We start from the raw sequence: 144,179 nt of genomic DNA on the forward strand, positions 1-144,179 counted from the left end.
CTGCAGATCTGCAGCTCCAGCCATTGCAGCCAACTGGGGAGTTAACCTGCAGATAGAAGACCTAACACTCTCTCTCTCTCTCTCCCTCTCTCTCTTTCTCTCTCTCTCTCCTTCTGCCTCTCTATAATTCTGCTTTCCAAATAAATAAATCTTTAAAATATATTAAATGCAATGTTCATAATGAGAAAGTTTTTTATGCTCCATTCATCTTCATAAATTTTCACCTTTTTTGTGATTTTGTGCATTTATGAAACAAGATGCATACTGAAAAAAGTGGGCTACCTTTTAAAAGTCTTGTCCAATGTTGATCCTAACCATGACCTGGTGTACTTTACATTTTAATAAGTGGCCGGCGCCACGGCTCCAGCACCCCGGGTTCTAGTCCCAGTCGGGGCACCAGATTCTGTCCCGGTTGCCCCTCTTCCAGGCCAGCTCTCTGCTGTGGCCAGGAAGTGCAGTGGAGGATGGCCCAAGTCCTTGGGCCCTGCACCCCATGGGAGACCAGGAGAAGTACCTGGCTCCTGCCATCAGATCAGCGCGGTGCGCCGGCCGCAGCACACTGGCCGCGGCGGCCATTGGAGGGTGAACCAACAGCAAAAAGGAAGAGCTTTCTCTCTATCTCTCTCTCTCACTGTCCACTCTGCCTGTCAAAAAATAAAAAAAATTTTAATATGTATACTTGGGCCAAATACACAAAATCATACATTATACTGATCCCATAGATGGCATTAGTGCATGGTGCTATCTGAATCATTAAACAATAACTAGCATTTAGGAGGTATTTTCTATTTTCCATTTTTCAGAAAAATTTTATTTATTTGAAAGGCAGAGTTACAGAGAGGCAGAGACACAGACAGGGATCATCCATCCTGTGGCTCACTCCCTGAAAGGCCACAACTGCTAGAGCTGGGCCAGGCCATGGCCAGGAGCCTGGAATTCCATCCAGGTCTCCACACCGAGACCGATGGCAGGAGCCCAGGCACTTGGGTCATCACCCACTGCCTTCTCAGGTACATTTGCACAGAGCTGGACCAGAAGTGGGCAGCAAGGACAGGAACCTGCAGTCACACGAGATGCTAGCATTGAGGTGGTGATTTAACCTGCTGTGCTACAATACTGGCCCCAGCATCATTGTGTTGAATGATGTTTGTGGATGCTAGATAGAAAGCTTGGGAACTGAATCTGGGTCCAGACGAGGACTGCGAAGTGACTGGGAGGCCCTCAGAGCCATCACTGCCTTGGCCGAGGCTAAGAGCTCCAGCTTATAACCTGGTGACCTTGCAGAGAGGCCTAATCTAGAAGAAGAGAGAAGTCTCTGGCTGTAGCCAGAGTTCTCCATTGCTGCCTGGAGGCGCTGTGGAAATTCCCCTTCATTGAGGCCAGAATCTGAACCCTGAAGTTCCCTTATTCTCAGGAAGGTCCTTGAGAAACCTAAGCATTTTCTCCTTAGCCTAAAGCTCTCCTGTGGTCAGATCTCCTGACGGCCTCTATCCTAAAGCAGATGAGAATTTCTTGTTGAATAAACAGAACCATGAGGTGTCATCTAAATGGAATATGTCATCTTATGAGCCTATGCTCATGGATATATTGGAAGGTGAGAAAGTGGAGGGAGGTGAAATGGGTTATGGTAAGACTTCAAAGGTCTTTTATTATGTTCATTTTAATTTTAATTAATTTTAACAGATTCAATATGATTTGTGGATGTAAGTCTAAGAACATAATGAAATTCCCCTTCTCTCTCCCTCCCTTTCTCCTTCCTTCCCACCGTCCTTCCTTTGATCTTTCTTGTTTTTTAGTTTTTGAGATGACATATTTTAAATTTACATTACAGTACACTGGCTTACTACTTCACTGAATATGAAACTTAAGTAAAAAGCAAAAAGAATCTAGTTTAGTAGGAATATAGATAATAGCTTTAAACAACAATTGAATAGAAAAATGACCACTTCACCCATATTTGGGGTTTTTTGTTCAATTAGTCATTCATAATTTGTTTCAGTAAAATAGAACCAAAGACAAAGTAACATTTAAATATTTCATTTAGACTTTAAGCCATTTCCTCCCAACAGTTAAGTACATGGATAATTTTATGCAGATTGCAATGCAAATAATCATACAATACATTTTGTGTACTATAATAGTTATCACAGATCATGGAACACATATGTATTGGTCTTGTGGGGACAGGCTTATTTCACTAAGTATGATGATTTCCAGTTGCGTCCATTTTGTTGTAAAAGACAGAATTTCCTTATTTTTTTACAGCTGAGTGATATCTGGGAGTGTATACAACATCCACATTAGCAGGGAGCTGGATCAGAGTCAGGATTCAAACTTGCACCCATGTGGGAGGCCAGCACCACAGGCCACAGCTTTACCCAGTACACTACTGCACCGGCCCCAAGTATAATGTTTAATTCATATAGACAACACGCTTACATAAGGTAACTAGGTTTCCATTGCCTTATGCTTTCTTTGTATTTGGAACCTATAAGCTCCTGTGTTCTACTCCTTCATAAAATATTCTTGTGAATGATAGTCACCTCACTGTAATATAGAGCACTAGAATTTCTTAATTCTGTCTCACTATATTTTGGTACCTAGTATCCAATCACCCAAATTTTTTCACTGCTGTATCCCAGGTACCTAGAAGATCTGGCACACTATAGATTCCAGTAAATATTGTCAAGTGAATGAATTTGGTAAGCAGTAGCTCTGGTTAATGGTAAAGTGAATTCACTTATAAGCAGTAGTTTCTGAATCTCACTTAAATGGTTGTATTGACCTGCAGGAGTGCAAACTCCAAGCCGAGGTGTAGTAATGTAAAAATGTAAAGAGAAGGGTAGAAGGGAGTAGACTGAGGGTAACAGCAATCACCATACACTTCACACCAAGTACTCACAGGGTAGTTTTGACTGAAGACAGAGAAACAGAGTGGGTAAGCATCAAAACTCTGTACAGTTCAGAGGCAGAATATTTTTGTCCCACTGGTGTGACTTCCGGCAGCTCCCAAATCCAGGAACGACGTTCCCATCACTGAACATGGAGTGTGAACCCAAGAAGACTTTGTAAAGCTCTCTTAATGTCCCTGTTCCTCAGGCTGTAGATGAAGGGGTTCAGCATGGGAGTGACCACAGTGTACATCACCGAGGCCACCATGCCCTTCCAGGAAGAGGACGAGGCGTCAGAACTGAGATACACCCCAAGGCCTGTCCCATAGAACAGAGAAACCACAGTTAGATGAGACCCACAGGTGGAGAATGCTTTGTATCTTCCACCAGTCGATGGAATTTTCAGAATGCAGGAGACAATTCGCATATAGGAGAAAAGGATTCCTGAGAGGGGAACAAAGCCAAGAAGAGCAGTCACCACGTAGAGCAGGATGTAATTGATGAACGTGTCAGAGCAGGCAAGCACAAGGACATGAGCAAGCTCACAGTAAAAGTGTGCAACTACCCACCTGGTGCAGAAGGACAGCCTCAACATCAACAGGGTCTGGATCAGGGCATATGACAGACTGATGCACCAGGACACAAGAACCAGCAGACCACAGAGATGGGGATTCATGATGACTGGGTAGTGCAAGGGGTGGCAGATGGCCACAAAGCGATCGCAGGCCATCCAGGTGAGGAGAAGTGTGTCCATGCCCCCAAAAACCATGAAGAAGTACATTTGAGTGATGCAGCCTGCGAAGGTGATGGAATAGCTCTGAGTCTTGATGTCCTGCAGCATCTTTGGGATGGTTGTAGAGATGAAACAGATGTCAGCCAAGGACAGGTTGGAGAGGAAGAAGTACATGGGTGTGTGGAGGTGGGCATGGGAGCCGATGGCCAGGATGATGAGCAGGTTTCCAAGCACCGTGACCACAAGCATGAGCAGGAACAAACCAAATAGCAGAGATTGGTGCTTTGAGTCTTGAGAAAAGCCCAGGAGTAGAAATCCTAAAATACTTGTTTGATTTCCTGGTTCCATGTTGTTGACACATCAGCTAAACAATTCAAGAAGAGAAGACATGTGAAATAGACAATGAGCAGCCTCTCAATTCTCTCTGAATTTTCAATTCTTGAGGTGAAGAATTGAGAAAAACAATCTTTTTTATTTAATAAATATAAATTTTCAAAGTACAGTTAATGGACCACAATGGCTTCCCCCCCATAATTTCCCTCCCACTCACACCCCTCCCATCTCCCGCTCCCTCTCTCATTCCACTCACATCAAGATTCATTTTCAACCATCTTTATACACAGAAGATCAATTCAGTATACACTAAGTAAAGATTTCATCAGTTTGCACCCACACAGAAACACAGAGTGTAAAATACTGTTTCAGTACTAGTTATAGCATTACTTCACATTGGACAACACACTAAGGAGAGATCCCACATGAGAAGTAAGTACACAGTGACTCCTGTTGTTGACTTAACAATTTGACACTCCTGTTTATAGCGTCAGTAATCTCCCTAGGCTCTAGTCATGAGTTGCCAAGGCTATGGAAGCCTTTTGAGTTTGCCAACTTCGATTTTATTCCAACAGGGTCATAGTCAAAGTGGAAGTTCTCTCCTCCCCTCAGAGAAAGGTACCTCCTTCTTTGATGGCCCCGTTCTTTCCACTGGGATCTCACTCCCAGAGATCTTTCATTTAGGTCTTCTTTTTTTTTCCAGGGTGTCTTGGCTTTCCATGCCTAAAATACTCTCATGGGCTCTTCAGCCATATCCAAATGCCTTAAGGGCTGATTCTGAGGCCAGAATGCTATTTAGGACATCTCGCATTCTATGAGTCTACTGTGTATCCTGCTTCCCATGATGGATCATTCTCTCCCTTTTTGATTCTATCAGCTAGTATTAGCAGACACTAGTCTTGTTTGTGTGATCCCTTTGACTCTTAGACCTATCAGTGTGATCAATTGTGAACTGAAATTGATCACTTGGCCTAGTGAGATGGCGTTGGTACATGCCACCTTGATGGGATTGTATTGGGATTCCCTGGCATGATTCTAACTCCACCATTTGGGAGAAAAACAATCTTACTATTATAAAATTAGGAATTCTATAGTCTGTCACTTGTTATAGGCAACATTTTGTAATGCTGACAGATCTCTGTCCATTAGCCTCTGGGAGACAAATCTATTCCCTTTGGTTTGTGTGTGTATGTGATGTTTTATTTGAAAGGCAGAGTTACGGAGAGGCAGAGGCAGAGAGAGAGGTCTTCCATCCACTGGTCCACTCCCCAGATGGCCACAGCTGTGGGAGCTGTGCCGATCCGAAGCGAGGAAACAGGAGCTGCTTCCAGGTTTCCCACATGGGTGCAGGGGCTCAAGCACTTTGGCTACCTTCCACTGATTTCCCAGACCATATCAGAGAGCTAGATGGGAAGTGGAGCAGTCGGGATTTGAACCAGTGCCCATATGGAATGCTGGCACTGCAGGTGGTGGCTTTAGTCACTATGCCACAGCACTGGACCCTCACCTATTCCTTTTATCTCTGACTTAGAGTCAAGGACTACAAAGAGCAACTTTAGATCATAGGGATAAAATAGCCCACATCGTCCCTAACACATAAGAGGCCCAGTGATCTAAAGGAAAGGTATAGGCCATCTTGCTTGTCTGGGGCACATCTGAAACCAGAAAACCACATCTGGGTAGTAAGAAAATGTGAGAGCAAGGGCAATATCTAGATAAAATATTGCAGGGTAAGTAGGATGATGACTTACTTCCCAAGGTAAAGGAAGGAAGAAAGTTGGGGGGGGGAGAACATGCACATTAGCAGGAAGCTAGGAATAGGAGCAGAGCCAGATCTCAGCCCAGGCTCTGTGATATAGGATGCAGGCATCCCCCAAAAAAATCTTAACTAACCACTGCATCAAATGCCCACCTGCCTTACTTATTTTAGTGAGCAGATGTGCAGAGATCCTATGGGCCATGGCCAGGATTCTGGTGTTCCCTAGAATGTACTCTGCATGTTAACATCATCAACAGCATTGCAAAATAAAACAATTGCATCCCCTGCTAAGTCTATTGCAGGGATTTCCTTCCAAGTGTCCAGCCTGATAACACATCTTTCTAAAGTGAACATCCAGTTGTATCACTCTCCTCCTAAAATCTTGAGATGTCTATCTGGCACTGTCTTTCTGATTCTGTTCAGGAGGCTGTAGGGAAAAATCACTAACGAGGTGGCTGGCTTACAGATGACAGAAATTGCATGTGAGATTTCTAAGAGTCAGGGAGCCCTCTCTTATTTATACTATTTCCTTAAGCACTTGTAGATCCACACAAAAATAAATTTGTCCTTTATTTCCATTTTCCATGAAGTTATGAAGTTTCATCATATAGTCCATGTGAACATTCAGGTTTTAGAACTATTTTCATGAAAGTAATTATTTGGACAGAGAAAGGTTCTATTTCTGGGATAATAAAATCTTATTCTTTCAGTCTACATTAAAAAGTTGAGACAATGAAAAATGTACAGTGGAAAACATAATTGTGGAGTGCAGCATTGTAGCACAACACTTGCATTGCCATCATCCATTCTGACTGCCCTGCTTCCAATTCAGCTCCCAGCTAATACACCTGGGAAAGCTCTGCCACCCACATGGAAGACCCCTATGGAATTCCTGGCTACCAGCTTTGGTGTCGCCCAGCCTTGACTATTGCAGCCATTTGGGAAGTGAACAAATGGATGGAAGATCTCTCTCTCTCTCTCTCTCTCTCTGTGTGTGTGTGTGTGTGTGTGCACATGCACGTCCCCCTCTCCCTCTGTCACTCTGCCTTTCAAATCAATGAATCTTTGTATATATTTTAAAATAGCACCAGCCAAATGATGATTCAAATGAGTCATGACATTATGGTTAGGAATGTTTATCTTAAGCTACCGATATATTAGAAACTTTCTGCCTACCTTCAGACCAAAGGTTAGATATCAGAAACTGGGAGGATAGTCACCTCCTTCATCCTAGTCCCTTTGACTATGCATCAAATGAGTATGCCACTCCACTTTGGCCTGGGATAGCAGTAGAAGATGGCCCAAGTCCTTGGGCCCCTGCAATCACGTGGGAGACCCAAAGGAAGCTCCTGGCTCCTGGCTTCAGATCAGTGCAGCTCTGGCCATTGCAGCCAATTGGGGAACGAACCAGCAGATGGAAGAGCTCTCCCCCACCCCCGCCACTCCTCTCTTTGTGTAACTCTGACTTTCAAATAAATAAATAGATCTTTAAAACAAAATAATTAATGAGGCAGCTTGTCGGTCACTGAAAAAGTGCTGGAAACCATTCTGCAAGAAGGGAGTCTTTGGGCCAGCCTATGTGGTAGCTGTTGGGATATGAAGATTAAGGGTGTTTGGCCTTTGTATTCATGTCTGGCCTCCAAGGTGTAGAGACAGATGCAGAAAACAGTAATTGTAACACAGAGAATTAAGTGCTAAGGTGGATTACAGTGTGGAATACAGAGAGGAGCTCTAAATCGAGCCTGGGTCGATGGAGTCATGGAAGCATTCCTGGAGGAAGGGCTACCAGGGAAAGTAGTTATTCAGAGAAGGGTTGAGTCAGGACTTTCTGGTAGAGAGAAGAGGAATGGGAGATGTTTGAAAGCAAGAGGCAGTAGAGGCCAGAGTGTTCTGGCACTTTGCTCTTGCTTAAATAGAAAGTGGTAGATGAGAACGATAAAGAATGATGTTGGAGAGATGGGCAGAAATGACATCTCAGAACCTGGAAAGGGAAATTGCACAGAGAATGAGGCTGTGAAGAGAATACAATTAAGGGGGAGGGGAGAGAGACAGAAAGAGAGACAGACAGAGAAAGTGAATACAATCAAGGGACTAATGTGATGTGAATTACAATTATTCCTGGTACCTGGAGGGAAAGATGAGTTTGGGGCAGACATAACATATGGGGTGTCCTCACATCACTTGAATTGAAGGGACCCACTGAAGAATTATGTTGCCCAAGAAAGACAAGCATCAAGAGAGGATGTTCAGGTGAAATCAGGGGGAATCACGGGAAAGGGATATCGTGGGTTCCAGTGCACCCCTGATGTCCCCAAGCACTAAGGCAGGGGATGTCAAGAGGGAACATGGTATTGGGATTCTCTGTGTCCTTCCCTTTCCCTCTCTCACATCCCAACCCAAGAATTTCTGTGCCACAGCCCAAGATGCTATGGAATCCAGCCTCTGCTTTCTTAAAGGAATCTAATAAGAGCCCTGGATAAGAGTTAAGAGGCAAGGGGAAGCACAGATCTGTCTGGAAAGCAGGAAATGTTCCTAAGCAAGTGTGGGTCACAGAATTCAGAAGGCTTGGTCTGGGGGTGGTAGAGAATGGAGGATTTGGAGTTCCTGGGTCAGGTAATAAGAGAATAGATCTAGAAGGGTCCAGGACTTTGCTGTTAAAAATCTACAGTTCTCCGATTCTTATCTTGTTTAGACAAGGTCATAGTCAAAGTGGAGGTTCTCTCCTCCCTTCAGAGAAAGGTACCTCCTTCTTTGAAGACCTGTTCTTTCCACTGGGATCTCACTCGCAGAGATCTTTTGCCAGAGTGTCTTGGCTTTCCATGCCTGAAATACTCTCGTGGGCTTTTCAGCCAGATCCGAATGCCTTTAGGGCTGATTCTGAGGCCAGAGTGCTATTTAGGACATCTGCCATTCTATGAGTCTGCTGAGTATCTCACTTCCCATGTTGGATCACTCTCCCTTTTATTTATTCCATCGGTTAGTGTTAGCAGGTACTAGACTTGTTTATGTGCTCCCTTTGACTCTTAGTCCTTTCATTATGATCAATTGTGAACTGAAATTGATCACTTGGACTAGTGAGATGGAATTGGTACATGCCACCTTGATGGGATTGAATTGGAATCCCCTTGTATAAACAAGATAAGAATCGGAGAACTCAGAGGGCTTCCATAGCCTTGGAAACTCATGACTGGAGCATAAGGAGACTACTGATGCCATAGACAGGAGTGTCAATTGGTAAAGTCAACAACAGGAGTCACTGTGCACTTACTCCTCATGTAGGATCTCTGTCCTTAATGTGCTGTGTATTGAGATTTAATGCTATAACAAGTACTCAAACAATATATTTCACTTTTTGTTTCTATGGGGGTGCAAACTGTTGAAATCTTTACTTAATGTATACTAAATTGATCCTCTGTAAAAAAAAAAAAGAAAAGAAAAAAAGAAATTATCAACTCCCAACTTGACTCGCACTGGGATTAAACATGACAATAGGTCTGATCTGATTTCATCATCATTTAAAAAAAAGCATCTATTATTTTTCATTTTATGTTTCTGTGTGGGAGCAAACTGTTGAAATCCTTACTTAATGTATACTAAGCTGATCTTCTTAATCTTATTAAGATAATGGAAAATGAATCTTGATGTGAATGGAAGGGGAGAGGGAGTGGGAAAGGGGAGGGTAGTGGGTGGGAGGGACGGTATGTGGGGGAAGCCATTGTAATCCATAAATCGTACTTTGGAAATTTATATTCATTAAATAAAAGTTAAAAAAAATCTACAGTTCTATCAGGACCTTGGGGCATCCATCTGTGCAACTTGGACTGGAAATCATAACACTAGACCATGTGGTCCAGGGCAGTGAAATGGCCAACAAAGACTAGCACCTCTCATCATCTTCTCAGCCATGCCCACAAACAAAACACAATCAAAGAGAAAACTCACTACGCCGTGGCAGCTATCACCGAGTAGTCTAATCATTCTTCCTTCCAAGAAAGTATCTTCAGCAAGTCTTTCTCCATGAAAGTTTACCCTACCTTAAACTTAACAATAGGCAATGCCTTTTCCCCTCCCCTAGTTTCCTCAACACTTACCAGACTATGCAGGCTCGGCAGCATGAACCCACACAAAGCCAAATGTCTAGAATCTCTTTCTTTTGTAGAGAGTGGGTGATAAAGACAGAAGGTCTGGCCCCAGAAGAGTGGGAGACAGAGCCAGGCATGTGGCACAGGGCCTGGATCACTTCTTCTGGAGATGATGTGAGTGTCTTGCATTGGGACCTTGATGACTATAAATTAGTGAGTTCCAAGTTGTGTCCTGGAGGCTGTATCCCCTCTGAAGCTAATTAGACAAATTGATCAGTGATATGTTCATTCTCTGATCATTTTGGTTCCTCAAGAACAGGGAATCTCTAACCTGCCAATACATTATCCCTGGGAGACTAACAGTGGCGACATCTGTAATTTCTCTCTCCTATGTTCTTCACCTCTGGGAAAAATTAATCTTCCTTGGATCACTTCTTGGTGACAAATATGGCAGCATTTTTAGGCTTGTAGATTCCTAATAAGATGATGGTTGAGTAGAAAGAGTCCCAGGATTCACTGGAGTAGTGATGTCAAAATCTACCCTAAACCAGGACTGCCTCAATATTTTTGGTTTTTTAAAGATTTATTTATTTATTTGAAAGTCATGGTTACACAGAGAGAGATGGATAGGCGGGGTAGAGGGGGTGTATTCCATCTGTTGGTTCACTCCTCAATTGGCCAGAATGGCCAGAGCTGCACCAATCCAAAGCCAGGAGCCAGAGCTGCTTCCAGTTTTCTCACAGAGGTGCAGGGGCCCAAGGACTTGGGCCATCTTTTACTGCTTTCCCAGGCCATAGCAGAGAGCTGGATCAGAAGTGGAGCAGCCAGGACTCAAACTGGCATCTATATGGGATGCCAGCACTGCAGGTGCTGGCTTTACCTGCTATGCCACAGTGACAGCCCCTCAACATTTTTTTATACATAGATCTTTAAGGCCCACTCCAAAGTTTCTGTCTCAGGAAATCTCAATTGAGTCCATCAAGTTTTATGTTGGACAAGTTTCAAATTTGATGGTTCCAATGACAATCCTTTGAGAACCACCATCACAAATTTAGGTTTATCAAAAATATCAACTAGGGCTCTGTCAACATATGGCTTCCCATTCAATCCCAGACTTATCTTCTCAAGTTCTTCAGAAGACCTAAGAGTCTATTTATTTAAAAATTACCATAGGTATGGGCATTGTGGCCTAGTAGGTTAAGCCACCACTTTGGAAACCAGCATCCCATATTGGAGGGCCTGGGTTTGAGTCCCAACTCCATTTTCCATCCTGCTTCCTATTAATGCACACTCTGGCAGGCAACTGATGATGGCTCAAGTGCCTGGGTCCATGCAATCCACGTGGGGGACACAGAATGAATTCTGGGCTCTTGGCTTCATCCTGGCCCAGCTCCAGCTCTTGTGGGCATCTAGGGAATGAAATAGCAGATCTGGGATTCTCTCTCTCTCTCTCTAACTTTTAAATAATGTTAATTTTTTTATTTTTATGTAACAAGGTTGTTATTTTCCTTTATTTCTTTTTTTAGTGTTTCTATTTTAATTTTCAATTAGTTTTTAACAGATTCAGTGTGATTTGTAGATAGTTCTAATAACAATGATATTCCATTCCTCCCTCTGTCCCTCCCTCACCATCCCATACTTCCTTCTCCCTCTTTTAATTAGTTTTTGAGATAACATCTTTAAAATTTACATTACAGTAAAAAGGCTTAATACTTCATCAAATAAGAAGTTTAACAAGTACAATGTAAAAAGACAGTAGTGGGAATATAGACAATGACTACAAATAATAATTAACTGGAAAATGAACATTTCACCCATATACAGTAAATGTTAATCACAAATAAAAAATTAGATGTTTTATTTCTTGAACTTTTGGTTAACACTTATCTATGGTTATATATGTGTGTGTGTGTGTGTGTGTACACAGATATATAACAAAATGCAGCATTTTAACCATTTTCAAAAATATTTCTTGGGAGCCGGTGTTGTGGTACAGTGGGTTAAAGCCCTGGCCTGAAGCCTCAGCATCACATATGGGCACCGGTTCTAGTCCTGGCTGCTCCTCTTCCAATCTAGCTCTCTTCTATGGCCTGGGGAAGCAGTAGCAGATGCCCCAGACCCTTGAGCCCCTGTACCCATGTAGGAGACCTAGAGGAAGCTCTTGGCTTTTGACTTCAAATCGGTTCAGCTCCAGCTACTGTGGCCATCTTGGGAGTGAACCAGCAGATAGTGGACCTCTCTCTCTGTCTCTTCTTCACTCTAACTCAGTCTTTCAAATAAATACAATGAATCTTTTTAAAAAAAAAAGTTCTGTGAGTTATTTTGATCTACTTGAACAGCAGTATGACAAAGAGAAATCTTCCATCCACTAATTGACTCCCCAAAATGCCTGCAACAGCCAGAACTGGTCCAGACTGAACCCAGGAGCCCAGAATTCCATACTGGTCTCCTGTGTGTATGGTAAGGGCCCAAGCATTTGGACTATCATCTACTGCCTCCCAGGTTGTATTACAATAAATAGTTATAAGTTTACTATTGAGTCTACTTACATTGTTGCATAACCACCACCAATGTCTATCTACAAAACATCTTTCATCTTCCCAAACTGAAGCTCTGTACCCACCAAACACTAACTCCCAGTTCTTCCATCTCCCCTGCCAACCTCTGGCACCCACCATTCTACTTTCTCTATGAATTTGACTTCCGTAAGTTCCAAATACTAGGGCAATCCTACAATATTTGTTCCTTGGGGATTGACTTCTTTCATTTAGTATAATGTATATTCATGGTTCACTCACACTGTAGCTGTGTGAGAAATTCCATCCTTTTCCAGGCTGAATAATATTCCACTGTAAGTGTAGGCTGTGTTGCTTCACCTGCCCAAGGATGCTGTATTGCTCCACTTTTGGCCATTGTGGATAATGCTCCTATGAACATGAGTGCACAACTGTTTCTTCCAGTCCCCACTTTATACTACTCCAATTTTTTTGCCTTAGCACTTTCTACACTTGAAATGTTACTGGGTCACCTTTTTGTGAGCAACCATGGCTCCCAGAACTGGAACCATCATAGTTTCTCAATAGATATTTACTGTGAATACCTAAGATTTAAGGAGAAGAAGAGATTGAAAATGAAATAAACAGGACAAGGGTGGGAATTAAGCCTAGTCTGAGGCACGAGCTCAGAAGCCAGCTTCCCCCAGCAGAGTACCTGCGTCAAGCACTTCCTGGCTCCTGACTCCAGCATCCTGCAAATGCAGACCCTGGGAGGTAGCAGTGATGGCTCAATTGATCAGGTTCCTGCCACCCACATGGGAGACCTAGATTGAGTTCCTGGCTGCTGGCCACTCCTCCAGCTGGGCTGGTGCAGCCATTGGGGGAGTTAACAGAGTTGATGGCAACTTTCTCTGTCTCTCTCTCTCTTTCCCTCCTTCTCATGTGAACAATAATTTAAATTTTAAAAAAGCAAGATCTCCCTACCCCAATTAAACATTTATAAGTACACTACTTTTTCTCCTCAAATACCACAAGGAAGCAGCTCCACTAACAAGTAAAGTTTAAGCAACTAGTGCTCTCAAGGAATCAGTCTAGAACTCCTGAGGTTGTTTTAGTTCATCGCTGAGGAAAAGAAAAAAGATAACAAGGACAGAGAGAAAAAGGTGTTTCTCCTTATACATCTGTTTCCCACATGTCCTAGAGCTAAAAGGGGAAAATTATCTAAAACTTTGCTTTATATAATCTTCATGGAACCTTTTTTTTAACTTTTATTTAATGAATATAAATTTCCAAAGTACGATTTATGGACTACAATGGCTCCCCCCCATACCGTCCTTCCCACCCGCAACCCTCCCTTTCCCACTCCCTCTCCCCTTCCATTCACATCAAGATTCATTTTTGATTCTCTTTATATACAGAAGATCATCTTAGTATACATTAAGTACAGATTTCAACAGTTTGCTCCCACACAGAAACATAAAGTGAAAAGTAATAGATGATTTTTTAAATGATGATGAAATCAGATCAGACCTATTGTCATGTTTAATCCCAGTGAGAGTCAAGTTGGGAGTTGATAATTTCTTTTTTTTTTTTACAGAAGATCAGTTTAGTATACATTAGGTAAAGATTTCAACAGTTTGCACCCCCATAGAAACACAAAGTGAAATATACTGTTTGAGTACTCATTATAGCATTAAGCCTCAATGTACAGCACATTAAGGACAGAGATCCTACATGAGGAGTAAGTGCACAGTGACTCCTGTTGTTGACTTTACAAATTGACACTCCTGTCTATGGCATCAGTAATCTCCCTATGCTCCTGTCATGAGTTTCCAAGGCTATGGAAGCCCTCTGAGTTCTCCGACTCTTATCTTGTTTAGACAAGGTCATAGTCAAAGTGGAGGTTCTCTCCTCCCTTCTCCCTTCAGAGAAAGGTACCTCCTTCTTTGAAGACCTGTTCTTTCCACTGGGATCTCACTCACAGAGATTTTTTTTTTTCCAGAGTGTCTTGGCTTTCCATGCCTGAAATACTCTCATGGGCTTTTCAGCCAGATCCGAATGCCTTTAGGGCTGATTCTGAGGCCAGAGTGCTGTTTAGGACATCTGCCATTCTATGAGTCTGCTGAGTATCTCGCTTCCCATGATGGATCACTCTCCCCTTTATTTATTCTATCGGTTAGTGTTAGCAGGTACTAGACTTGTTTATGTGCTCCCTTTGACTCTTAGTCCTTTCATTATGATCAATTGTGAACTGAAATTGATAACTTGGACTAGTGAGATGGCATTGGTACATGCCTCCTTGATGGGATTGAATTGGAGTCCCCTGGTATGTTTCTAACTCTACCATTTGGGGCAAGTCAGCCTGAGCATGTCCCAACTTATACATCTCTTCCCTCTCTTATTCCCACTCTTATGTTTAACAGGGACCACATTTCAGTTAATTTTCAACACTTAAGAATAACAGTGTATTAATTACAGAATTAAACCAGTCATATTAAGTAGAACAGACAAAAAAAAATACTAAGAGGGATAATGTATTAAGTTGTTCATTAACAGTCAGGGCTATGCTGATCAAGTCACCGTTTCCCATAGTGTCCATTTCACTTCAACAGGTTTCCTTTTTGGTGTTCAGTCAGTTGTCACCGATCAGGGAGAACATATGGTATTTGTCCCTTTGGGACTGGCTTATTTCACTCAGCATGATGTGTTCCAGATTCCTCCATTTTGTTGCAAATGACTGGATTTCGTTGTTTCTTACTGCGGTATAGTATTCTAAAGAGTACATATCCCATAATTTCTTTATCCAGTCTACCGGTGATGGGCATTTAGGTTGGTTCCAGGTCTTGGCTATTGTGAATTGTGCTGCGATAAACATTAGGGTGCAGACCACTTTTTTGTTTGCCAATTTAAATTCCTTTGGGTACATCCCAAGGAGTGGGATGGCTGGATCAAACGGTAGGGTTATATTCAGGTTTCTGAGGAATCTCCAGACTGACTTCCATAGTGGCTTGACCAGTTTGCATTCCCACCAACAGTGGGTTAGTGTTCCTTTTCCCCCACATCCTCGCCAGCATCTGTTGTTGGTAGATTTCTGCATGTGAGCCATTCTAACCGGGGTGAGGTGAAACCTCATTGTGGTTTTGATTTGCATTTCCCTGATTCCTAGTGATCTTGAACATTTTTTCATGTGCCTGTTGGCCATTTGGATTTCCTCTTTTGAAAAATGTCTATTGAGGTCCTTGGCCCATCTCTTAAGTGGGTTGTTTGCTTTGTTTTTGTAGAGTTTCTTGATCTCTTTGTAGATTCTGGTTATTAACCCTTTATCTGTTGCATAGTTTGCAAATATTTTTTCCCATTCTGTCAGTTGTCTCTTGACTCTCCTGACTGTTTCTTTTGCAGTACAGAAGCTTCTCAATTTGATGCAATCCCAATAGTTGATTTTGGCCTTGACTGCCTGTGCAGGACCTGTATGCCAGGAAACAGGAAAATCTATCAGAAATGGATAGATTCATGGAACCTTTTTAAGTTAAATTTATTTTAATTGACAATTATATTTATATGTTTGTGGGGAAGAGTGCAATGTTTCTGTGCATATATACATGGTGGAATAATTTAATGGGGCTAATTAAATTATCCATCAGCTTATTTCCTTGTGGTGTTATACCAGGCAGAAAATCCATGGGTTCTTGTCAGCTGCCTTTGCCAATCAAACATACCCACAATGCTTGCTCTCAGAGTAGAAAAGATTATATTTAAATCTGCACAATTCAGGCGCGAGCCCAGTAACTACATACTAGGCTCCCAGAGGAGCTGGAAGTTACAGGTCCTGGGGCTTCCTTATAAGGAAGTTATACATATTCATTAAGTTTAGGGAAGTTCCAGGCAGAGTTATGCATTTCAGAAAGGAGTAGGCACACATGCCTGCTAAGGTGTCATGTGTGTTACATTATTTCATGTTCATCTGGTGTTGAAGATTTAACATAAAGAGAGGGGTTAGCTTCATATCAGGAAGGTGATGGTGAGGGGCCAAGCCCGGCTTCAGCACAGGTGCCACAAAGCGGCCACAGCTGAATCAGACTTGCATGCGACTCCTGCATGAAATGTGTTAACCACTGAGTGTGGCTGCATCCAATCAATGGCTTCCTCCTGGTCCTTCCCGCCCCTTTATTTGCAAGAACACCTGGTTATTCTCAGCATTTAGCCAATGATAAGCTACTTGTTTTGCTTCTGTGGGGGCAGAGAGGTGTGTTGAGCTCTCCTGCAGTTTATAACTTATGGAGTTAAAAGAGGGAAAGGGCATCACTGTCATCTGGATACTTCCTACTTCACTGGGGCCATGAGCCCTAAAGGGCTTCAAGCAGGATGCAAATGAATTTTAAGGACTGGGGAGCAGGATCCCATGGAGGTGAAAGGTCTTGCAGTAGGAGGTCCAGCTCGGGCTTTCTTGGCTACAAATGAAAATGGTTGGAAAATGAAGAAGATGGAGACCAAATAAGCAGAGAACAGGAAAGCAGATGGGTAAGTCAGCCAAACCCAGCAGAAGCTGGAGCACTCCGTCCACCAGTCGCTTGAGGTTTCAGTAGTCCTTACTCCCGCTTGTTGGCTGTCCAGTTGATCGGTCGACTTCATGGCTGGACATGTTTACCCAAACTCAGCAGGGCTGTTGGGTCACACAGACTCCCCTTGTTTCTGCCAGGAGAAAGCTCTAAGGCGATCTTAACTTGCTGGATGGCTACAGATAATGCTGGCCAGTGGTTGCCCTCAGGAAGCCAAATTTCGGGATGATGTGGTTAAGTCGTGTTTTACTGAATTCTGTAGCTTTTTTTGGTTTGATTCAAGTATGCTTCCAGCTGACTGGTAAAAATATCCACATCCTTTACCAAGTACTTAAGTCCCCTGGGCTCTCAACATCACAGTCAAATCAGTTTGTTAACCCCCAGGTAGTCGCCCCTAGAATTGTGAGCCTGGGACTTGGGGCACTCTCATTATTTTGAGTTTCAGGCTTTTTTTTTTTAAATAAACATTTATTTGAAATGCAGAGTGACAGACGGAAGGGGAGAAAGAGAGAAGTTTACTATCCGCTGGTTCACTCCGCAAGTGCCCACAACAGCTGGTGCTGGGCCAGACTGGAACTGCCTCCAGATCTCCCACGTGGGTGCAGGAAACCAAAACTTGAGTTATCATCCACTGTTTCCCAGGTGTATTAACAGGCACCTGGATTAGAAGCAGAGCAGCCAGGATGTGAACTGGAACTCAGATACGGAATGATGTCATTGCTGGCAACAGCTTAACCCTCTGTGCAACATTGCCAGCCCCACTCCCATCTCTTTGGGGTGGTTGTGGGTGTTTGCACACAACATACACTTTTGGGTGATTCCTTGTATCCAGTCAGATTGTTTGAGAATCATTGAAATACATCTCCATTCCATAATGAGTATGGTCACATGTAGCCTCAGCAATTTGAAAGGCACAATTGTCAGGTATAGAAAACATGTTTGTCAGGATTATAATACCAACCTTTTCTACACTGAAGGAAGCCCATATGATTCTCTTCAGTGAGTGTCTGAATTAGTATCAGTAGGGGCAAGTGTTAGACAAGCTAAAAATTGGAATGAGTGTCATATACAGATAGGAGATGTATATAGGAAAACGTTGGCTGCTTCATCTGCTGGCTGATTGGTGCCCCTAACAATACATAACTGCTACTTCAGTGGGCCCTTTACTATCACCAGTAACTTCAGTATTAGAGTCCCCATGTGTTGTTTCTTTATTGTCTGCCATTAGAAGTCCCATTTGCCTTCCAAATAGCTCCTTAGGCATGTGGAACCAGAAACGCACACCTGGAATTGGGCTAAATGTGTACTTTTCTCCCTGAAGGCCAGTCCAAGGGCACAATCTCTATTCATACTCTATGCCCATTCTGTAACTGGATTTTTTGTTTTCTAATTAGGTTTTCTGGGTTCCTTATATATTCTGGATATTAATCCTTTGTCAGAAGAATAGCTTAAATATGCTCTCACCTTATGTTGGTTGTTTCTTCATTTTGCGGATTGTTTCCTTGACTGTGCAGAAGTTTCTCTCTTTGATACATTCTGATATGTTTTTGCTTTTCTTTTTTGTGCTTTTGGGATCTTATTCAAAAAAAAAGCATTGTCTGTGGTATTGTATTGAAGTTGTTCCCTTTTTTTTCTAGTAGTTTGATAGTTTTGGGTCTTATATTTAGATCTTTGATCATTTTGAGTAGATTTTTGTATAAGAGGGAGGGAACATCTTAGTTCAATTAACTGCATATTGATATACAGTCTTCCCTTGCCAGTAACTGAAGAGACAGTCAATGCTCCAATGTGCTTTCAACAACTTTGTCAAAGTTGACTATAGATTCATGGATTCACTTTTTTGATCTCTAATCAGTCTCTTTGTTCTACATGACAATTTTTATGTAAGTACCATGCTGTTTTAGTTGAAATAGCTCTGTAGAATGTCCTGAAATCTAGTATTCTGATGCCTCCCTCTTTGTTGTTGTTTTTGTTCAAGATTGAATTTTATAAATTTTTAATAGTTGCATGAAAAATGTAGTTGGTATTTTCATGGAGACTGCATTGAATCTGGAAATCTCTTCGGGTAGTATGGACATTTTAATTATATCTTGCAATCTTTTTTGTTTTGTTTTCTTTACCTCTTTCAGTAGTGTTATGTAATTTTCATGGTAGAGATCTTTCATACCCGTGGTTAAATGGATTGCAAGGCATTACAATTTTTTGTAATTACTTCTTTCTGGTGCAGTCCATTATTGGTGTATAGAAATGCTGCTGAGTTTTGCATATTGAATTTGTACCATGCAACTTTACTGAACTTGTTTTTCAGTTCCACTAGTCTCCTGGTGAATGTACTCAGGTTTATTTCCGTACAAACTCATGTCATCTACAAACAGGGGCAATTTGATTTCTTCCTTTCCTATTTGTCTACCTTTTATTTCTTTCCCTTGCCTAACTGCTTTGGCTAAAACTTCCAATGCTATATTGAATAAGAGCAGTGAAGGTTGACAGCCTTTTCTGGCTCCAGATCTTAGAGGACATGGTTTCACCTTTGCTCCTTCCAGGATCATGTTGGCTATGGGTTTGTCCCATCTGGCCTTTACTGTGTTGAGGTGTATTCCTTCTATACTAATTTATTTAAGGTTTTTGGTCACAAGTAGATGCTGAATATTGCCAAATGCTCTCTGCATCTGCTGAGGTGATCACATGAATTTTGCCCTTTTTTCTGTTGATGTGATATATTAGTTATTGACTTCCATAGGCTGAATATTTCTGAATCCCTGATAGAACTCATACTTCATCATACTAAAGGACTTTTGTTGGTGTGTGTGTTGAATGCCAATTGCTAGTATACAGTTGAGAATTTTTGCATCTGTGTTCATCAGGGATATTGACCTAGAGTTTTTTCTGTTGTGTCCTTGACTGGTTTTGAAATCAAGGTAATGCTAGCCTCATAGAATGCATTGGGAAGGGTTCCCTTCCTTTCGATTACTTGGGAGTACTTTGAGATTAATTAGTGTTAGTTCTTCCTTAAGAGTTTGCTAGAATTCAGCAGTGAAGCCATCTGGTCCTGGGCTTTTCTTTGTCCGGATACTTCTTGTTACACTTCCATCTCACTACTTTTTATTGGTCCATTCAGGTTTTCTTTGTTGTTCAATCCTGGTCAGTTACAGGTGTAGAAATCTGTCCTCCTCTTCAAAGTTTGCCAATTTGTTGGTGTGTAGTCATTCATGATACTCTGTAATGCCTCTTTATGCTTCTTTGGTGTCATTTGTAATGTCTCCTTTTCCATCTCTGCTTTTATTTATTCAAGTCTGCTTTCTGGTTTTACTCTAGCTAAAGATGTATGTTTTATCTTTTCAAAAAACCAAATTTTTTACTTCATTAATCTTTTCTATTTTAGTTTCCTATTTTATTTATTTCTTCTCTGATGTTTCTTTCTTTCCTCCTAGCTTTGGGCTTGGTTGTATCTTGCTTTCTAGGTCCTTAAGTTGTAGTTAGGTTGTGGTGTGTGTGTGTGTGTGTGTGTGTGTGTGTGTAGGTGCTTACTGTTATAAACTTTTCATTAGAATTACTAGAATTGCTTCCGCTGTGTCATAAGTTTCAGGTTATTGTGTTTCTATTTTCATAAGATTCAAAGAATTTTTAAATTTTCCTTATTTTTCAAGGACCCGTTTTTCATTCAGAAGCAAGTTGTTCCATTTCCATTATTTGGATAACTTCTAGAGTTATTTTCTCTTTCGCTGACCATTTCTAATTTTACTCCATTGTGCTCAGAGAGGATAATGTGATGATTTTGATTTTTTTTTGAATTTGCTGGGATTTGTTTTTTGTTTTTGTTTTTGTTTTTTTTTAGTCATTAAAATTAGGAAGATTTATTTTTTTAACTTTTTTATTTGAGGAATATAAATTTGCAAAGTACAGCTTATAGATTACAATGGCTTCCCCCCCATAACTTCCCTCCCACCCGCAACCCTCCCCTTTCCCTCTCCCTCCCCCCTTCCATTCACATCAAGATTCATTTTCAATTCTCTTCATATACAGAAGATCAGTAAAGAATATATTAAGTAAATATTTCAACAGTTTGCACCCACATAGAAACACAAAGTGAAAAATACTGTTTGAGTACTAGTTATAGCATTAACTCACAATGTACAGCACTTTAAGGACAGAGATCCTACATAAGGAGTAAGTGCACAGTGACTCCTGTTGTTGACTTAACAAATTGACACTCTTGTTTATGGCATCAGTAATCACCCTAGGCTCTTGTCATGAGTCACCAAGGCTATGGAACCTTTTGAGTTCAACAACTCTGATCATATTTAGACAAGGTCATAGTCAAAGTGGAGGTTCTCTCCTCCCTTCAGAGAAAGGTACCTCCTTCTTTTCACTGGGATCTCACTCGTGGAGATCTTTCATGTAGGGTTTTTTATTTTTTTTCCCCCAGAGTGTTTTGGCTTTCCATGCCTGTAATACTCTCATGGGCTTTTCAGCCAGATCCAAATGCCTTAAGGGCTGATTCTGAGGCCAGAGTGCCATTCAGGGCATCTGCCATTCTATGGGTCTGCTGTGTATCTCACTTCCCATGTTGGAATGCTCTCTCCCTTTTTTATTCTATCAGCTATATTTGCAGACACTAGTCTTGTTTATGTGCTCCCTTTGGCTCTTAGTCCTATCATTATGATCAATTTTGAACAGAAATTGATCACCAGGACTAGTGAGATGGCCTATCCTAAAGACTACTCTATGTGCTGGTGGAAAGAGAATGTATCCTGCTGTGGTTGGATGTAATGTTCTATTTTTATAAGACTCATTTGGTCTATGGTACAATTTAATTCTGATGCTTGTTTTCCAGTGATCTGTACGCTGACAAAAGTAGGGTGTTTTAGTCCCCTCAAAGCCATCGCAGGCTCAGAAAGATCCACAGTACAACTGGGCAGGAGTATGGGACGAACATGCAGCACTGCTCACACCCACCAAAGCCAGAGCTTGCACTGCCCTGGTGGGGTCAAAGTTGAGGAAGTAGGGGAGATGGTCCTCATTCCACAGAGGTGATCACTCCTTCTTAAGGTTTTGGATATAGGACCCACTTTGCTGTGCAGAACTACGTGACCAGTGTAGTGCAGGGCACCGCTTAGGCTAAAATGTTGGGGTCACAGTTGCTGCTGGGTCTAGCTAGGTTTATGAGGCTGTGGTCCTCTTGCCTGTACAGTGGAGTGACTGTGGATCCCCAGGGATGAGGATATACAGGGGTTTCTATCTCCTACAGCAGTACAGATTCCAACTGTGGCTCCTTTCTCAAGATGGTGTCATGGAGCAAGCATTTGGTACCAGTTGGATTCTCAAATTCCCAGCAAGACTGAAAAGCATAAACATTACAGACCTCTGAGCTGAAAGCTGGCATGTCGGGGCAGCTAGTCTTGCTTTCCCACCCATCTGATGTGAACTGATGCTGGGGAAATATGTTCCTGACAATCCTCCACACCCAGCATCTCCCAAAGCACCCTGCAGGCCATGCTGCCTCACTCTGGGGCACGGCCAAGGAGCACAAATCTGTTCTCCCTCCTGTGTGCAGGGACCCATGGGGGCTGAGGCTCTGTCCTGAGGACTGGCAAGAAGACAGGCACGGGAATGGGCCAGCTAACCCCTGTGGTGGCTCCGGTGATAGGCCGGCTAACACTCATGGCACCTCCAGTGATGGAAAGCACAGGAACCATTCCCGCTGGATGAACTGGAAACCTGAAGAGTGGGAGACACATGCTATTGCCTCGTTCAGGGACAGCATTGTGGTGCAGCAGGCTGCTGCCTGCCACCTGGTATCTCATTTCAGCACCAATAAAGTCCAGGCTGCTCTGTTTCTGATCCAGCTCCTTGCCAGTGCACCTGGGAAAGCAGTGGAAGATGGCCTGAATGCCTAGGCCCATGGCACACACATGAGAGACCAGGATGGACTTCCAGGCTCCTGGCTCTGGACTGATGCAGCCCAGCCATTGCGGCCTTTTGGGCAGTGAACCAGCAGACAGATACAGGCATGCCAAAGGCCACTAACACCCACCTCAAAAGATGAGTGTCCTTAATAGAAATGGGAACACCCTAAATTCTGCCTCTTTTGTGTTTATGAGAAGACTGATATTGAAAATGGGCTTGATTTCTTGAGCACATGAAAAAAATTAATATTTATTTATTTTATTCAAAAGGCAGAGTTACAGAAAGAGAAGCAGCGACAGATCTTCCATCCACTGATTCACTCCCCAAATGCCTGCAATAGGTGGAGATGGGCTAATCCAAAGCCAGGAGCTAGGCACTTCTTCTGGGTCTCCAACATGGATACATGAGCCTGAGCATTTAGGCCATCCACCGCTGATTTCCCAGGCATTAGCAGGAAGCTGAATCAGAAGTGGAGCAGCCAGGACTCAAACCAGCACCCAATGGGATGTCAGTACTGCTGACAGAGACTTAACCTACCACGCAACAGTGCCACCCCCTCATGCATTTTTTTCTTCCCTCCCACAACGTCCCTCCCACCCGCAACCCTCCCCTTTCCCACTCCCTCTCCCCTTCCATTCACATCAAGATTCATTTTCGATTCTCTTTATCTATAGAAGATCAGTTTAGCATACATTAAGATTTCAACAGTTTGCTCCCACACAGAAACATAAAGTGAAAAATAAGATGATTTTTTAAATGATGATGAAATCAGATCAGACCTATTGTCATGTTTAATCCCAGTGAGAGTCAAATGGAAATTGATAATTTCTTCTTTTTTTTTAACAGAAGATCAGTTTAGTATACATTAAGTAAAGATTTCAACAGTTTGCACCCCCATAGAAACACAAAGTGAAACATACTGTTTGAGTACTCGTTATAGCACTAAGCCTCAATGTACAGCACATTAAGGACAGAGATCCTACATGAGGAGTAAGTGCACAGTGACTCCTGTTGTTGACTTTACCAATTGACACTCCTGTTTATGGTATCAGTAATCTCCCTATGCACCAGTCATGAGTTTCCTAGGCTATGGAAGCCCCTTGAGCTCTCCGACTCTTATCTTGTTTAGACAAGGTCATAGTCAAAGTGGAGGTTCTCTCCTCCCTTCAGAGAAAGGTACCTCCTTCTTTGAAGACCTGTTCTTTGCACTGGGATCTCACTCACAGAGATCTTTCATTTAGTTTTTTTTTTTTTTTTTTTTTTTTTTTTTTTTTTTACCAGAGTGTCCTGTCTTTCCATGCCTGAAATACTCTCATGGGCTTTTCAGCCAGATCGGAATGCCTTTAGGGCTGATTCTGAGGCCAGAGTGCAGTTTAGGACATCCGCCATTCTATGAGTCTGCTGAGTATCTCACTTCCCATGTTGGATCACTCTCCCCTTTATTTATTGTATCGGTTAGTGTTAGCAGGTACTAGACTTGTTTATGTGCTCCCTTTGACTCTTAGTCCTTTCATTATGATCAATTGTGAACTGAAATTGATCACTTGGAATAGTGAGATGGCATTGGTACAAGCCACCTTGATGGGATTAAATTGGAGTCCCCTGGTATGTTTCTAACTCTACCATTTGGGGCAAGTCAGCTTGAGCATGTCCCAACTTATACATCTCTTCCCTCTCTTATTCCCACTCTTATGTTTAACAGGGATCACATTTCAGTTAAATTTCAACACTTAAGAATAACTGTGTATTAATTACAGAATTAAACCAGTCATATGGACAATGGGTCCAATAGTTACTGTAGGACAAAGGCAAAGAAGGAAAAACGTGTGAACAGAAATGATAACTAAAGGGGCTCTCTCCAATACTGAGGCCTGAGTGGGGAGAGAAGAGATGAGTGAAATGCACCACACTTCATATGTAGTTAAGGTTAGTGACCATGAGTGACCTTTTATAAAGAAAGGTGGAAAGTAGAGTAGTGATTTTTAAGAGCTCCAACCTGGGGCCTGCACAGTGACACAGCAAGTTAAAGCCCCAGCATACAGCGTTAGCTTCCCATATGTTGAGAGGAATGGTTGTGGAAAGAGAAGCCCAAAAGACGTGGAGATGATGATAGATGCCTTCACATGCTGTGACCTGAGGACTGATTCTGGACTTCTTGGAGCTGCCCATTTCAGTTCTAGGAGCACAAGGATGGCAAGGGCAGTGAGATTAGCTTATTCTGTTGACAATTCTCTGCAGAGCTCTCTTGATGTCCCTGTTCCTCAGGCTGTAGATGAAGGGGTTCAACATAGGGGTGACCAGAGTGTACATCAGTGAGGCCACAGCACTCTTTCTGGAAGAGGTGGAGAAGGATGCACTGAGATACACACCTAAACCTGATCCATAAAATAAGCAAACGACCAACAGGTGAGAGCCACAGGTGGAGAAGGCTTTGTACTTCCCGTCTGGGGATGGGACTCTCAGAATGGAGGACACGATTTTATAGTAAGAGAAGAGGATCCCTGAGATAGGGAAAAACCCAAATACAATACCAATAAGATATATGACTATGTCATGGTTGAAGGGGTCATCACATGTAAGATTGAGAAGCTGAGAAGGGTCACAAAAGAAATTAGAAATTTCAGCTGCCTTGTAGCAGGTAACTGGTAATAATATCAAGTTGTGCACCAGGGATTCCAAAAGGCTGCTGAAAAAAGACACTGTAACCAAGAAAGCACAGCGGCAGGGGTTCATGATGACCTGGTAATGCAATGGATGACAAATGGCGACAAACCGGTCATAGGCCATCACGGTCAGAATCAAATCATCCATGCATCCACAGATGAGAAAGAGAGACATCTGTGTCAGGCAGCCCACATAGGAGATGACTGTGCTGTGAGTGTGGATGTCCACAATCATCTTGGGAACCGTGGTGGAGGTAAAACCCATGTCAGCCAAGGACAGGTTGCAGAGGAAGAAGTACATGGGGGTGTGCAGGTGGGTGTCAGAGATGATGAGCAGGATGATGAGCAGGTTCCCGAGCACCGTGACCAGGTACATGGACAGGAACAGCACTAACAGGAGGTACTGCAGGGCTGGATCCTGTGAGAAGCCCACAAGATGGAATTCTGGGACACACGTCCGATTTTGTGTTTCAACAGAGCCTGCGCTCCTTCTGGAAAAAGAGAGAGGGATGGAAAAAGTGCCGCTTAGTTTTTTTTTTTCTATAGTTTTAATTCAGCTAGTCAAGGGTATAACATAAGCGCAAGTCTATGGTCCATAGAATAAATAAAATTAAAAGAACTGTCGTTGGAGCAACTGAAAAATGTTAGGAAATCCAGAACACTAGACCTACCAAGTCCATGAACACATCAAATGCAACCTAAACATTTAATAACAAATGCAAAATGCCCTTTTGCCTTCAAAGATAATATTCTAAATAAGGGTAATTAAGAAGCAGTTAAATATACCTTATTTTAGCAAAGGTACAAATTCCATTGACTTAAGTGCACTCTAAATGCTAGGACTGTGTTATGTCAACACTAACTTAATGTTGATCGTTCATGATAGGAAAATACTGTTGTGTGTTCTTTATTTTTCAGAGGTTTCATAATTCTCAGGTTTTCTGGTTTCCCTTCTGTATCTCCTTTTTGTTTGATAGGGAGACACACAGACAGGGAAGGAGGGAGGGAAGAAGGGAAAGAGAGAGAGCAAGCCACCCAGCCAGCCAGCCCATTGATTCACTCCCAAATGTCTACAGTGTCTTGGATGGACTACTGCAGAAGCCGGGAGTTGGAATTTTTTTAACTTTTATTTAATAAATATAAATTTCCAAAGCACAGATTTTGGAATACAGTGGCTTCCCCCCCCAATAACTTCCCTCCCACTCGCAACCCTGGGAGCTGAAACTTGATCCGGGTCTCCTACATGGGTAGCAGTCACCCAAGTACTTGAGTCATCACCACTGCCTCCCACAGTCTGGAAGGAAGCCAAGTCATGAATGATAGCCTGAAATCAAACTCAGACACTCCTAAGTAGGAGGGGGGATCTTAACCATGTTGTGTGCCCACTCCTGTCTGTCTGCTGTGTGATCCATAACTTCTATCCTGGTCATTGGTGGGGGTCAAATTTTGATAAATGTGGTTTAATTAAGTGCACATAATCATACAAAAGCAATGACCACAAATGTAACTTTAGTGTTTTCTACACCTGTCAGGGATCAGAAATAAGGATTTTTATAAGAAATGTCTGAATTTTCAAAAGCTTAAACAGGTAATTTTTGTATTTGCCTCAAGATCTCAGTAAATTATCTTGTGTTTGAGAGGTGTACCTTATTTAAATATTTTCAAAATGTTCCTTTTTTCATAGCAACCTAGTAATGCTGCTTTACAATTTTATGATCATAAACCCTCTTATTTGCAGTTGAAGTGTTTGCTATCAAACAGGGTCCAAAGTCAACTTTGAGTTCCAATCTTCCTATGCCTAAAGAAAATATTGTAGTATTAACCTTTCCTTATCCATGGGTTGCAATTCTCTGTCTGCCCTAAGACAACTGTAGTTCATTATGGTAGCAGGAGAAGCTATGATTGAACTGAGAAAAAAATGCAAAACAGAATTCCAGGAAATAATGCAAGCATACTTTTGCAGATTCTTCATCCATGAAATGGATGTTTGCCCTATAAGACTGTTGCAAGGAAATTTTCTTAATTCTTTTTATCTTTCTTTATTCTTTTTTTTCATATTTAAAACAGAGGTATCTTCCATCTACTGGTTCACTCCTCAAATGCCCACAAGCACAGGCTGAGGCTGGAGCCCAGAATTCCATCCAGATTTCCTATCTGATATCATAAACCTGAGTAACTGGGCCATCACCTGCTGTCTGACATGCATGTTAGTAGAAAGCTTGGTCAGAAGCAGAGTAACTGGGTCTTGACCCAGGTACTCCTCTATGGGATGTGAATTTCCCAAGCTGAGGCTCAACCAACTGCACCACAATGCATGCTCCTTCATGTGAGCATTAGTTTGTGCATCTCTAAGTAGATTTCTTTAAAACTCACCTGAAAGTTACATGAATGTGTCTAGTATACACACCTACTGCCCCTGAAACAGACTAGGGTGCACTGAAGCTGGGTTTTCAGCCCCTCTGGGATGTACATGCACTTCAAGCATTTCATCTGCTTCACATCTTTACCTGGGAGGGGGACATCATCTAATTTGTACGTGCATTGTTACGACAAGCTTTTGAAATCTTTGTCCCTCTCTTCATATCACACAAGTGAGGATTTCTGGTTGAATAGCAAAATTTGATGCACATGTAGTTTTGTCCAACACCTGTTTGCTATCCCAATAAAAACAAACAAATATATCTTTGATATACCAAATATATACTAACTATATATTTGATATACCATCTATATATATACATCACCTATATATTTGATGTATCATCAAATGTTTCTCTGTTTAATATCTAGTAGTAATCCTTTCCTAATAAGAAATTTCAAGTTGTGTGGGAATGTTATTTCTACTTGTCATAATATTTCTGCTTGCTGTATGGAAGGAGTCAGGAAATCAGCATCATTCACCTACAATACGTGCCAACAGGTGTGTAAATCTCTCAACCTCCCCGTGATTGTATTGTCCACTGGACATAGGAAGAATAACACCCATATCTGTGACAGATTATCATCTAGGGGAATTGAGAGCTTAAGCATGTGGTCATCATGATTTTTCAAAATAAAGATTCTGTAATTGGAGAAACAAGAAATTGTTGATAAATGATGCTGGCAAAGGGTACTCTAGAACATGCCTCAGCTCGGGCACAAGGATTGCCTGCCCCCTTCTCTCTGTGCATTTGTGCTAGATGTGAAACACAGCTCTGCCTTGATTTTTGAATACTCAGAAACAAAGATTTTGCTGTAGATTACATTAAGTGTCATTACAGGATCCATGTGCCCTTCACAGAGATGCAAACACGTGCTATTCCATGGTCTCTAGTTCTGTGGGACTTTTCTGAAAGGGATCTTCAAGGAAGCACTGAGTGTGTTAAAGCCACACTGATGACGGCCAGTTATTGCAAGCCATGGAAGGGTCTACTGAACCTGTAACAGAGATCTTCATTGCTGATGCCTCCACTCTGCCAAGCCAGGAATAGGGTCAGGGGAATCAGAAATGAAAGGGAGTGCATCATTCTTCTGAAAAATACATGTACATGGCCGTATTGAAGCTTAGAAGTCTTTAGACAAAAAAAAAGTGTATTTTCCAAAAAAAGCATCTGTAAAAAATTGATAACGTATGGAAAATAATGTATTAGGAAAAAAATCTATGTTCATTTCAAAAGCAGTAATTCATATTTTTCATTCCATTTTTCCATGAACATTCTGAAGTCCTCTCATTGGAGGACAAGAGCTTTGTCAGCTCTGTAGATGAGGTCCCAACTCAAATGACAATGCTGACTCTCAGAACTGCCAACAACTTGCCGTGGAGCAGATAGGATTCAACACTACATTATAAGCATCAGAAACTGGTGTATTCAACTTCTTCATTATCTCCTCCTGCTCAGAAAGACTTAAGCAGAACTCCAGTGATCTAAACTACAGGAAACTCTGAGGACTGTTGGTAATCTCTTTCCAGTTCTGCAGTCAGAAATGGAAACCAACACCCTATTTTTATGTCTCTGAAAAGACAGGAGTGATTACAAGAGTGGTGAGGAAGGAGGTAGAAGTGAAACCCAGGTGTGGGGTCAGGAGAGGCATTTCCTCTGAGTTATCATGGGCCTGGGCTCCTGTGATCTTAGCCTTTGAGCTCCACCACACTTCACACATGACTGCCCACAATCGTCAGAGAAGCCCATGGAAAGAGCACAGTGGACAGAAAGTGAAACTGCTGCTGGGGTTACCAGAGTGGCCATGTGCCCTGTGTCTGATTCAGATGTGGTTTCAGGGTCCAGTGCTGTGGTGTATTGACTAAAGCTACAGCCTGCAGCCCTGGCATTCCATATGGGCAACAGTTCAAGTCCTGGATGCTTCACTTCCAATCCATTTCCCTGGTAACACACCTGGGAAAGCAACATAAGATGACCCAAGTCCTTGGGCTCCTGCACCCACAAGAGAAACCTGGATGGAGTTCCTGGCTTCATCCTGGCACAGCCTCAGCTTATGTGGCCATCTCAGGAGTGAACCAGTGGATGGAAGACCTTTCTCACTCTCTGCCTTTCCCTCTCTCTAACGTTCAAATGAAATAATTCTTTTTTTAAAGATGTGGCCTCAATTCATTGTACCTGATAACCAGATACAAGTCACAAAAATTTCCTGAGCTAATCTGTGCAACAAAACTTGGGAGATTGTGCAGATGTAGTGAAACAGCCTACTTGCAACAGTTCAGAGCCTGGCACTTAGGAAGCCCTTAATAAATGCTCACAATGTTATGGTCTCTGGCATCCTCATCATTGCCTTTATGATCATGTTTCTGAGTTCAGGAGACAGCTTAGAGATGCATTTGCTGCTGTCATGAAGAGGATTCCAAAGGAGTAAGACTTAATACAGGAGGAAAGCCAAACTCTGAATGAGATATCTGGGACTCCTGTGAGAAACAAGAACATAGACTTCACAGTTCTCTGGGATGAAGCTTTGCTTATTGGTTCCCTCCCACAAGTCTAGCCCAACTCTCACTTTTCTTCTGATGAGGAGAAAACAATGTTCCTAAGAGTCCAACCTCCTTCCCTGCTATCCCTCCACACTTACTGGGCTGCGCTGAGTCTCAACTGAAGCATGACCAAGGGTGAGGGCTCCACTGCTCCTCTTCTGCCTGGAGTGCAATGGAGGGAGCCTCGGGCTCTGCACTCAGGACTGGAGACAGACTCAGGCAGGGGCCTCCTGGTGCAGATGCTCACAATGGGAGTGCAGCCACTATGTTTCCACCAGGAAGGCCAAGGTATGAATGTGCCAGCTCATTATTAGGACCTTGGATGCTCAATGCACAGAGCTCCCAATTAGCCAGCCAGTCCATGTTACCCTAGTCCCCGAGGACTTGCCGATATTCATGGAAGAGGAATAGGAGAAAATAAGTGTACCTGGAACCTGTCCACAAGGAAGGTCACCTGTGCCCTTTGGTGCTGACATCCAAGTTGCAAAATCTTGACATAAAACTCAGACTTCTGTTTTCAGTTTCATAGCTGAGTATGTGATTTTTTTTATGTCTCCCAATCCATTTTATTCATCATGAAACCTCAGGAGAATTGTATGTTGTATACCAATAATCAGATACTCTTTTCACTTTCTTGGTTAGCATTAGTCTCTAAATAGAGCTTCCTATTTCATTTCCTAAGACTTTGCTTGGGTTTGTATTTTATGTCTTCGGAACTCACGTGCTTTTTACTAATTTGAATTAGTCTTCATCTCCAGGTTAAGATTCTTACTGAATTATACTCATAGATTACAAAACTATTGATAGTTACATATTTCTTTGTCCTTATACTCCAATACTTCAGAAGCAGTAGGTTAAAAAGCACACTTTAAAAGTTTGCAGAAAACTGTAATTAACTGATAAGTTGATAATATGTATTTTCATGAACTTGTGAAAGATCCTACATATGTACAAAAGCATCGCTAGTTTGTGTATTGTCATATAGTAGATAGCAGTAGTGTGAAGGCAAAGCAGATTTCTGAGTTAGATTTCTTGAATTGCCTCCAATGAACCAAGACTATAAAATTCAGGTAGACACTTTTCATTTTGGGGCTGGTCAGTCTAGTTATTCCAACCATCCTACTGGTCTGGTATAGGAGGAAAAAATGCTTCCAACAGTGCCGCATAGTTCATCTGTATCCCATAGAACACACTTGGCTGAGCTCTCTTGCTGTGGGGCATGACTGGGGAATGAGGTCCCATTGCCCCATCATTCCCAGTAAGCAATAAGAGCTGAGGCTCTCTCCTTAGGACTGTTGGGAAGACAGACAGCCCTGGGCCTCCTAATGTGGATGACTCTTGGAGTAATTGACACAAGCACAATTTTTACTGCATTAGTATCAGACTTTTTAAAAATTAACTCTTCACTTGTATTTAAATGTAGAAGGACAAAGGCCAACAAAGAGAGAGTTCTTCTATTCACCAGGTCACTCCCCAAATACCCACAGAACTTGGCCAGGCAAAAGCCAGGAGCTAAGAACTCAACCCGAGTCTCCCACACAGGAGGCAGGAATGAAATTGCTTGAGCCAAGATCTGCTGCCTCTCTACAAGCACTTTAATGGGAAGAGGGAACTGACAGAGGAGCCAAGAGTCAAACTCAGGTTCTTCAGTATGGGATGTGGGCATCCCAAGGGGAATCCCAACTGCTCGGCCAAATGCCTGCCCTTGGGACCAGCATTCTGTAAGGCTGAAGACACAGGCTGATCTGTCCTCCTGTGTGCTCTTGAGCACTCTGAGATGTACAGAGCTTTTGGTGGTGGTCTATGAGCACCACAGACTGACTAATCTCTCTCTCCAGCATATCAGACAACCTAGCAAGCCATCATGCTCTCAGCCAAATTGTCCTGTAGGAGAGCATTCAGAAAGGCAGGTTTTGTCTGCCTCGTGTATTTATTCCTATTATTATCTGTACCCATGAAGGTACAGATAATTCTTTCATATGCTGATTTCTTTTGGTTTGTTTAAATTCCCAAGAGTGGAATGGCTAGATCATATGGTAGGTCTATATTGAGATTTCTGAGGTATCTCTATACTGTCTTCCACAGTGGCTATACCAGTATATATTCCCACCAACAGTGGACAAGGATGCCTTTTGTCCATATCCTCACCAGCATTTGTTGTTTGTTGATTTTTGTATGAAAGCCGTTCTAACTGGGGTAGGAGATAGAACCTCATTGTGGTTGTGATTTGTATTTCCCTCATGGCTAGTGATCCTGAGCATTTTTTCAAGTGTCTGTTGGCCATTTGAATTTCCTCTTTTGAAAAATGACAGTGTAGGGCCCAGCGCCATGGCACAGTAGGTTAACCCTCTGCTTGCGGCACCAGCATCCCAAATGGGTTCTGGTTATAGTCTCGGCTGCTCCTCTTCCAAGCCAGCCCCCTGTTATGGCCTGGGAAAGTAGTAGAAGATGGCCCTAGTCCTTGGGCCCCTGCACCCACATGGGAGACTTGGAAGAAGCTCCTGACTTCTGGCTTTGGATCGAACAGCTCTGGCCATTGTGGCCATTTGGGTACTGAACCAATGGATGGAATACCTTTCTCTGTGTCTCTCCCTCTCACTGTTTGTAACTCTACCTGTCAAATGAATAAATAAAATATCTTGAAAAAAAAAAGAAAAATGCCAGTCTAAGTCCTCTGCCCATTTCTTAGCTGGATTGTTTATTTTGTTGTGATTGAGTTTCTTGAGTTCTTCAAAAATTCTGGATATTAATCTTTTATCTGTTGCATAGTTTGCAAAGAATGTCTCCCATTCTGTCAATTGCCTCTTCATGTCAATAGTGTTTCTTTGGCAGAGGAGAATTAGCCTATTTTTGCTGTGATTCCCTGTGTTTCTTGTGTCTTTTCCAAGAAGTCTTTGCCTATGCCAATGTCACACAGAGTTTCGCCAGTGATCTCTAGTAATTTCATGGTATCAGGTCATAGATTTTTGTGTTTTATCTATTTTGAGTGGATCTATTTTTGAGTAAGTGTCTAGTTTTTGTGTAAGGGTCTAGTTTCATAATTCTGAGTGTGAAAATCCAGTTTCCCCAGGACCGTTGTTCAAGAGACTGTCCTTGCTCAAGAGATTGATTTTAGTTCCTTCATCAAAAATATTGCTTGTAGATGCATGGATGATGTCTTGAGTGTCTATTCTGTTCCATTGGTATACACATCTTTTTTTTTCCAGTACCAGGTAGTTTTGATAATAACTACCCTGTAGTGTGTCTTGAAATCTGGTATTATGATGCTTTCAATTTGTGTTTGTCTTATAAAATTGCTTTAGCTATTCAGGGTTTCTTTTGTTTCCATATGAATGTTAGCATCATTTTTTCTAGTTCTGAAAAGAATGTCCTTGGTATTTTGATTGGTAGTTCATTGAATCTGTAAGTTGCTTTTGGTAGTATGGACATTTTGATGATATTGATTCTTCCAATTCATGAAAATGGAGGTTTTTACATTTTTTTATCTCCTCTTCCATTTCTTTCTTGAAGGTTTTATAATTTCTATCATAAAAGTCTTTGACCTCCTTGTTTAAATTTATTCCAAGGGATTTAATTTTTCTCCTATCTATTGTAAATGGAATGATCTTAGAAGTTCTGTCTCAGCCATGACATTGTCTTCATATAGAAAGGCTATTCATTTTTGTGTATTAATTTAGTATCCTGCCACTTTACAAACTCTTTTATGAGTTCCAATAGTCTCTTAGTGAGTCTTTGTTTCCCCTATATACAGAACCATGTCATCTGCATGCAGGGATAGTTTGACTTCCTTCTTCCGAATTGGCATCCCTGTGATTTCTTTTTCTTGGCTAATGGCTCTGGTTGAAACTTTATTGAATAGCAGTGGTGAGAATGGGCATCCTTATCTGTTTCCAGACCTTAGTTGCAATGCTTCCAACTTTTCCCCATTCAATAAGATGCTGGCTGTAGATTTGTCATATATTGCCTTGATTCTGTTGAGGAGTGTTCCTTCCATACACAAGTTGCTTAAGGTTTCCATCATGAAAGGGTGTTGTATTTTATCAAATGCTATCTCTGCATCTATTGAGATCATCGTATGGCTTTTGTTCTTCAGTTTGTTAATGTGACATATATCACATTTATTCCTTTTTGAATATTGAACCACCCTGCATACCAGGGATAAATCCCACTTGATCTGGGTGAATGTTCTTTCTGCTGTGTTGTTGGATTCATTTAGTTAGTATTTTGTCGAGGACTTTTGCATCTACATTCCTCAAGGGTATTGATCTATAATTTTTTGTTGTATCTTTTTCTGGTTTAAGAATTAAGGTGATGTTGGCCTCATAGAAGATGTTTGGGAAGATTCCCTCCCTTTCAACTGCTTTGAATATCTTGAATAGATTTGGGATTAATTCCTCATTAAATATCTGATAGAATTCAGCAGTGAAGCCATTTGGTCCTGGGCTTTTATTTATTGGAAGGATCTTATGGGATAACACAAGCAGACAAGTATATGTATTGTGGGAGATCCACAGAAAGGAGAGAGAGAGTGCAAGTGCACCAGTTTGAAGAGATAATGACTGCAATTGGAAACTTCCCAAATTTGAAGAAAGAAGTGGACATACACATTTAAGCTCCATGAACCCCAATTATAACACATTCAACACAATTTATAACTAAACTGTAAAAATAACAAAGAGAAAATCATGGAAATAGCAAGGGAAACATGACTCATCACATAAAATGAAGTTACTAATGAACTGTCAGCAAATTTTTCAGCTTATCCTGGGTGCTTGGAAATTTCCATACTCAGACCACACATCACTTCAAGACATCAGAACCTCTGGTAGTGAAATCCAGGCATCAGAATTGTTAAAGTTCCTTAGAGGGTTTCATAAAAAGGAGCAGTGATATGCTGCATCACGGATAACGAGGTCAAATAAGTTACAAGGATAAGAATGGAAATGTGAGTGGAAAGTACATTAAAATTATGGAACAGATATCAATTCTTTTTTTTATTTTTTTATAAAGGTCTTCCTTTTTGCCTTTGGTTCACCCTCCAATGGCCACTGCAGTTGGCATGCTGCAGCCGGTGCACCGCACTGTCCGAAGGCAGGAGCCAGGTGCTTCTCCTGGTCATTCATGGGGTGCAGGACCCAAGCACCTGGGCCATCCTCCACTGCACTCCCTGGCCACAGCAGAGAGCTGGCCTGGAAGAGGGGCAACTGGGACAGAATCCAGCGCCCCGACTGGGACTACAACCCAGTGTGCCGGCGCCGCAAGGTGGAGGATTAGCCTATTGAGCCACAGGGCTGGCCCAGATATCAATTTTAAATAACAAAAAGGCAAAGTATATTTTCTTTTTCCAGGATAACTTGATCATCCATAATGAACTAGAGAAGGCTCCATAGGTACAATATGAGTCAGGTATGCAAGGGTAAAGATATAATGTTTCCATAAAGAAAGAGCAAAACAGGAAATCTCAGTTACAAAAGAAGATGCATGAAAGCCATGAGAGCCTCATGTGTGATGTGATGAGCCAGGTGAGATTTTAGGGTCTGGATGCTGAGTTTTGCTGCCTTCCAATCTGTGCTCTAAATAGCTTGCTGACTGAGAAGTCTCCAAATAGCCCTCTTGATGTCCCTGTTCCTCAGGCTGTAGATAAAGGCGTTGAGCAGGGGGATGACCACAGTGTACATCACTGAGGCCACTGCACACTTCCTGGAAGAAAGTGAGGCTGCTGAAGTGAGATACACCCCAAGGGATGTTCCATAAAATAAACATACAACAGTCACGTGAGAGCCACAGGTGGAGAAGGCTTTGTACTTCCCACCAGCTGATGGGACTCTCAGAACGGAGGAAATGATTTTGTAGTAAGAGTGGAGAATCCCTGAGATAGGGAGAAAACCATATATGATGCCAACAAAATATATGGCTGTGTCATGAGTGAAAGTGTCAGAGAAAGCAAGAGTGAGAAGCTGGGAAGGTTCACAGAAGAAATTAGAAATGTCAACATCTTTGAAGCAGGTAGCTCTTAATACCATCAAATTCTGCAGCAGAGATTCCAAAAGGCTGGCCACAACCGACACTGAAACCAAGAAGCCACAGCGGCAGGGGTTCATGATGACCTGGTAATACAATGGATGACAAATGGCGACAAACCGGTCATAGGCCATCACGGTCAGAAGCAAATCATCCATGCACCCAAAGATAATAAAGAGAGACATCTGTGTCAGGCAGCCCACATAGGAGATGCCTGTGCTGTGAGTGTGGATGTCCACAATCATCTTGGAAATCGTGGTGGAAGTGAAACCCACATCAGCCAAGGACAGGTTGCAGAGGAAGAAATACATGGGGGTCTGGAGGCGGGAGTCTGAGCTGATGGCCAGGGCGATGAGCAGGTTCCCGAGCAGCGTGATCAAGTACATGGACAGGAACAGCACAAAGAGGAGAAGCTGCAAGGCTGGATCTTCTGAAAAGCCCATGAGATGAAATTCTGAGACTTGTGTGAGATTTTGTGTTTCAAAACAACCTGGACTCCTTTTGGAAAGGAAAGTAGGATTGGTAAAAGGAAACAGATAAACTGGCACCCAGCACTCCATATGTCTTCAAGTCAAGTTTGTATGGGTATAGCATGAGGGTAACGCTAGTGTTCACAGAATAAGTTGAATTCAAAGAAAAGGGTTTTCTTGTAATACAGTTGTGAAATTCATGCATTTTTTGCATGATACAGATTTTCCCTGTAGCTTCTGGAACTCCACTTTCATATTCACACTCAGTAACCAAATTCTGTCATCTTTCTCAATGGTGACAAACTCAATCTTCTGAGAGATATTATGATTGGTTTCTGTGCTACCTCTCTCTATGTAAAAGCTTTAAAGAGTCTCACAATTTTTGGAAAGCCAAGAACATTAGAACTAACAAGTCTATGTTCAGAGTCTAATGCAATCTAGTATTTATGACAAACAGTCTAATTAAAGGAAATTTAAAAACAGTTAAATATGCCTTTTTTATTTTAAGACAATGGAACAAATTCCTTTCAGTCACAATTTTTATAAGTCATCTATAAAGCTACAAATGTATTGTCTGAACCCCAAACTAACATTGATTGTTCACAACCAGGAAATACTGTTGTGTGTCTGTTGTCTTCCAGGGATCTACCCATTCCTGGCTTTTCTGACTCCCCTCCTTCGTGGATGTATGTGCTCACTCTAATATTGTTTAACTCATTTGCTTAGAGAGAAAGAATACTCTCATCCACTGCTTCACTCCACAGATGCCTGTGATGGCTGTGGCTGGAACAAGGTAGAAATTGTGAGTTCTTAATCCTATCTCAATCCAGGTCTCCCCTGGGTAGAGACTCAACCATTTGACCACTGCCTGCCAGGATCTGTATTCACAGGAAGCAAGAGTCAGGAACCAGGGCCAGTAATCAACCCTAAGTACTGTGTGGGAGCTGGCACCTTAACCACTATGCTATTTACACTCACTCCTTTTTGCCTCTTAGTGCCATTTAATATATAACTCCAGTCCTTAGCTTTGGTGGACTTCAAATTTTCATAAAAGTCATTGTCTAATACACATAGTCATGTGAAATCAATGACCACCATTGGAACAATAGTGCATTCTGGACCTGTCAATGATTAGAAACAGTGAACTATTAAGAACTATTTGAATTTTTTAAATTTTCTACAGGTTTCTTTGTATGGTCCCCTGAGAATCTTAATAAATGCCTGATATATGAGAGCTTTTTACTTTGAACATTTTTAAATTTTTTCTTATGTGTCACTTAATGGCCTGGCAATACTGCTTGGTTGTTTTTCTGATCATAAACCATTTGAGCTGAGTGATATCAGGAAAGCTCCAAAGACAGCTCTGAGTCCCAGACTTCCTATGCATAATTCAAGGATTTTTATGTCACCACTTCCTGGTACATGAATTTTTCTAACTTCAGCTGCCTAAAGGCAATGTTAGTTTATTATTTTGCTAGGTTATACTGTCATTGAATGGTGAAAAAATGCAAAACAGAATTCCAGAAAATAATGTAAAGATACTCAATAGTTACCACTTCTGTAAAATAACAATAATAATTATCTCCCTTGTAGAGCTGTTGTAAGAAAAATTTTTTAAATATGTTATTAAATTTCTGTTATTTTATTTGAAAGGCAGAGAGATCTGGAGTAAAAATGATAGAGAGACTGATCTTCCATCCTCTGGTTCATTCCCCGAATCCCTACAACAGCTGGGGCTGTGCCAGGCCAAAGCCAGGAATAAGGAACCCCATCCATGTCTCCCACACAAGTAGCAGGAACCAAAGTACTTGGACCATCATCTGCTGTCTCCCAGGCATATTAGCAAGAGGCTGAATTGGAAGAAGAGTAAGCCAAGTCTGGAACCGGGCAATGTAATATGGATGAAGCAGCTTAACCTACTTTATCACAATGCCTGCCCCTCTGAGTCAGCAGTAATTTCTGCATCCCTAAATAGTTTTCTCTAAAACTTACCTGCAAAGTGCTTGAAGCTCATCTGAGTAGAATTATATACCTCTTGCCCATGAAATGTACAAGTATACATTGATGCTTGGGTTTAAGTCTCTCTGTGAAGTGCTCATGTCTCCTTCATATACTTTGATTGTTTCCTGTCCTTACCTGAGAGAGGAACATCATTTCATTTGTCTATTTATTCTGACAATCTTTCAAAAATTCTTGTCTCCATATCACACAAATGAGAATAGCTATAAGATATGTGCATGGAATAGAGTTGTTTGAGTTGCAATATTCAGTGCACAGGCAATTTTACTATTAATCATTTACATCTGCTGCCCCAATAAAACAATTGTAATCAACTTACATCCTCTTATTAAGATATACCATTGAATATATATCCCTGGGTTATATCTAGTCATAATCCCCCCATGATTACTCACTGAGATGTTTCATCTTGTAGACAGAATAATATTTCCATTTGACTCCAGTGAAGGAGACAGTGCTCTGAGAAGGGGTGAGGAAATCAATGTTTCCATCCCAGATCATTCACCCACTACAGGCACAATGCGTGTGAATCTCTGTACCCCTGTGTGCTTGTATTGTCTACTGGATACAGGAAGAAGAACACACATATCTATGACAGGCGTAGCATCTAAGGAAGTTTAGAACCAAAATATTTGGTCACTGTGACATTTTAAAACACAGAATTTGGGGCTGGCACTGTGACAGAGTAGACTAAGCCTCTGCCTGTGGTGCCAACATCCCATTTGGGCACTGGTTCAAGTCCCAGCTGATCCTCTTCTGATTCAGCTCTCTGTTCTGGCCTGGGAAGGCAGTAGAAGGTGACCCAAGCACTTGGGTCCCTGTGTCCATATGGGAGGCTCCTGGATTTTTGGATTGGCCCAGCTCTAGCCATTGTGACAGTGCACCAGCAGATGGTAGACCTTTCTCTGTCACTCCCTCTCTGTCGGTAACTCCGCCTCTGAAATAAATAAATATTTTTTAAAATACAAAATACACAATTCTCTCATTATGGAGATAGCAAGTTTGTCAGTGTATACCATTGTCCAAGGCACGGGAAGCTACAAGGATATCCAACTCAAAAATGAGTCTCACCCACACAAAATGTTTGCCCCTTCTCAGGTTTTTTTTATTCTATATAAAACAACCTCTGCCTTGATTTTTGAATAACTATAAACAATAGTAATGCTGCAGATGCTACTGATGAGATTATAGGACCCATGTTACTGAGTATGGCCAACTATTGTGAGCCAAGGTAAGGTCTATTCATTATTTAACATTTTTTTGATGCCTCCTCTGTGCCAAGAAACAGATTAGTATCTGAGGAATCTGAAATGAAAGACAGTTCTTCAGCAAATACACAGCAAATACGTTTGTGAGGGTATGTCTATGCTCCAAAATGATTTTGGATGATTGGGATGTATCTATTATCAGTACAAAAATTACCCAGTGAAGTTCTATCAATGAGGCATCATCTCAGATGACAACGCAGATTCTCAGGATACTGACAACCTGCCCTACATCAAAGAAATCATCAGTGGAGCAGGCAGGAGTCATAATGACATTGAAAGTCTCTGGATCCAATTTATCAAAGACCCCCATTTTCTCCCAACCATCAGGGAGTGTTAGAGCACCAGAGATCAAAACCACAGGTTCTACAAGTTCCTTTAAAATCGTTCACAGTTTTTTTTTAACTTTTATTTAATGAATATAAATTTCCAAAGTATGATTTATGGATTACAATGGCTTCCCCCACATACCACCCCTCCCACCCACCACCCTCCCCTTTCCCACTCCCTCTCCCCTTCCATTCACATCAAGATTCATTTTCCATTATCTTAATATACAGAAGATCAGCTTAGTATACATTAAGTAAGGATTTCAACAGTTTGCTCCCACACAGAAACATAAAGTGAAAAATAATAGATGATTTTTTTAAATGATGATGAAATCAGATCAGCCCTATTGTCATGTTTAATCCCAGTGAGAGTCAAGTTGGGAGTTGATAATTTCTTTTTTTTTTTTTTTTTTTACAGAGGATCAGTTTAGTATACATTAAGTAAAGATTTCAACAGTTTGCAATCCCATAGAAACACAAAGTGAAATATATTGTTTGAGTACTCGTTATAGCATTAAATCTCAATACACAGCACATTCAGGACAGAGATCCTACATGAGGAGTAAGTGCACAGTGACTCCTGTTGTTGACTTTACAAATTGACACTCCTGTCTATGGCATCAGTAATCTCCCTATGCTCCTGTCATGAGTTTCCAAGGCTATGGAAGCCCTCTGAGTTCTCCGACTCTTATCTTGTTTAGACAAGGTCATAGTCAAAGTGGAGGTTCTCTCCTCCCTTCAGAGAAAGGTACCTCCTTCTTTGAAGACCTGTTCTTTCCACTGGGATATCACTCGCAGAGATCTTTTGCCAGAGTGTCTTGGCTTTCCATGCCTGAAATACTCTCATGGGCTTTTCAGCCAGATCCGAATGCCTTTACGGCTGATTCTGAGGCCAGAGTGCTATTTAGGACATCTGCCATTCTATGAGTCTGCTGAGTATCTCACTTCCCATGTTGGATCACTCTCCCCTTTATTTATTCTATCGGTTAGTGTTAGCAGGTACTAGACTTGTTTATGTGCTCCCTTTGACTCTTAGTCCTTTCATTATGATCAATTGTGAACTGAAATTGATCACTTGGACTAGTGAGATGGCATTGGTACATGCCACCTTGAGGGGATTGAATTGGAGTCCCCTGGTATGTTTCTAACTCTACCATTTGGGGCAAGTCAGCTTGAGCATGTCCCAAATTATACATCTCTTCCCTCTCTTATTCCCACTCTTATGTTTAACAGGGATCACATTTCAGTTAATTTTCAACACTTAAGAATAACAGTGTATTAATTACAGAATTAAACCAGTCATATTAAGTAGAACAGACAAAAAAACTACTAAGAGGGATAATATATTAAGTTGTTCATTAACAGTCAGGGCTATGCTGATCAAGTCACCGTTTCCCATAGTGTCCATTTCACTTCAACAGCTTTCCTTTTTGGTGTTCAGTCAGTTGTCACCGATCAGGGAGAACATATGGTATTTGTCCCTTTGGGACTGGCTTATTTCACTCAGCATGATGTGTTCCAGATTCCTCCATTTTGTTGCAAATGACTGGATTTCGTTGTTTCTTACTGTGGTATAGTATTCTAAAGAGTACATATCCCATAATTTCTTTATCCAGTCTACCGTTGATGGGCATTTATGTTGGTTCCAGGTCTTAGCTATTGTGAATTGAGCTGCAATAAACATTAATGTGCAGACAGCTTGTTTGTTTGCCAATTTAATTTCCTTTGGGTAAATTCCAAGGAGTGGGATGGCTGGGTCGAACGGTAGGGTTATATTCAGGTTTCTGAGGAATCTCCAGACTGACTTCCATAGTGGCTTGACCAGTTTGCATTCCCAGCAACAGTGGGTTAGTGTCCCTTTTTCCCCACATCCTCGCCAGCATCTGTTGTTGGTAGATTTCTGCATGTGAGCCATTCTAACCGGGGTGAGGTGAAACCTCATTGTGGTTTTGATTTGCATTTCCCTGATTGCTAGTGACCTTGAACATTTTTTCATGTGCCTGTTGGCCATTTGGATTTCCTCTTTTGAAAAATGTCTATTGAGGTCCTTGGCCCATCTCTTAATTGGGTTGTTGGTTTTGTTTTTGTGGAGTTTCTTGATCTCTTTGTAGATTCTGGTTATTAACCCTTTATCTGTTGCATAGTTTGCAAATACTTTTTCCCATTCTGTCAGTTGTCTCTTGACTCTCCTGACTGTTTCTTTTGCAGTACAGAAACTTCTCAATTTGATGCAATCCCAATAGTTAATTTTGGCTTTGACTGCCTGTGCCTCCCGGGTCTTTTCCAGAAATTCTTTGCCTGTGCCAATATCTTGAAGGGTTTCTCGAATGTTCTCTAGTAACTTGATGGTGTCAGGTCATAGATTTAGGTCTTTAATCCATGTTGAGTGGATTTTTGTGTAAGGTATAAAGTAGGAGTCTTGCTTCATGATTCTGCACGTGGAAATCCAATTTTCCCAGCACCATTTATTGAATAGACTGTCCTTGCTCCAGGAATTCGTTTTAGATCTTTGATCAAATATAAGTTGGCTGTAGATGTTTGGGTTGATGTCTGGTGTTTCAATTCTGTTCCATTGGTTCTTGTGCCTCCATATGAATTTCACCACCATTTTTTCCAGATCTGAGAAGAATGTCTTCGATATCTTGATTGGTATTGCATTGAATCTGTAAATTGCTTTTGGGAGAATGGACATTTTGATGATATTGATTCTTCCAATCCATGAGCATGGAAGATTTTTCCATTTCTTGGTATCCTCTTCTATTTCTGTCTTTAAGGTTTTGTAATTTTCAACGTAGAGATCTTTAACGTCTTTGGTTAAGTTTATTCCAAGGTATTTGATTGTTTTTCTAGCTATTGTGAATGGGATTGATCTTAGAAGTTCTTCCTCAGCCATGGCATTGTCTGTGTATACAAAGGCTGTTGATTTTTGTGCATTGATTTTATACCCTGCTACTTTGCCAAACTCTTCTATGAGTTCCAATAGTCTCTTAGTAGAGTTCTTTGGGTCCCCTAAATACAGAATCATATCGTCTGCAAAGAGGGATAGTTTGAGTTCTTCCTTCCCAATTTGTATCCCTTTAATTTCTTTTTCTTGCCTAATAGCTCTGGCTAGAACCTCCAGAACTATATTGAATAGCAGTGGTGAGAGTGGGCATCCCTGTCTGGTACCAGATCTCAGTGGAAATGCTTCCAACTTTTCCCCATTCAAGAGGATGTTGGCTGTGGGTTTCTCATAGATTGCTTTGATTGTATTGAGGAATGTTCCTTCCAAACCCAGTTTGCTTAGAGTTTTCATCATGAACGGATGTTGTATTTTATCAAATGCTTTCTTGGCATCTATTGAGATAATCATATGGTTTTTCCTCTGCAGTCTGTTAATGTGGTGTATCACATTGATTGTCTTGCGCACATTAAACCATCCCTGCATACCAGGGAAAAATCCCACTTGGTCTGGGTGGATGATCTTTCTGATGTGTTGTTGCATTCAATTGGCGAGAATTTTATTGAGGATTTTTGCATCTATGTTCATCAGGGATATTGGTCTGTAATTCTCTTTCAGTGCTGCATCTTTTTCCAGCTTAGGAATTAAGGTGATGCTGGCTTCATAGAAAGAATTTGGGAGGATTCCCTCTTCTTCGATTGTTCTGAATAGTTTGAGAAGAATTGGAGTTAGTTCTTCTTTAAATGTCTGGTAGAATTCAGCAGTGAATCCATCTGGTCCTGGGCTTTTCTTTGTTGGGAGGGCCTTTATTACTGTTTCAATTTCTGTCTCAGTTATGGGTCTGCTTAGGTTTTCAATGTCTTCCTGGTTCAATTTAGGTAGGTTGCATGTGTCCAGGAATCTATCCATTTCTGATAGGTTTCCCTGTTTGCTGGCATACAAGTCCTTGTAGTAATTTCTGATGATTCTTTTTATTTCTGTGGTGTCTGTTGTTACATTTCCTTTTTCATCTCTGATTTTATTGATTTGGGTCTTTTCTCTTCTTTTTTTAGTTAGTTGGGCCAATGGGGTGTCAATTTTGTTTATTTTTTCAAAAAACCAGCTCCTCGTTTGGCTGATTTTTTGGAATGTTTTTCTTGATTCAATCCTGTTGATTTCTTCTGATTTTAATTATTTCTCTTCTCCTACTAGATTTGGGTCTGGTTTGCTGTAGGTTTTCTAGATCCTTGAGGTGAATTGAAAGCTCATCTATTTGGTGCCTTTCCAATTTCTTGATGTAGGCACCTATTGATATAAACTTTCCTCTTAACACTGCTTTTGCTGCGTCCCATAAGTTTTGGTATGTTGTGCTGTTATCCTCATTTACTTCCAGAAAGTTTTTGATTTCTCTTTTGATTTCTTCTATGACCCATTGTTCATTCAGGAGCATGTTGTTCAATCTCCATGTGTTTGCGTATGCTCTAGGGATTCCTGAGTTGCTAATTTCCAACTTTATTCCTTTATGGTCTGAGAAGCTGCATGGTATGATTCTAATTCTTTTGAATTTGCTGAGACTTGCTTTATGGCCTAGTATGTGGTCAATCCTAGAGAAGGTTCCATGTACTGCTGAGAAGAATGTAAAATCTTTAGCTGTAGGATTGAAAGTTCTGTATATATCTGTTAGATCCATTTGGGCTATAGTGTCGTTTAAATCTACTGTATCCTTGTTGATCTTCTGTCCTATTGATCTGTCTATTTCTGAGAGTGGAGTATTGAAGTCCCCCAGTACTATTGTATTGGGGTCTAAGTCTCCCTTTAAGTCCCTCAACAAATCTTTTAGATAAACCGGTGCCCTGTAGTTAGGTGCATATACATTGATAATTGTTATATCTTCCTGTTGAATTGATCCCTTAATCATTATGTAGTGTCCCTCTTTGTCTCTCTTAACTGTTTTTGTGGTAAAGTTTATGTTGTCTGAAATTAAGATGGCTATGCCCACTCTTTTTTCATTTCTGTTGGCATGGTATATCTTTTTCCAGCCTTTCACTTTCAGTCTGTATGGATCTTTGTTGGAAAGATGTGTTTCTTGTAAGCAGCAAATAGATGGGTTTTGTTCCTTAACCCAATCAGCCAATCGGTGTCTTTTAACTGGACAGTTCAGGCCATTCACGTTCAATGTGACTAATGATAAGTGGTAACTTTGCCCTGCCATTTGCCAAAGATAAGTTCTAATATATGCTTTGAATTCCCTGTGATCTTTTGCTGTGAGGTTTCCTTCCTTGGTTTCCTTCCTTTACCTTCTTTCATATTGATGACCGTGTTTCTGTGTTTCTGTGTGTAACACATCTTTAAGCATCTTTTGCAGGGCTGGACGAGTGGCAACAAATTCTTTCAATTTCTGTTTGCTATGAAAAGTCTTTATTTCACCTTCATTCACAAATGATAGCTTTGCAGGATATAATATTCTGGGCTGGCAGTTGTTCTCTCTTAGTACCTGGGCTATATCTCGCCATTCCCTCCTAGCTTGTAGAGTTTCTGATGAGAAGTCAGCTGTGAGTCTGATTGGAATTCCTCTGAGAGTAATCTGACGTTTCTCTCTTGCACATTTGAGGATCTTTTCTTTATGTTTCACTGTGGAGAGTTTAATTACCACGTGTCGTGGTGAGGATCTCTTTTGGTCGTGTTTATTAGGGGTTCTGTGGGCTTCCTGTACTAAGATTTCTCTGTCCTTCTCCAAACCTGGGAAATTTTCTGCTAATATCTCACTAAAAAGGCCTTCTAATCCTTTCTCCCTCTCCATGCCTTCAGGAACTCCTAGAACCCGAATGTTGGGTTTTTTAATAGTATCCTGAAGATTCCCGACAATATGTTTTAGATTTCTAATTTCCTCTTCTTTTCTTTGGTCTGACTGTATCCTTTCCTGTTCTCTGTCTTCTAAGTCCGATATTCTCTCTTCTGCTTCACCCATTCTGTTTGTAAGGCTCTCTATTGTGTTTTTCATTTGATCTATTGAATTCTTCACTTCAGTCACTAACACAGTTTCCTGTTGTACTAGTTGTTTCATTTCATTTTGATTCCTCCTTAATATTTCATTTTCAAGAGAGAGATTTTCTATCTTGTCCATTAAGGATTTCTGTAGTTCAAGAATTTGTTTTTGAGAACTTCTTAATGTTCTTATCAATTTTTTGAGATCTGCTTCTTGCATTTCTTCTATGTCATCATCTTCATAATCTTGAATTGGGGTGTCTTTTTCATTTGAGGGCGTCATGGTGACTTCCTTGTTTTTATTACCTCGGTTTTTGTGTTTGTTATTTGGCATATTGGAGATATTTGGTTTCTTCACTGTGGTGCTTTTTCTTGTTATACTATGACTCTAGATTAAGTGGACTATCTGTTTTTGATGGAGCCTTAGGGCTTGAGATGGGTGTGGCCTGAGAGCTCTGTTTGGTGTGCCAAAGGTGACACTCCCAGGTTAGGTGTGGTAAACCTCTCTCTCTCTCTCTCTTTTTTTATTCAAAAGGGAAGTAATTCCGCACAGCTGAACAAAGTTGGAGGTAGTTTGCAGGCAAATGATATACCCACAGGAGCCAGAGATCGGAAGCTCTTTCCCAAGGACCACACAGGGAATCTGTTCTGCCCTCAGAGTGGGCTCAAATTCTCCTTCAGTCTCCCACTGGGTTGCCAAAGTTACGGAATTGTAGCGTCTCTGGAGAGTGCTCACATGAATTCGAGAACCTGATTTTTTAAATACTCAAATCTCAGCAGAGAACACAGTAGTGCATACAACAGGGAAATACAGCCCAGTCAAAGGAAACCTTTACATCTCCAGAAATAAATTAGAAAACCTTCCTAAAAGATATGGAGTTATTGAATCTACTCACAACTAAATAAAACAAATCCTCTTTAAAATGGTCAAAAGCTGAGGCCAGTGCTGTGGTGCAGTGGGTTAAAGCCCTAGCCTGAAGCACTGGCATCCCATATGGGTGCCAGTTCTAATCCTGGATACTCTTCTTCCAATCTAGCTCCCTGCTATGGCCTGGGAAAGCAGGAGAAGATGGCCCAAATCCCTGGCTTCCCTGCACCCACGTGGGAGACCAGGAAGAAGTTCCTGGCCACTGGATACAGATCAGCATGGCTCCAGCCATTGCGGCCATCTGTGCAGTGAACCAGTGGGTGGAAGACCAATCTCTCTCTTTCTCTACCTCTCTCTCTAACTCTGTCTTTCAAATAAATAAAATAAATCTTTAAAAAATAAATAACATAAAAACTAGTCAAAAACTAAAAGATGACACAGATAGACAGCTTAAAGCCAACAGGAAAACATGAATCAAATGAAAATAAAAATAAAGACACAGGGCCAGTACTGTGGCATAGTAGACTAAGCCTCTGCCTGCAGTGCCAGCATCCAATATGGGTGCCAGTTGGTGTCCCAGCTGTTCCTCATCTAATCCATCTCTTTTCTACGGCCTAGGAAAGCAGTAGAAGATGGTTCAAGTGACCCCTGCAGCTAAGTGGGAGACCTGAAAGGAGCTACTAGCTCTTGGCTTCAGATTGGCCCAGTTCTGGTCATTGCAGCCATTTGGGGAGTGAACCAGTGGAAGGAAGACTTCTGTTTCTGTCTCTTCCTCTAACTCTACCTCTCAAATAAATACATAAACTCTTTTTTAAAAAAAAGACACTTAACAAAGACAGTAACAGAAATAGTGCAGATGAAGAATAACCAAACTAGAACATTAGATAGAGTGGTCAACAGCAGACTTTTCAAGTAGAAGAAAGAATCAGTAAACTATTTTACTTTTCAAGTAATTTATTTATTAAGTTATATCATTCTTTTTTAACACTGTGTTTCAAAATAGCTTTAACAGTGGAGGATGGCCCAGGTCCTTGGGCCCCTGCACCCACATGGGAGACCTGGAGGAAGCTCCTGGCTCCTGGCTTTGGATTGGCACATCTCTGGCCATTGCGGCCATCTGGGGAGTGAACCAGTGGATGGATGACCTCTCTCTCTGTGTGTGTGTAACTCTGACTTTCAAATAAAATAAATAACGTAAAAAAGCTTTAAAATTACAAAAATAAAAATGTGAGGTAGTAAGAGGCCCCAAGTACCCCTCACCCCGTAACCCCTATTACCTCTCATATTAACATCCTCATTACAATTAATGAACCATACCAAGATTCCCCTATTTTTTAATCCAAAAACCTTTTATTCACTCCATCTTCATAGCCTCTACTAATCAACATTCTGTATTCCTATTGAATTGGGTTTTTTTTTTTCACATGAAATTTTCAAGTAAAAGGAATACAGAGTAAGAATGAAGAGAAGTATAGCAGAGAACCAATTTGAAGAAATAATGACTGCAAATTAAAACTTCCCAAATTTGAGGAAGGAACTGGACATACACATTCAAGAAGCTCATTAAACTGCAATATTAATAAAGCCAAAAGACTACCACAAAAAATTATAATGAAACTGTCCAAAGTCAAAAAAAGGTGAAAATCTGAAAGCAGTGAGTGAAAAGTGACATTACATAAAATGAAGCTGCTTAAAAACCAACAACAGAGTTTTTTTATCAGCATAGTTTTCAGCACATACCTACAGTGCTTTAAAAATTCTTAACTCAGTCTTAACACCAGTTCAAAAAATGAGAATCTCTGGTGGTGAGACACAGGCCTGGATTTGTTGAAGCTCCCTGGGTGATTCCCTAAAGATGAGCAGCAATGTGCATCCCCACAGACACTAGCACAGATAAAGAAAATAGATAAAAACTGTGTATGGAAAGCACATATGAATTATGGTAAAGAGGCAAGCATTAAGGATACAAAAAATTGTTTATCCAGGATACCTGGATTATTAATTACATACTGAAGAAGGCTCCATAATATAAAAAAAAAAAACTCAGGCATGAACTGGTTAAGATGTGCAAAGTTTTTTTTAAGATTTATTTATTTATTTATTTGAAAGAGTTAAACAGAGAAAGGAGAGGCAGAGAGAGAGAGGGAGACAGAGAGAGAGGTCTTCCATCCTGTGGTTAACTTCCCATTGGCTGCAATGGCCAGATCTGTGCTGATCCAAAGCCAGGAGCCGAGATTTTCTTCCAGTTCTCCCATGCGGGTGCAGGGACCCAAGGACTTGGACCATCTTCTGCTTTCTCAGGCCGTAGCAGAGAACTCGATCAGAAGAGGAGCAGCTGGGTCTAGAAATGGTGCCCATATGAGGTGCCGACACTTCAGGCTAGGGCATTAACCCGCTGTACCACAGCACCAGTCCCTAGATGTCTAGTTTTGCTGCCTTGTCCAAACTCCCATCCAATGGAGGGCACAGGGACTGAAATTAGACTTTTATTGAGGAGCCTCTGCATAGTGCTCTCGATGTCCCTGCTCCTTAGACTGTGGGAGTGACCACACTGTACACCACTGAGGCCACTGCACACTTCCAGGGAGAAAGTGCCAAAACTGAAATCAGATACACCCCAAGGCCTGTTCCATAAAGCAAGGAAACAACCAACAGGTGAGAGTCACAGGTGGAGAAGACTTTGGACTTCCCACCTAGTGATGGGACTCTCAGAATGTAGGAAACATGTTCATAGTAAGAGTAAAGGATCCCTGGGGGGAAAAAAAAACCTACATGATACCAGCAAAATAAACAAATGGGTGATGGTGTCAAGGCAAGTGAGGTTGAGAAGGTGAGAAGGGTCACAGAGAAAAGAGAAATTTCAACATCCTTGAAGCAGGTAACTTGCAAGACCATCAAACTGTGCAGCAGGGAATCCAAAAGGCTGGCCACAACTGACACTGAAACCAAGAAGCCACAGCATTGGGGGTTCATGATGATCTGGTAAGGCAATGGGTGACCGATGGTGACAAACTGGTCATAGGCCATGACAGTCAAAATCAAATCATCCATGCAACCTTAGATGATGAAGAAAGACGTCTGTGTCAGGCCGCCCACATAGGAGTTGACTGTGCTATGAGTGTGAACACCCACAATCATCTTAGGAACTGTGGAGGAGCTGAAACCCACGTTAGCCAAGAAGAGGCTACAAAGGAAGAAGTACATGGGGGTGTGCAGGTGGGAGTCTGAGCTGATGGCCAGGATGATGAGCAGGTTCCCAAGCACCGTGATCAGGTACATGGATAGGAACAGCAAAAGACACTGAGGGGCTGCAAGTCTCAATCCTCTGTGAAGCCCATGAGATGGAAATCTGAGACATGTGTGAGATTTTGTTTTCCAATGTAACCCATACTCCTTCTGGAAAAGAAAACAGTGTTGGTAAAATGATGCAGATGAATGGTCACATAGCACTTGTATATATTTTCATTTCAGCTGGTCATGGGTATAACACAAAGGTAACTCATAGGTGTGTGGAATAAATGAAATGAAAAGTTTTCTTGCTGCAGTGTGATTTTGAAATTCCTATTTTGATTCATGATATGTATCTTCCACAAAGTTTTTTTAATTAATTTATTTATTTGAAAGAGTTACAGCCTTTGCAGCTCATGACAAGAGCCTAGGGTGATTACTGATGCAATAACCAAGAGTGTCAATTTGTTAAGTCAACAACAGGAGTCACTGTGCACTTACTCCTCATGTAGGATCTTTGTCCTTAGTGTGCTGTACATTGAGATTTAATGCTATAACGAGTACTCAAACAGTATATTTCACTTTGTGTTTCTATGGGGGTGCAAACTGTTGAAAGCTTTACTTAATGTATGCTAAACTGATCTTCTGAAAAAAAAAAAGAAAGAAAGAAAGAAACTATCAATTCCCAACATGACTCTCACTGGGATTAAACATGACAATAGGTCTGATCTGATTTCATCATCATTTAAAAAATCATCTATTATTTTTCACTTTATGTTTCTGTGTGGGAGCAAACTGTTGAAATCTTTACTTAATGTATACTAAACGGATCTTCTGTATATTATGAGAATCGAAAATGAATCTTGATGTGAACGGAAGGGGAGAGGGAGTGGAAAGGGGAGGGTTGCGGGTGGGAGGGACGGTATGGGAGGGAAGCCATTGTAATCCATAAGCTGTACTTTGGAAATTTATATTCATTAAATAAAAGTTTTTTTAAAAAAAAGAGTTACACAGGCTGAAAAGCCCATGAGAGTATTTCAGGCATGGAAAGCCAAGACACTCTGGCAAAAAGATCTCTGTGAGTGAGATCCCAGTGGAAAGAACAGGTCTTCAAAGAGGGAGGTGCCTTTCTCTGAAGGGAGGAGAGAACCTCCACTTTGACTATGACCTTGTCTAAACAAGATAAGAGTCGGAGAACTCAAGGGGCTTCCATAGCCTTGGAAACTCATGACTGGTGCATAGGGAGATTACTGATGCCATAAACAGGAGTGTCAATTTGTAAAGTCAACAACAGGAGTCACTGTGCACTTACTCCTCATGTAGGATCTCTGTCCTTAATGTGCTGTACACTGAGGCTTAATGCTATAACGAGTACTCAAACAGTATATTTCACTTTGTGTTTCTTTGGGGGTGCAAACTGTTGAAATCTTTACTTAATGTACACTAAACTGATCTTCTGTTAAAAAAAAAAAAAAAAAGAAAAGAAACTATCAATTCCCAACTTGACTCTCACTGGGATTAAACATGACAATAGGTCTGATCTGATTTCATCATCATTTAAAAAAAAATCATCTATTATTTTTCACTTTATGTTTCTGTGTGGGAACAAACTGTTGAAATCCTTACTTAAGGTATACTAAGCTGATCTTCTGTATACTAAGATAATCGAAAATGAATCTTGATGCGAATGGAAGGGGAGAGGGAGTGGGAAAGGGGAGGGTGGTGGGTGGGAGGGACGGTATCGGGGGGGAAAGCCATTGTAACCCATGAGACGTACTTTGGAAATTTATATTCATTAAATAAAAGATAAAAAAAAAAAAAAAAGTGAAAAGACCATAGTTCAACAGGAATATAGGTAAGGGCTATTAACAATAATCGAATGGAAAATGACCATTTCACCTATATATAGTAAATTTTAAAATAATCATACATCATGAAAACCACAGTAGTATAACCTTCTTGATCATTGGTTTTACAAAGATATAAAGCAAATATTGATACAAAGGCAAAAAAAAAAAAAAAAAAAAAAAAAAAAAAAAAAAAAAAAGAGTTACACAGAGAGGAGAGGCAGAGAGAGAGAGAGAGAGAGAGAGAGAGAGAGAGAAAGGGGTCATCAATCCTATGGTTCGCTCCCCAATTGGCCACAACAGCCGGAGCTGTGCTGATCTGAAGCCAGGAGCCAGCGGCTTCTTCCTAGTCTTCCACCAGGTACAGGGGCTCAAGGACCGGGACCATCTTCTACTGCTTTCCCAGGCCATAGCAGAGAGCTGGATTGGAAGTGGAGCAGCTGGGTCTTGAACCAGCGTCCATATGGGATGCCGGTGCTTCAGGCCAGGGCATTAACCTCCTGCACCACAGTGCCAGCCCCATTTTAAAACAGATTTTATTTATTTGAGAGGTACAATCACAGACACAGAGGGAGAGACAGAGAGAAAGATCTGTTATCCTCTGGTTTACTCCCCAAATGGCCACAGCAGCCAGAGCTGAGCTGATCTGAAGCAAGGAGCCAAGGGCTTCTTCCAGATCTCCCATGAGGGTAGCAGGGGCCCAAGCACTTGGGTCATCCTCCACTGCTTTTCCAGGCCATAGGCAGAGAGCTAGATCAAAAGTTGAGCAGCCAGGACACTAACCAGCGCACACATAGGATGCCAGCTCTACAGGTGGAGGCTTACCCTACTACACAATAGCACCTGCCCCCACAAAGTTTTTGAAGACCTGCTCGTATTTACACTTTGGAGTGTTCGACGTCTGTTACCTCTCTCAGTGATTTCAAACTCAGTCTTCTTAGGGATCATCCATGATTGGCTTCTGTGTTATTCAGCTCCTTTTATACTCAACCTGCTTCAGAGAAACTCAACTGAACAATGTTAGGCAACCAAGAACATTTGGAACTGACAAATATATGAACATAAAGGAAATTAGCAGCAAAACACCTTAATTTTCTAAACAATGGTGCATATTCCCTTGATTCAGAATGTTTATAAATATTCTATAAGAGCTGCCAGTGCTTTTTCTAAACACTAAATTGAAATAGACGGTTCACAATTAGGAAATGTTTGTGTCCATTGTCATCCAAGTTCATTTGTACTTGGTTTTTTCTGTTCCGTGCTGTGTAGATGTAAGTGCTCATTCAGATACTGTTTATCTGCTTTTTTGAGGGGCAGAGACAGGGCCTGAGAAAACTCTCATCCACTGGTTCATTCCCCCCAAAGCTGCAGTGTCTGTGGCTGGTCCAAGACAGATCTAGGACTTGGAACTCAGTGCGGATTTATTTCCCACATGTGTGGCAGCAACCCAGTTACTTTGCCCATCCCTGCTACATTCCGTTGTCTGCATTAGTAGGAAGCTGCAGTCAGTAATCAGAGCCAGGAATCAAACCTCAGTACTCCACAGTGGGGGAGATGGACATCTTCACTGCCAAGCTATGGGCCAAATCCTGTTTGTCCTATACAATCATTCAATATGTAACTCCTCACCTTGTCTTTGGTGGGTTTCACATTTTGATAAACAGTATCTTAGCTGCAAACACATAGTCATGAAATCAACACCTATAAATATAGCATTACTATGTTCTGCATTTGTCAATGATTGGGAATAAGGCACTTTGAAGTTAACATTATTCTCCCAAGATGGGTTCCTGTTTTCAGTTCCTAAGCCCTTGCTTGGGTTGGTATTTTATGGATTGGAGATTTATGGGCATTTTAAATAGATTTGTTTTTAATTTTAATAGATTTATTTATTTACTTAGGAAGGCAGAGTGACAAAGAGAGGAAGAGACAAAGAGCAATTGATCTTCCATCCATTGGTTCACCCCCAAAATGGCCACAGTGGTTGGGGATGGACCAAGCCAGAGCCAGGAGCCAGGAGCTTCTTAAATATCCAAGTTTCTGAGCCATCTTCTGCTACTTCTCCAGGTGCCTTAGCTGGCTCAGAAATGGAGCAGCTGGAACTCAGAGTCTCACATGTGGGATGCTGGTGTCACAGGCAGCAGCTTAACCCACTGTGCTACAATGTCAGTCCCACTTATCTATATTTTAATCTTTTAAATGAGTCTTCTTCTAAATTGTGTCTTTACTGAATTATTTTGATGTATTGTAAGACTATTAATTATTACATATTTATTTACATATTTATTTAGCACCTTATGATTAGTTACTTAGGAACAGCTGAAAGAAAGACAAGGAATAATTTTTAAAAGTTCGTAGGAAATAGAATTGAAAGAAAAGATCAAAATAGGTATTTCTTTGTTTTTTTGAAGGACCCCATACATGTAAACATATCTGCATTTAACCTTGTGATGCAGTAAATAGTTATGTAAACATGATGAGTTACTCTTAAAAGCAGCACTATAAAAGGAAAGCAGAATTTTCACTGAGTTCAGAATTCTACCCAAGAACCAAGCTTTTATGATTTGGATCTTTGCACTGACATTTTTCTTTTGGGACTAGTCAGTCTAATTATTGCAAATACTCTGCTAGTCCTGTGCATAAGGAAACCATGCTTCCAATAGTCCGTCTTGCAAGCTCTCTTACAGAACTCACAGTATGGGCTCCCTTGCTGTGGGGCATGAGTAGAGAGTGAGGGTCCATTTCCCATTCCTGCCCAGTGAGCATAGAGGGCTGAGGCTCTCTCCTCGGGACTGTTGGATGACGTGCAGCCCTGCCTGCTCTAACACACATGATTCTGGAAGGAGAACACACAGGTACAGTCTTCTGTGTGCTGAGACTAGTAGTCTTTTTATTTATTTGTATTCACTTGAAATGCAGAGATGAGACAAACAGGGAAAGATTGCTGGATCACTGCCCAAATGCCCACAACAAATGTTCCCAGCAATTTCTTTTTTCTGCTTACCAAGGTAGTACCCATTTCACTCCATAATGCATTTTCTTTGGATTTTTAATGAGTGTTGTCAGCTCATTAAGATTGAAAAATAGGCATTTGGTCACAGTGATATCAGTGACATACAGAATAGGAAGCCAAGGTCTTCATTTCCCACATGATGGCAAGACTTAATATACAGGAACAAAATGCCTGTGTCTGGCCTCTAACAAACCAGCTAAGAGACTGCATCACCCTAGGTGTGCACAAAACCAGCAAGAGCTGCGTCCAAGTTTGTAAGAGAGCTCGCTGCATGTGTACAACCAGGCCCTCCCTGCCCCAGAGGCAGTATGGCAGAGAGAAAATCCTCAACTCCTAACATCTCTCGTGGAAGAGAAAGAGCAGGTGGAGTGTTCAAAGTCCTGTCTTCTCAGAAATGCCTGAGGAAGGAGTTGATACCTGGCCTGACTTGGGCACTTTTGGTAATGACAGTGCTACATGGGAAACAGTGAACAAGGAAGGGCACCTAGGAACAACCCCCAGAGGAATTGCAGTGCCACAGGCAGACACCAAGTGGAGGAGGAAATGATGCACTCTTGAGGACAATGGCAAAACTCTCTAACTGCAAAACCACATACACACACAAGCCCACAGATGATGCCTCCCCAGAGAAGGCTTGAGGGTTCCCCAGGATGTCCAACATGTCTACCAGTAAAGGTCTTTCCCTTCATGAGGCCAATCTGAAAGGAACTGGACAGCCTCATTTTTCTTTTCTTTTTTTTAAAAGATTTATTTTATTTGAAAGAGTGACACAGAGAGAGGAGACACAGAGAAAGAGAGAGAGAGGTCTTCTATCCACTGATTCACTCCCTGATTGGCTGCACTGGCTGGAGCTGTGCCGATCCGATGCCAGGAACTTCTTCCAGGTCTCCCACACACATGAGAGACCATCTTCTGTTTTTCCAAGCCATAGCAGAGAGCTGGATCAGAAGTGAAGCAGCCAGGACTTGAACTGGCACCCATATGGGATGCTGGCACTGCAGGTGGCTGCTTTACCCATTACACCACAGTGCCAGCCCCTCCTGATTTTTCTAAGACTCCAGTCTCAGCAGAGAACACAAGCAATGCATAGAAACAAATAAGGCATGAAGGAACAAATTTCATCTGCAGAAATAAACCACCTACCCTTCTTTAAAGAAATGGAGATATTTGATTATCCCACAGCAAGTTCAAAATAACCATCTTAAATATTGTCAGCATGTTAAGAGATAACACAGACAAATCATGAAAACTATGTATGAACAAAATGATAATAAAGAGACATAAACTATAAAAAAAACAAATACTGGAGATAAAGAATAACTAAATGGGAGTAAAGAAATACAATGTTCAACAGCAGACTGTATCAAGGAGAAGAAAGGTTCTGGCAATTTTTTACCATCCAAATTATTTTTACTGACAGTTATACCTTTAAACTTTTTATATCCGAATAGATTTAAATGTACAAAACAAATTATGAGGTAGTAATACAGGGCATGCCCATATGCCCCTCATGCCTTTTCCTTCACTAACATCTCATATTAGTTGCTTTGTCCCAATTAATGAATCATACCCAGCTTCCCCTGTTTTTAACTCCAAAAAGTGTTTAGTTTACACTCACTGCTAGACTCAGCTAATCAAAACTTTTTCAGACCGAGTTGTTTTTTTTTTCCAACTATTATCAAAAGAATGGAGGAAAAAAGAATGAAGAGAAGTAAAGAGGCAGAGAGATTTAAGGGATACTATGGGCAGACCAAGTATACGTTCTGGGAGTTCCACAATAAGAAGATGGAGAGCATGTGGCAGAGAACCAACATGATGAAATAATGACTAAAATGTAAAACTTCCCAAATTTGAAGAAGGAAGCAGACAAACATTCAAGAAGCTCAATGAACTCCAATTATAATAAATCCAAAAGACTTAACACCAAAACAAATTATAATCGAACTGTGCAAAGTCACACAAAGAAAGAAAATCCTGAAACAGTGAGAGAAAAGTAGCTCATCACCTACAATGAAGCTCCTAAAGAATTGTCAGTTTTCATCATACACTTAGGATCCTTAGAAATTCTCTTCTCAGTATTCATACACTTGAAGAAATCAGAATCTCTGGTGGAGAGGTCCAGGCCTGAGTATTGCTAAAGCTCCCTGGTGTTCCCTAAAAGTAAGCAGCACTGCACACATTTTCACAGATAATGAAGTGTGACACACATATGTGTAAGATACATATGAATTTTGGAAAATATGGAAACGTTGAAAACACAAAAGGAGGGGCTGGCAATGTGGCATAGCAGGTAAAGCCGCTACCTGGAGTGCCAGCATCCCATGTGGGCACCAGTTCTAGTGCCAGCTGCTCCACTTCCAATCCAGCTCTCTGCTATGGCCTTGGAAAGCAGTGGAGGATGGCACAGGTGCTTGGGCCCCTGCACCCATGTGGGAGACCTGGAAGAAGCTCCTGGCTCCAGGCTTTGGATTGACACAGCTCTGGCCATTGTGGCCAACTGGGGAGTGAACCAGCAGATGAAAGACACCTCTCTCTCTCCCCCCCCTCTCTTTCCTGCCTCTCCTCTCTTTGTGTAACTCTGACTTCCAAGTAAATAAATCTTAAAAAAAAAAAATGAAGCCAGCGCCATGGCTCACTTGGTTAATCCTCCTCCTGCAGCACTGGCATCCCATATGGGTGCCGGTACTAGTCTCGATTGCTCCTCTTCCAATCCAGCTCTCTGCTATGGCCTGGGAAAGCAGTGGAAGATGGCCCAAGTGCTTGGGCCCTGCACCCTTATGGGAGACCGGGAGGAAGCTCCTGGTACCTGGCTTCAGATAGGCGCATCGCCAGCCATAGTGGCCATTTGGGGAGTGAACCAATGGAAGGAAGACCTTTTTCTCTCACTCCTCTCTCCCTCTCTCCCTATCTCCCTCTCTCCCTCTCTCCCTCTCTGTCTATAAGTTTCCTGTCAAATAAATAAATTTAAAAAAAAAGAGTTGTTCATCAGTCTAGGATGTCTGCATTAGCAACAGGAACCTATAGTATCATAGGATTCAGACATACTGTGGTTAACATGAACAAAAATTCTATAATGCTCTCCAACAAAAACACCAAAAGAGGCCACTTTAAGGCACATGTATGGAGAGAAAAGAGCCTCAAATACCATGGAATGAGGGAGGTGAGATGTGTAGTTCTAGGACTCAGTTTTTCTGCTTTTCCAACCAGTGCTCCAAATGCATGGCACTGAGACTGTGTTGCTGAGGAGCCTCCAGATGGCCCTCTTGATGTACCTGTTCCTCAGGCTGTAGATAAAGGGATTGAGCATGGGGGTGACCAGAGTGTACCCCACTGAAGCCCAGGCATCCTGCCCCAGAGAAAGTGAGAAAGTTGAACTGAGATAGACCCCAAGGCCTGTTCCATAAAATAAGCAAATGACTGACACGTGAGAGCCACAAGTAGAAAAGGCTTTGTACTTCCCACCTGGTGATGGGTCCCTCAGAATGGAGGAAACAATTTTATAATAAGAGAAGAAGAGTGCTGACATAGGGAGAAAAGCATATACGACACCAACAAAACATACAAATATGTCATGAATGATTGTGTCAAAGTAGGTGAGGTTGAGAAGCTGAGAAGGGTCACAGAAGAAACTGGAAATTTCAACATCCTTGAAGCAGGTAAATTGCAAGACCATCAAACTGTGCAGCAGGGAATCCAAAACGCTGGCCACAACTGACACTGAAACTAAGAAGCCACAGCGGCGGGGGTTCATGATGACCTGGTAATGAAGAGGGTGGCAGATGGCAACAAACCTGTCATAGGTCATCACTGTCAGAATCAAATCATCCACGCATTCAAAGATGATGGAAAAAGACATCTGTGTCAGGCAGCCCACATAGGAGATGACTGTGCTGTGAGTGTGGACATCCACAATCACCTTGGGAACCGTGGTGGAGGTGAGACCCACATCAGCCAAGGACAGGTTGCAGAGGAAGAAGTACATGGGGGTGTGGAGGTGGGAGTCTGAGCTGACAGCCAGGATGATGAGCAGATTCCCAAGCACTGTGACGAAATACATGTACAGGAACAGCACAAAAATGAGGGGCTGTAGGTCTGGATCCTCCGAGAATCCCAAGAGATGGAATTCTGAGACACGTGTAAGATTTTGTGTTTCAATATAACCTGCATTCCTTCTGGAAAAGAAAATATTGTTGGTAAAAGGAAACTGATAAACAGGCACCCAGCACTCTGTATATGTTTTCAATTAAACTAGTCATGTAGATATTTCAAGAGTAACTCTAAGGTTTATACTGGTACGCACACAGTGTTCGCTAATCAATCAATGTGATACACCACATTAACAGACTGCAGAAGAAAAACCATATGGTTATCTCAATAGACGCCAAGAAAGCATTTGATAAAATACAACACCTGTTCATGATGAAAACTCTAAGCAAACTGGGTTTGGAAGGAACATTCCTCAATACAATCAAAGCAATCTATGAAAAACCCATGGCCAACATCCTATTGAATGGGGAAAAGTTGGAAGCATTTCCACTGAGATCTGGTACCAGACAGGGATGCCCACTCTCACCACTGCTATTCAATATAGTTCTGGAAGTTCTAGCCAGAGCTATTAGGCAAGAAAAAGAAATTAAAGGGATACAAATTGGGAAGGAAGAACTCAAACTATCCTTCTTTGCAGACGATATGATTCTTTATTTAGGGAACCCAAAGAACTCTACTAAGAGACTATTGGAACTCATAGAGGAGTTTGGCAAAGTAGCAGGGTATAAAATCAATGCACAAAAATCAACAGCCTTTGTATACACAGACAATGCCATGGCTGAGGAAGAACTTCTAAGATCAATCCCATTCACAATAGCTACAAAAACAATCAAATACCTTGGAATAAACTTAACCAAGGACGTTAAAGATCTCTACGATGAGAATTACAAAACCTTAAAGAAAGAAATAGAAGAGGATACCAAAAAATGGAAAAATCTTCCATGCTCATGGATTGGAAGAATCAATATCATCAAAATGTCCATTCTCCCAAAAGCAATTTATAGATTCAATGCAATCCCAATCAAGATACCGAAGACCTTCTTCTCAGATCTGGAAAAAATGGTGCTGAAATTTATATGGAGGCACAAGAGACCTCGAATAGCTAAAGCAATCTTGTACAACAAAAACAAAGCCGGAGGCATCACAATACCAGATTTCAGGACATACTACAGGGCAGTTGTAATCAAAACAGCATGGTACTGGTACAGAAACAGATGGACAGACCAATGGAACAGAATTGAAACACCAGAAATCAATCCAAACATCTACAGCCAACTCATATTTGATCAAGGGTCCAAAACCAATCCCTGGAGTAAGGACAGTCTATTCAATAAATGGTGCTGGGAAAATTGGATTTCCACGTGCAGAAACATGAAGCAAGACCCCTATGTTTCACCTTACACAAAAATCCACTCAACATGGATTAAAGACTTAAATCTACTACCTGACACCATCAAATTATTAGAGAGCATTGGAAAAACTCTGCAAGATATAGGTACCGACAATGACTTCTTGGAAAACACCCCAGAAGCACAGGCAGTCAAAGCCAAAATTAACATTTGGGATTGCATCAAATTGAGAAGCTTCTGTACTGCAAAAGAAACAGTCAGGAAAGTGAAGAGACAACCGACAGAATGGGAAAATATATTTGCAAACTATGCAACTTATAAAGGGTTGATAACCAGAATCTACAAAGAGATCAAGAAACTCCACAAAAACAAAACAAACAACCCACTTAAGAGATGGGCCAAGGACCTCAATAGACATTTTTCAAAAGAGGAAATCCAAATGGCCAACAGACACATGAAAAAATGTTCAAGGTCACTAGCAATCAGGGAAATGCAAATCAAAACCACAATGAGGTTTCACCTCACCCCAGTTAGAATGGCTCACATTCAGAAATCTACCAACAATAGATGCTGGAGAGGATGTGGGGAAAAAGGGACACTAATCCACTGTTGGTGGGAATGCAAACTGGTCAAGCCACTATGGAAGTCAGTTTGGAGATTCCTCAGAAACCTGAATATAACCCTACCATTCGACCCAGCCATCCCACTCCTTGGAATTTACCCAAAGGAAATTATATTGTCAAACAAACAAGCTCTCTGCACATTAATGTTTATTGCAGCTCAATTCACAATAGCTAAGACCTGGAACCAACCCAAATGTCCATCAACAGTAGACTGGATAAAGAAATTATGGGACATGTACTCTATAGAATACTATACAGCAGTCAAAAACAACGAAACCCAGTCATTTGCAACAAGATGGAAGAATTTGGAAAACATCATATTGAGTGAAATAAGCCAGTCCCAAAGGGAAAAATATCATATGTTCTCCCTGATAGGCGACAACTATCTGAGCACCAAAGGGGAAACTTGTTGAAGTGAAATGGACACTGTGAGAAACAGTGACTTGATCAGCTCTTGTCCTGACGGTTGATGTACAATGTAATACTTTATCCATTTTAGTATTTTTTCTTTGTTCTAGTACCATTGGTTGAACTCTGTAATTAACACACAATTATTCTTAGGTGTTTAAATTTTAACTGAAAAGTGATCCCTGTTAGGAATTTGGAAAACATTATGTTGAGTGAAATAAGCCAATCCCAAAGGGACAAATACCACTTGTTCTCCTTGATAGGTGACAACTAACTGAGCACCAAAAAGGAAACCTGTTAAAGTGAAATGAACACTATGAGAAACAGTGACTTGATCAGCCCTCACCCTGACTGTTGATGAGCAGCTTAATATGTTATCCCTTTTAGTATTTTTTTTTGTTTGTTCTACTTAATACTTTTGGTTGAATACTGTAATCAATACACAATTCTTCTTAAGTGCTGAAACTTAACTGAAAAGTGATCGCTGTTAAATATAAGAGTGGGAATAAGAGACGGAAGAGATGTGCAATTCGGGACATGCTCAAGCTGACTTACCTCAAACAGTAGAGTTAGAAACATACCAGGGGATTCAAATTGAATCCCATCGAGGTGGCATGTACCAATGCCATCTCACTAGTCCAAGTGATCAATTTCTGTTCACAATTGATCATAATGATAGGACTAAGAATCAAAGGGATCACATAAACAACAATAGTGTCTGCAAATACTAGCTGATAAAATAAAAAACGGAGAGAATGATCCAACATGGGAAGTGAGATACACAGCAGACCCATAGAATGGCAAAAGTCCTAACAGCACTCTGGCCTCATAATCAGCCCTTAAGGCATTCGGATCTGGCTGAAATGCCCATGAGGGTATTTCAGGCATGGAAAGCCAAGACACTCTGTGGGGAAAAAAAACCTAAATGAAAGATCTCCACAAGTGAGATCCCAGTGGAAAGAATGGGTCATGAAAGAAGGAGGTACCTTTCTCTGAAGGGGGGAAAGAGCTTCCACTTTGACCATGGCCTTGTCTAAAAATGATCAGAGTCAGTGAACTCAGGGGGCTTCCATAGCCTTGGCAGCTCATGACAAGAGCCTAGGGTGATTACTGAGGCCATAAACAAGAGTGTCAATTTGTTAAGTCAACAACAGGAGTCACTGTGCACTTACTCCTCATGTAGGATCTCTGTCCTTAGTGTGCTGTACATTGATTTTAATGCTATAACTAGTACTCAAACAGTATTTTACACTTTATGTTTCTGTGTGCGAGCAAACCGTTGAAATCTTTACTTAATGTATGCTAAACTTATCTTCTGTATATAAAGAGAAATGAAAATGAATCTTGATGTGAATGGAAGGGGAGAGGGAGTGGGAAAGGGGAGGGTTATGGGTGGGAGGGGCGGTATGGGGGGAAGCCATTGTAATCCATATTCTGTACTTTGGAAATTTATATTCATTAAATAAAAGTCAAAAAAAAGTCATTCTTTGTATTTGAATGACAAACAAGAACAGAAAGACAAAGGGGGAAAATTTCTATTGACTGATTCACTCCCCAGAAGCCCACAAAACCCAGTGCTGAGTCAGGCAAAGCCAGGAACTGAGGATTCATCCTGGGTCTGCCATGTAGGTGGCAGAGCCAGAAATACTTCAGCCATCATCTGATGCATCCCAGGGTGAACAGTAACAAGAAGTAAAAACTGGAAGCAGAGCAAGGACTCAAACGCAGGCACTCAAAACTAAGATGCCTGCATCCCCAGTGGCATCTTAACTGCCATGCCAAATGCTTGCCCCGTGCACTAACATTAAGATTGCACAGGATATTTTCTCAGAATTTCTTGAGCACTTAAGCACTGAACAGTGGGTCTCTGATGTTGGTGTGTAAGCACCCCAAGATTGTGCATCTATCTATCTTCTCCCTAGCACGTTACACAACCCATAAAATGACCTGCTCTCAGCCACATCTTCCTGCAGAACTGTCAGTTCGGTGGGTGTATCTCTGCATCTTGTAGTTACACAGTTTACCATACTGCTCCATGGTGTATCATCAGTCATGTAGTCCAAAGAAATAACCATGATTTCTCTTCTTCCAGCAGCATCTCCCTATGATGTCACAAACAGATGTAGCCATTCAACAAATGCTGCCAGTACAGGGGCCTCTGATGTTTGTTCTCCACGTAAGTGATCCTTGCACACCAGAATGTATTTTCCTTAGGTATTTTAAAGTGTGTTATTATGTCATTACGACTTTAATGCAGTATACTTTGGAGATTAGTGACATCAAGAAGGTGATGGAATAGGAAACTCTAGGTCTTCATTTCCCTCATTGGGATTGGATTTACCAACATTTTGGACCAAATTGCCTTTGTTGGAACTCCAAAAACAGTTAAGAGATTGTGTCAGCCTAGATGAGTGCAAAGCCAGGGAGAAGTGTATCAAAATATGTTTGTTCAGCACTCTGGCCTCAGAATCAGCCCTTAAGGCATTCAGAACTGGCTGAAAAGCCCATGAGAGTATTCCAGGCATGGAAAGCCAAGACATTCTGGCAACAAAAAATGACCTAAGTGAAAGATCTCTGTGAGTGAGATCCCAGTGGAAAGAACAGGTCATCAAAGGAGGTACCTTTCTCTGAAGGGAGGAGAGAACTTCCACTTTGACTATGACCTTGTCTAAATACGATGAGAGTCAGTGAACTCAGAAGGCCTCCAAGCCTTGGAAACCCATGACTGTAGCCTAGGGGGTGATTATTGACACCATACACAAGAGTGTCAATTTGTTAAGTCAACAACAGGAGTCACTGTGCACTTACTCCTCATGTAGGATACTTAATGTGCTGTACATTGTGAGTTAATGCTATAACTAGTACTCAAGCAGTATTTCACACTTTGTGTTTCTGTGTAAAATGTTGAAAGCTTTACACTTTGTGTTTCTGTGCAAACTGTTGAAAGCTTTACTTAATATATGCTACATTGAACTTCTGTATATAAAGAGAATTGAAAATGAATCTTGATGTGAATAGAAGGGGAGAGTAAGGGGAGATGGGAGGGTTGTGGGTGGGAGGGAAGTTATGGGGGGGAAGCCATTGTAATCCATAAGCTGTACTTTGGAAAATTATATTCATTAAATAAAAGTTGAAAAAAAAAACACATTTGTTGCATTTTCCCACTACAGAGCTCCCTGTCCCAGAAACAGCATAGCAGAATGAGAAGAATCCCAACTCCTAGGAGGGAGTTCCAATCTCTCATGGAAGGGAAAGAGAAGGTGGAGCATTCATCCAAAGTTCTGTCTTCTCAGGGCTGCCTGAGGAACTGGTTCATACCTTGCCTGCCTTGGAGCTCGCATGGTAATGGCATTAAATAGTGCTAACTTCCCTCGGAGGTAGTGCAGTACCACAAACAGACACTAGGGGGAGGTTGAGGCGATGAGCTCTGGAGAACAAAGGCTAACCCCTTTCATTGCACAAATCTCACACAGAAGCCCAGGGAAGTTTTGGGTGTCACCCACAATCTTTAGACATTTGTTGTGAAGGTCTTTCCCTGTTGGAAGCTCATACATAAGGACTGGGAGATGTTTTTCCCCAATGCTCAAATATCCATGGAGAGTACGAGAATGCATATAATCAAGGAAATATCACCTAATCAAATTAACAAACTGCATCTCCAGAGATAAAGTAGTACATCTTCCTAAAGGAATGAAGATATTTGATCATCCCACAGCAAGCTCACAATAACCACTTAAAGGTTATCAGTATGCTAACAGATAACACAGATGAAACATAAAAAAAAGCAATCAGGAAAATGATGAACTAGCAAAATGGTAATAAAAATACAGAGACATAAACTCTAAAAGGAAAAATGAGCAGAAATATAGAAGATGAAGAACACCATACCTTTATTGGGATATTCAGTGGAGTGTTCAGCAGGTATCAAGAAGAATCAGTGGCTTTTTTTTAACTTTTCAAATAAGTTTTATTGACAGTTCTGTATTTTTAACATTTTATTTCAGAATAGGTTTAAATTTATACAACATAAATTGTGAGGTAGTCATACGAAGAATTCCCCTACACCCCTCAGCTCATCATTTCCTGTATTAATAGTTCATTAATGTCTTAGTCACAATTATGGATCCACACACAGCTTCTCTTAGTTTTCTCCAAAAGCCTTTTGTCACTTCATTCCTCCCAGTCTCTGGTTATGTATGAAAAATGTATAAAAAATCTATAATATGCCTCATTAAAAGGACCAAAAGAAACAATAACCAACACAAAATCTGCAGAGCACCAGCCTCACACATCATGTATGGAGAAAAGTGAGATTTGTAGGTCGAGAGCTTCATTTTGCTGCAGCTCCCACCAAGAGTCCAGACGCATGGTGTAGGGACTGAGATGAGCCTGTTTTCCTGAGGAGCCTCCACAGGGCCCTCTTGATGTCCCTGTTCCTCAGGCTGTAGATAAAGGGGTTGAGCATGGGGGTGACCACAGTGTACACCACTGAGGCCAAGGCACCCTTTCCAGTAGACACTGAGAAAGCTGAGCTGAAATACACCCCAATGGCTGTTCCATAAAATAAGCAAACAACCAACAGGTGAGAGCCACAGGTGGAGAAGGCTCTGTACCTCCCACCTGGTGATGGGACTCTCAGAATGCAAGAAATGATTTTATAGTAAGAGAAGAGGATCCCTGAGATAGGGAAAAAACCATATATGATGCCAACAAGATACCTGACTATGACATTGGTGAAGGAGTCAGAGCAGGCAAGACTGAGAAGTTCAGAAGGGTCACAGAAGAAACTAGCAATTTCTACTTGCTTGAAGCAGGTAACTTTTAACACCATCAGATTATTCAACAGAGAATCCAAAAGGCTGGCCACAAAGGACACCAAAACTAAGAAGCTACAGCAGCCAAGATTCATGATGGCCTGGTAATGCAGGGGGTGACAGATGGCAACAAACCTGTCATATGCCATCATGGTCAGAAGCAAATCATCCATGCATGCAAAAATGAGAGAGAGAGACAACTGTGTCAGGCAGCCCACATAGGAGATGACTGTGCTGTGAGTGTGGATGTCCACAATCACCTTGGGAACCGTGGTGGAGGTGAAACCCACATCAGCCAAGGACAGGTTGACGAGGAAGAAGTACATGGGGGTGTGGAGGTGGGAGTCTGAGCTGACGGCCAGGATGAGGAGCAGGTTCCCGAGCACCGTGACCAGGTACATGGACAGGAACAGCCCAAAGAGGAAGGACTGCAGTTGTAGATCTTCTGAGAAGCCCATGAGATGGAATTCTGTGACACGTGTGATATTTTGTGTTTCTATATGTCCTGGAATCCTATTGGAAAAGAAAACAGTGTTGATAAAAGGAAGCACACAAGCAGGCAATCAGCACATTTTATTATTTTCAGTTCAACCAGTTATGTGTATAGCACATGGGTAACTCTAAGATTCTTAGAATAATTGAATTAAAGAGACAAATTTTGGTGAAATACAATTTTTTAAAGATTTATTTGTTTATTTGAAAGGCAAAGTTATAGAGAGGCAGAGACAGAGAGAAAAAAGAGAGGTCTTCCATCCACCAGTTGTTCCCCAGATGGCTACGACAGCCAGAGCTACACGAATCCGAAGCCAGGAGCTTGGAGCTTTTTCCAGGTCTCCCATGCAAGTGCAGGGTCCCAAGCACTTGGACCATCTTCTACTGCTTTACCAGGCCATAGCAGAGAGTTGTATCAGAAGTGGAACAGCCGGAACTTGAACTGGTGCCCATATGGGATGGCAACACTGCAGGCAGTGGCTTTTACCCGGTACACTGCAGTGCCAGCCCCCATAATAATTTTTTGACAGTGATGAACTCAATCTTCTTACAGCTTTTTCATGATCTGTTTTTTAAATTTTTATTTGAAAGTCAGAGATTGTGAGCCCAGGGAGGCTCTATTCAATATGAAACAGAGATTTTTTTTCTATGCCTCCTCTGTGCCAAGCAAATAATAGGGTCTGAAGAACCAAAAAAGGTGGGGGGGGATGTCATTATTCCCAAAATACATTGCTTATATGTTTACGAGGGTATATTTGTACTCTAAAAGGTTTTGTAGGAATGGAATTAAAACTATCAATTAATTTTAATAGAATTGAACTTTGGGGTATAAAAGTCTTGTCGTAATATGGGGAAATGTATATTATGAAAAACTTGTCATGATTTATTTTAGGCATGGAAAGCCAAGACACTCTGGGGAAAAAAAAAAAAAAAGAAGACCTAAATGAAAGATCTCTGTGAGTGAGATCCCAGTGCAAGAACGGGGCAATCAAAGAAGGAGGTACCTTTCCTGAAGGGAGGAGAGAACTTCCACTTTGACTATCAGCCAGTGAGAAAAAGATTGAATCAGCAAACTCAAAAGGCTTCCATAGCCTTGGCAACTCATGACTAGAGCCTAGGGAGATTACTGACGCTGTAAACAAGAGTGTCAAATTGTTAAGTCAACAACAGGAGTCAATGTGTACTTACTCCTCATGTGGGATCCATCCTTAATGTGTTGTCCAATGTGAAGTAAGGTAATAACTAGTACTAAAACAGTATTTTACACTTTGTGTTTCTGTGTGGATGCAAACTGTGAAATCTTTGCTTAATATATACTAAATCGATCTTCTGTATATAAAAGTAATTGAAAATGAATCTTGATGTGAATGGAATGGAGAGGGAGATGGGAGGGGTGCGAGTGTGAGGGAAATTATGGGGGGGGCATTGTAATCCATAAACTGTAATTTGAAAATTTATATTTACTAAATAAAAATAAAATAAAATAATAAAAATAAAAAAATTGGGGCCAAAATAAATTCTAATTTTTCATTCCATTTTTCCATGAATGTTTTAAAGTTCTAGTACAAGGATAGCAGTAACAAGTCCTGCTACAGAAATAGGAATGAGCAAGGTCAAGCAGCTTATATTTTAGTGAGTGAAATGAAGATCAACCTTAAAATGGGAATAACAATATCTAAATTTTCTTTTGTCCACTTTTGATTCATCTATTGCATATACATCACATAAGAAGCTTCTATAAATCCATTCATTACTTAATGAGGTATCAACTCAGGTACAATGCCCGTGTCAAAGATCCTGGGAACATCCTCTATGCACAGGAATAATCAGTGGATTGGTCAGGATTCAAAACTGCATGGTCATTGGATCTGATGCATCTCCATTATCTCCCAACCATCAGAATGTATTAAGCAGAGTTCCCTAAGTTACAACATCAGGTACCTTTGAAGTTGGTTGTCAATCTCTTCACAGACTCTGCATGGGAAATGGGACCTAACCCCTCATCTTAATGTCTCATATTGATAGTAAGTGGCAAGAATAACGAGAACTGGAGGAAGTTGAAAGCTGAAGTGAACTCTCAAGAGAAAGATCTTCCCTGAGTTATCCTGTGCCTGTTTATCTGTGATCTTTGCCTTTGAACTCAGCACCCTTCCCTGGCTGCTGCCCACCATGGTCTACAAAGAAACCCCAAAAGAAGAGCACAGCAAACAGGAAGTCTCTCCCTGGAAGGACAGAAAAGGGAAATGACTTCTTGGGTCGTCACAGGGGAATACTGGCCACGTTCCTTGTGTCTGAAATCAGACCACCTGATTCAGAATTGCCCGCTGCTGCTGCTACCTGACAACCTGATGTGAATTCTATGAGAGTGTGTAGCCCCTCTCCTCCTCTATAAAACAAAAATGTGGGCTATGTGATGAAATGAAACAAGCTATTCAGGACGTAGAGTTCAGACAATGGCACTTAGGGCCTGTGATGCTTTGGTTACTGATATCCTCATCCTGAAACTCATGTTCACGTTGGGGTGTTCAGGGGTAATTTGTACAGACTCATTTGCTGCCATCATGAAGGAGATGCTGGTGGGAAGAACAATCGGTGTGAGAGGAAAGAAAACCATTGTCTGACCCCCTTGAGAACCAAGAGCATAAACCTCACAACTTCCTGAGCTGAAACGTAGCCTGTTGGTTGCTTCCCGTCTGTCTTTCACAGCAATCACTTCATCCTAGTGATGAGGAAACAATGGTCCCGACATTCCCAGATCCTTGCACTGTCTCCCTCTGCACATACCAGGCTGGGTTGAGTCTCTGAAGCATGACCAAGGGTGATGGGTCCCCTGCTCCTCTTCTTCAGGGAGTGCAATGGGAGACTTGCGTCCTTTACTCAGGACTGGAAAGGGGACAGTCAGGCCGTGCCCTCCTGATGCTGATGCTCCCTGTGGTAGGAATCAGCATGGAGCTACTAGAATTCCCCTGGCAAAGTCAAGGTCTAAAGGTGCTGGCTCATTATTTATACTTGGAAGACCCTGGGGGCTCAGTGCACAGAGCTCCTCATTAGCCATACTCCATGTTATCCCAGTCTCTGAGGCCTTGCTGATATTAATGGAAGAGGAAAAGTTAAGTGTACCTGGAAACTTTTCAGAGTGAAAGTTCACCTGTGCTCCTTGCTGCTGATAAGTTACATGATTTTTATGTAAAATTCAGACTCCCATTTTGAATTCCACAACTCAGCGTGTGATTGTTCTGCCTGTAAATTCATTGTATTAAGGGTGGTATCTAAGGAGAATTCACTCTTCTTTGCCAAGAATCTGATTCTAGGTCCTCATTAGTCTCTATAGACAAGCTTCCTATGTTCATTTCCTAAGCACTTGCTTGGGTTGGTATTTTGTGTCTTGGCAACTTATGGCTTCTTACTGATTTGAATGAGTATGTCTAAGAGTGTCTCTTATAAAATTACATTGACATAAATTATTGATGTTTCCATGTTTATTTGGTAACACACCTCAGTACTTTAGAAGCAGCAAAAAAAAGGGTACTTCAAAAAGTTTTTAGAAAAAAATGTAATTAAGGGGTGGGCACTGTGGAATAGCGGGTAAAACTGCCACCTTCAGTGCCAGCATCCCATATGGCACTGGTTCGAGTCCTGGCTGCTCCACTTCCTATCCAGCTCTCTGCTAATGCCTGGGAAAGCAGTGGAAGATGGCCCAAGTGCCTGGGCCCCTGCACCCACATGGGAGACCCAGAGGAAGCTCCTGGCTCCTGGCTTCGGATCACCACAACTCCGCCCATTGCAGCCATTTGGAGAGTGACCTCTCTCTGCCTCTGCCTCTGCCTCTGCCTCTTTGTAACTCTGCCTTTCATATAAATAAATAAATCTGGGGGGGGGGAAGAAAAACACAATTAAAAGAAATGTTCATAATATACATTTTGCATGAAATTTAAAAATTGCATATGTATAACAATGTCTTCTATTGTTCCTGTTGTATGGTAAATAGTTGTGTAAATGCACTGAGTCACTCTGTAAGGAACCAGGGTAAAAGGAAAGCAGAATTTCCACTGGTTCTTGTCACCTGGATTATAAAATTTGGAGCTCATTCATCTAGCTGTCCCAACTACCCTGCTGGCCCACATATGAGGGAACAATGATCCCAGCAATCCCTCCTGCAGCCTCTGCATCCCACAAAATTCACTGGGTAGGGCTCTCTTGCTGCGGCCCATGATGGGCAAGTGAGAATGCATTTCCGTTCCATGCCCAGTGAGTAGAGAGGGCTGACTGTCTCCTCAGGACTGTTCAGAACACAGTTGGGCCTTGACTTCCCAAAAAAGATGAGTCTGGTAATGGATACACATATATGATTTTTCTTGGACTGGGACCAGCAGTCCTTTTAAAATTTTTCATTCCGTTTTATTTATCTGCAAGGCAGAGAGAGACAAAGGTAAGATAATGATAAATTATCAGACAATGATAAAACCCATCTTGTAGTCTACTCCCCAGGTGTCCCCAATAGCTAGGGCAGGGCCAGGACTAACCCAAGGCATAGAAGTTAGTGTGGGTCTCCCACATAAGTAGAAGGAACCCAAATACTTGAGCCATCATCTGCTGCCTCCCATCAAGTGCATTTTCAGGAAGTTGATTGAAGAAGCAGAGATGGAACACAAACCTAGCACCTCAGCACAGGATTCAGGCATCGCTGTGCTAAATGCTCACCCCTAGGAGCAGAATTCTGATAGCCTAAAAGCACAGCCTGATACTGATGCTCGTGTGATCTTGAACACTTTAAGTGCTAACATCTGTATGCACCAAGATTATGAAATGACCCAGCTGCCTTTCAGCTGAACCGCCATCAAATCGTCATGCTCTCAGATTCTCCTGCAGGACAACTGTCTCTGTGTTTGTACTCATAAAGTTTCCACCCATACTGCTTTGTGATGTATCCACAGCCAACTAGTCCATAGAGGTGATCCTGGTTTCTCTTTATCCACCAGAATCTGCCAACATCACACAATTTTGTGGCAAAATTCACAAGTGATTCCAGTAATGTATGATTTTTGTGCATCATGTAGTGTTCATTTTGCTCCAGAATGTATTTTCTTTAGATTTTTTTAATGAGTGTCATCAATTCATTAGTGGTTAATAAAATATAATGTTGGCCATGCTGATATCAGTAAAACAAAGGAATAGGAAGTCAGTCCAAGGTCTTCATTTCACCCACAGAGTCCTGACTTAACAACATCCATGGACCAAATTCTCTGTAAGAACTCCACAAGCCGGTTAAGGCTTTACATCAAGCCCAGAGGAGCACAAAGCCAAAAGGAACTACCTCAGAGTGAATGGCAGCATTCTTTGTGTTTGTCAGCCAAGGCCCTGCCAGGCCCAGAAACACCATCTCAGGATAAGCAGAAAACCCCCAACTCCTAGCATCTGTCTTGGAAGGGAAAGAGAAGATGTGTTATCATCTCAGGGGCTACCTGAGGAAGTGCGTTATACCTTACCTGACTTGGAGTTCTAATGGAAAAGGCAGTGGCCTATGGGTACCAGATTAGGAGCCACTGAGAACTATGGAAAACACCTAGTTATCCTCCCAGAGCAACTTCAGTACCAGAAGCAAGACACCAGGCAGAGATGAAGATGTGCTCTTGACAACAACTATAAACTCACACACAGCCCAGAGAGGATGCCTCCCAGCAAAGGTTTGAGAATCCCCAACAATCTCCGTGAAGGTCTTTCCCCATATGAATCCAGTCCAGAAAACTTGGGGAAGGTGTTTTCCCCAGTGATCACATCTAACCAGAGAACAAAAGGAATGCATAGAAACTGGGAAATATGACCCAAAGGAACAAATGCTTCACCAGAAATAAGTTACTAAACCCTCTTTAAAGATATGGAGAAGGGGAGGCATCGTGGCGCACTAGGTTAAACCTCTGCCTGTGGCACTGGCATCCCATAAGGGTGCCGGTTCTAGTCCCGGTTGCCCCTCTTCTGATCCAGCTCTCGGCTGTGGCCTTGGATAGCAGTACAAGATGGCCCAAGTGCTTGGGCCCCTGCACCCTCATGGGAGACCAGGAAATAAGCACCTGGCTCCTGGCTTCAGATCGGTGCAGCTCCAGCCGTTGCAGCCATGTGGGGAATGAACCAACAGAAGGAAGACCAGTCTCTTTCTCTCTCACTGTCTGTAACTATACTTGTCAAATAAATAAAATCTTTTTAAAAAATAAAGATTGGAGATATTTGATTTTTATTTTTTTTAATCTTTTATTTAATGAATATAAATTTCCAAAGTACGACTCATGTGTTACAATGGCTTCCCCCCCATACCGTCCCTCCCACCCACAACCCTCCCCTTTCCCACTCCCTCTCCCCTTCCATTCACATCAAGATTCATTTTCGATTATCTTAATATACAGAAGATCAGCTTAGTATACCTTAAGTAAGTATTTCAACAGTTTGCTCCCACACAGAAACATAAAGTGAAAAATAATAGATGATTTTTTTTAAATGATGATGAAATCAGATCAGACCTATTGTCATGTTTAATCCCAGTGAGAGTCAAGTTGGGAATTGATAATTTCTTTCTTTTTTTTTTTTTTTTACAGAAGATCAGTTTAGTGTACATTAAGTAAAGATTTCAGTCGTTTGCACCCCCATAGAAACACAAAGTGAAATATATTGTTTGAGTACTCGTTATAGCATTAAGCCTCAGTGTACAGCACGTTAAGGACAGAGATCCTACATGAGGAGTAAGTGCACAGTGACTCCTGTTGTTGACTTTACCAATTGACACTCCTGTTTATGGCATCAGTAATCTCCCTATGCACCAGTTATGAGTTTCCAAGGCTATGGAAGCCCCTTGAGTTCTCTGACTCTTATCTTGTTTAGACACGGTCATAACAACAAATTCAAAATAATCATCTCAAAGACTGTCAGCTAGCTAAAAGATGACACAAAGAGATCAACTGTGCAACCAGAAAAAAAAGGAATAAATGAAAATAAAGGTAGCAAACTATAAAAAAGAAATAAATTTTGGAGATAAAGAATACAATAACTCAGTTGGAATATTCTATAGAGATTCAACAGCAGGTTCAAGTACAACAAAGAATCAGTGTACTTTTGGACTTTTCAAATAATTTATTTACTAACAGTTATATCATCATTTTTTAACACTTTATGTCAGAATAGTTTTAAATATACAAAAAATTGTGAGGTAGTAATACATAGAGTCCCCATATACCCCTCATCCTATGTACCTTATTACATCACATATTGATATCTTTGTTACAGTGAACCACACCCATCTTCCAAACTATTATAAAGACTATTTATTTATTTATTTGAAAGAGTTAACAGAAAGAGGTAGAAAGAGAGAGAGTGAAAGAGAGAGAGAGAAATCTTCCATTCACTGGTTGGCTTCCCAAATGGCTGCAATGGCTGGAGCTGGGACAGGCCAAAGCCAGGATTCAGGAGCTTCTTTCAGATCTCCCATATGGGCACTGGGGCCCAAGCACTTGGCCCACCTCCACTGCTTTCCCAGGTGCATTAGGAGGGGGCTGGACTGGAAGTGGAGGTTCCTACATTTCAAGAAGTCCATATACACATTATAAAAGCTCAGTTAACTCCAACTAAAATAAATCCAAAGGACTACCACTAAGCCAAATGATAATCAAAATATCCATGTTGCAGAAAAAAAGAGAATCCTGAAAGCAGCAAAGGAGAATTCACTTATCACATACAATGAAGCTCCTAAAACACTACAGACTTTTCAGACTATCTCTAGGGTACCTTAAAAATTCTCACGCCAAGGGCTGGAGCTGTGGCAAAGTGGGTTAAGCTGCTGCCTGCAGCCCTGGCATCCCATATGGGTGCCAGTTCAAATCCTGGCTGCTCCACTTCTGTTCCAGCTCCCTGCTAATGCACCTGGGAAAGCAAAGGAGGATGCCCCAAGTGCGTAGGCCCCTGCCACTCATGGAGGTGACCTAGAAGAAGCTCCTGACCCTGGCTTAGGCCTGGCCCAGCCAAGGTCATTGCAGCCATTTGGGGAGTGAGCAAGTGGATAACAGATCTCCCTCACTTTCTCTAACCACCCCGCACCCCGTGTGTGTGTGTATGTCTGCCTTCCAAATAAATCTCACTTCATTCTTCACAGAAGTCAAAAAAATCAGAATCTCTGGTGGCAGGACCCAGGCCTGATGTTCGGTGAACAACCCTGCTGAAACAGGAGCAAAGACAGGGGTCCACACTGAAAACCAGCACAAATAAGTTACATAGGATCAAAATGTGATGAAAAGTATAGAAGAATTATGGAAAAGATGTAAACTAGAAAAATGCAGAAAGGGTTGTTCATTTGCCCAGGATTCCTGGATCATCAATAATAAACTGCAGAGAGTTCTGCAGAGCTAAAGTAGGATTCAGGCATGCAATGGTTAAGATGTATAAAAAATCTGTAATACTCTCCATTCAAAAGTGCAAAAGAAGCATTATTCAGACACAAAATTTAGGGAGACGAGAGCCTCATACATCATGTAGTTAGAGGTGAGACTTGTACTTCTAGATGCTTAGTTTTGCTTCCTTTTTCAACCTGCAGTCCAAACGCATGGCGCAAGGACAGAAATTAGGCTGTGTTGCTGAGGAGCTTCTGTATGGCTCTCTTCAAGTCCCTGTTCCTCAGGCTGTAGATAAAGGGGTTGAGCATGGGGGTGACCAGAGTGTACACCACTGAAGCCCAGGCACCCTCCCCCGGAGAAAGTGAGAAAGTTGAATTGAGATAAACTCCAAGGCCTGTTCCATAAAATAAGCAAACGACTGACACGTGAAAGCCACAGGTAGAGAAGGCTTTGTACTTCCCACCTGCTGAGGGGATTCTCAGAATGGAGGACACAATGTTATAGTAAGAGAGGAGGATCCCTGTGATAGGGAGAAAACCATAGATGATGCCAACAAGATATCTGAATACGTCGTTGGTGAAGGAGTCGGAGGGAGTCAGGCTGAGAAGCTGAGTAGGCTCACAGAAGAAATTAGAAATTTCCACTTTCTTGAAGCAGGAATCCCTTAAGACCATCAAGTTCTGCAGCAGGGAATACAGAAGGCTGGCCCCAAAGGACATCAAAACTAAGAAGCCACAACGGCCGGGATTCATGATGGCCTGGTAATGCAGGGGGTGACAGATGGCAACAAACATAGGCCATCACAGTCAGAAGCAAAGCATCCATGCATCCACAGATAACAGAGAGAGACATCTGCGTCAGGCAGCCCACATAGGAGATGGCTGTGCTGTGAGTGTGGATGTCCACAATCATCTTGGGAACCATGGTGGAGGTGAAACCCATGTCAGCCAAGGACAGGTTGCAGAGGAAGAAGTACGTGGGGGAGTGGAGGTGGGAGACTGAGCTGACAGCAAGGACAATGAGCAAATTCCCGAGCACCATGACCAGGTACATGGACAGGACCAGCCCAAAGAGGAGGGGCTGCAGCTCTGTCATCTCTGAGAAGCCCATGAGATGGAATTAGGAGACACATGTGACATTGTGTGTTTCAATATAACCTGGGAATCTTTGAAAAGAAAATAGCATTAGTATAGGAACAAATGGCTCATGGCCCTTGCCTATATTTTCAACTCAACCCATTATGGGTATAGCACATGAGTAACTCTAACGTTCTTAGAATAAATTGAATTTAAAAATTTGGGGGGGAGTTCCGGCAAGATGGCGGAATAGGAAGGGAGCACACTGATAGTCTGGGGAGAGATAGTTTAATAAAAGTGGAGATACTGCAGGTTCAAGGAAGAGTAGGGGAGGAAACAGCAGAAGAAACTCTTCCGGAACGCGTGACTCACAGCGGACCTGCGTGGAGAGCGTGGGAGCCCACAGTTCGGGACATCAGCGGCAGACTCAACACACCAGCGCTGGAACGCGAGGTGAGCCGAACCTCAATAGCCCGAGACACCGGCAGGCAAGCGGAGAGAGGAGACTAGAGGGAACGACCCCCGGCGGGGGGGGAGTTCACAAGGCTAACTGGAAGAGAGAGAGAGAGAGAGAGAAAAAAAAAAAGGGTGACTGGTACGGACACGGGTTTCTCTCTCTCCGCTCACCTCTCAAGGGCGAGCAAGACAAAGAGCAGGTGCCATCTTGGACATACGTCATAAGCAGAGCGACCTCAGGTCTGCACCGGCCCTGAGCCTAGCAGAAAAACCTGACTCTGGGCGGGGCATATTAACAGGAGATTAGGACCTAGTAAATTGGTGGTGCTACTGAACTGAGACTGTGAAAAAAGAGACGGTGAGGGAGAGAACTCACGGAATTCACGTGAGCACTCTCCAGAGACGCTACAATTCCGTAACTTTGGCAACCCAGTGGGAGGCTGAAGGAGAATTTGAGCCCACTCTGAGGGCCGAACAGATTCCCTGTGGGGATCTTGGGAAAGAGCTTCCGATCTCTGGCTCCTGTGGGTATATCATTTGCCTGCTAACTACCTCCAACTTCGTTCAGCTGTGCGGAATTACTTCCCTTTTGAATCAAAAAAAAAAAAAAAAAGAAAGAGAGAGAGAGAGATTTACCACGCCTAACCTGGGAGTGTCACCTTTGGCACACCAAACAGAGCTCTCAGGCCACACCCATCTCAAGCCCTAAGGCTCCATCAAAAACAGATAGTCCACTTAATCTAGAGTCATAGTATAACAAGAAAAAGCACCACAGTGAAGAAACCAAATATCTCCAATATGCCAAATAACAAACGCAAAAACCGAGGTAATAAAAACAAGGAAGTCACCATGACGCCCCCAAATGAAAAAGACACCCCAATTCAAGACTATGAAGATGATGACATAGAAGAAATGCAAGAAGCAGATCTCAAAAAATTGATAAGAACATTAAGAAGTTCTCAAAAACAAATTCTGGAACTACACAAATCCTTAATGGACAAGATAGAAAATCTCTCTCGTGAAAATGAAATATTAAGGAGGAATCAAAATGAAACGAAACAACTAGTACAACAGGAAACTGTGATAGTGACTGAAGTGAAGAATTCAATAGATCAAATGAAAAACACAATAGAGAGCCTTACAAACAGAATGGGTGAAGCAGAAGAGAGAATATCGGACTTAGAAGACAGAGAACAGGAAAGGATACAGTCAGACCAAAGAAAAGAAGAGGAAATTAGAAATCTGAAACATATTGTCGGGAATCTTCAGGATACTATTAAAAAACCCAACATTCGGGTTCTAGGAGTTCCTGAAGGCATGGAGAGGGAGAAAGGATTAGAAGGCCTTTTTAGTGAGATATTAGCAGAAAATTTCCCAGGTTTGGAGAAGGACAGAGAAATCCTAGTACAGGAAGCCCACAGAACCCCTAATAAACACAACCAAAAGAGATCCTCACCATGACACGTTGTAATTAAACTCTCCACAGTGAAACATAAAGAAAAGATCCTAAAATGTGCAAGAGAGAAACGTCAGATTACTCTCAGAGGATCTCCAATCAGACTCACAGCTGACTTCTCATCAGAAACTCTACAAGCTAGGAGGGAATGGCGAGATATAGCCCAGGTACTAAGAGAGAACAACTGCCAGCCCAGAATATTATATCCTGCAAAGCTATCATTTGTGAATGAAGGTGAAATAAAGTCTTTTCATTGCAAACAGAAATTGAAAGAATTTGTTGCCACTCGTCCAGCCCTGCAAAAGATGCTTAAAGATGTGTTACACACAGAAACACAGAAACACGGTCATCAATATGAAAGAAGGTAAAGGAAGGAAACCTCACAGCAAAAGATCACAGGGAATTCAAAGCATATATTAGAACTTATCTTTGGCAAATGGCAGGGCAAAGTTACCACTTATCATTAGTCACTTTGAACGTGAATGGCCTGAACTGTCCAGTTAAAAGACACAGATTGGCTGATTGGGTTAAGGAACAAAACCCATCTATTTGCTGCTTACAAGAAACACATCTTTCCAACAAAGATCCATACAGACTGAAAGTGAAAGGCTGGAAAAAGATATACCATGCCAACAGAAATGAAAAAAGAGCGGGCGTAGCGATCTTAATATCGGACAACATAAACTTTACCACAAAAACTGTTAAGAGAGACAAAGAGGGACACTACATAATGATTAAGGGATCAATACAACAAGAAGATATAACAATTATCAATGTATATGCACCTAACTACAGGGCACCAGTTTATCTAAAAGATTTATTAACGGACTTAAAGGGAGACTTAGACCCCAATACAGTAGTACTGGGGGACTTCAATACTCCACTCTCAGAAATAGACAGATCATCCGGTCAGAAGATCAACAAGGATACAGTAGATTTAAACGACACTATAGCCCAAATGGATCTCACCGATGTATACAGAACTTTCAATCCTACAGCTAAAGATTTTACATTCTTCTCAGCAGTACATGGAAGCTTCTCTAGGATTGACCACATACTAGGCCATAAAGCAAGCCTTAGCAAATTCAAAAGAATTAGAATCATACCATGCAGCTTCTCAGACCATAAAGGAATGAAGTTGGAAATTAGCAACTCAGGAATCCCTAGAGCATACGCAAACACATGGAGATTGAACAACATGCTCCTGAATGAACAATGGGTCATAGAAGAAATCAAAAGAGAAATCAAAAACTTTCTGGAAGTAAATGAGGATAACAGCACAACATACCAAAACTTATGGGACACAGCAAAAGCAGTGTTAAGAGGAAAGTTTATATCAATAGGTGCCTACATCAAGAAATTGGAAAGACACCAAATAGATGAGCTTTCAATTCACCTCAAGGATCTAGAAAACCTACAGCAAATCAGACCCAAATCTAGTAGGAGAAGAGAAATAATTAAAATCAGAGAAGAAATCAACAGGATTGAATCAAGAAAAACATTCCAAAAAATCAGCCAAACGAAGAGCTGGTTTTTTGAAAAAATAAACAAAATTGACACCCCATTGGCCCAACTAACTAAAAAAAGAAGAGAAAAGACCCAAATCAATAAAATCAGAGATGAAAAAGGAAATGTAACAACAGACACCACAGAAATAAAAAGAATCATCAGAAATTACTACAAGGACTTGTATGCCAGCAAACAGGGAAACCTATCAGAAATGGATAGATTCCTGGACACATGCAACCTACCTAAATTGAACCAGGAAGACATCGAAAACCTAAACAGACCCATAACTGAGACAGAAATTGAAACAGTAATAAAGGCCCTCCCAACAAAGAAAAGCCCAGGACCAGACGGATTCACTGCTGAATTCTACCAGACGTTTAAAGAAGAACTAACTCCAATTCTTCTCAAACTATTCAGAACAATCGAAGAAGAGGGAGTCCTCCCAAATTCTTTCTATGAAGCCAGCATCACCTTAATTCCTAAGCCAGAGAAAGATGCAGCACTGAAAGAGAATTACAGACCAATATCCCTGATGAACATAGATGCAAAAATCCTCAATAAAATTCTTGCCAATAGAATGCAACAACACATCAGAAAGATCATCCACCCAGACCAAGTGGGATTTATCCCTGGTATGCAGGGATGGTTTAATGTGCGCAAGACAATCAATGTGATACACCACATTAACAGACTGCAGAAGAAAAACCATATGATTATCTCAATAGATGCCGAGAAAGCATTTGATAAAATACAACACCCGTTCATGATGAAAACTCTAAGCAAATTGGGTCTAGAAGGAACATTCCTCAATACAATCAAAGCAATCTATGAAAAACCCACAGCCAACATCCTATTGAATGGGGAAAAGTTGGAAGCATTTCCACTGAGATCTGGAACCAGACAGGGATGTCCACTCTCACCACTGCTATTCAATATAGTTCTGGAGGTTCTAGCCAGAGCTATTAGGCAAGAAAAAGAAATTAAAGGGATACAAATTGGGAAGGAAGAACTCAAACTATCCCTCTTTGCAGATGACATGATTCTTTATTTAGGGGACCCCAAGAACTCTACTAAGAGACTATTGGAACTCATAGAAGATTTTGGCAAAGTAGCAGGGTATAAAATCAATGCACAAAAATCAACAGCCTTTGTATACACAGACAATGCCATGGCTGAGGAAGAACTTCTAAGATCAATCCCATTCACAATAGCTACAAAAACAATCAAATACCTTGGAATAAACTTAACCAAAGACGTTAAAGATCTCTACGATGAAAATTACAAAACCTTAAAGAAAGAAATAGAAGAGGATACCAAGAACTGGAAAAATCTTCCATGCTCATGGATTGGAAGAATCAATATCATCAAAATGTCCATTCTCCCAAAAGCAATTTACAGATTCAATGCAATACCAATCAAGATACCGAAGACCTTCTTCTCAGATCTGGAAAAAATGGTGCTGAAATTTATATGGAGGCACAAGAGACCTCGAATAGCTAAAGCAATCTTGTACAACAAAAACAAAGCCGGAGGCATCACAATACCAGATTTCAGGACATACTACAGGGCAGTTGTAATCAAAACAGCATGGTACTGGTACAGAAACAGATGGATAGACCAATGGAACAGAATTGAAACACCAGAAATCAACCCAAACATCTACAGCCAACTTATATTTGATCAAGGATCTAAAACTAATTCCTGGAGCAAGGACAGTCTATTCAATAAATGGTGCTGGGAAAATTGGATTTCCACGTGCAGAATCATGAAGCAAGACCCCTACCTTACGCCTTACACAAAAATCCACTCAACATGGATTAAAGACCTAAATCTACGACCTGACACCATCAAGTTACTAGAGAACATTGGAGAAACCCTTCAAGATATTGGCACAGGCAAAGAATTTCTGGAAAAGACCCGGGAGGCACAGGCAGTCAAAGCCAAAATCAACTATTGGGATTGCATCAAATTGAGAAGTTTCTGTACTGCAAAAGAAACAGTCAGGAGAGTGAAGAGACAACCGACAGAATGGGAAAAAATATTTGCAAACTATGCAACAGATAAAGGGTTAATAACCAGAATCTACAAAGAGATCAAGAAACTCCACAAAAACAAAACCAACAACCCACTTAAGAGATGGGCCAAGGACCTCAAAGGACATTTTTCAAAAGAGGAAATCCAAATGGCCAACAGGCACATGAAAAAATGTTCAAGGTCACTAGCAATCAGGGAAATGCAAATCAAAACCACAATGAGGTTTCACCTCACCCCGGTTAGAATGGCTCACATGCAGAAATCTACCAACAACAGATGCTGGCGAGGATGTGGGGAAAAAGGGACACTAACCCACTGTTGGTGGGAATGCAAACTGGTCAAGCCACTATGGAAGTCAGTCTGGAGATTCCTCAGAAACCTGAAGATAACCCTACCGTTCGACCCAGCCATCCCACTCCTTGGAATTTACCCAAAGGAATTTAAATTGGCAAATAAAAAAGAGGTCTGCACCCTAATGTTTATTGCAGCTCAATTCACAATAGCTAAGACCTGGAACCAACCTAAATGCCCATCTACGATAGACTGGATAAAGAAATTATGGGATATGTACTCTTTAGAATACTATACCGCAGTAAGAAACAACGAAATCCAGTCATTTGCAACAAAATGGAGGAATCTGGAACACATCATGCTGAGTGAAATAAGCCAGTCCCAAAGGGACAAATACCATATGTTCTCCCTGATCGGTGACGACTGACTGAACACCAAGAGGGAAACCTGTTGGAGTGAGGTGGACACTATGGGAAATGGTGGCTTGATCAGCATAGCCCTGACTGTTAATGAACAACTTAATACATTATCCCTCTTAGTAGTTTTTTATCTGTTCTACTTAATATGACTGGTTTAGATCTGTAATTGATGCACAGTTATTCTTAAGTGTTGAAAATTAACTGAAATGTGATCCCTGTTGAACATGGTGGTGGGAATGGGAGAGGGAAGAGATGTATAAGTTGGGACATGCTCAGGCTGACTTGCCCCAAGTGGTGGAGTTGGAAGCATACCAGGGGATTCCAATTCAATCCCATTGAGGTGGCATGTACCAATGCCATCTCACTGTTCCAGGTGATCAATTTCAGTTCACAGTTGGTCATGGTGGAGGGACTGGGAGTCAAAGGGAGCACATAGACAAGTCTAGTACCTGCTAACGCTAACTGATGGAGTAAATAAAGGGGAGAGTGATCCAACATGGGAAGTGAGATACTCAGCAGACTCATAGAATGGCAGATGTCCTAAATAGCACTCTGGCCTCAGAATCAGCCCTAAAGGCATTCGGAGCTGGCTGAAAAGCTCATGAGAGTATTTCAGGCATGGAAAGCCAAGACACTCTGGCAAAAGATCTCTGCGAGTGAGATCCCAGTGGAAAGAACAGGTCATCAAAGAAGGAGGTACCTTTCTCTGAAGGGAGGAGAGAACCTCCACATTGACTATGACCTTGTCTAAACAAGATAAGAGTCGGAGAACTCAGAGGGCTTCCATAGCCTTGGAAACTCATGACTGGAGCATAGGGAGATTACTGATGCCATAGACAGGAGTGTCAATTGGTAAAGTCAACAACAGGAGTCACTGTGCACTTACTCCTCATGTAGGATCTCTATCCTTAATGTGCTGTACATTGAGATTTAATGCTATAACGAGTACTCAAACAATATATTTCACCTTGTGTTTCTATGGGGGTGCAAACTGTTGAAATCCTTACTTAATGCATACTAAACTGATCCTCTGTAAAAAAAAAAAAAAAGAAATTATCAATTCCCAACTTGACTCTCACTGGGATTAAACATGACAATAGTCTGCTCTGATTTCATCATCATTTAAAAAAAAATCATCTATTATTTTTCACTTTATGTTTCTGTGTGGGAGCAAACTGTTGAAATCCATACTTAATGTATACTAAGCTGATCTTCTGTATATTAAGATAATCGAAAATGAATCTTGATGTGAATGGAAGGGGAGAGGGAGTGGGAAAGGGGAGGGTTGTGGGTGGGAGGGACGGTATGGAGGGGAAGCCATTGTAATCCATAAGTCGTACTTTGGAAAATTATATGCATTAAATAAAAGTTTAAAAAAAAAATTTGGGGGGACAATACAATTTTGAAATTCTTAATCTTTTGAGGTGTGTTTTACATCTTTTTCAAGACCACCACCTCTGTTTCACACTTGGAGACATGCAACCTCTGCCATCTTCCTCCGAAGTGACAGACTCAGTCTTCCTGGAGCTCCTTCTGATTGGTTTCTGTGTTCCTCTTCTCCATCTATGCACACCTGCTTTAGACACTCACCTGAGTTGAGCACTGTCTGTGATCACAACCAAATGCAACCAAGTCTTCTCTAACAGAAAAGAATAACAAGTGCATTTTCCCCCTGCAGGACATCATTCTAATTCAAGGAAATGAAGAGCAATCGAATATATCTTATTTTCTTCTCAGGCCATGACAAAAGCTCATTTGACTGAAAATATTTATAAATACTCTATAAAGTTAGGACTGCATTATCTAGACTCTAAATTGCACTTGCTTTTCGTGATTGGAAGCTATCGTTGTGTGTCAGGGTTTCATAATTCTTAGGTTTTCTGGTTTCCCTCCATTGTCTCTTTTGCTCTAAAAGGCTGACACACAGGGAGACTCCCCAGATGCCTGCACTGTGTGTGGCAGACCAATGCAGAGGCTGGGAGCTGGAACTCAATCCAGGTCTCCCACATGGGTAGCAGGGGCCTGATTGCTTGTGCTGTCACCTCTTCCTCTCACAGTCTGCACTGGCAGGAAGCTGAGTCACAGCCCAGAGCCAGGAATCCAACCCAGGTACCCCAGGTGGGAGGAGGACATCTTAATCACTCCTGTTTGTCTCTTTAAAGTCATCAAGTACATCCATCCTCATCACCAGTGGATGGCAGACGTTCATAAGTATGCTTTAACTAAATGCACATGACCATATGAAACCACTGACCACAAATGTTATATTAGTGTATTCTTACCTGTCCAATATTTAGAAATAATGGACTATTTAGAAATACCTGAATTTTTAAAACTTTATTCATGTTTTTATCTATCCCCTTTGCTCTCATGCTCTCATCTACCCTGTATGATCTGCTATGTAAGAGCTATATCTTCCTCAAATATTGTTTTCATTTTTCCACTCTTTTCTATAGAGACCTGGTAAGACTGCTTTATAGTTTTTATGATCATAAGTGCCCTTATTTAAGTTGAGATATTTGGTATCAGAGAAGGCCAAGGCCATTGGAGTCCCAAACTTCCTGTGCATAATTCAAATATTTTCATTTTATACCTTTTTGATTCATTCTTGAGCAGTTTCCTTATCTATAAATGAGGAACAATAATTGTTCACATTATAAGTCTGTGGGAAAGGAGCTTCTGTAAGTATTTTACTACATTCTTTTTCATTTTTCATTTTATTTGAATCTGGGCTGCCTCCAGGGTACACATGAGCAGGAATTGGATCAGAAGTGAAGTGGTGGAGACCTGAACCAGGTACTGTGACACTTGTTGCAAGCTTCCCCACCTGAGGCTTCATTTTCTGCAGCAAAATACAAGCTCCTTGTGCCAGTACTGATTTAGGGATCCTTAAATAGTTTTCTTTAAAACTTACCTGTTAAGTATTATGGGGCTCATTGGAGTAGTGTGCTATATCTGCTGCTCCTGAAATATACTAGTGTGAATTCATGTTCTGTTTTATTTTCTCTGTGAAGTACATTGGTCTCCTTCAAACACTTCAAACACTGTCCAATCCTCACTTGAGAAGTCAACATTTAATCTGTCTACATGTTAGTATGACCATGTTTCCAAAATTTCTGTGCTTCTCTCCATACCACACATAGGAATATTTCTAAAAGATGTGTGTGTGAGATTGTTTGAGTTTCAAATTTGATGAAATTTCAATCTTATTAATAATCAGCTGCATCTGCTGTTCCAATACAATATCAATCATTATGAACTCTTTCCTCTTTAGATAGACCGTCAAATATTTCCTTGTCTAATGTCTGGTAGTAATTCTTCCATGAAAACTCACTAAGAAAATTCATCTTGTAGGGGAATAATAATTCCACTTGGTTCAAGTGGAGAATACGTGGCCCTGGGAAGTGATTGGAAAAATCGGCGTTTTAGTCCTGTGTCAGTTACCTACAACACTCAACAATGTGTATAAATCTCTCCACCTCTTTGTAATTGTGTTGTCCACTAGACATAGGAAGAATACACCCATATCTGTGACAGGTTAGCACCAAGGGGAAGTTGGAGCTAAAACACATCACTGTTGTGCTTCTTCTAAATACAGATTCTGTCTTTACAGAAATAGCAGCTTTGTTGATAGATGTCATCCTCAAAGGTCAGCTGAGGCTGCAATGATGACAACTCTAACAGGGGTCTCACCTTGGGCAAAAATGTCTCCCTCCTCCCTTCTCTCTCTACGTTTTCCTTTTATTATAGATCAGACCATCTCCGCCTTAATTTTTCAATACTCATAAACAATGGTTATGCTATAGATTCTATTAACTGAAATTGCATGTGTCCTTCACAGAGACAAAAAGTGCATAGTATTTTGAGTTTCTATATCTATTTCACATTCCTGAAAGGGGTGAAGGTAATGACAAGAAAGCACCAAGTGTATTGAAGCCACACAATTATACCCAATGATTATGAGCCAGGCAAGGCTTTCCTCTATATGTTGCAGAGATTTTTTTATGCCTCCTCTGGACCAACCAACAAATGGGATCTGAGGAATCAAAAATGAAAGATTGCCATTCTTCCCAAAATGCACAACTTATATATACATTTGTTTTTTTTTGTTTGTTTTTTTTTTTTTTTTTGACAGGCAGAGTGGACAGTGAGAGAGAGAGACAGAGAGAAAGGTCTTCCTTTTGCCGTTGGTTCACCCTCCAATGGCCGCCGCGGCCGGCGCGCTGCGGCCGGCGCACCGCGCTGATCCGATGGCAGGAGCCAGGAGCCAGGTGCTTTTCCTGGTCTCCCATGGGGTGCAGGGCCCAAGCACCTGGGCCATCCTCCACTGCACTCCCTGGCCACAGCAGAGGGCTGGCCTGGAAGAGGGGCAACCGGGACAGAATCCGGCGCCCTGACCGGGACTAGAACCCGGTGTGCCGGCGCCGCTTGGCGGAGGATTAGCCTAGTGAGCCGCGGCGCCGGCCCATATACATTTGTGAGGATATACTTACACTGTAAAATGTTTTGTCAGAATGAAAATTATTTTGGGTTCATGTTAATGCAAAAATAGTTTTGGATATAAAATTTTTGATAATATGTGGAAAATGTGTATTATGAAAAACTTGTGCATGGATTTAAAAAACAGGTTTGGGTCAAAATGAATTCAAATATTTCATTCCATTTCTCCATGAATGTTTTGAAGTTCTCAAACAAGGACAAGAGCAGCAAATCCTGGTACAAAAATAGGAAGGCACAGTATCAAGCAGGTTATATTTTAGTGAATGATATGATTATCAACCTTAAAATAGTAGGAACAGTATCTAAAATTTTGCTCCCCTTTGATTCATCTATTGCATATAGATCACATAGGAAGCTTCCATTATAAGTTCATTCATTACTCAATGAAGTATCAACTCAGATGACAATGCCCCATGTCAAAGATCCTGAAAACATCCTCTACACACATGAATAATCAGCAGATTGGACAGTATTCAAAACTGCATGCTCTCTGGATCTGATGATTAAAGGTCTACACTGTCTCCCAGTCATCAGAATGTGTTAAGCAGAGTTCCAGAGGTTAAAACATTAGGTACCTCTGAGATCCATTGTTATTCTCTTTCATTTTCTACAGTAGAAATAAAATCCTCATACCTCATATTAATGTCTCTTTTTGAAATTAAGTAGGATGATTTATAAGAGAAGTAGAGGAAGTTGAATGCAAAGTGAAATGACTCGAGAGATATCTTCCCTGAATGACCCTGTGCCTGCTCTGCCTGTGATCTTTGCTTTTGAATTCAGTCACATGTCATTGGCTGCTGCCTGCCATAATCTACAAAGAAACCCAAAAAAAAAAGAGTAAAATTAACAGGCGGTCTCTTCTTTGAAGGGACAGAAAAGTGAAATGACTGCTTGAGTCATCAGAGGGGAATATGGATTACATTCCTTGTCTGAAATCAGCCCAACTGATTCAGCATTGGTTCCTCCTTCTTCCCTGACAACTCTTGATTCAAGTCCAACAAAAGTGCTGACTCCTCTCCTCTTCTATAGAATAAAAGTTTGTGCAGCGTAACTTGGGAGATTGTATAATGACATGAAACAAGTGACTCAAGATGTAGAGTTCAGACACTGGCAGTCATAAAGTTTTCAATAAAATTTCAAGATGCTTTGGTTACTGCCACCCTTCCCATCACCTTAATGATCTTGTTTGGGTGTTCAGGGATAGTTTATACAGACTCATGTGCTACCAACATGAAAGAGATAGCAGTGGGAAGAAGAATAACTCATTTCAAGAAAAACTCTGAATGAGAGCTTTGAATCCCTCTGAGAACCAAGAACATAAACCTCACAAATTTCTGAGCAGAAATTTTGCCTGATTCCTTCCCATCTGTCTATCCCAGCAGTCATTTTCATCCTGGTGATGAGAAAGCAATGTTCCTGACATTCCCAGATCCTATTCCTTCTCACAAGAACCAGCAGGCCACAGAAATGGGGATTCATGATGACTGGGTAGTGCAAGGGGTGGCAGATGGCCACAAAGCGATCATAGGCCATCCAGGTGAGGAGAAGTGTGTCCATGCCCCCAAAAACCATGAAGAAGTACATTTGAGTGATGCAGCCTGCGAAGGTGATGGAATAGCTTTGAGTCTTGATGTACTGCAGCAACTTTGGGATGGTTGTAGAGATGAAACAGATGTCAGCCAAGGACAGTTTGGAGAGGAAGAAGTACATGGGCGTGTGGAGGCGGGCATGGGACCCAATGGCCAGGATGATGAGCAGGTTTCCAAGCACTGTGACCACAAGCATGAGCAGGAACAAACCAAATAACAGAGGTTGGTGCTTTGAGTCTTGAGAAAAGCCCAGGAGTAAAAATCCTAAAATACTTGTTTGATTTCCTGGTTCCATGTTGTTGACACATCAGCTAAACAATTCAGGAAGAGAAGGCATGTGAAATAGACAATGAGCAGCCTCTCAATTCTCTCTGAATTTTCAATTCTTGAGGTGAAGAATTGAGAAAAACAAGCTTACTGTTACAAAACTTAGGAATTCTATAGTCTGTCACTTGTTATAGGCAACATTTTGTAATCTCTGTCTGTTAGCCTCTGGGACACTCATCTATTTCCTTTGGTTTTGTGTGTCTGTGTTGTTTTATTTTAGAGGCAGAGTTATGGAGAGGCAGAGGCAGAGAGAGAGGTCTTCCATCCACTGGTTCACTCCCCAGATGTCCACAACTGTCAGAGCTGTGCTGATCTGAAGCCAGGAGACAGGAGCTGCTTCCTGGTCTCCCACATGGGTGCAGGTGCTCAAGCACTTAGGTTATCTTCCACTGCTTTCCCAAGCCATATCAGAGAGCTAGATGGGAAGTGGAGCAGTCGGGACTCGAACCGGTACCCATATGCAATCTGGCGCTGCAGGTGGTGGCTTTAGTCACTATGCCACAGCACTAGGCTCTCACCTATTCCCTTTATCTCTGACTTAGAGTCAAGGACTACAAACAGCAACTTTAGATCTTAGGAATAAAATAGTCCACATCTTTGCTAACACATAAGAAGCCCAGTGATCTAAAGGAAAGTTATAGGCCATCTTGCTTGTTTGGGGCACATCTGAAACCAGAAAACCACATCTGGGTATTAAGAAAACGTGAGAGCAAGGACATCATCTAGATAAAATATTGCAGGATAAGTAGGATGATGACTTACTTCCCAAGGTAAAGAAAGGAAGAAAAGGAAGGGAGAGGAAAGGAACATGCATATTAGCAGGAAACTAGGATTAGGAGCAGAGCCAGAACTCAGCCCAGGCTCTGTGATATAGGATGCAGGCATCCCAAAAAGCATCCTAACTAATCAACTCATCAAATGCCCACCTGGCTTACTTATTTTAGTGAGCACACATGCAGAGATCCTATGGGCCATGGCCAGGATTCTGGTGTTCCCTGGAATGTAATCTGCATCTTAATATCATCAACAGCATTGCAAAATAAAGCAATTCCATTCCCTACTAGGTCTATTGCAGGGACTTCCTTCCAAGTGTCAATCCTGATAACACATCTTTCTGAAATGAACATCAAGCTGCATCACTCTCCTCCTACAACCTTGAGATGTCTTTCTGGTGCTGCCTTTCTGATTCTGTTCAGGATTTTATAGGAAAAAAAAATCACTAACAAGGTGGCTGGCTTACAAATGACAGAAATTGCATGTGAGATTTCTAAGAGTCAGGGAGCCCTCTCTTATTTATTCTATTTCCTTAAGCACTTGTAGATCCACACAAAAATAAATTTATCCTTTATTTCCATGAAGTTATAAAGTTTCATTATATAGTCCATGTGAACATTCAGGTTTTAGAACTGTTTTCATGAAAGTAATCATTTGGCCAGAAAAAGGTTCTATTTCTGGGATAATCAAATACTGTTCTTTCAGTCTACATTAAAAAGTTGAGACAATGAAAAATGTACAGTGGAAAATATAATTGTGCAGTGCAGCACTGTAGCACAACACTTGCATTTCATCATCCATTCTGGCTGCCCTGCTTCCAATTCAGCTCCCGGCTAATACACCTGAGAAAGCTCTGCCACCCACGTAGAAGACCCCTATGGAATTCCTGGCTCCTGGCTTTGGTGTAGCCCAGCCTTGACTATTGCAGCCATTTGGGAAGTGAACAAATGGATATACAATCCCTCTCTCTCTCTCTTTCTGTGCACGCTCCTGTGTCTCCCCCCCCCTTTGTCACTATGCCTATCAAATCAATGAATCTTGGTATATATTTAAAAATAGCACCAGCCAAATGATGATTCAAATGAGTCATGACATTAGGGTTAGCAATGTTTATCTTAAGTTGCCCATGTATTAGAAACTTTCTGCCTACATTCAGATCAAAGGTTAGACATCAGAAGCTGGAAGGTTAGTCATCTTTGTTCATACTAGCCCCTTTGTCCACGCACCAAACAAGTATGCCCTATTCTACTTCTACTGCCTAGAGTCCGAGGGCAGTTGTGCTGAACTATGTTGGGAATTACAAAAGAATGAATGCAGCAGCTTGTCAGTCACTGAAAAAGTCCTGGAAACCATTCTGCAAGAAGGGAGTCTTGGGCCAGGCTATGTGGAGGCTGTTGGGATATGAAGATTAAGGGCGTGTGCCCTTTGTATTCATGGTCTGGCCTCCCAGGTGTAAAGATAGATGCAGAAAACAGTAATTGTAACATAGAAAATTAAGTGCTAAGGGGGATTATAGTGTGGAATACAGAGAGGGGCTCTAAATTGAGCCTGGGGCTATGGAGTCATGGAAGCATTCCTGGAGGAAGGGCTACCTGGGAAAGTAGCTATTCAGAGAAGGGTTGAGTCAGGACTCCCTGGAAGAGAGAAGAAGAATGGGAGATGTTTGAAAAAGGAGGCAGTAGAGGCCAGAGGGTTCTGGCAATTTGCTCTTGCTTAAGTAGAAAGTGGTAGATGAGAACGATAAAGAATGATGTTGGATAGATGGGCAGAAATGACATCTCTAAGAACCTGGAAAGAGAAATTGCACAGAGAATGGTGATGTGAAGAGAGTACAATTAAGGGGGAGGGGACAGAGAGAGAGAGAGAGAATGAATGAATACAATCAAGGGACTAATGTGATATGAATTACAATTATTGCTGGTACCTGGAGGGAAAGATGAGTTTGGGGCAGACATAACATTTGGGGAGTCCTCACATCATTTGAGTTGAAGGGACCCACTGAAGAATTATGTTGCCTAAGAAAGACAAGCACCAAGAGAGGTGCACAAGGAAATCAAGGGAAATCATGGGAAAGGGATATTGTGGGTTCCAGTGCACCCCTGCCATCCCCCAAGAATTAAGGCAGGGGATGTCAAGAGGGAAGGTGGTGTTAGGCTTACCTGTGTCCTTCCCTTTCCCTCCCTCACACCCCAACCCAAGAATTTCTATGCCACAGTCCAAGATGCTAGGGAATTCAGCCTCTGCTTTCTTGAAGGAATCTAATAAGAGCCCTGGATAAGAGTTAAGATGGAAGGGGAAGCACAGATCGTTCTGGAAAGCAGGAAATGTCCCTAAGCAAGTGTGGGTCACAGAATTCAGAAGGCTTGGGTAGGGTAATTGATGAACAACTTAATATGTTATCCCTCTTAGTATTTTTTTTTGTTCTACTTAATACTTTTGGTTGAATACTGTAATCAATACACAATTATTCTTAAGTGCTGAAACTTAACTGAAAAGTGATCACTGTTAAATATAAGAGAAGGAATAAGAGAGGGAAGATATGTGCAATTTGGGACATGCTCAAGCTGACTTACCTCAAACGGTAGAGTTAGAAACATACCAGGGGATTCCCATTCAATCCCATCAAGGTGGCATGTACCAATGCCATCTCTCTAGTCCCGGTGATCAATTTCTGTTTACAATTGATCATAGTGATAGGACTAAGAACCAAAAGCATCACATAAATAAGAATAGTGTCTGCAAATACTAGCTGATAGAATAAAAATGGGAGAGAACGATCCAACATGGGAAGTGAGATACACAGCAGACCCATAGAATGGCAAATGTCCTAATAGCACTCTGGCCTCATAATCAGCCCTTAAGGCATTCGGATCTGGCTGAAATGCCCATGAGGGTATTTCAGGCATGGAAAGCCAAGACACTCTGGGGGAAAAAAAAAAAAACCTAAATGAAAGATCTCCGCGAGTGAGATTCCAGTGGAAAGAATGGGTCATCAAAAAAGGAGGTACCTTTCTCTGAAGGGAGGAGAGAACTTCCACTTTGACCATAGCCTTGTCTAAATATGATCAGAGTCAGTGAACTCAGGGGGCTTCCATAGCCTTGGCAGCTCATGACAAGAGCCTAGGGTGATTACTGATGCCATAAACAAGAGTGTCAAATTGTTAAGTCAACAACAGGAGTCACTGTGCACTTACTCCTCATGTAGGATCTCTGTCCTTAGTGTGCTGTACATTGAGATTTAATGCTATAACAAGTACTCAAACAGTATTTTTCACTTTATGTTTCTGTGTGGGAGCAAACTGTTGAAATCTTTACTTAATGTATGCTAAACTGATCTTCTGTATATAAAGAGAATCAAAAATGAATCTTGATGTGAATGGAATGGGAGAGGGAGTGGGAAAGGGGAGGGATGCAGGTGGGAGGGACGTTATGGGGGGAAGCCATTGTAATCCATAAGCTGTACTTTGGAAATTTATATTCATTAAATAAAAGTTTAAAAAAAGAGAGAGAAAATAGATCTAGAAGGGTCCAAGACTTTGCTGTTAAAAATTTACAGTTCTATCAGGACCTTGGGGCATCCATCTGTGCAACTTGGACTGGAAATCATAACACTAGACCATGTGGTCCAGGGTAGTGAAGTGGCCAACAAATTCTAGCACCTCTCGTCATCTTCCTAACCATGCCCACTAACAAAACAAAACCAAAGAGAAAACTCACTACACAATGGCAGCTATTACCAAGCAGTCTAATCATTCTTCCTTCCCAGAAATTACTTTCAGCAAGTCTTTCTCCATGAACATTACAGATTTTACCTTACCTTATACTTAACAAAAGGCAATGCCCTTTCCCCTCCCATAGTTTCCTCAACACTTACCAGGCTATGCAGGCTCGGCAGCATGAGCCCACACAAAGCCAAATGTCTAGAATCTCTTTCTTTCATAGAGGGTGGATGATAGACAGAAGGTCTGGCCCCCAGAAAAGTGGAAGACAGAGCCAGGCATGTGCCATAGGGCCTGGATCACTTCTTCTGGAGATGATGTGAGTATCTTCTGTGTGGGACCTTGAAGACTATAAGTTAGTGAGTTCCAAGTTGTGTCCTGGAGGCTGTATCCCCTCTGAAGCTAATTAGACAAATTGATCAGTGATGTGTTCATTCTCTGATTATTTTGGCTCCACAAAGACAGGGAATCTAACCTGCCAATTCATTATCCCTGGGAGACTAACACTGAAGACATCTGTAATTTCTCTCTCCTACGTTCTTCACCTCTGGGAAAAATTAATCTTACTTGGATCACTTCTTTGTGACAAATATGGCAGCATTTTTTGGCTTGTAGATTCCTAATAAGATGATGGTTGAGTAGAAAAAGTTCCAGGATTCACTGGAGCAGTGATGTCAAAATCTAGCCTAAACCAGGACTGCCTCAATATTTGTGGTTTTTTAAAGATTTATTCATTTATTTGAAAGTCATGGTTACACAGAGAGAGACGGATAGCCGGGGGTGGGGGGGGGGTGTATTCCATCTGTTGGTTCACTCCTCAATTGGCCAGAATGGCTAGAGTTGCACCTATCCAAAGCCAGGAGCCAGAGCTGCTTCCAGTTTTCTCACGCAGGTGCAGGGACCCAAGGACTTGGGCCAACTTTTACTGCTTTCCCAGGCCATAGCAAAGAGCTGCATCGGAAGTGGAGCAGCCAGGACTCAAACCAGCACCTATATGGGATGCCAGCACTGCAGGTGAGGGCTTTACCCGCTATGCCACAGCGACACCCCCTCAACATTTTTTATACATAGATCTTTAAGGCCCACTCCAAAGTTTCTGTCTCAGGAAATCTCAACTTGAGTCCATCAAGTTTTATGTTGGACAAGTTTCAAATTTGATGGTTCCAACGACAATCCTTTGAGAACCACCATCACAAATTTAGGTTTATCAAAAATAGCAACTAGGGCTCTGTCAACATATGGCTTCCCACTCAATCCCAGACTTATCTTGTCAAGTTCTTCAGAAGACCTAAGAGTCTATTTGTTTAAAAATTACAATAGGTATGGGCAATGTGGCCTAGTAGGTTAAGCCACCACTTTGGAAACCAGCATCCCATATTGGAGGGCCTGGGAATTGAGTCCCAACTCCATTTCCATCCTGCTTCCTGTTAATGCACACACTGGCAGGCAACTGATGATGGCTCAAGTGCCTGGGTCCATGCAATCCACGTGGACCACAGAATGAGTTCTGGCCTCTTGGCTTCATCCTGGCCCAGCTCCAGCTCTTGTAGGCATCTAGGGAATGAAATAGCAGATCCAGGATTCTCTCTCTCTCTGTCTCTCTAACTTTTAAATAGATAATGTTATTTCTTTTAATTTTTATGTAACAAGGTTGTTATTTTCCTTTATTTCTTTTTTTAGTGTTTGTATTTTAATTTTCAATTAGTTTTTAACAGATTCAGTGTGATTTGTAGATAGTTCTAATAACAATGATATTCCATTCCTCCCTCCATCCCTCCCTAACCATCCCATACATCCTTCTCCCTATCTCTTAATTAGTTTTTGAGATAACATCTTTAAAATTTACATTACAGTAAAAAGCCTTAATACTTCATCAAAGAAGAAGTTTAACAAGTACAAAGCAAAAAGACACTAGTGGGAATATAGACAATGACTATAAATAATAACTGGAAAAATGAACATTTCACCCATATAGAGTAAATGTTAAACACAAATAAAAATTAGATGTTTTATTTCTTGAACTTTTGGTTAACACTTTTAACACTTTTCTATGGTTATATGTGTGTGTTTGTGTACACAGATATGTAACAAAATGCAGCATTTTAACCATTTTCAAAAATGTTTCTTGGGAGCCAGTGCTGTGGTGCAGTGGGTTAAAGCCCTGTCCTGAAGCCTCAACATCACATATGGACACTGGTTCTAGTCCTGGCTGCTCCTCTTCCAATCTAGCTCTCTGCTATGGCCTGGGAAAAAAATGGGGGATGTTCCAGGTCCTTGAGCCCCTGCATCCATGTAGGACACCTGGAGGAAGCTCTTGGCTCTTGACTTCAAATCGGTTCAGCTCCAGCTGCTGCGGCTGTCTTGGGATTGAACCAGCAGATAGTGGACCTCTCTCTCTGTCTCTTCCTCACTCTAACTCAGTCTTTCAAATAAATACAATGAATCTTTTTAAAAAAAGTTTTGTGAGTTATTTTGATTTACTTGCACAGCAGTATGACAAAGAGAAATCTTCCATCCACTAATTGACTCCCCAAAATGCCTACAACAGCCAGAGCTGGTCCAGACTGAACCCAGGGGCCCAGAATTCCATCCTGGTCTCCTGTGTGTATGGCAAGGGCCCAAGCACTTGGACTATCATCTGCTGCCTCCCAGGTTGTATTAGCAGGGAGTTGGATGAGAAATGGAATAGCTAGGGCTTGAATAGGCACTCCACAATGCAGGCACCCAAGAAACTGCTGAACCAGCTTTGCCACAATGCCAGCCCCTATTGTAACCATTTCTTAGTGGATAGTTCAGTGGCACTAGACACATTCCAATGTTGTACACTGTTGCTGTGGATTCATTCTGGGAGGAGAAGCACAGTGGGGGCAAGAGGCGTGGAGTCACAACACAGACCCCGGGAGTCAGGTGAAAGTGGGCTAGAGGTAAGCAGTTTGCAGACTCATTGATTTCAGTTGGTGCAGCAGCTTCTATAGCCAAGGCAGCCAATCTGGTCAAGGGGTGGTTTATGCCCTAACCAATCACTGCCTATTGCCAGGCATGCTCCTTTGCCAGTTGGGTTCTGAAGCCATTCCTGAGTAACTGACACTCACTTGCCAGTGGCCATCTTGGCACAGCCTTCTCATTCCACCACATTTCCCCCTTTTTGTTTATTTTTGAACAATGGGAGGCACAATCCTTGGCCATACCATTGTTGACCCCGTTTCTATGTGGTCTCCTCATTTGGCTGTGCCTGTCTTAGGTTGTACCCCAGGGGATCTTACCTGTTGTTGACTAACCAGCCCTCAAATTGGGAGACCACAGGAGTGCTTGCTCAGATGGGGGTAGGAATGAGGAACAATGGTAATCAGGAATGGCAAGACTGCACGCAGGCTGTGGGCTTTTCTAGTGGCTGACTGGAGCTAAGTGGGGTATAAAGCAGTAGCAGATTTGGCTGTGGGCAGTTCCTCAGGGCAGGATGATAGGGCAGCAGCTTGACAATCAGTAGCAGGTGCATCCACTAACAAGGCGGACTCTCAGTCTTGTTCAGTTGGTCTGGTTGACTGTAAGTTACAGGCTTGATGTTTCTGGCTGGTAGCCAAATGGGCTGTCCCACATTCTCTGGAAAGACACAAGCATATCCTCGGCCCTTGGTTAGCAGAAGCCTTTTTATGGGTGTTGTAATCCAGGGCCTGAATTGCGAATCCACTCTGACATTAATGGCAAACATGTGGGTGGGATGGGGTCTAGTGGCTGCCCTGAGAGCCCGGGGTACCCGGGGACTGCCACAAATGTGGGGATCCTGACTGGTTGCAGATGGGATGACCTCACATGGCTTAGCACTTTGAGGTTTTCTAAGTTCATCCCATGGATATTTGGGGGATGGCTGGCTAGGCATTGCGACATTTTCTGATGGCATGTCATTTTCACTGTCAGAGCTCTCTCTCCCTAAGTTATCAACTGGTGCCTGTGAGGCAGCAGCCTGGAGGGGCAGGCTCTTATCACTCATGTATTCATTATGTTTGGTAATCTGTGTGGATTTCTGAGAGGGGGGTATCTTTCCCATGTTTGAGTACTTAAGAGTGGTGCACCACACCAACTCTAGCCAAAGGAAAGACACACACAGCACTGCTGCCATAATAAAACAAATTCCTAGCACCTCAGTGGCTGATGGCATTATGCAGGGGGGTCCCTACATTAGATGAACAGACAGTGGTGTATCAGATCGTAAGTATGTCCAGTGCTTAGAGGGGAACTCCTTGATTCGTTTGGTCAAGGCCATATGCCCACGCAGTGTATCAGGAGCTCACCTCTCTCGAGTGAGGGAAGATGACTTGGCTCCAAATTCTGGGATGATCAGTCCCTTATGTGAATTCGCCGGGTGAACCAAAAGTAAAAGAAGGAACCGAGGGGCCGGTGCCATGACTCACTTGATTAATCCTCCACCTGCGGTGCTGGTATCCCATATGGGCACCAGTTCTAGTCCTGGTTGCCCCTCTTCCAGTCCAGCGCTCTGCTGTGGCTCTGGAAGGCAGTGGAGGATGCCCAGTGCTTTGCCCCCACACCCACATGTGAGAATAGGAGGAAGTACCTGGCTCCTGGCTTCAGATCGGTGTGGCATGCTGGCTGTATCGGCCATTTGGGGAGTGAACCAGCAGAAGAAAGACCTTTCTCTCTGTCTCTCTCTCTAACTCTGCCTGTCAAAAAAAAAGGACGATCCGAGAAGTGGCGTTACACTTCTGGGTGGTGTGTACCTAACCTAGGTACACAACTGAGGACAAGGGCAAGGAAATGGGCGTAGGAGGGGGTTCACCCTCACAGAACTGAACAGCACACAAAACACCGAGGGGCCTACTTGCTGAAATCAAGGGGGGACCTCGCCAAGTCCGACACACTGTCTCTCAGTCATGTTGGGTGCCAGATGTAGCTGTGGATCCGTTCTGAGAGGAGTAGCATGGTGGGCACAAGAGGCATGGAGTCATCACACAGACCCCAGGAGTCAGGTAAAAGCAAGCCAGAGGTGAGCAGCCCACAGACTCCTTTATTTCAGTTGGTACAGCAGCTTACATAGTCGAGGCAGCCAATCCGGTCAAGGGGCAGTTTATGCCCTAACAATTCACAGCCTGTTGCCAGGCAACCTCCATTGCCAGGTGCTTTCTGAAGCCATTCCTGAGTAACTGACACTCACTTGCCAGTGGCCATCTTGGCATGGCCTTCTCATTCCACCACAGTACACTGTCCTCTATCCAGTTCTTTTAGCTTTTCATCATCCCAAGCAGAAGTCTGTACACCTTACAAAAAACAACTGCCCATTCTCTAACTCCAGCCTCAGGGCAGCCTCTGTTCTACAGTAGTGTCTGAGAATTCTCTATCTGGGTTCCTCACTGAAGTGGAATCATACAATATCTGACATGTTGTGTCTGTTTTATTTCAGTTCCATCATGTTTTCAAGGTTCAACTATGGTACTGTATGTATCAAAATGCCACTCTTTCTAAATTTTTTGTTTCATTATGATAAAATTCACATCAAATCTCTCAAGATACTAATTTTTCAAGCTTTACTGAGGTATAATTAACAAATAAAAATCATAGATTTTGATGTTGTAATATACCTATAAGTTGTGAAATTATTATTACAATCAAGTGGACACCTCACATGAAGACCATTTGTGTGTGTGTGGTGAGAACATGGAAGATGCAGCAGAGTACCTGTGTCCAGCACTTGACTCTGGCTCCTGACTCCAGAGTCCTGCAAATGCAGACCCTGGCGGGTAGCAGTGATGGCTCAATTGATCAGGTTCCTGCCACCACATGGGAGACCTGGATTCAGTTCCTGACTGCTGGCTCCTCCTCCAGCTGGGCTGGTGCAGCCATCGGGGGAGTAAACAGAGTTGATGGCAACTTTCTCTGTCTCTGTCTCTCTCTCTCTCTCTCCTTCTCACGTGAACAATAATTTAAATTTTAAAAAAGGAAGCTCTCCCTACCCCAATTAAACATTTATAAGTACACTTTTTTTTCTCCTCAAATACCACAAGGAAGCAGCTCCACTAAAAAGTAAATTTTCAGTAACTGGTGCTCTCAAGGGATGAATCTAGAACTCCTGAGGTTGTTTTAGTCCATCACTGAGGAAAAGAAAAAAGATAACAAGGACAGAGAGAAAAAGCTGTTTCTCCATATACATCTGTTTCTCGCATGTCCTAGAGCTAAAAAGGGAAAATCATCTAAAATTTGCTTTATATAATCTTCATAGAAACTCGTAAAATTAATTTTATTTTAATTGGCAGTTATATGTTTATGGGAAAGAGTGCAATGTTTCAATGCACATATCCATTGTGGAATAATTAAATGGGGCTAATGAATGTATCCATCAGCTTATTTCTTTGTGGTGTTGTAACCAGGCAGAAAATCCATGGGTTCTTGTCAACTGCTTTTGCCAATGGAACATACCTGCAATGGTTTGCTCTTGGAGTAGAGAAGATTATATTTAAATCTGCACAATACAGCCAGCACTGCAGCTCACTAGGCTAATCCTCCACCTGCGGTGCCGGCACCCAGGTTCTAGTCCCGGTTGGGGCGCCGGATTCCGTCCCGATTGCTCCTCTTCCAGTCCAGCTCTCTGCTGTGGCCCAGGAAGGCAGTGGAGGATGGCCCAAGTGCTTGGGCCCTGTACCCATATGGGAAACCAGGAGGAAGCACCTGGCTCCTGGCTTCAGATCAGCACAGTGCGCCAGCCGCAACGCACCAGCCGTAGCGGTCACTTGGGGGGTGAACCAATGGAAAAAGGAAGACCTTTCTCTCTGTTTCACTCTCACTGTCCACTCTGCCTGTCAAATAAATAAATAAACAAATAAATAAACAAATCTGTACAATTCAGGCACAAGGCCGATAACTAAATACTAGGCTCCCAGAGGAGCTGGAAGTTACAGGTCCTGGGGCTTACTTCTAAGGAAGTTATACATATTCATTAAGTTTAGGGAAGTTCCAGGCAGAGTTATGCACTTCAGAAAGGAGTAGGCACACATGCCTGCCAAGGTGTCATGTGTGTTACATTATTTCATGTTCATCTGGTGTTGAAGATTTAACATAAAGAGAGGGGTTAGCTTCATATCAGGAAGGTGATGGTGAGGGGCCAAGCCCGGCTTCAGCACAGGTGCCACAAAGCGGCCACAGCTGAATCAGACTTGCATGCTTCTCCTGCATGAAATGTGTTAACCACTGAGTTTGGCTGCATCCAATCAACGGCCTCCCCCTGATCCTTCCCACCCCTTTATTTGCAAGAACACCTGGTTATTCTCAGCAAGCATTTAGCCAACGCAAGGCTACTTGTTTTGCTTCTGTGGGGGCAGAAGTGTGTTGAGCTCTCCTGCAGTTTATAACTGATGGAATCAAAAGGGGGAAAGGGGGTCACTGTCGTCTGGCTACTTCCGGCTTCATTGGGGTCATGAGCCCTAAAGGGCTTCAAGCAGGATGCAAATGAACTTTAAGGACTGGGGAGCAGGTTCCCATGGAAACGAAAGGTCTTGCAATAGGAGGTCCGGCTCGGGCTTTCTTGGCTACAAATGAAAATGGTTGGAAAACAAAGAAGATGGAGACCAAATAAGCAGAGAACAGGAAAGCAGATGGGTAAGTCAGCCAAACCCAGCAGAAGCTGGAGAACTCCATCCACCAGTCGCATGAGGTTTCAGTAGTCCTTACTCCCACTTGTTGACTGTCCAGTTGGTCGGTCGACTTCATGGCTGGACATGTTTACCCAAACTCAGCAGGGCTGTTGGGTCACACAGACTCCCCTTGTTTCTGCCTGGAGAAAGCTCTAAGGTGATCTTAACTTGTGGGATGGCTGCATATAATGCTGGCCAGTGGTCGCCCTCAAGGAGGCCAAACCTCGGGATGATGTGGTTAAGTCTTTTTTTTTTTACTGAATTCCGTAGCTTTTTTAGATTTGATTCAAGTATGCTTCCAGCTGACTGGTAAAAATATCCAGAACTATTACCAAGTACTTAAGTCCCCTGGCTTGTCAACATCACAGTAAAATCAGTTTGCTGACCCCCAGGTAGTTGTCCCCAGAACTGTGAGCCTGGGACTTGGGGCACTTATGTTTTGGGCTTTAAAAAAAAAAGATTTATTTAGAAGGTAGAGTGACAGAGGGAAGGGGAGAAAGAGAGAGGTTTACTATCTGCTGGTTAACTCCCCAAATGTCCACAACTTCTGGTGCTGGGCCAGACTGGAACTGCCTCCAGATCTCCCACATGGGTGCAGGAACCCAAAAGTTGAGTCATTGTCCACTGTTTCCCAGGTGCATTAACAGGCAGCTGGATTAGAAGCAGAGCAGCCAGGACACGAACTGGAACTCAGATATGGAATGATGGCATTGCTAGCCACAGCTTAACCCTCTGCACAACAATGCCAGCCCTACTCCCATCTCTTTGGGGTGGTTGTTGGTGTTTGCACACAACATACACTTTTGGGTGATTCCTTGTTTCCAGTCAGATTGTTTGAGAGTCATTGAAATACAACTCCTTTCCATAATGAGTATGGTCACATGTAGCCTCAACAATTTGAAAGGCACAATTGTCAGGTATAGAAAACATGTTTGTCAGGATTATAATACCAACTTTTCTACACTGATGGAAGCCCATATGATTCTCTTCAGTGAGTGTCTGAATTAGTATCAGTAGGGGCAATTGTTAGACAAGCTAAAAATTGGAATGAGTGCCATCTACAGGTAGGAGATTTATATAGGAACATGTTGGCTGCTTCATCTGCTGGCTGATTGCTGCCCCTGACAACACATAACTGCTGCTTCAGTGAGCCCTTTACTATCACCAGTAACTTCAGTATTAGAGTCCCCACGTGTTGTTTCTTTATTGTCTGCCATTAGAAGTCCCACTTGCCTTCCAAATAGCTTCTTAAGCATGTGGAACCAGAAACGCACACCTGGAATTGGGCTAAATGTGTATGTTTCTCCCTGAAGGCCAGTCCAAGGGCACAATCTCTATTCATACTCCATGCCCATTCCGTAACTGGATTTTTTGTTTTCTAATTAGGTTTTCTGGGTTCCTTATATATTCTGGATAGTAATCCTTTGTCAGAAGAATAGCTTAAATATTTTCTCACCTTATGTTGGTTGTTTCTTCATTTTGTTGATTGCTTCCTTGATTGTGCAGAAGTTTCTTTCTTTGATACAATCTGATATGTTTTTGCTTTTCTTTTTTGTGCTTTTGGGATCTTATCACCCCCCCAAAAAAAACATTGCCTGTGGTATTATATTGAAGTGTTTCCCTTTTCTTTCTAGCAGTTTGATAGTTTTGGGTCTTACATTAAGATCTCTGATCCATTTTGAGTAGATTTTTGTATAGGAGGAAGGGAACATCTTAGTTCAATTAACTGCATATGGATATACAGTCTTCCCTTGCCAGTAACTGAAGAGACAGTCCATGCTCCAATGTGTGTTTTCAACAACTTTGTCAAAGTTGACTATAGATTCATGGATTCACTTTTTTGATCTCCATTCAGTCCCTTTGTTCTACATGACTGTTTTAATGCAAGTTCCATGCTGTTTTAGTTGAAATAGCTCTGTGGAATGTCCTGAAATCTAGTATTCTGGTTCCTCCCTCTTTGTTGTTTTTGTTCAAGATTGAATTTTATAAATTTTTAATAGTTGCATGAAAAATGTAGTTGGTATTTTCATGGAGACTGCATTGAATCTGGAAACCTCTTCAGAAAGTATGGACATTTTAATTATATCTTGCAAATCTTTTTTGTTTTGTTTTCTTTACCTCTTTCAGTAGTGTTATGTAATTTTCATAGTAGAGATCTTTCATACCCATGGTTAAATGGATTGCAAGGCATAACAATTTTTTGTAATTACTTCTTTCTGGTGCAGTTCATTATTGGTATATAGAAATGCTACTGAGTTTTGCACACTGAATTTGTACCATGCAACTGAACTTCTTTTTCAGTTCTACTAGTCTCCTGGTGAATGTATTCAGCTTTATTTCCCTACAAACAGGGGCAATTTGATGTCTTCCTTTCCTATTTGTCTGCCTTTTATTTCTTTCCCTGGCCTAGCTGTTTTGGCTAAAACTTCCAATGCTATATTGAATAAGAGCAGTGAAGGTTGACAGCCTTTTCTGGTTCCAGATCTTAGAGGACATGGTTTCAGCTTTGCTCCTTCCAGGATCACGTTGGCTATGGGTTTGTCCCATCTGGCCTTTACTGTGTTGAGGTGTATTCCTTCTATACTTAATTTATTTAAGATCTTCAGTCACGAGTGGATGCTGAATAGTGCCAAATGCTCTCTGCATCTACTGAGGGGATCATATGAATTTTGCCTTTTTTTCTGTTGATGTGATATATTAGTTATTGACTTGCATAGGCTGAATATTTCTGAATCCCTGATAGAACTCATACTTCATCATACTAAAGGACTTTTGTTGGTGTGTGTATTGAATGCCAATTGTTAGTATACAGCTGAGAAATTTTGCATCTGTGTTCATCAGGGATATTGACCTAGAGTTTTTTTTTCTGTTGTGTGCTTGACTGGTTTTGAAATCAAGGTAATTCTAGCCTCATAGAATGCATTTGGAAGGGTTCCCTTCCTTTCAATTACTTGGGAGTACTTTGAGATTAATTGCCTTTTGTTCTTCCTTAGGAGTTTGCTAGCATTCAGCAGTGAAACCATCTGGTCCTGGGATTTTCTTTGTCCAGAGACTTCTTGTTACACTTCCATCTCACTACTTTTTATTGATCCATTCAGGTTTTCTTTGTTGTTCAATCCTGGTCAGTTATAGGTGTAGAAATCTGTCCTCCTCTTCAAAGTTTTCCAATTTGTTGGTGTGTAGTCATTCATAATAGTCTGTAATGGCTCTTTATACTTCTGTGGTGTCATTTGTAATGTCTCCTTTTCCATCTCTGCTTTTATTTATTCAAGTCTGCTTTCTGGTTTTACTCTAGCTAAAGATATATGTTTTATCTTTTCAAAAAACCAAATTTTTTACTTCATTAATCTTTTCTATTTTAGTTTCCTATTTTATTTATTTCTGCTCTGATGTTTATTTCTTTCCTCCTAACTTTGGGCTTGGTTGTATCTTGCTTTTCAAGGTCCTTAAGATGTAGTTAGGTTGTGGTATTTGTGTGTGTGTGTGTGTGTGTGTGTGTTGGTGCTTACTGTTATAAACTTTTCATTAGAATTGCTAGAATTGCTTCTGATATGTCATAAGTTTTCAGCTGTTGTGTTTCTATTTTCATAAGATTCAAGGAATTTTTAAATTTTCCTTATTTTTCAAGGACCCACTTTTCATTTAGATGCAAGATGTTCCATTTCCATGTATTTGGATAACTTCTAGAGTTGTTTTCTCTTTGGCTGACCATTTCTAGTTTTACTCCATTGTGGTCAGAGAGGATAATGTGATAGGATTTTGATTTTTTTGAATTTGCTGGGATTTGTTTTGTGGCCTAATCAATGGTGTGTCCTAAAGACTATTCTTTTTTTTTTTTTTTTGGACAGGCAGAGTGGACAGTGAGAGAGAGAGAGACAGAGAGAAAGGTCTTCCTTTGCTGTTGGTTCATGCTGGTGGTAAGAGGATGTATCCTGTTGTGGTTGGACTTAATGTGCTATTTTTGTAAGAATCATTTGGTCTATAGTATAGTTTAATTCTGATGCTTGTTTTCCAATGATCTGTACACTGACAAAAGTGGGGTGTTGGAGTCCCCTCAAAGTCAGGGCAGGCTCAGAAGGATCCACAGTACGGCTGGGCGGGAGTTTGGGACAAACATGCAGCACTGCTCACACCCACCAAAACCAGAGCTTGCACTGCCCTGGTGGGGGTTGAGGAAGTAGGGGACATGGTCCTGTATCCACAGAGGTGATCACTCCTTCTTAAGGTTTTGGGAATAGGACCCACTTTGCTGTGCAGAACCACCTGACCAGTGTAGTGCAGGACACTGCTTAGGCTAAAATGTTGGTCGCTGCTGCTGCAGGGTCTAGCTAGGTTTATGAGGCTGTGCTCCTCTTGCCTGAATGGTGGAGTGACTGTGGATGCCCAGGGATGAGGATATACAGGGGTTTCTATCTCCTACAGCAGTACAGATTCCAACTGTGGCTCCTTTCTCAAGATGGTGTCATGGAGCAAGCATTTGGTACCAGTTGGATTCTCAAATTCCCAGCAAGACTGAAAAGCATAAACATTACAGACCTCTGAGCTGAAAGCTGGCAGCCAGTCTTGCTTTCCCACCCATCTGATGTGAACTGATACTGGGGAAATATGTTCCTGACAATCCTTCACACCCAGCATCTCCCAAAGCACCCTGCAGTCCGTGCTGCCTTGCTCAGGGGCACGGCCAAGGAGCACAAATCTGTTCTCCCTCCTGTGTGCAGGGACCCATGGGGGCTGAGGCTCTGTCCTGAGGACTGGCAAGAAGACAGGCACGGGAATGGACCAGCTAACACCTGTGGTGGCTCCGGTGATGGGCCGGCTAACACTCATGGCACCTCCGGTGATGGAAAGCACAGGAACCATTCCCGCTGGATGGACTGGAAACCTGAAGAGTGGGAGGCACGTGCTATTGCCTCATTCAGTGTTTGGACAGGAATGGCATTGTGGTGTAGCAGGTTAATCTGCCTGCCACCTGGTATCTCATCTCAGTACCAATCAAGTCCAGGCTGCTCCACTTCTGATCCAGCTCCTTGCCCGTGCACCTGGGAAAGCAGTGAATGATGGTCTGAATGCCTGGGCCCGTGACACTCACATGGGAGACCAGGATGGACTTCCAGGCTACTGGCTCTGGACTGACATAGCCCAGCCATTGCAGCCTTTTGGGCAGTGAACCAACAGACAGAAGATCTCTCTCTCTCACCCTCTCTCTCTCTCTCTCTCTCTCACTCACTCTCTCTCTTTCTCTCTCTCTTTCTCTCTCTCTTTCTCTCTCTCTTTCTCTCTCTCTTTCTCTCCCTCTTTCTCTCCCTCTTTCTCTCTCTCTTCCTTTCAAATAAGCAAACCTTCTTTTAAAAAAATTAAGGTTCTCACCTGCCAGACATACTATGTCTGGAGAGTTATGTTTGCACAATGAAATAGGACATTTGCTGTTTTTCCCTCACATGAAGAATGTTCCTTTTTTTAGTTGTAAAAATTTATTTTATTTGAAAGGAAAATACTGAGAGATTGAGAGAGCAATGTTCTCCATCCACTGGTTCACTCCCTAAATGCCCACAGCAGCCAAGGCTGGGCCAGGCCAAAGCCAGAAGCTAAGAATTCAGTCCACATCTCCCACGTGTGTGGCAGGGACCCAACTGCTTGAGCCATCACCTGCTGCCTCCAAAGATGCACATTAGTAGGAATTCAGAATCAGAGTGGAGCTAGGATTCAAAACCAGGCCCTGCAGTACAGGCATCCCAAATGGCACTAACACCCACCTCAAAAGATGAGTGTCATCAACAGAAATGAGAAGACCCTAAATTCTGCCTCGTTTGTGTTTATGAGAAGACTGATATTGAAAACTGGCTTGATTTCTTGAACACATGAAAAAAATTATTTTATTCAAAAGGCAGAGTTACAGAAAGAGAAGGAGTGACAGATCTTCCATCCACTGATTCACTCCCCAAATGGCTGCAACAGCTGGAGATGGGCTAATCCAAAGCCAGGAGCTAAGCACTTCTTCTGGGTCTCCAACATGGGTGCATGGGCCTGAGCATTTATGCCATCCACCGCTGATTTCCCAGGCCATTAGCAGGAAGCTGCATCAGAAGTGGAGCAGCCAGGACTCGAACCAGCACCCTATGGGATGCCAGTACTGCTGGCAGAGGCTTAACCTAACATGCAACAGTGCCGCCCCCTTGTGCACATTTTTAAATACTCCTATCACAGCTCATCCTCTACCTTTGCCCCTTGTCATGATGTATTCATCAGTCAAGAAACAGAAACAAATCCAGTTCTCATAATGGAGAGAACGGAATATGGGCAATGGGTCCAATAGCTACTGCAGGACAGAGGTAAAGAGGGAAAAACATGTGAACAGAAATGGTAACTAAAGGGACTCTCTCCAACAATGAGGCCTGAGAGGGGAGAGAAGAGATGAGTGAAATGTACCACACTTCATATGTAGTTAAGGTTAGTGACCATGAGTGACCTTTTATTAAAGAAAGGTGGAAAGTAGAGTAGTGATTTTTTTAAGAGCTCCAACCTGGGGCCTGCACAGTGACACAGCAAGTTAAAGCCCCAGCCTACAGCGTTAGCTTCCCATATGTTGAGAGGAAAGGTTGTGGTAAGAGAAGCCCAAAAGACATGGAGATGATGATAGATGCCTTCACATGCTGTGACCTGAGGACTGATTCTAGACATCTTGAAGCTGCCCATTTCAGTTCTAGGAACACAAGGATGGCAAGGGCAGTGAGATTAGCTAATTCTGTTGAGAGTTCTCTGCAGAGCTCTCTTGATGTCCCTGTTCCTCAGGCTGTAGATGAAGGGGTTCAACATAGGGGTGACCAGGGTGTACATCAGTGAGGCCACAGCACTCTCTCTGGAAGAGGTGGAGAATGATGCACTGAGATACACGCCTAAACTTGATCCATAAAATAAGCAAACGACCAACAGGTGTGAGCCACAGGTGGAGAAGGCTTTGTACTTCCCGTCTGGGGATGGGACTCTCAGAATGGAGGACACAATTTTATAGTAAGAGAAGAGGATCCCTGAGATAGGGAAAAACCCAAATACAATACCAATAAGATACATGACTATGTCATGGTTGAAGGTGTTATCACATGTAAGATTGAGTAGCTGAGAAGGGTCACAAAAGAAATTAGAAATTTCAACTGCCTTGAAGCAGGTAACTGGTAATAATATCAAGTTGTGCAGCAGAGAATCGAAAAGGCTGGCCACAAAAGACACAGAAACCAAGAAGCCACAGCGGCGGGGGTTCATGATGACCTGGTAATGCAGTGGATGACAAATGGCTACAAACCGGTCATAGGCCATCACAGTCAGAATCAAATCATCCATGCATCCACAGATGAGAAAGAGAGACATCTGTGTCAGGCAGCCCACATAGGAGATGACTGTGCTGTGAGTGTGGATGTCCACAATCATCTTGGGAACCATGGTGGAGGTGAAACCCATGTCAGCCAAGGACAGGTTGCAGAGGAAGAAGTACATGGGGGTGTGCAGGTGGGTGTCAGAGATGATGAGCAGGATGATGAGCAGGTTCCTGAGCACTGTGACCAGGTACATGGACAAGAACAGCCCAAACAGGAGCGACTGCAGGGCTGGATCCTCTGAGAAGCCCACGAAATGGAATTCTAGGACACACGTCAGATTTTGTGTTTCAACAGAGCCTGTGCTCCTTCTGGAAAAAGAGAGAGGGATGGAAAAAGGAGACATGGGCCCACAGTGTTTGCATATAGTTATTCTACATATAGTTTTAATTCAGCTAATCATGGGTATAACATCAGGGTAACTCTAAGGTCCACAGAAGAAATATAATTAAAAGAATGTTTTTTAGAGCAACTTTAAAAAGTTAAGAAACCCAGAACATTAGACATAACTAGTCCATGAACATAGTCAAATGCAACCAAGTCTTTTAATAAAAAAGAATAGGAAATGCCCTTTTGTCTTCAAAGATAATATTCTAAATAAGCGTAATTAAGAAGCAGTTAAATATACTTTATTTTAACAATAATACAAATTTCATTGACTTATTTGTGCTCTAAATGCCAGGACTGTGTTATGTCAACACTAACTTAATGTTGATCATTCATGATTGGAACATACTGTTGTGTGTTAGTTATCTTTTAGAGGTTTCATCATTCTCCAGTTTTCTGCTTTCCCTTTTGTATCTCCTTTTTGTTTAATAGGGAAACACACAGAGAGACATGGATAGGGAGGGAGAGGGAGAGAGAGAAAGAAAGCAAGCACACCCATCCATTGATTCACTCCTAAATGCTTACAATGTCTTTGGATGGACTACTACAGAAGCTGGGAGCTGGAAATTGATCCAGGTCTCCTACATGGGTTACAGTCACCCAAGTACTTTAGTCATCACCACTGCCTCCCACAGTCTGGGAGGAAGCTGAGTAATCAACAATAGCCAGGAATCAAGCTCAGACACTCCCTTGTGGAGGGGGTATCTTAACCATGTTGTGGGCACACTGTTGTGTGTCTGTCTGCCATGTGATCCATAACTTCTATCCTAGTCACTGGTGGGGGTCAAATTTTGATAAATGTGGTTTAGTTAAGTGCACATAATCATACAAAAATCAGTGATCAAGTGTAACTTTAGTGTATTCTGCACCTGTCAGTGAACAGAAATAAGGATTTTTTAAAAGAAATGTCTGAATTTTCAAAAGCTTAAACAGGTAATTTTTGTATTTTCCTCAAGATATCAGTAAATTATCTTGTGTTTGAGAGGTGTATCTTATTTAAATATTTTTTAAATTTTTCTTTTTTCATAACAACCTGGTAATGCCGCTTTACAGTTTTTATGATCATAAACCTTCCTATTTGCCGTTGAAGTGTTTGGTATCAGAGAGCACACAAAGTCAACTTTGAGTCCCAATCTTCCTATGCATAAAGAAAATATTTTCATATTGACCTTTCCTTATTCATGGGTTGTAATAACATAACTTTATCTGCCCTAAGACAACTGTAGTTCATTACTGTAGCAGGAGAAGCTGATTGAACTGAGAAATATATAAAAGAGAATTCCAGGAAGTAATGTAAACATACTTGTGCAGATTCTTCATCCGTGAAATGGATGTTTGCCCTACAAGACTGTTGGAAGGAAGTTTTCTTCAATCTTTTTATCTTTCTTTCTTCATTTTTCATCCTATTTGACAAAGAGGTATCTTTCCCCCACTGCTTCACTCCCCAAATGCCCACAAGAGCTCAGGCTGAGGCTGGAGCCCAGAACTCCATCCAGATCTCCTAAGTGATGTCAGAAACCTGAGTACTTGGGTCATCATCCGAGTCTGTCATGCATGTTAGTAGAAAGCTTGGTCAGAATCAGTAACTGGGACTCGAACCAGGTACTTCTCTAGGAGAGACGAGTTTCCCAAGCTGAGGCTCAACCAAGTGCACCACAACGCATGAACCTTCTTGTCAGTATTAGTTTGTGCATCTCTAAGTAGATTTCTTTAAACCTCACCTGAAAAGTACGTGAAGGTATCTAGTATACACACCTACTACCCCTGAAACAGACTAGGGTGCACTGAAGTTGGGTTTTAAGCCCCTCTGGGATGTACATTCACTTCAAACATTTCATCTGCTTCACGTCTTTAGCTGGGAGGGGGCATCATCTAATTAGTCCGTGCATTATTATGACAAGCTTTTGAAAATATATGCCCCTCTCTTCATATCACACAAGTGAGGATTTCTGGATGAGTAGCAAAATTGGATGCATGTATGGTTTTGTCCAACACCTGTTTGATATTCCAAAAAAAAATCAAGTACATCTTTGATAAACCAACTAACTATATATTTGATACACCATCTATCTATCTGTATATCTATATCAACTCTATATTAGTATCATCAAATGTTTTTCTGTGTAATATCTAGTAGTAATCCTTTCCTAATAACAAGAAATTTCATGTTGTGTGGGAATGTTATTTCTACTTGGCATAACATTATTTCTGCTTGCTGTATGGAGGGAGTAAGGAAATCAGCATCATTCACCTACAATACATGCCAACACATGTGTAAATCTCTCCACCTCCCCGTGATTGTATTGTCCACTGGACACAGGAAGAATAACACCCATATCTGTGACAGGTTATCATCTAGGAGAATGGAGAGCACAAGCATTGCCTGTCCCCTTCTCCTGTGCATTTGTGCTATCTGTGAAACACAGTTCTGCCTTGATTTTTGAATACTCAGAAACAAAAGATTTTGCTGTAGATTACATTAATTGCCATTACAGGATCCATGTGTCCTTCACAGAGATGCAAGCACAAGCTATTCCATGGTCTCTAGTTCTGTGGGACTTTCCTGAAAGTGATCTTCAAGAAAGCACCAGTGTGTTAAAGCCACACTGATGACAGCCAGTTATTGCGAGCCATGGAAGGGTCTACTGAACGTGTAACATAGATCTTCATTGCTGATGCCTCCACTCTGCCAAGGAAGGTACAGCATTAGGGCATTAAGAAAGGAAAGGGAGTGGCTGGCACCATGGCTAACTAGGCTAATCCTCCACCTTGCGGCAGCGGCACACCAGGTTCTAGTCCCGGTCGGGGCACCAGATTCTGTCCCGGTTGCCCCTCTTCCAGGCCAGCTCTCTGCTGTGGCCAGGGAGTGCAGTGGAGGATGGCCCAAGTGCTTGGGCCCTATACCCCATGGGAGACCAGGATAAGTACGTGGCTCCTGCCATTGGATCAGCGCAGTGCACCGGCTGCATGGCGGCCATTGGAGGGTGAACCAGCAGCAAAAGTAAGACCTTTCTCTCTGTCTCTCTCTCTCTCTGTCCACTCTGCCTGTCAAAAAATAAAAAATAAAAAAATTTAAAAATGAAAGTTTCATTCTTCTCAAAAATACATGTTCACATCCATATTGAAGTTTCAAAGCCTTTTTAGATAAAAATGTGTTTATTTTACAAAAAAAGCATCTGTAAAAATTATAATGTATGGAAAATAATGTATTATGAAAAAAATCTATGTGGATTTCAAAAGCAGTAATTCATACTTTTCATTCCATTTTTCCATGAATATTCCGAAGTCCTCTCATTGGAGGACAAGAGCTTTGTTGGCTCTGTAGATGAGGTCCCAACTCAAATGACAATGCTAACTCTCAGAGATGCCAACAACTTGGAGTGGAGCAGATAGGATTCAACACTACATTGTCAGCATCTGAAATCTGATGTATTCAACTTCTTCATTATCTCTTCCTGCTCAGAAGGACTTAAACAGAGCTCCAGTGATCTAAACTACAGGAAACTCTGAGGACCGTTGGTAATCTCTTTCCAGTTCTGCAGTCAGAAATGGAAACCAACACCCCATTTTATGTCTCTGATTGAGAAGACTTTAGTGATTACAAGAGTGGTGAGCAAGTAGGCAGAAGAGAAACCCAGGTGTGGGGTCAGGAGAGCCATTTCCTCTGAGTTATCGTGGGCCTGGGCTCCTGTGATCTTAGCCTTTGAGCTCCGCCACACTTCACACAAGACTGCCCACAATCGACAGAGAAGCCCATGCAAAGAACACAGTGGAAGGAAAGTGAAACTGCTGCTGGGGTCACCAGAGGGGTAGAGTGGCCATGTGCCCTGTGTCTGATTCAGATGTGGTTTCAGGAGCCAGTGTATTGACTAAAGCTGCAGCCAGTAGCCCTGGCATCCCATATGGGCCACAGTTCAAGTCCTGGCTGCTTCACTTCCAATCCATTTCCCTGCTAACACACCTGGCAAAGCAACATAAGATGATCCAAGCCCTTGGGCCCCTGCACCCACAAGGGAAAGCTGGATGGACTTCCGGACTTCAGCCTGGTGCAGCCCCAGCTTATGTGGCCATCTCATGAGTGAATCAGTGGATGGAAAACTTTCTCTCTCTGCCTTTCCCTCTCTGTAACTTTCAAATATAATAACTTTTTTTTACAAGGTGGCTTCAATTCTTTGTACTTGACTATCAGATACAAGTCACAAAAAAGTGCTGAGCTCCTCTATGCAACAGAAATTGGGAGATTGTGCAGATGTAGTGAAACAGCCTACTTGCAACAGAGTTCAGAGCCTGATACTTAGGAAGCCCTCTTAACGCCCATGATGTTATGCTCCCTGGCATCTTCATCATCACCTTTATGATCATGTTTCTGTGTTCAGGAGACAGTTTAGAGATGCATTTGCTTCTGTCACGGAGAGGACTGCGAGGGAGAGAGAGTTAATACAGGAGGAAAGCCAAACTTGGAAAGAGATATCTGGGACTCCTGTGAGAAACAAGAACATAGACTTCACAGTCCTCTGGGCTGAAGCTTTGCTTATTGGTTCCCTCCCACAAGTCTACCCCAACTCTCACTTTTCTTCTGATGAGGAGAAAACAATGTTCCTAAGAGTCCAACCTCCTTCCCTGCTATCCCTCCGCACTTACTGGGATGCACTGGGTCTCAACTGAGGCATGACCATGGGTGATGGCTCCACTTCTCCTCTTCTGCCTGGACTGCAATGGAGGGAGCCTCAGGTTCTGCACTCAGGACTGGAGACAAACTTGGGCAGGGTCCTTGTGCAGATGCTCACAATGGGAGTGCAGCCACTATATTTCCACCAGGAAGGCCAAGGTATGAATGTGCCAGTTCATTATTAGGACCTTGGGTGCTCAATGCACAGAGCTCCCAATTAGCCAGCCAGGCCATGAACCCTAGTCCCTGAAGACTTGCCTATATTCATGGAAGAGGAATAGGAGAAAATAAGTCCACAAGGAAGGTCACCTGTGCCCTTTGGTGCTGACATCCAAGTTGCAAAATCTTTACATAAAACTCAGCCTTCTGTTTTCAATTTCACAGCTGAATATGTGATTTTCTTTGTCTCCCAATCCATTTTATTCATCATGAAACCTCAGGAGAATTGTATGTTGTATACCAATAATCAAATACTTTTCTCACTTTCTCGGTTAGCATTAGTCTCTAAATAGAGCTTCCTATTTCATTTCCTAAGACTTTGCTTGGGTTTGTATTTTATGTCTTGGGAACTCACATGCTTTTTACTAATTTGAATTAGTCTTCATCGCCAGGTTGTGACTCTTATTGAATTATACTCAAGATTACAAAACTATTGATAGTTACATATTTCTTTGTCCTTATACTTCAATACTTCAGAAGCAGTAGGTGAAAAAGCATACTTCAAAAAGTTTGCAGAAAAATGTAATTAACTGATAAGTTGATAATATGTATTTTGTGAACTTATGAAAGATCCTACATATGTACAAAAGCATTTCATTTTGGGGCTGGTCAGTCTAGTTATTCCAACCATCCTACTGGTCTGGTATAGGAGGAAAAATGTTTCAACAGTGCCTCATGGGTCATCTGTATCCCATAGAACACACTGAGCTGAGCTCTCTTGCTGTGGGACGTGACTGGGGAATGAGGTCCCATTGCCACATCATTCCCAGTAAGCAATAAGAGCTGAGGCTCTCTCCTTAGGACTATTGGGAAGACAGACAGCCCTGGGCCTCCTAATGTGGATGAATCTGGGAGGAAGAGACAGAAGTACAATTTTTACTGCATTAGTATCAGGAGATTTTAAAAATTATCACTTTTATTTAAATGTAGAGGGACAAAGGGAGACAAAGAGTTCTTCTATTCACCAGGTCACCCCAAAAAACCCATAGAACTTGGCCAGGAAAAAGCCAGGAGCTAAGAACTCAACATGAGTCTCCCACACAGGAGGCAGGAATGAAATTAATTGAGCTAAAATCTGCTGCCTCTCTATGAGCACTTTAATGGGAAGAGGGAACTGACAGAGGAGCCAAGAGACAAACTCAGGTTCTTCAGTACGGGATGTGGGCATCCCAAGGGGAATCCCAACCACTCTGCCAAATGCCTGCCCTTGGCACCAGCATTCTGTAAGGCTGAAGACAGGCTGATCTGTCCTCCTGTGTGGTCTTGAGCACTCTGAGATGTACAGTGCTTTTGGTGGTGGTCTATGAGCACCACAGACTGACTACATCTCTCCAGCATATCAGACAACCTAGCAAACCATCATGCTCTCAGCCAAATTGTCCTGCAGGAGAGCATTCCGAAAGGCAGGTTTTGTCTGCCTCCTGTATTTATTCCTATTCCACCATACTTCTCCATGGGGGATCCATGGTCATCTAGCCGAAAGAAGTGACTCTGCTTTCTCATCTTTCAGCAGAATCTCTCCAGTGCCATCACAACCAGGGGCAGCCATTCTGGGTCCAAATGCACCAGATGTTCCCAGCGGCTTCTGATGTTTTCTTATCACTTAAATGCTCATTTCACTCCCAATTGTATTTAGATTTTTGCAAAATTTTATTTAAGGTCTACAACTTTCATGTATTTGCTGTATACAGATTCATAAACATAGTGATACTTCCCAACCTAGCCTTCTTCCTGCGCACACTCCCACCCTTCTCTTCCCTCTCCTGTTCCCATTTTTACTTTTTACAAAGATCTATTTTCAGTTAACATTATACTCATAAGATTTACTCTACACTCTGTAAAGAGTTCAGCAAATAGTATGAAGAAAAAATCCACTGTTCCTCAACAGTTGAGACAAGGGCTGCTCAAAATCATTGCCTCTCAAAGTGTCAGTTTCACTCCTATAGATTACATTTTAGGGGCTCTCCTAGTTAACAGAGATCAGGCAGAATGTGGTATTTGTCTTTTTGGGACACCCTCATTTCATTAAGTATAATGGTTTCTAGTTGTATCTGTTTTGTTGTGAATAACAGGATTTTAGTATTTTTTTAACCACTGTGTTGTATTTCATAGTGTGTACACACAATAATTTCCTTATTGAGTCTTGTGATGATAGACATCTGGGTTGATTCCATCTCTTAGCTGTTGTGAATTGAGCTGCAGTGAACATGAGGGTACAGGTAATTCTTCCATATGCTGATTTCTTTTGGTTTGTTTAAATTCCCAAGAGTGGAATGGCTAGATCATATGGTAGGTCTATATTCAGATTTCTGATGTATCTCCATACTGTCTTCCACAGTGGCTATACCAGTATATATTCCCACCAGCAGTAAACAAGGATGCCTTTTGCCCACATCCTCACCAGCATTTGTTGTTTGTTGATTTTTGTATGAAAGCCATTCTAGGCTGGCGCCATGGCTCAATAGGCTAATCTTCCACCTAGCGGTGCTGGCACACTGGGTTCTAGTCCCAGTCGGGGCACCGGATTCTTTCCCGGTTGTCCCTCTTCCAGGCCAGCTCTCTGCTGTGGCCCGGAAAGGCAGTGGAGGATGGCCCAAGTGCTTGGGCCCTGCACCCCATGGGATACCAGGAGAAGCACCTGGCTCCTGCCTTCAGATCAGTGCAGTGCACCGGCCACAGCACGCCAGCCGTGGCAGCCATTGGAGGGTGAACCAACAGCAAAAAGTAAGACCTTTCTCTCTCTCTCTCTCTCTCTCTCTCTCTCTCACTGTCCGCTCTGCCTGTCAAGAAAGAAAGAAAGAAAGAAAGAAAGAAAGAAAGAAAGAAAGAAAGAAAGAAAGAAAGAAAGAAAGAAAGCCATTCTAACTGGGGTGAGATGGAACTTCATTGTGGTTTTGATTTGCATTTCCCTGATGGCTAGTGATCATGAGCATTTTTTCAAGTGTCTGTTGGCCATTTGAATTTCCTCTTTTAAAACAAATGCCAGTCTAGGTCCCAGCGCTGTGGCACAGGAGATTAATCCTCTGCTTGTGGTGCCAGCATTCCAAATTGGTTCTGATTATAGTCTCGGCTGCTCCTCTTCCAATCCAGCTCTCTGCTATGGCCTGGGAAAGCAGTAGAAGATGGCCCAAGTCCTTGGGCCCCTGCACCCACATGGGAGACCTGGAAGAAACTCCTGCCTTCAGGCTTTGGATTGGCACAGCTCTAGCCATTGCGGCCATTTGGGGAGTGAACCAATGGATGGAAGACCTTTCTCTGTGTCTCTCCCTCTCACTGTCTGTAACTCTACCTGTCAAATAAATAAAAAATCTTGAAAAAAAAAAAAAAAGAAAAATACCAGTATAAGCCCTTGCCCATTTCTTAGCTGGATTGTTTATTTTGTTGTTATTAGGTTTCTTGAGTTCTTTAAAATTCTGAATGTTAATCTTATCTGTTGCATATTTGCAAAGAATGTCTCCCATTCTGCCAGTTGCCTCTTCATGTCGTGGAGTGTTTCTTTTGCAGGGTCAAATTAGTCTATTTTTGCTGTGATTCCCTGTGTTTCTTGTGTCTTTTCCAAGAAGTCTTTGCCTATGCCAATGTCATGCAGAGTTTCCCCAGTGATCTCTAGTAATTTGATGGTATCAGGTCATAGATTTAGGTGTTTGATCTATTTTGAGTGAATTTTTGTGAAAGTGTCTAGTTTTTGTGTAAGGGGGTCTAGTTTCATAATTATGCACGTGAAAATCCAGTTTCCCCAGGACCATTGTTCAAGAGACTGTCCTTGCTCGAGAGATTAATTTTAGTTCCTTCATCAAAGATGTTGGTTGTAGATGCATGGATGATGTCTTGAGTGTCTATTCTGTTCCATTGGTATACACATCTATTTTCTTTTCCAGTACCAGGTAGTTTTGATAATAACTGCCCTGTAGTATGTCTTGAAATCTGGTATTGTGATGCCTTCAATTTGTGTGTGTCTTATAAAATTGCTTTAGCTATTCAGGGTCTCTTTTGTTTCCATATGAATGTTAGCATCATTTTTTCTAGTTCTGAAAAGAATTTCCTTGGTATTTTCATTGGTATTGCATTGAATCTGTAAATTGCTCTTGGTAATATGGACATTTTGATGATACTGATTCTTCCAATTCATGAAAATGGAGGTTTTTCCATTTTTTATCTCCTTCCATTTCTTTCTGGAAGGTTTTGTAATTTCTATCATAGAGGTCTTTAACCTCCTTGTTTAAATTTATTCCAAGGGATTTAATTTTTCTCCTATCTATTGTAAATGGAATGATCTTAGAAGTTCTGTCTCAGCCATGACATTCTCTTCATATAGAAAGGCTATTCATTTTTGTCTGTTAATATAGTATCCTGCCACTTTACAAACTCTTTTATGAGTTCCAATAGTCTCTTAGTGATTCTTTGCTTCCCCTATCTATAGAACCATGTCATCTGCACATAGGTATAGTTTGACTTCTTTCTTCCCAATTGGCATCCCTGTAATTTCTTTTTCTTGGCTAATGACTCTGGTTGAAACTTTATTGAATAGCAGTGGTGAGAATGGGCATCCTTATGTTTCCAGACCTTAGTTGCAATGCTTCCAACTTTTCCCCATTCAATAAAATGCTGGCTGCGGATTTGTCATATATTACCTCGATTCTGTTGAGGAGTGTTCCTTCCATACACAATTTGCTTAATGTTTCCATCAAGAAAGGGTGTTGTATTTTATCAAATGCTATCTGTGCATCTATTGAGATAATCATATGGCCTTTGTTTTTCAGGTTGTTAATGTGATATATATCACACGTATTCATTTGTATATTGAACCACTCCCTGCATACCAGGAATAAATCCCACTTGATCTGGGTGATTGATCTTTCTGATGTGTTGTTGGATTCAATCAGTATTTTGTGGAGGACTTTTGCATCTATGTTCATCAAAGATATTGATCTATAATTCTTTTTTTATTTTTTTATTTAGTAAATATAAATTTCCAAAGTACAGTTTATGGGTTACAATGGCTCCCTCCCCATAATTTCCCTCCCACTCGCACCCCTCCCATCTTCCGAACCCTCTCCCATTCCATTCACATCAAGATTCATTTTCAATTATCTTTATATTCAGAAGATCAATTCAGTATATATTAACTAAAGATTTCATCAGTTTGCACCCACACAGAAACACAAAGTGTAAAATACTGTTTCAGTACTAGTTATAGCGTTACTTCACATTGGACAACACACTAAGGACAGATCCCACATGAGAAGTAAGTACACAGTGACTCCTGTTGTTGACTTAACAATTTGACACTCCTGTTTATGGCATCAGTAATCTCCCTAGGCTCTAGTCATGAGTTTCCAAGGCTATGGAAGCCTTTTGAGTTCGCCGACTTCGATCTTATTCTGACAGGGTCATAGTCAAAATGGAGGTTCTCTCCTCCCTTCAGAGAAAGGTACCTCCTTCTTTGATGGCCCCGTTCTTTGCACTGGGATCTCACTCACTGAGATCTTTCATTTAGGTCTTCTTTTTTTCTTTTCCAGAGTGTCTTGGCTTTCCATGCCTGAAGTACTCTCATGGGCTCTTCAGCCAGATCTGAGTGCCTTAAGGGCTGATTCTGAGGCCAGAGTGCTATTTAGGACATCTGCCATTCTATGAGTCTACTGTGTATCCTGCTTCCCATGATGGAGCATTCTCTCCCTTTTTGATTCTATCAGTTAGTATTAGCAGACACTAGTCTTGTTTGTGTGATCCCTTGGACTCTTAGACCTATCAGTGTGATCAATTGTGACCTGAAATTGATCACTTGGACTAGTGAGATGGCATTGGTCCATGCCACCTTTATGGGATTGTATTGGAATCCCCTGGCACGTTTCTAACTCCACTTTTTGGGGCAAGTCCGATTGAGCATGTCCCAAATTGTACATCTCCCTCTCTTATTCCCACTCTTATATTAAACAGGGATCACTTTTCAGTTAAAATTTAAACACCTAAGAATAATTGTGTGTTAATTACAGAGTTAAACTGATAGCTAGTGATCCTGAACATTTTTTCATGTGTCTGTTGGCTGTTTGGATTTCCTCTTTTGAAAAATATCTATTGACGTCCTTGGCCCATCTCTTAAGTGGGTTGTTTGTTTTGTTGTTGTGGAGCTTCTTGATTTCTTCATAGATTCTGGTTATCAACCCTTTATCTGTTGCATAGTTTGCAAATATTTTTTCCCATTCTGTCGGTTGCCTCTTCACTCTCCTGTTTCTTTTGCAGTACAGAAACTTCTCAATTTGATGCAATCCTAATAGTTAATTTTGGCTTTGACTGCCTGTGCCTCCAGGGTCTTTTCTAGGAAGTCTTTGCCTATACCTATATCTTGCAGGGTTTCTCCAATGCTCTCTAATAATTTGATGGTGTCAGGTCGAGGCTTGCAATCCCGTGGGGGAAAACAAAAAAGTTCACCAGGCTAACTAGAAGAGAGAAGGAAAAAAAAAAGTGACCGATACGGACACGAGTTTCTCTCTCTCCACTCACCTCTCAAAAGGCGAGCAAGACAAAGAGCATGCACCATTTTGGACTTATGTCATAAGCAGGGCGACCTCAGGTCTGCACCAGCCCAGGAGTGGAATGGCTAGATCATATGGTAGGTCTATATTCAGATTTCTGAGGTATCTCCATACTGTCTTCCACCTTGGCTGTACCAGTTTACATTCCTACCGACAATGGACCAGGATACCTTTCTGCCCGCATCCTCACCAGCATTTGTTGTTTGTTGATTTCTGTATGAAAGCCATTCTAACTGGGGTGAGATGGAACCTCATTGTAGGTTTGATTTGCATTTCCCTGATGGCTAGTGATCCTGAGCATTTTTCAAGTGTCTGTTGGCCATTTGTTTTCCTCTCTTGAAAAATGCTAGTCTAGTTGCCGGTGCCATGGCACAGTACATTAACCCTCTGCTTGAGGCACCGGCATCCCAAATGGGCGCCGGTTCTAGTCCCAGATGCTCCTCTTCCAATCAAGCACTCTGCTGTGGCTTGGGAAAGCAGTAGAAGATGGTCAAGTCCTTGGGCCCCTGCACCCACATGGGAGACCTGGAAGAAGCTCCTGGCTTCTGGTTTGAGATTGGCAAAGCTCCGGCCATTGTGGCCATTTGGGGAGTGAACCAATGAACAGACGACCTTTCTCTCTGTCTTTCCCTCTCATTATCTGTAATTCTGTCAAATAAATAAATAAAAAATCTTTAAAAAAAAAAAAAGAAAAATGACAGTCCAAGTCCTCTGCCAGTTTCTTAACTGGATTGTTTGTTTTGTTTTTATTAGGTTTCTTGAGTTCTTTAAAAATTCTGGATATTAATCTTTTATCTGTCACATAGTTTGCAAAGAATGTCTCCCATTCAGTCAGTCGCCTCTTCATGTAGCTGAGTGTTTCTTTGGCAGAGGAGAATTGGTCTATTTTTGCTGTGATTCCCTGCGCTTCTTGTGTCTTTTTCTAAGATGTCTTTGCCTATGCCAATGTCATGCAGAGTTTCCCCAGTGATCTCTAGTAATTTGATGGTGTCAGGTCATAGATTTAGGTGTTTGATCTATTTTGAGTGGATTTTTGTGTAAGTTGTCTAGTTTTTGGGTAAGGTGTCTAGTTTCATAATTCTGCATGTGGAAATCCAGTTTCCCCAGGAATATTTGTTCAAGAGACTGTGCTTGCCCCAGGGATTGATTTTAGTTCCTTCATCAAAGATGTTGGATGTAGAAGCATGGAGGATGTCTATAGTGTTTATTCTGTTCCATCTGTATACACATCTACTTTTTCTCCAGTACCAGATAGCTTTGATAATAACTGCCCTGTAGTATGTCTTAAAATCTGATACTATGATGCTTTCAAATTATGTGTGTCTCGTAAGATTGCTTTAGCTATTCAAGTTCAAGACATCAGAACCTCTGGTAGTGAAATCCAGCCATCAGAATTTTTAAAGCTCCTTAGAGGGTTTCATAAAAAGGAGCAGTCATATGCATCCTCATGGATAATGAGATCAAATAAGTTAGAAGGATATGAATGGAAATGTGCATGGAAAGTACATACAAATTATAGAAAAGATATCAATTTTAAATAACAAAAAATCAAAGTATATTTTCTTTTTCCAGGATACCTGGATCATCCATAATGAACTAGAGAAGGCTCCATAGGTACAATATGAGTCAGGTATGCAAGGGTAAATATATAATTTTTCCATAAACAGAGAGAAAAACAGGAAATCTCAGTTACAAAAGAAGATGAATGAAAGCCATGAGAGCCTCAAGTGTGATGTGATGAACCAGGTGAGATATTAGGGTCTGGATGCTGAGTTTTGCTGCCTTTCCAATCTGTGCTCTAAATAGCTTGCTGACTGAGAAGTCTCCACATGGCCCTCTTGATGTCCCTGTTCCTCAGGCTGTAGATAAAGGGGTTGAGCAGTGGGACGACCACAGTGTACATCACTGAGGCCACTGCACACTTCCTGGAAGAAAGTGAGGCTGCTGAACTGAGATACACCCCGAGGGGTGTTCCATAAAATGAACATACAACGTGAGAGCCACAGGTGGAGAAGGCTTTGTACTTCCCACCAGCTGATGGACTCTCAGAATGGAGGAAATGATTTTGTAGTAAGAGTGGAGAATCCCTGAGATAGGGAGAAAACCATATATGATGATGCCAACAAAATCTATGGCTGTGTCATGAGTGAAAGTGTCAGAGCAGGTAAGGGTGAGAAGCTGGGAAGGTTCACAGAAGAAATTAGAAATGTCAGCAACTTTCAAGCAGGTAGCTCTTAATAGCATCAAATTCTGCAGCAGGTATTCCAAAACACTGGCCACAAAGGACCTGGAAAGTAAGAAGCCACAGCGGCAGGGGTTCATGATGACCTGGTAATGCAGTGGATGACAAATGGTGACAAACCGGTCATGGGCCATCACGGTCAGAAGCAAATCACCCATGCACCCAAAGATAATAAAGAGAGACATCTGTGTCAGGCAGCCCACATAGGAGATGGCTGTGCCGTGAGTGTGGATGTCCACAATCATCTTGGAAACTGTGGTAGAGGTGAAACCCACATCAGCCAAGGACAGGTTACAGAGGAAGAAATACATGGGGGTGTGGAGGTGGGAATCTGAGCTGATGGCCAGGGAAATGAGCAGGTTCCCAAGCACTGTGACCAGGTAAATCAAAAAGAACAGCCCAAAGATGAGATGCTGCAGGGCTGGATCTTCTGAGAAGCCCATGAGATGAAATTCTGAGACTTGTGTGAGATTTTGTGTTTCAAAACAACCTGGACTCCTTTTGGAAAGGAAAATAGGATTGGTAAAAGGAAACAGATAAACAGGCACCCAGCACTCCATATGTCTTCAAGTCAAGTATGTATGGATATAGCATGAGGGTAACTCTAGTTTTCACAGAATAAGTTGAATTCAAAGAAAAGGGTTTTCTTGTTGTAATACAGTTGTGAAATTCATGCATTTTTTGCTTGATACAAACTTTCCCTGTAGCTTCTAGAACTCCACTTTCATATTCACACTCAGCAACCAAATTCTGTCTCCTTTCTCAGTGGTGACAACTCAATCTTCTGAGAGATATTATGATTGGTTTCTGTGCTACCTCTCTCTATGCAAAAGCTTTAAGGAGTCTCACAAATATTAGAAAGCCAAGAACATTAGACCTCACAAGTCTATGACCATAGTAATATGCAATCTAGTATTTATGAAAAAAGTCTAATTAAAGGAACTTTAAAAACAGTTAATTTTTTTTTATTTTAAGACAATGGTACAAATTCAATGCATTCACAATTTTTATAAGTCATCTATAAAGCTATGAGTGTATTGTCTGAACCCCAAACTAAGGTTGATTCTTCACAACTAGGAAATACTGTTGTATGCCTGTTGTCTTCCAGGGATCTACTCATTCCTGGCTTTTATGACATTCCTCCCTTTTTGGATGTGTGTGCTCACTCTAATATTGTTTTTAGCTCATTTTTTTTTTGACAGGCAAAGTTAGAGAGAGACAGAGAGAAAGGTCTTCCTTCCATTGGCTCATCCCCCAAATGGCCACTACAGCCAGTGCACTGCACCGATCCGAAGCAAGGAGCCAGGTGCTTCCTCCTGGTCTCCCATGCAGGAGCAGGGCCCAAGTGCTTGGGCCATCCTCCACTGCCTTCCCAGGCACAGCAGAGAGCTAGACTGGAAGAGGAGCAACCGGGACAGAATCCAGCACCCAGACCAGGACTAGAACCTTCGGTACTGGTGCCGCAGGTGGAGCATTAGCCTAGTAAGCCATGGCACCGGCCTTTAGCTCATTTTCTTAGAGAGCATGCTCTCATTCACTGCTTCACTCCACAGATGCCTGTGATGGCTGTGGCTGGAACAAGGTAGAGATTGCGAGTTCTTATACTCATCTCAATCCAGGTCTCCCCTGGTAGAGACTCAACCATTTGACAACTGCCTGCCAGAATCTGTATTCACAGGAAGAAAGAGTCAGGAACCAGGGCCAGTAATCAACCCTAAGTACTGTGTGGGAGCTGGCACCTTAACCACTATGCTATTTACACTCACTCCTTTTTGCCTCTTAGTGCCATTTAATATATAACTCCAGTGCTTGGCTTTGGTGGACCTCGAATTTTTGTAAAAGTCATGGACAAATACACATAGTCATATGAAATCAATGACCACCATTGGAACATTAGTGCGTTCTGTACCTGTCAATGATTAGAAACAGAGAACTGTTAAGAACTACTTGATTTTTAAAATTTTCTGCAGGTTTCCTGTATATTCCCCTTAGAATCTTAATAAATGCCTGATATGAGAGCTGATTACTTTAAACATTTCTGAATTTTTATTATGTGTTACTTAATGGCCTGGCAATACTGCTTGATTGTTTTTCTGATCATAAACTATTTGAAGTGAGTGATATCAGGAAAGCTCCAAAGGCAGCTCTGAGTCCCAGACTTCCTATGAATAATTCAAGAATTTTTATGTCACCACTTCCTGGTACATGAATTTTTCTAACTTCAGCTGCCTAAAGACAATGCTAGTTTATTATTTTGCTAGGTTATACTGTCTTTGAATGGTGAAAAAATGTGAAACAGAATTCCAGAAAATAATGTAAAGACACTCAATAGTTACCGCCTCTGCAAAATAGCAATAATAATTATCTCCCTTATAGAGCTTCAGTTATTCTTGAGGTATAGCAAATGGTTGTGTAAACATGATGATTAATCCTATAAAGAGAAAATGTTAAAGAAAATCAGAATTCTCACTTATGGTTTAGGAAGTCCCTCTAAGAACCTAGATTATACACCTCATACTTTGGGGCTGAGACTTTTCATTTTGATCCTAGTCATTCTGGTTACCTCAACCACATTGCTGGTCCTACACTCAAAGTGACAAGGTTTCCAACATTCCCACATTCCCTCCTGCATCCTCTGTGTCCCTGAGAACTAATGGTGCTGGACTCCCTTGCTGAGGGGCATGACTGGGGAGTGAGTGTCCATTGCCCCTTCATGCCCACTGGGCAATGCAGCCTGAGACCCTCTCCTCAGGACAGACTTTGTTTCATTTGAATGGCAAAATGAGACAAGGACAGAGAAGGAGATAATTTCCATTGACTGAATCACTCCCCAAACGCCCATAAGAGCCAGGCTGAGCCAGACAAACCCAGGAATTCCCATGTAGGTAGTGGAGACAGAAATACCTGAGCCATTCTGTGCTTTACCTCAGGGTGCACGTTAGCAAGAAGCAGACAATGGAAGTAGAGCTAGGGCTCAAATCCAGGCACTCAGTTATGGGTTGCCCGCATCCCAAGTGGCATCTTAACTGCTGCGCAAAACATCTTCTCTTGGGACCAGCATCTTAAAGACTGATTATACAGGTTGATGTCTTTCTCATAGGTTCTTTTTTATTTTTATTGCTTTTTAAATTTTGCTTAAGGTATACACATTTCATATATACAGATTTAGGAACATAGTGATACTTCCTAGCCTGCCCTCCCTCCAACCCATACTCCCACACTTCCTCTTCCTTCTTCTCCTAATCCTTTTCTTAATTTTTACAATAATCTACAGTTTACTTTATATTCATAACATTGTATTTCAACCAATAATAAGAAAAAAAACCTGTTCCTCAACAGTAAATACAAGGGCTGTAAACAATTGTTGAAGTTCAAAATTTCAATTTGTTTTCTATACATTGCATTTTTGGTACTCTATTACCGCAGATCAGGGAAAACATGTATTTGTCTTTTCTGGGACTAGCTTATTTCACTAAGTATAGTGGTTTCAAGTTGCATCCATTTTGTTGCAAATGACAGAATTTCATCCTGTATTACAGATGAATAGTTCTCCATAGTGGATATTTACTATAATTTCTTTATCCAGTCATCAGTTGATGGACATCTGGTTGGTTCGCTGTCTTATTGTTAATTGAGCTGCAATAAACATAAGGTACAGATAATTCTTACATATGCTGATTTCATTTCATTTGAGTAAATTCCCAGCAGTGGGGTTGCTAGGTCATAAGGCATATCTGTTTTCCGCTCTCTGAGGTATCTCCATACTGACTTTCACATGGCTGTACTAGTTTACATTCCCACCAAGAGATTAGGGAACATTTTTCCCTACATCCTCACCAGCACTTACTGTTTGTTCATTTCTGTAGGGGTACCATTCTAACAGAGCTGAGGTAAAGCCTCATTGTGGTTTCGCATTTCCCTGAATGCTAGTGATCCTGAGCATATTTTTCATGTGTCTGTTGGCCATTTGAGTTTCCTCTCTTGAAAAATGCATGTTCAAGTTCTTTGACCATTTCTCAACTGCATTGCTTTATTGTTGAGAGGTTCTTGAGCTCTGTGTAGATTCTGGGTATTAATCCTTTATCAGTTTCATAGTTTGCAAATATTTTCTTCCATTCTATAAGTTCCCTCTTCACTTTGTTGTTTCTTCTGCAGTGGAGAAGCTTCTCAGCTTGATGCAATCCCATTTGTCTATTTGGCTGTGATTGCCTGTGCTGTTGTTGAGCACTTTAGAGACGAAAGAGTACTTTTGACGTTCTGGAAGCACCACAAGGTTGCATATATATTTTTCTTCTTCCCAGCATGTTACACAACCCATAAACCATCTGCTCTCAGCCAAATGTTCCTACAGAAGAACTGCCAGATGGACAGATGTTTCTCTGTATTGTGTAGTTACACAGTGTCTATCGTACTGCTCCATGGTGTATCCATGATCATATAGTCCAAAGGAGGAACCATGGTTTCCCTTCTTCCCACACAATCTATGATGTCACAGACAGTGTTAGCCATTCTTTGTCCAGACTGGCTTCCCACTGGCTTCTGGTGTTTCCTCATCAAGTAAGTACTCATTTCCCATCAGAATGTATTTTCTTTAGGAAATGTGGAGAATGATGAAAGCCACGAGAGTCTCAGACATGAGAGAGGTGAGATTCTTGTGTCTAGATGTCTAGTTTTTTTAAGATGCATTTATTTGAAAGAGTTACACAGAGAAAGGAGAGGCAGAGAGAGAGAGGTCTTCTATCCTATGGTTCACTTCTCCTTGGCCACAATAGCCAGAGCTATGCCAATCAGAAGCCAGGATTTAGGAGCTTCTTTTGGATCTCCCATGTGGGTGCAGGGGCCCAAGCACTTGGGCCATCATCTACTGCTTTCCCAGCCCATGGTAGAGAGCTGGATGGGAAGTGGAGCAGCTTGGTCTCAAACCAGTGCCCATATGAGGTGCCAGCACTTGAGGCCAGAGCAATAACCTGCTGCAACACAGCGCCAGCCCTTAGATGTCTAGTTTTGCTTTCTTTTCCAACCTCCCATCCAAGGTAGGGCACAGGGACTGAAATTAGACTGTTTTATTGAGGAGCCTCTGCATAGTGCTCTCGATGTCCCTGCTCCTCAGACTGTGGGAGTGACCACACTTTACACCACTGAGGCCACTGCTAGGGAGAAAGTGAGAAAGCTGAAATCAGATACACCCCAAGGCCTGTTCCATAAAGCAAGGAAACAACCAACAGGTGAGAATCGCAGGTGGAGAAGACTTTGTACTTCCCATCTAGTGATGGGTCCCTCACAATGTAGCAAATACGTTCATAGTAAGAGTAAAGGATCCCTGAGTGGGGAAAAAACCTACATGATGCCAGTAAAATAAACGTATATGTCCTGGTTGATGGTGTCAAGGCAGGTGAGGTTGAGAAGCTGAGAAACGTCATAGAAGAAACTGGAAATTTCAACATCCTTGAAGCAGGTAACTTGCAAGACCATCAAACTGTGCAGCAGGGTGTCCTTTTCACTTTAACAAGTTTCCTTTCTGGTGCTTGGTTAGTTGTCACAGATCAGGGAGAACATATGATATTTGTCCCTTTGGGACTGGCTTATTTCACTCAGCATGATGTGTTCCAGATTCCTCCATTTTGTTGCAAATGACCGGATTTCATTGTTTTTCCTGCTGTATAGTATCCTATAGAGTATCCCTTTAATTTCTTTTTCTTGCCTAAAAGCTCTGGCTAAAACTAACAGAACTATATTGAATAGCAGTGGTGAGAGTGGACATCCCTTTCTGGTATTCAATGGAAATGCTTCCAACTTTTCCCCATTCAATAGGATGTTGGCCGTGGGTTTTTCATAAATTGCTTTCATTATATTGAGGAATGTTCCTTCCATACCCAGTGTGCTTAGAGTTTTCATCATGAAAGGGTGTTGAATCTTATCGAATGCTTTTTCTGCATCTATTGAGATAATCATATGGTTTTTCTTCTGAAATTTGTTAATGTGGTGTATCACATTGATTGATTCGCGAACATTGAACCATCCCTGCATACTAGGTTAAAATCCCACTTGGTCTGGGTGGATGATCTTTCTGATGTGTTGTTTCATTCTATTGGCCAGAATGTTGTTGAGGATTTTTGCATGCATGTTCATCAGGGATATTGGTCTATAATTTTCTTTCAGTTCTGCATCATTCTATGGCTTAGGGATTAAGGTGATGCTGGCTTCATAGAAAGAATTTGGGAGGATTCCCTCTTTTTCAATTGTTCTGAATAGTTTGAAAAGAAATGGAGTTAGTTCTCCTTTAAATGTCTAGTAGAATTTAGCAGTGAATCCATCTGATCCTGGGCTTTTCTTTGTTGGGAGGGCCTTTATTACTGTTTCAATTTCTGTCTCAGTTATGGGTCTGTTTAGGTTTTCGATGTCTTCCTGGTTCAATTTAGGTAGGTTGCATGTGTCCAGGAACCTATCCATTTCTGATAGATTTCCCTGTTTGCTGGCATAAAACTCTTTGTATTAATTTCTAATGATTCTTTTTATTTCTGTGGTATCTGTTGTTACATTTCCTTTTTCATCTCTGATTTTATTGATTTGGGTCTTTTATCTTCTTTTTTTTAGTTATTTGAGCCAATGGTATGTCAATTTTATTTTTTCAAAAAACCAGCTGCTTGTTTGGTGGACTCTTTTGTAATTTTTTTTTGGATTCAGTCCTGTTGATTTCTTCCCTGATTTTAATAATTTCTTTTCTCCTACTAGATTTGGGTCTGGTTTGCTGCAGTTTTTCTAGATCCTTGAGATGAATTGAAAGCTCATTTATTTGGTGTCTTTCCAATGTCTTGATGTAGGGACCTATTGCTATAAACTTTCCTCTCAACACTGCTTTTGCCATATCCCATAAGTTTTGATATCTTGTGGTGTTATCCTCATTTACTTCCAGAAACTTTGTGATTTCTCTTTTGATTTCTTCTATGACCCAGTGTTCATTCAGGAGCATGTTGTTCAGTCTCCATGCATTTGCATACTCTCTAGGGATTCCTGAGTTCCTAATTTCCAGCTTCTTTCTGCTGTGGTCTGAGAAGCTGCATGGTGTGATTCTAATTCTTTTAAATTGGCTGAGACTTGCTTTATGTCCTAGTATGTGGTCTATCCTAGAGAACGTTCATGCACTGTGGAGAAGAATGTAAAATCTTTAAATGTCGGATGGAAAGTTCTGTAGATATCTGTTAGATCCATTTGGGCAATAGTGTCGATTAAATCTGCTATTTCCTTGTTGATCTTCTATCCGGATGATCTGTCTATTTCTGAGAGTGGAGTATTGAAGTCCCCCAGTACTATTGTATTGGAATCTAAGTCTCCCTTTAAGTCCCTTAACATACCTTTTAAATAAACTGGTGCCCTGTAATTAGTTGCATATACATTTATAATAGTTACATCTTCCTGTTGAATTGAACCCTTAATCATTATATAGTGTCCCTCTTTGCCTCTCTTAACATTTTTTTGTGTTAAAGTTTATTTTGTCTGATATTAATATGGCTACACCTGCTTTTTTTTGGTTTCTGTTGGCATGGAATATCTTTTTCCAGCCTTTCACTTTCAGTCTGCATGCATCTTTTTTGAAAAGATGTGTTTCTTGTAGGCAGCAAATAGATGGGTTTTGTTCCTTAATCCATTCAGCCAGTCTGTGCCTTTTAACTGTAGTGTTGAGTCCATTAACGTTCAATGTGACTATTGATAAGTAGTGACTTTGCCCTAGGAATGCAGAATTCTTACTGTTAGTTCCTGAATGTTACCCATGAACCAAGATTTAGAATTCAGGTGTTTGTACTGATACTTTCCTTTTGGGTGACTACTCAGTCTAATTACCCCAAGTGCCCTGCCAGTCCTGCCCATGAGGAAACCTTGCTTCCTACAGTACCTCTTGCGTCCACTGTGTCCCACAGAACTCACTGGGCTTGGAGCCCTGCTCTAGGACATGTCTGGGGAATGAGGTTCCATTGCCTCTTCATGCCCAGTGAACAATGAGGGCTGAACTCTCTCCTCGGGATGATTAGGAAGACAGCAGGTTTGGGCATCCTAATACAGATGACTCTGGAAGAAGACACAGTCACAGTTCTTCCTAGTCTGGAACCAGTATTCTTATTTTAAAAGTCATCCTTTATATTTGAATGACAAAAAGAGACAAGAACAAAAAGACAAAGGGAGAGAACTTTTGTTGACTGATTCACTCCCCAAAGGCCCACAAGACCCAGTGCTGAGTCAGGCAAAGCCAGGAACTGAGGATACAATCTGGGTCTCCCATGTAGGTGGCAGAGCCAAAAATACTTGAGTCATTATCTGCATCCCCGGATGAACAGTAACAAGAAGTAAAAATTGGAAACAGAGCAAAGACTCAAACCCAGGCACTCAAAATAAGATGCCTGCATCCCAAGTGGCATCTTAACTGCCATGCCAAATGCTCGCCCCTCAGACTAGCATTAAAGACATCACAGGCTGGCTGGTGCTGCAGCTCACTAGGCTAATCCTCTGCCTGCCTCACCAATACTCCGTGTTCTGTCCTGGTTTCTCCTTTTCCAATCCAGTACTCTGCTGTGGCCTGGGAGGGCAATGGAGGATGGCCCAAGTGCTTGGGCCCTGTACCCACATGGGAGACCATGAGGAAGCACCTGGCTCCTGGCTTCGGGTTGGCACAGCACACCAGCCATAGCCACCATTTAGGGAGTGAACCAAGGGAAGGAAGACCTTTCTCTCTGTATCTCTCTCTCACAGTATACCACTGCCTGTCAAATAAAAAAAAAGACTGCACAGGCTATTTTCTATGAATTTCTTGAACACTTTAGGTACTGAAGAGTGGGTCTCAATATTGGTGTGCAAGCACCCCAAGATTGTGCATATATCAGTCTTCTCCCAGCACGTTACACAAACCATAAAATGATCTGCTCTCAGCCACATTTTCCTGCAGAACTGTCACTTGGGTGGGTGTATCTCTGCATTGTGTAGTTATACAGTTTCTACCACACTGCTTCATGGTGTATCATCGGTCATGTAGTCCAAAGGAATAACCATGATTTCTCTTCTTCCAGCAGAATCTTCCTATGATGTCACAAACAGCTTTAACCATTCAACAAATGCTGCCAGTAGAGAGGCCTCTGATGTTTGCTCTCCAAGTAAGTGATCATTACACACCAGAATGAATTTTCCTTAGATATTTAATGTGTGTTACCATGCCATTAAGTCTTTAATGCAGTATAGTTTGGAGATTAGTGATATCAAGAAGGTGATGGAATAGGAAACTCTACGGCTCATTTCTCCCATTGAGATTGGATTTACCAACATTTTGGACCAAATTGCCTATGTTAGAACTCTACAAACAGTTAAGAGATTATATCACCCTAGCTGAGTGCAAAGCCAGGAAGAAGTGTATCAAAATGGGTTTGTTGCATTTTCCCACTACAGAGCTCCCTGTCCCAGAAACAGCATAACAGGATGAGGAGAAAACTTCCCCCTGCTGGAAGGGAGTTCTAATCTCTGAGGGAAGGGAAAGAGAAGGTGGAGTGTTCTTCCAAAGTTCTGTCTTCTCAGGGCTGCCTGAGGAACTGGTTCATACCTTGCTGGCCTTGGAGTTCCAATGGTAATGGCATTGAATGGTACTGGCTGTAGAGAACAATGGAAGGCACCTCTGTGCAGCCCTCAGAGGAAATGCAATTCCACAAAGTGACACTAGGGGGAGGAAGAGATGCTGGCTCTGGAGAACAAAGGCTAACCCCTTGGACCCCTGCACCCATGTGGGAGGAAGCTCCTGGCTCCTGGCATTGGATTGGCTCAGCTCTGGCCATTGCAGCCATTTGGGGAGAAGCCAGTGGAATGGAAGACCTTTCTCATTCTCCCTCTCACTCTCGCTCTGCCTCTCTCTGTAACTCTGTCTTTCAAATAAAAATAAATCTTTAAAAAAAAAGTGTAGCCCCTTTAACTGCACAAATCACACATACAGAAGCCCAGGGAACTTTGGGTGTCACCCAGAGTCTCTAGACAGTCTGCTGTGAAAGTCTTTCCCTGTAGGAAGCCCATCCATAAGGACTGGGAGATGCTTTTTCCCCCCAATGCTCAAATATCCATGAAGAGTACGAGAATTAATGGAAACAAGGAAATCCCACCTAATCAAATTAACAAACTGCATCTCCAGAGATAAGGTACTACATCTTCCTAAAGGAATGAAGACATTTGATCATCCCACAACAAACTCAAAATAACCACTTAAAGATTATCAGTATTCTAACAGATAACACAGATAGAAACAAAGCAATCAGGAACATGATGAATTAGCAAATTGGTAATAAAAATACAGAGACATAAACTCTAAAAGAAAAAAATGAGCAAAACTGTAGAAGATGAAGAAAACAATAACTCTATTAGAATATTCAGTGGAATGTTCAGCAGAATATCAAGAAGAATCAGTGGCTTTTTTAACTTTTCAAATAATTTTTATTGACAGTTGCATATTTTTTAACATTTGATTTCAGAATAGGTTTAAATTTGTAAAACATAAATTGTGAGGTAGTCATAAGAAGAATTCCCCTACATGCATCACCACATCATTTCCTGTTTAATATCTCATTAATACCTTTGTCACAATTATTGATCCACAACCAGATTCTTTTATTTTTTGTCTAAATGCATTTTATTGCTTGATTCCTCCCAGCCTCTGGTTATGTATGAAAAATGTATAAAAATCTAAAATATGCCTCATTAAAAAGACCAAAGAAAAAATAACCAGACACAAAATCTGGAGAACACCAGCCTCACACATCATGTACAGAGAAAAGTGAGATTTGTAGGTCTAGATGCTTCATTTTGCTGCAGTTCCCACCAAGAGTCCAGACGCGTGGCACGGGGACTGCGATGAGCCTGTTTTCCTGAGGAGCCTCCACAGGGCCCTCTTGATGTCCCTGTTCCTCAGGCTGTAGATAAAGGGGTTGAGCATGGGGGTGACCAGAGTGTACACCACTGAGGCCAAGGCACATTTTCCAGTAGACACTGAGAAAGCTGAACTGAAATACACCCCAATGGCTGTTCCATAAAATAAGCAAACAACTGACAGGTGAGAGCCACAGGTGGAGAAGGCTCTGTACCTCCCACCTGGTGATGAGACTCTCAGAATGGAAGAAACAATTTTATAGTAAGAGAAGAGGATCCCTGAGATAGGGAAAAAATATACATGGTGCCAACAAGATACCTGACTATGTCATTGTCGAAGGAGTCAGAGCAGGCAAGACTGAAAAGTTGAGAAGGGTCACAGAAGAATACTATACCGCAGTAAGAAACAACGAAATCCAGTCATTTGCAACAAAATGGAGGAATCTGGAACACATCATGCTGAGTGAAGTAAGCCAGTCCCAAAGGGACAAATACCATATGTTCTCCCTGATCGGTGACAACTGACTGAACACCAAAAAGGAAACCTGTTGAAGTGAAATGGACACTATGGGAAACGGTGACTTGATCAGCATAGCCCTGACTGTTAATGAACAACTTAATACATTATCCCTCTTAGTAGTTTTTTTGTCTGTTCTACTTAATATGACTGGTTTAATTCTGTAATTAATACACAGTTATTCTTAAGTGTTGAAAATTAACTGAAATGTGATCTCTGTTAAACATAAGAGAGGGAAAAGATGTACAATCTGGGACATGCTCAAGCTGACTTGCCCCAAATGGTAGAGTTAGAAACATACCAGGGAATTCCAATTCAATCCCATCAAGGTAGCATGTACCAATGCCATCTCACTACTCCAAGTGATCAATTTCAGTTCACAATTGATCATAATGAAAGGACTAAGAGTCAAAGGGAGCACATAAACAAGTCTAGTACCTGCTAACACTAACCGATAGAATAAATAAAGGGGAAAGTGATCCAACATGGGAAGTGAGATACTCAGCAGACTCATAGAATGGCAGATGTCCTAAATAGCACTCTGGCCTCAGAATCAGCCCTAAATGCATTCGGATCCGGATGAAAAACCCATGAGAGTATTTCAGGCATGGAAAGCCAAGACACTCTGGCAAAAGATCTCTGTGAGTGAGATCCCAGTGGAAAGAACGGGGCCATCAAAGAAGGAGGTACCTTTCTCTGAAGGGAGGAGAGAACCTCCACTTTGACTATGACCTTGTCTAAACAAGATAAGAGTCGGAGAACTCAGAGGGCTTCCATAGCCTTGGAAACTCATGACTGGAGCATAGGGAGATTACTGATGCCATAGACAGGAGTGTCAATTGGTAAAGTCAACAACAGGAGTCACTGTGCACTTACTCCTCATGTAGGATCTCTGTCCTTAATGTGCTGTGCATTGAGATTTAATGCTATAACGAGTACTCAAACAATATATTTCACTTTGTGTTTCTATGGGGGTGCAAACTGTTGAAATCTTTACTTAATGCATACTAAACTGATCTTCTGTAAAAAAAAAAAAAAGAAATTATCAATTCCCAACTTGTCTCTCACTGCGATTAAACATGACAATAGGTCTGATCTGATTTCATCATCATTTAAAAAAATCATCTATTATTTTCCACTTTATGTTTCTGTGTGGGAGCAAACTGTTGAAATCCTTACTAAATGTATACTAAGCTGATCTTCTGTATATTAAGATAATTGAAAATGAATCTTGATGTGAATGGAAGGGGAGAGGGAGTGGGAAAGGGGAGGGTTGTGGGTGGGAGGGACGGTATGGGGGGGAAGCCATTGTAATCCATAAGTCGTACTTTGGAAATTTATATTCATTAAATAAAAGTTAAAAAAAGAAAAGTTGAGAAGGGTCACAGTAGAAATTAGAAATTTCTTTTTTTTTTTTTTTACAGGCAGAGTGGACAGGGAGAGAGAGAGACAGACAGAGAGAAAGGTCTTCCTTTTGCCATTGGTTCACCCTCCAAAGGCCGCCGCGACCACAGTGCTGCAGCCGGCGCACCTTGCTGATCCAAAGGCAGAAGCCAAGTGCTTCTCCTGGTCTCCCATGGGGTGCAGGGCCAAAGCTCTTGGGCCATCCTCCATTACACTCCCAGGCCACAGCAGAGAGCTTGCCTGGAAGAGGGGCAACCAGGACAAAATCCAGTGTCCCAACCGGGAATAGAACCTGGTGTGCTGGCACAAGGTGGAGGATTAGCTTATTGAGCTGTGATGCCAGCCAGAAATTGCAACATCCTTGAAACAGGTAACTTTCAAGACCATCAAACTGTGTAGCAGGGAATCCAAAAGGCTGAACACAAAAGACACTGAAACTAAGAAGCCACAGCGGCAGGGGTTCATGATTACCTGGAAATGCAGGGGGTGACAGATGGCGACAAACCAGTCATAGGCCATCACGGTCAGAAGCAAATCATCCATGCACCCAAAGATAATAGAGACATCTGTGTCAGGCAGCCCACATAGGAGATGACTGTGCTGTGAGTGTGGATGTCCACAATCATCTTGGGAACCGTGGTGGAGGTGAAACCCACATCAGCCAAGGACAGGTTGCAGAGGAAAAAGTACATGGGGGAGTGGAGGTGGGAGTCTGAGCTGACAGCAAGGACGATGAGCAGGTTCCCAAGCACCGTGACCAGGTACATGGACAAGAACAGCCCAAAGAGGAGGGGCTGCAGTTCTGTCATCTCTGAGAAACCCATGAGATGGAATTCGGAGACACATGTGACATTTTGTGTTTCAATACACCCTGGAATCCTTCTGAAAAAAAAGTGTTGGTAAAAGGAAGCACACAAACAGGCAATCAGCACATGCACATGTTTTCAGTTCAACCAGTTATGTGTATAGCACATGCTTTAATGTTCTTAGAATAATTGATCTAAAGAGAAAAATTTTGGTGCAATACAATTTTTTATAAGATGTATTTGTTTATTCGAAAGGCAAAGTTATAGAGAGGCAGAGGAAGAGAGAAAAAGAGTTCTAAGAGTTCTTCCATCCACCAGTTCCTCCCCAGATGTCTACAAGGGCCGGAGCTGCCTCGATCCAAAGCCAGGAGCCTAGAGCTTTTTCTGGGTCTCTCATGCAGGTGCAGGGGTCCAAGCACTTGGGCCATCTTCTACTGCTTTCCCAGGCCATAGCAGAGAGCTGTATCAGAAGTTTAACAGCCTGAAATCAAACCAGCTCACATACGGGATGCCAGAACTGCAGGCAGTGGATTTTACATGCTACACTGCGGGATTTAGGCATTGCTGTGCTAAATGCCCACCCCGGGAGCAGAATTCTGAAAGTCTAAAAGCACAGGCTGATATTGACACTCATGTGATCTTGCACACTTTAAGTGCTAACATCTGTACGCAATAAGGTTATGTAATGACCGGGCTACCTTTCAGCTGAACCCCCATCAAATTTTTGTGCTCTCAGATTCTCCTGCAGGACAACTGTCTCTGTGTTTGTACTGATAGAGTTTCCACTCATACTGCTTCATGATGTATCCACAGCCAACTAGTCCAAAGAGGAGATCCTGGTTTCTCTTTATCGACCAGAATCTCCCAACATCACAAAAGGCTGTAGCCATTTTGTGGCAAAATTCACAAGTGATTCCAGTAATGTATGATTTTTGTGCATCATGTAGTGTTCATTTTGCTCCAGAATGTATTTTCTTTAGATTTTTTAATGAGTGTCATCAATTCATTAGTGGTTAATAAAATACAATGTTGGCCATGGTGATATCATTAAGAAAAACGAATAGGAAGTCTCAGGTATTCATTTCACCCACAGAGTCCTGACTTAACAACATCCATGGGCCAAATTCTCTGTAAGAGCTCCACAAGCTGGTTAAGGCTTTACATCATGCCCAGATGAACACAAAGCCAAAAGGTTCTTCCTCAGAGTGGATGGCAGCATTCTTTGTGTTTGTCAGCCAAGGCCCTGCCAGTGCCAGAAACACCATCTCAGGATAAGCAGAAACCCCCCAACTCCTAGCATCTGTCTTGGAAGGGAAAGAGAAGATGTGTTGTCCTCTCAGGGGCTACCTGAGGAAGTGCATTATACCTTGCCTGATTTGGAGTTCTAATGGAAATGGCAGTGGCCTATGGGTACCAGATTAGGAGCCACTGAGAACTATGGAAAACACCTAGTTATCCTCCCAGAGGAACTTCAGTACCAGAAGCAAGACACCAGGCAGAGATGAAGATGTGCTCTTGACAACAACTATAAACTCACACACAGCCCAGAGGAGATGCCTCCCAGCAAAGGTTTGAGAGTCCCCAACAATCTCCGTGAAGGTCTTTCCCCATATGAATCCAGTCCAGAAAACTTGGGGAAGATGTTTTCCCCAATGATCACATCTAACCAGAGAACAAAAGGAATGCATAGAAACTGGGAAATATGACCCAAAGGAACAAATTGTTTCACGAGAAATAAGTTACTAAACCCTCTTTAAAGATACGGAGAAGGGCAGGCATTGTGGCACACTAGGTTAAACCTCTGCTTGTGGCACTGGCATCCCATAAGAGTACCGGTTCTAGTTCCAGTTGCCACTCTTCTGATCCAGCTCTCGGCTGTGGCCTTGGATAGCAGTAGAAGATGGCCCAAGTGCTTGGGCCCCTACACCCACATGGAGGGCCAGGAAATAAGCACCTGGCTTCTGGCTTCAGATCGGTGCAGCTCCAGCCGTTGCGGCCATTTGGGGAATGAACCAACAGAAGGAAGACCTCTCTCTCTCTCTCTCTCTCTCTCTCTCTCTCACTGTCTGTAACTCTACTTGTCTAATAAATAAAATCTTTTTAAAAATAAAGATTGGAGATATTTGATTTTTAAACAACAATTTCAAAATAATCATGTCAAAGACTGTCAGCTAGCTAAGAGATGACACAAAGAGATCAACTGTGCAACCAGAAAAAAAGGAATAAATGAAAATAAAGGTAACAAACTATAAAAAAATAAATTTTGGATATAAAGAATAAAATAACTCAGTTGGAATATTCTATAGAGATTCAACAGCAGGTTCAAGTACAACAAAGAATCAGTGAACTTTTGGACTTTTCAAATAATTTATTTACTAACAGTTATATCATCATTTTTTAACACTTTGTGTCAGAGTAGTTTTAAATATACAAAAAATTGTGAGGTAGTAATACATAGAGTCCCCATATACCCCTCATCCTATGTCCCCTATTACATCACATATTGATATCTTTGTTACAGTGAACCACACCCATCTTGCCCAATTATTATAAAGACTATTTATTTATTTATTTATTTATTTGAAAGAGTTAACAGAAAGAGGAAGAAAGAGAGAGAGAGATCTTCCATTCACTGGTTGGCTTCCCAAATGGCTGCAATGCCTGGAGCTGGGGCAGGCCAAAGCCAGGAGTCAGGAGCTTCTTTCAGATCTCCCATATGGGCACAGGGGCCCAAGCACTTGGGCCCACCTCCACTGCTTTCCCAGGTGCATTAGTAGGGGGCAGGACTGGAAGTGGAGCAGCAAGGGCTGAAACTGGCACCCATGTGGGATGCCGGTGTTGCAGGCAGCAGCTTTACTCACTGTGCCACAGTGCTGGCCTTTTCCCTTATTTTTTCATCCAAAACACTTATTCCATGACTCCCAACCTCCAGTAATCAATATTTTTACATCTTTTTCAAGACTACCACCTCTGTTTCACACTTGGAGACATACAACCTCTGCCATCTTCCTCCACAGTGACAGACTCAGTCTTCCTGGAGCTCCTTCTGATTGGTTTCTGTGTTCCTCTTCTCCATCTATGCACACCTGCTTTAGACACTCACCTGAGTTGAGCACTGTCTGTGATCACAACCAAATGCAACCAAGTCTTCTAACAGAAAGAATAGCAAGTGCATTTTCCCCCTATAGGACAACATCATTCTAATTCAAGGAAATGAAGAGCAATCGAATATATCTTATTTTCTTCTCAGGCCATGACAAAAGCTCATTTGACTGAAAATATTTATAAGTACTCCAAAGTTAGGACTGCATTATCTAGACTCTAAATTGCACTTGCTTTTCATGGTTGGAAACTATTGTTGTGTGTCAGGATTTCATCATTCTTAGGTTTTCTGGTTTCTCTCTGTTATCTCTTTTTCTCTGAAAGGCTGACATACAGGGAGACTCCCAAGATGCCTGCACTGTGTGTGGCAGACCAATGCAGAGGCTGGGAGCTGGAACTCAATCCAGGTCTCCCACATGGGTAGCAGGGGCCCAACTGCTTGTGCTGTCACCTCTTCCTCTCACAGTCTGCACTGGCAGGAAGCCGAGTCACAGCCCAGAGCCAGGAATCCAACCCAGGTACCCCAGGTGGGAGGAGGACATCTTAATCACTCCTGTTTGTCTCTTTAAAGTCATCAAGTACATCCATCCTCATCACCAGTGGATATCAGACGTTCATAAGTATGCTTTAACTAAATGCACATGACCATATGAAACCACTGACCACAAATGGTATATTAGTGTATTCTTACCTGTCCAATATTTAGAAATAATGGACTATTTAGAAATACCTGAATTTTTAAAATTTTATTCATGTTTTTATCTATTCCCTTTGCTCTCATGCTCTCATCTACCCTGTATGATCTGCTATGTGAGAGCTGTCTCTTCCTTAAATATTGTTCCAGTTTTTCCTCTCTTTTCTATAGAGACCTGGTAAGACTGCTTTATAGTTTTTATAATCATAAGTGCCCTTATTTAAGTTGAGATATTTGGTATCAGGGAAGGGCAAGGCCATTGGAGTCCCAAACTTCCTGTGCATAATTCAAATATTTTCATGTTATACCTTCTTGATTCATTGGTTGCAATTCTCTAATTCTGGCTGCCTCAAGGCAACTTGACTTTATTACATTAATAGTTCACACTGTGATTGAATCAAGAAAAGAATTGTAAAACAAAGAATTCCAGAAAAGAATGTAAATGCACTTGAGCAGTTTCCTCATCTGTAAATGAGGAACAATAATTGTTCATGTTATAAGTCTTTGGGAAAGAAGCTTCTGTAATTATTTTACTGCATTCTTATTCATTTTTCATTTTATTTGATTCTGGGCTGCCTCCAGGGTGCACATGAGCAGGAATTGGATCAGAAGTGGAGTGGTCGAGACCTGAACCAGGCACTGTGACACCGGTTGCAAGCTTCCCCACCTGAGGCTTCATTCACTGCAGCAAAATACAAGCTGCTTGTGCCAGTACTGATTTAGGGATCCTTAAATAGTTTTCTTTAAAACTTACCTGTGAAGTGTTTTGGGGCTCATTGGAGTGGTGAGCAGAATGTGAATAACAATAAAGAGATATAAAAAGCAAACAGAGGGGCTGGCATTGTGACATAACAAGTTAAGCTGCCACCTGCAACACTGGCATCCATATAGGGGCAGTTCAAGTCCTGGATGCTCCATTCCCCATTCAGCTCCCTGCTAATGTGCCTGGGAAAGCAACAGAAAGTGGCCCTAGTAGTTGGGTTCCTGCCACCCATATGGGACACCTGGATGAGGTTCCTAGATCCTGGTTTAGGCCTGGCCCAATAATGGCCATTGTGGCCATTTGGGGGAGTGAACCAGCAGATGGAAGATTTCTCTCTCTCTCTCTCTCTCACTCACTCTCACTCTCCTTCTCTCTCTCTCTCTCTCTCTCTCTCTCTCTCTCTCTCTCTTTCTTGCTCTCCTATCTCTGTAATTCTGCCTTTCAAATAAATAAATCTTTTTTTAAAGCAAATGGAGAAATAGTGATAAATAACACGGTGGGTATGTGAAGTGTTCAGTATAGTGCTCAGGAGCACTCTATGAGAGAGGAAACGTCAGTCAGCTTAAGGACTGAGCCCCTGGAATTACAAAATCAAAGGAACCAAAGGGAAAGAATGAAGATAAGTAGAGAGCACAAGAGGGTCTCACAGGAGACTGTCAGCAGAGCAATATATTCATAATGCAAGTTCCACAATAAAAAGAAAAGGAAATAAGCATCCAGTACCCAGCCCTGTGTCTATGTTTTGGATTAGAGCAATTTACAAGTGAGGTTTCTATTCTTGAGATCCATACATTTCAGCAATATTTCTTAGTGGCAAAAAAATCAACCTTCTTAGCATTGTTTCATTGTTCATTTTCTTTCCTGTATATAGTTAACTTTAGAGTCACTCAGCTAAAGAGTGTTAGAAGAACAGGAATATGTGTGATAAGTTCATGATTGCAGTAAAATGTTTAAGACAAAATATAAACAGCGTCATTCCACCTTTCATCCTAATCAGAGGAAAATAACTTTCAGCCCTGTTTTATTCAAATACTATGCAAAAAATCCCAAATATAAAATATTGATCATTTCTATTGATTGCTGGGGGTGCGTTATCTGGACTTTATAAAATTCAGGGGCCAGTGCTGAGGCATAGCGGGTAAAGCCAACGCCTGCAGTGCCAGCATCCATATGGGCGCTGGTTCGAGTCCTCGTTGCTCCACTCCTAATCCAGCTCTCTGCTGTGTCTTGGGAAATAGTCGAAGATGGCCCAGGTGCTTGGGCCCCTGCACCCATGCGGGACCTGGAAGAAGGTCCTAGGTCCTGGCTCCTGGCTGCAGATCAGTGCAGCTCCAGCCATTGCAGCCGACTAGGGAGTTAACCTGCAGATGGAAGACCTAACTCACTCTCTCTCTCTCTCTCTCTCTCTCTCTGCTTCTGCCTCTCTATAATTCTGCTTTCCAAATAAATAAATCTTTAAAAATATATTAAATGCAGTGTTCATAATGAGAAAGTTTTTTTATGCTCCATTCATCTTCATAAATTTTCAACATTTTTCTAATTTTGTGCTTTTATGAAACGAGATGCATACTCAAAAAAGCAGGCTACCTTTTAAAATTCTTGTCCAATATTGATCCTAACCAGGACCTGGTCTACTTTAAATTTTAATAAGTGGCCGGCACCCTGGCTCACCAGGCTAATCCTCCACCTTGTGGCGCCAGCACCCCGGGTTCTAGTCCCAGTCGGGGCACGGATTCTGTCCTGGTTGCCCCTCTTCCAGGCCAGTTCTCTGCTGTGGCCAGGGAGTGCAGTGGAGGATGGCCCAAGTCCTTGGGTCCTGCACCCCATGGGAGACCAGGAGAAGTACCTAGCTCCTGCCATCGGATCAGCGTGGTGCTGCCACGGCCATTGGAGGGTGAACCAACGGCAAAAAGGAAGACCTTTCTCTCTGTCTCTCTCACTGTCCACTCTGCCTGTCAAAAAAAAGATTTAATATGTATACTTGGACCAAATACACAAAATCATACATTATCACTGATCCCATAGATGGCATTAGTGCATGGTGCTATCTGAATCATTAAAGAATAACTAGCACTTAGGAGGTATTTTCTATTTTTCATTTTTCTGAAAAAATTATTTATTTGAAAGGCAGAGTTACAGAGAGGCAGAGACACAGACAGGGATCACCCATCCCCTGGTTCACTCCCCAAAAGGCCACAACTGCTAGAGCTGGGCCAGGCCAAAGCCAGGAGCCTGGAATTCCATCCAGGTCTCCACACTGATGGCAGGAGCCCAGGCACTTGGGTCATCACCCACTGCCTTCTCAGGTACAGTTGCACAGAGCTGGACCAGAAGTGGGCAGCAAGGACAGGAACCTGCAGTCACATGAGATGCTAGCATTGGGGTTGGTGATTTAACCTGCTGTGCTACAATACTGGCCCCGGCATCACTGTGTTGAATGATGTTTGTGGATGATAGAAAGCTTGGGAACTGAATCTGGGTCCAGATGAGGACTCTGAAGTGACTGGGAGGCCCTCAGAGACATCACTGGCTTGGCCAAGGCTAAGAGCTCCAAGCTTCTAACCTGGTGACCTTGCAGAGAGGCCTAATCAAGAAGAGAGAAATCTCTGGCTGTAGCCAGAGTTCTCCATTGCTGCCTGGAGGCACTGTGGAAATTTCCCTTCATTGAGGCCAGAATCTGTAACCCTGAAGTTTCCTAATTCTCGGGAAGGTCCTTCAGAAGCATTTTCTGCTTAGCCTAAAGCTCTCCTGTGGTCAGATCACCCAAGGGTCTCTATCCTAAAGCAGATGAGAATTTCTTGTTGAATAAACAGAACCATGAGGTGTCATCTAAATGGAAAATGTCATCTTATGAGCCTATGCTCATGGGTATATTGGAAGGTGAGAAAGTGGAGGGAGGTAAAGTGAGTCATGGTAAGACTTCAAAGGTCTTTTATTATGTTCATTTTAATTTTAATTAATTTTAACAGACTCAATATGATTTGTGGATGTAAGTCTAAGAATATAATGAAATTCCCCTCCCTCCCTCCCTCCATTTCTCGCTCCTTCCTACCGTCCTTCCTTTTACCTTTCTTCTTTTTAGTTTTTGAGATGACATATTTTAAATTTACATTACAGTACACTGGCTTACTACTTCACTGAATATGAACCTTAAGTAAAAAGCAAAAAAATCTGGCTTAGTAGGAATGTAGATAATAGCTTTAAACAACAATTGAATGGAAACATGACCATTTCACCCATATTCGCGGTTTTTTGTCATTTAATCATTCATAATTTTTTCAGTAAAATAAAACCAATGACAAAGTAACACCTAAATATTTCCTGTGTGTTTATAAAATAATTAAGTTCATTTA

At 41.8% G+C, this 144,179-nt stretch overlaps 6 protein-coding genes, 2 long non-coding RNA genes and 3 pseudogenes across 21 annotated transcripts; 2 read left to right on the forward strand and 9 right to left on the reverse strand.

The window, feature by feature from the left end:
- Positions 1–3,033: 3,033 nt before the first annotated feature.
- Positions 3,034–3,972, reverse strand: LOC149121548 (olfactory receptor 7C2-like). The gene has a single exon (XM_089316016.1). It carries the CDS (start codon positions 3,970–3,972, stop codon positions 3,034–3,036), a length of 939 nt encoding a protein of 312 aa, XP_089172142.1.
- Positions 3,973–16,437: 12,465 nt separating this feature from the next.
- On the forward strand, positions 16,438–65,535 carry LOC149121549 (uncharacterized). 2 transcript variants are annotated; one of them, XR_016222964.1, is made up of 3 exons: positions 16,438–16,811; positions 63,867–63,947; positions 64,942–65,535. It is a non-coding gene; the product is annotated as an uncharacterized LOC149121549 (long non-coding RNA). The 2 variants fall into 2 exon arrangements; XR_016222963.1 differs by having other exon boundaries at positions 16,439–16,811; positions 63,864–63,947.
- On the reverse strand, positions 24,965–30,742 carry LOC127486434 (olfactory receptor 7E178-like). Its single transcript, XM_070059233.2, has 2 exons — positions 30,627–30,742; positions 24,965–25,910 (listed from the first exon to the last, which is right to left on the reverse strand). Exons 1-2 carry the CDS (start codon positions 30,740–30,742, stop codon positions 24,965–24,967), a joined length of 1,062 nt encoding a protein of 353 aa, XP_069915334.2.
- LOC149121550 (olfactory receptor 7E178-like) lies at positions 35,953–36,843 on the reverse strand. The gene has a single exon (XM_089316281.1). The coding sequence runs from the start codon at positions 36,841–36,843 to the stop codon at positions 35,953–35,955; it is 891 nt and encodes a 296-aa protein (XP_089172407.1).
- Positions 58,520–63,808, reverse strand: LOC138845773 (olfactory receptor 7E178-like). Its single transcript, XM_070059347.2, has 2 exons — positions 63,796–63,808; positions 58,520–59,571 (listed from the first exon to the last, which is right to left on the reverse strand). Exons 1-2 carry the CDS (start codon positions 63,806–63,808, stop codon positions 58,520–58,522), a joined length of 1,065 nt encoding a protein of 354 aa, XP_069915448.2.
- Positions 65,536–65,997: 462 nt separating the features above from the next.
- Positions 65,998–67,189, reverse strand: LOC138845727 (olfactory receptor 7E178-like). Its single transcript, XM_089316017.1, has one exon. The coding sequence runs from the start codon at positions 67,041–67,043 to the stop codon at positions 66,102–66,104; it is 942 nt and encodes a 313-aa protein (XP_089172143.1). The 5' UTR covers positions 67,044–67,189; the 3' UTR covers positions 65,998–66,101.
- An 8,487-nt stretch (positions 67,190–75,676) lies between these two features.
- LOC149121551 (olfactory receptor 7E178-like) lies at positions 75,677–89,074 on the reverse strand (annotated as a pseudogene).
- An 11,712-nt stretch (positions 89,075–100,786) lies between these two features.
- On the forward strand, positions 100,787–140,827 carry LOC149121552 (uncharacterized). Of its 13 annotated transcripts, XR_016223332.1 has the most exons (5): positions 100,787–101,201; positions 105,085–105,153; positions 121,984–122,041; positions 131,713–131,793; positions 140,646–140,827. It is a non-coding gene; the product is annotated as an uncharacterized LOC149121552 (long non-coding RNA). The 13 variants fall into 13 exon arrangements; XR_016223326.1 differs by lacking the exon at positions 121,984–122,041 and having other exon boundaries at positions 100,789–101,201; positions 131,710–131,793; XR_016223330.1 differs by lacking the exon at positions 121,984–122,041 and having other exon boundaries at positions 100,789–101,201.
- LOC127489330 (olfactory receptor 7E24-like) lies at positions 107,667–109,165 on the reverse strand. The gene has a single exon (XM_070059297.2). It carries the CDS (start codon positions 108,947–108,949, stop codon positions 107,969–107,971), a length of 981 nt encoding a protein of 326 aa, XP_069915398.2. The 5' UTR covers positions 108,950–109,165; the 3' UTR covers positions 107,667–107,968.
- Positions 122,210–123,213, reverse strand: LOC149121553 (olfactory receptor 7E178-like; annotated as a pseudogene).
- Positions 133,193–136,399, reverse strand: LOC149121554 (olfactory receptor 7E178-like; annotated as a pseudogene).
- Positions 140,828–144,179: the final 3,352 nt, after the last annotated feature.

Source organism: Oryctolagus cuniculus, chromosome 16 (assembly GCF_051225735.1).
Source record: "Oryctolagus cuniculus isolate XC-2025 breed Fujian yellow rabbit chromosome 16, ASM5122573v1, whole genome shotgun sequence".
Lineage (NCBI taxonomy): Eukaryota > Metazoa > Chordata > Mammalia > Lagomorpha > Leporidae > Oryctolagus > Oryctolagus cuniculus.

Excerpts from the sequence above, each read along its gene's own strand:
- LOC149121548 (XM_089316016.1), bottom strand. The coding sequence starts at position 3,972 with ATGGAACCAGGAAATCAAACAAGTATTTTAGGATTTCTACTCCTGGGC.
- LOC127486434 (XM_070059233.2), bottom strand. The coding sequence starts at position 30,742 with ATGGACTGGCTGGCTAATTGGGAGCTCTGTGCATTGAGCATCCAAGGT. Across the intron at positions 25,911-30,626 it reads ATAGTGGCTGCACTCCCATT|AAGGAGCGCAGGCTCTGTTG; the intron begins GTGAGCATCTGC and ends CTCTTTTTCCAG.
- LOC149121550 (XM_089316281.1), bottom strand. The coding sequence starts at position 36,843 with ATGGGCTTTTCAGAAGATCCAGCCTTGCAGCTTCTCCTCTTTGTGCTG.
- LOC138845727 (XM_089316017.1), bottom strand. The coding sequence starts at position 67,043 with ATGGGCTTCTCAGAAGATCTACAACTGCAGTCCTTCCTCTTTGGGCTG.
- LOC127489330 (XM_070059297.2), bottom strand. The coding sequence starts at position 108,949 with ATGTCTCCTTTTTCCATCCCTCTCTCTTTTTCCAGAAGGAGCACAGGC.